The sequence below is a fragment of the Gastrolobium bilobum genome, unplaced genomic scaffold (genome assembly GCF_033153095.1).
Source record: "Gastrolobium bilobum isolate Gb01-03AN ecotype WA unplaced genomic scaffold, APGP_CSIRO_Gbil_v1 utg5429, whole genome shotgun sequence".
Taxonomy (NCBI): domain Eukaryota; kingdom Viridiplantae; phylum Streptophyta; class Magnoliopsida; order Fabales; family Fabaceae; genus Gastrolobium; species Gastrolobium bilobum.
The window spans coordinates 26,865-171,043 of NW_026898384.1; the positions used below are offsets into that span (position 1 = coordinate 26,865).

The 144,179-nt window shown below is 34.1% G+C and overlaps 6 protein-coding genes and 1 long non-coding RNA gene across 13 annotated transcripts; 2 read left to right on the forward strand and 5 right to left on the reverse strand.

The window, feature by feature from the left end:
- Positions 1 to 3,519: 3,519 nt before the first annotated feature.
- Positions 3,520 to 5,785, forward strand: LOC133315541 (protein BYPASS1-LIKE-like). Its single transcript, XM_061517182.1, has 2 exons — positions 3,520 to 3,722; positions 4,172 to 5,785. The coding sequence occupies exon 2, from the start codon at positions 4,282 to 4,284 to the stop codon at positions 5,464 to 5,466; it is 1,185 nt and encodes a 394-aa protein (XP_061373166.1). The 5' UTR covers positions 3,520 to 3,722; positions 4,172 to 4,281; the 3' UTR covers positions 5,467 to 5,785.
- A 1,141-nt stretch (positions 5,786 to 6,926) lies between these two features.
- On the reverse strand, positions 6,927 to 17,130 carry LOC133315535 (uncharacterized). 3 transcript variants are annotated; one of them, XM_061517171.1, is made up of 15 exons: positions 16,749 to 17,130; positions 16,548 to 16,633; positions 14,282 to 14,436; positions 13,209 to 13,246; positions 12,835 to 13,021; positions 12,337 to 12,405; positions 11,934 to 12,149; positions 11,698 to 11,834; positions 11,134 to 11,326; positions 10,937 to 10,996; positions 10,606 to 10,851; positions 8,902 to 9,160; positions 8,601 to 8,806; positions 8,293 to 8,343; positions 6,927 to 7,782 (listed from the first exon to the last, which is right to left on the reverse strand). In XM_061517171.1, the coding sequence occupies exons 1-15, from the start codon at positions 16,931 to 16,933 to the stop codon at positions 7,495 to 7,497; spliced, it is 2,376 nt and encodes a 791-aa protein (XP_061373155.1). In that variant the 5' UTR covers positions 16,934 to 17,130; the 3' UTR covers positions 6,927 to 7,494. The 3 variants fall into 3 exon arrangements, with proteins under 3 accessions (XP_061373155.1, XP_061373154.1, XP_061373153.1); XM_061517170.1 differs by having other exon boundaries at positions 11,946 to 12,149; positions 13,185 to 13,246; XM_061517169.1 differs by having other exon boundaries at positions 13,185 to 13,246.
- Positions 17,131 to 23,648: 6,518 nt separating this feature from the next.
- Positions 23,649 to 30,308, reverse strand: LOC133315550 (probable U3 small nucleolar RNA-associated protein 11). The gene is made up of 9 exons (XM_061517192.1): positions 30,252 to 30,308; positions 27,898 to 27,998; positions 27,734 to 27,824; positions 27,537 to 27,628; positions 27,358 to 27,451; positions 27,178 to 27,257; positions 25,432 to 25,515; positions 24,121 to 24,220; positions 23,649 to 24,030 (listed from the first exon to the last, which is right to left on the reverse strand). The coding sequence occupies exons 2-9, from the start codon at positions 27,951 to 27,953 to the stop codon at positions 23,938 to 23,940; spliced, it is 690 nt and encodes a 229-aa protein (XP_061373176.1). The 5' UTR covers positions 27,954 to 27,998; positions 30,252 to 30,308; the 3' UTR covers positions 23,649 to 23,937.
- An 8,963-nt stretch (positions 30,309 to 39,271) lies between these two features.
- Positions 39,272 to 42,711, reverse strand: LOC133315547 (bZIP transcription factor 12-like). Of its 2 annotated transcripts, XM_061517188.1 has the most exons (4): positions 41,932 to 42,711; positions 41,587 to 41,658; positions 41,085 to 41,114; positions 39,272 to 39,446 (listed from the first exon to the last, which is right to left on the reverse strand). In XM_061517188.1, exons 1-4 carry the CDS (start codon positions 42,514 to 42,516, stop codon positions 39,363 to 39,365), a joined length of 771 nt encoding a protein of 256 aa, XP_061373172.1. In that variant the 5' UTR covers positions 42,517 to 42,711; the 3' UTR covers positions 39,272 to 39,362. The 2 variants fall into 2 exon arrangements, with proteins under 2 accessions (XP_061373172.1, XP_061373173.1); XM_061517189.1 differs by lacking the exon at positions 41,085 to 41,114.
- Positions 42,712 to 57,560: 14,849 nt separating this feature from the next.
- Positions 57,561 to 64,613, reverse strand: LOC133315540 (uncharacterized). 3 transcript variants are annotated; one of them, XR_009752105.1, is made up of 5 exons: positions 64,259 to 64,613; positions 59,989 to 60,139; positions 59,771 to 59,824; positions 58,430 to 58,584; positions 57,561 to 57,924 (listed from the first exon to the last, which is right to left on the reverse strand). It is a non-coding gene; the product is annotated as an uncharacterized LOC133315540 (long non-coding RNA). The 3 variants fall into 3 exon arrangements; XR_009752103.1 differs by having other exon boundaries at positions 57,561 to 58,584; positions 64,259 to 64,612; XR_009752104.1 differs by lacking the exon at positions 59,771 to 59,824 and having other exon boundaries at positions 57,561 to 58,584; positions 64,259 to 64,610.
- A 4,539-nt stretch (positions 64,614 to 69,152) lies between these two features.
- LOC133315555 (glutathione gamma-glutamylcysteinyltransferase 2-like) lies at positions 69,153 to 72,043 on the forward strand. Its single transcript, XM_061517196.1, has 3 exons — positions 69,153 to 69,330; positions 69,431 to 69,669; positions 71,810 to 72,043. The coding sequence occupies exons 1-3, from the start codon at positions 69,153 to 69,155 to the stop codon at positions 72,041 to 72,043; spliced, it is 651 nt and encodes a 216-aa protein (XP_061373180.1).
- An 11,141-nt stretch (positions 72,044 to 83,184) lies between these two features.
- LOC133315539 (probable helicase MAGATAMA 3) lies at positions 83,185 to 115,520 on the reverse strand. 2 transcript variants are annotated; one of them, XM_061517180.1, is made up of 20 exons: positions 115,337 to 115,520; positions 115,080 to 115,246; positions 114,656 to 114,789; positions 114,259 to 114,468; positions 113,663 to 113,854; positions 107,309 to 107,344; positions 106,357 to 106,442; positions 106,069 to 106,119; positions 103,679 to 103,790; positions 103,503 to 103,608; positions 102,347 to 102,444; positions 91,145 to 91,258; positions 90,967 to 91,059; positions 89,439 to 89,492; positions 88,313 to 88,371; positions 88,127 to 88,211; positions 85,606 to 85,974; positions 84,098 to 84,220; positions 83,919 to 84,005; positions 83,185 to 83,730 (listed from the first exon to the last, which is right to left on the reverse strand). In XM_061517180.1, exons 1-20 carry the CDS (start codon positions 115,432 to 115,434, stop codon positions 83,515 to 83,517), a joined length of 2,490 nt encoding a protein of 829 aa, XP_061373164.1. In that variant the 5' UTR covers positions 115,435 to 115,520; the 3' UTR covers positions 83,185 to 83,514. The 2 variants fall into 2 exon arrangements, with proteins under 2 accessions (XP_061373164.1, XP_061373163.1); XM_061517179.1 differs by having other exon boundaries at positions 115,080 to 115,248; positions 115,333 to 115,520.
- Between the last annotated feature and the right edge of the window lie 28,659 nt (positions 115,521 to 144,179).

Below are 144,179 nucleotides of genomic sequence, written 5' to 3' on the forward strand. Positions count from 1 at the left end.
GTTATAACAGTTTGTTAAAATATTAATAAAATTAATTTTAATGATTTCATAATTTGTTATATATGTATACATGTATTATCATATTCTTAACTATTAATTTTTTAATTAATTAATTGATATAAATCTACATTTTATTCTTTAAAATATTCCCTTCTTTTTAAAGTAGCCAAAGTCTCCCAAGAATTAAAAGCAAATTTCAATAGTGGAGTAAGAATTATTTATAAAGGAAAAAATATTTTCGTGGAGAAGAGTTTTCTCTTGTAGGTGACCCTTTGAAAATCGTGCCTCGCCTTTTTTTTTAAACTGATGATTTTCACCAATTATTCTTTCCACAGAAATCTCGCGATCCCTCGTGTTAGAGCAGAGGTATAAATACTAGAGAATAATATAAATCATTAAAAAAATTCTTATCTAATACTTTAAAGATTTGGGTTGAAGTAATTCTTTACGGAAACAAATTTATATTATTCTCTAACAATAAAGTCCATTTATAAATGGAACAAATTTTATTTTCTTCTCTCGTTGAAATTAAATTATTTTCCTCGTTCTTCCTAGTCATTTTACAATAACTCCTTGGTTTACCCAATTTTTTATATTTTTATTTTTCATAGCCCCCGTTTTCTCTCTTGTTCCATTTTCTTTGTCTCTCCCACCTTTTTTCTATGTTTTTATATTTTTCATTGTTGGTCCCAACCTTTTTCTTAGATATAGATTACAAGTATGGGTGGGTATGATTAAGAACCAAACTAATTTTCTATTTGAACTAATTTTTTTAGTTCAATTCTTGAACAGGACTATTTGGAAACCAGTTCAGGTCTGGAAAACAATTCAAGATTAGATTTAAAATCAGTTCAGAACCAAACTGATTTCAAAACTATGTATGAACCTTTGTGTCTTACAAACTGGTTTTGATATTAGTCGTTGTTGGTATTTTCAAACTAGTTTCTACTAACTTTCTCATATGAAAATGTCTTATAATCTTGTTTAAATATACTTGTTCAATTATATATATATATATATTGTAAAGTATTTTTTCAGTAGTCATTGGAGATAACTTTATTTTCAGTGATCCTAAAACTATATCATTTTAAATTAGTGAAGAATATTTTCGTAATTTTAATTGAATTAATAAGGAATATTTCGATAAAATTCATGTGATAAAAAAATTAACAAAATTATGAAAACACCTTTCTTTAATTGAAAACGATGTAATTTTAGGTAAGTTATCTATGTGACTATATATATATATATATATATATATATATATATATATATATATATATATGGAAAACATTTTTTTTTTAAAGGAGAAAATTTTTCTCCTACAAGCGACTTATAGCATAAGTGAGACATACAAAATAGTGGAAAGAAAAAAAAATTCAAGGTGAGACCCTTTTATACTATGAGTCACTAGTAGGAGAAAAAAAAATTTCTTTAAAAGAAAAAATATTTTCCCATATATATATATATATTCTGATTTAACGTACAGAAATAAATGTGACAACGTATTATTATTTTTTACACCATTATATCAAAATTAAACATATCTTTCAACCCATTATTTTTCAAGGGAAGGTTATACTTACAACCTATTTTCGTTTAGAATCTTTTACAATCATATCTTAACCGTTGATTTCTGTCAATTAACGGTTGTTATTTATTGTGAATTAATAATTAATTAATAAATTTAATTTGCGAAAATCTTAACTGTTGATTGACGGAAATCAACGGTTAAGATATGATTGTAAGAAGTTATAAACGAAAATAAATTATAAGTATGGGGAAGGATATTGTGACAACCAAGTTGCGTTACTATCAAGTGACTACTAATTAATCTCACCATTAGATAGATTATGTTGATCCAACGGTTATATTTATTTCCATCTTTGTATGGTCATGATTTTCCAAATTTAATAATTTATATTTATTTTCATCTTTGTATGGTTATAATTTCCCATATTTAATGCTTTCACTTTAAATATGGAAAATCATGACCATACAAAGATGAAAATAAATATAACCGTTGGATCAACATAATCGATCTAATGGTGAAATTAATTGGTAGTCACTTGGTAGTAACACAACTTGGTTGTCACAATTAGGTCGGAGAAGGACCATCCTATGGCAGCTTGGTGTTTCTTTAGCACTTTGAGAAGTTTTCTTCTTCTGCTGTTGTTAGCTCAACATTGATGATGACTGGATAGGTATTGTTGTTACCTAGGAAGACATATTTTAAATTTGGAGGTAACTCCTTAAGCTCAACTTTTGGTGCTCCAAGAGGGATGTCATCTTTCTTTCTTTCATGTTCTTCCACCACTGGTTCTTTATCAGCTATTTCAACGTCGTCATTGATTTGTTCTAACTCGAGCGGGGAACTCTCCTCTTTCATAGCATCATCAATTGCTTCTTGTATTATGTCTATCATGAAACAGTCTTCTCCGTCTGTTGGATGTTTCATTGATTCGAAGACATCAATGGTGACTGTTTCTTCGTTCACTCTCAACATCAGTTTTCCTTGATCCACATCGATCATTGCTCTTACGGTGGCTAAGAATGGCCTTCCGAGCAGTAGGGGAATTTCGGTGTCTTCTTCCATATTCAGAATTACAAAATCTGCAGGGAAGATAAATTTGTCAATTTTAACTAAAACATCTTCAATTACCCCATCTGGTCGTCTGATCGTTCTGTCAGCTAACTGTAGAGAAACTGTAGTCGGCTTGAGCTCCTTGATTCCAAGAGCTTTGCACATGGATAGTGGCATCAGGTTGATACTTGCTCCCAGATCACATAATGCTTTCCCAACTTCAATGTTTTGCTATTTCAATAGGAATACTGAAGTTGCCTTCATCTTTCTTTCTTTCAAGTTCTTCCACCACTGTGACTCCACCTTTCTTGGGTACTTAATCGTTGCATTAAATATGAGAAATTATAACCATACGAAGGTGAAAATAAATATAAAGTATTAACTTTGGAAAATCATGATCATACAAAGATGAAAATAAATATAACCGTTGGATCAACATAATCTATCTAATAGTGAGATTAATTGGTAGTCACTTGATAGTAACACAACTTGGTTATCACAATATCTTTTTTCTGTAAGTATAACCTTCCCCTATTTTTGAATGATATTCTAATCTTACACCAGCCCTAGTTTCATGTTATTATTACTTAATAAGCTCATCTTATTGGACTTTGGAATTCAAGCAGAAATTATAAATTAGAGTTCAAATTTAACCAATTGTCAATGTCAAATTTTTATAATTGATTAGGAGTAAATTAGAAAGAGCAATATCGTGAATAAAGATTTTCACATAGTTGATCGGTTTATTCTGTACAGAATTACTACAAAATGATTTCTAAACCCTTCAAAAAAAAATATAAAATAATAATGCTAAGAATAAAAAAAGAAACGTAATAGTATATAATTAAAAACATGATGGCGTCCAGACAAAAATCTTCTTCATTCTATATTTTTTAAAATTTACCTTAAAAAAAAATGTTGTCTTGTCAGTAGCGTCCACAATAATATTCCGATTACATTGCTTTTTGCTTCCCTTGAACTGGCGTGAACCAAAGCCAGGGGCTTTGGTCCTTCGCTAGGGTTTGGGGATTCGCCATTTGCCACATCCACCCCTTTACGCTTCCTGTAATCACCCTCTTACCTCTACAAATTCCCGTGATCTTTGTTTTTCTCGGTTCTTCACTTTTCAAGTTCCAAGGTACTACTAACTTCCTTTATTCTGCATTTTTTTAAGCTTTCTTAAATGCTGTTCCTGCACTTGTCTTTTTTCTTTTTCTTTTTCAAGCGATGATATTCCGAGAAAACTGCTACTTATTCAAGATTGTCTGAACATATGGGTATCTGGGTGTTAGAAAAATTCTGAGGTTTTTGGACTTGGGCTAGAGATAAAGGTTTGATTTTTATTTGTGTTGTGTAAGTTTTTTGGGTTTGAATTTTAAGGTGATGGGAGTCATATGATTGAAAGTTGAGATCTTTTCTCATTTGGGCTTCGCTTCCAGAATTGGAATTTGGTTGATCTGTTTGCTGTGAATCGATGTTTTGATAATTCTAAGGTTTTCAATTGGATATTGAGTGTTAATTTTGTTGTGTTGAGCATAATTTTAGATTCCTTGAAGTCAGTTACTTATATGAAACAAAACTAAACAGGGGACATCAGTGCTGCGGTTTTTGATGGGTTTCATTTGATCTCTGTGGTTCTGGTTCATTGTAGTAAGGATCTTGAGGGGATTTTCTCTAAAGGCTGTGAGTTTGTGACAATGCCTTCTACTGATAATCAGGGGCCTTCTTCTTCATTTTCCTCATTTGGGCGTTCATTATTCGGTGTCAGGCAAGAACAGGTTCATTCTGTGGAAGCAAATCATGAATCCGATTCCTGTAATTTAGAGCTTGGATCATTCCAAAAGCGTGTTACTGATCGATTTCATGACCTTTCTGGGGTTGGTGATGATGAATTGCTCTCAATTGATTGGATGCAGAAGCTCCTCAATGCATTTATCTGCTGCCATGAAGAATTCAGAGCCATTTTGTTGAATAATCAAGAGCAGGTCTCCAAACCACCCCTGGATCGTTTGGTTTATGAATTCTTTGAGAGATCAGTGAAGGCACTTGACATTTGTAACGCAAGCCGTGATGGGATTGAGAAGATTCGAATGTGGCAAAAGCATCTGGAAATTGTGTTTTGTGCCTTGGATTTCAATAAGAGAGCATTAACTGAAGGCCAGTTCAGGAGGGCAAGAAAGGCACTGATGGATTTAGCATTGGCAATGCTTGATGAGAAAGACTCTGCTGGATCAGTTTTTTCTCACCGTAATAGATCTTTTGGGCGACATAACTCAAGCAAGGATAAGGATCATCACTCACCAGGGCATTCAAGATCACATTCATGGAGTGTATCGCGATCATGGTCTGCAGCCAAACAACTACAGTCCATTGCAAGTAACCTGGTTCCTCCCCGTGCGGCCGAGGTTGCTGCAACAAGCAGGCTTGCAATTCCTGTTTATACAATGAATTGTATTCTCTTGTTTGTTTTGTGGACTCTTGTTGCAGCTATTCCTTGTCAGGATAGGGGTCTAAACATTCATTTTTCCGTGCCACGGCAATATTCTTGGAGCACTCCAGTTACCTTACTTCACGAACGGATCATGGAGGAGTCCAAGAAGCGGGAGCGCCGGAACTCAAATGGTTTGTTGAAGGAGATATATCAAGTTGAGATAAGCACGCGCCACTTGACAGACATGGTAGATTCAGCTCAGTTTCCATTGACAGAGGAGCATAAAATGGAAGTTGAACAAGATTTGAAGGAGCTGAGGCATGTTTCTGAAGCTTTTAGAAATGGATTGGATACATTGGAGCGCCAAGTGAGGGAGGTGTTCAGGAAGATTATGACTTGCAGGACTGAGGGGCTTGAATACCTTGGCTCATCAAGTTACACAGAGCAATGAAAATGGTGGATTGTTGCTGAGGTTTCAGATGTACAAATTTGCGGAACATGTATATTTTTACATCTTACCAGCTTTTTTGAGAGGAGGAAAAATGACTAAGCGAGCATAGCAGATAAATCATTTAGCTCTCTTAATGCGTTGTATTAATCTCAGTAAAAAAAACATGTTGGTTAGGTTACATGTGAAATATTCTGTGGTTTCTTTGCTTAACTACAAATATAGAAACTGCTTTCAATTAGAAGGCAAGTGTATAATGCCTTCAAGTAAAATCTTTTGTGGTGATTTTTTTTTCCTGAGATGTTGGTGCCTTGTTGAAAACCAAAGCAAGAAGTGAAGGTGTGCAAAATGATTTCATTTATTTATTTATTTATTTTTCATTTGTTTTCAATCCAATCATTTTTCCAAAAAAAATGCAGACAATGCGCGTACAAAAAAAAGGGGGAGAGAGAGAGAAATTGAGGCAGCTGATAGAATAAAAGCCAATTGATATCTAAACTGGTTTTTATTATAGCCTTGATTATGTATTGGGAGTTCAATTTCACACATCATCGTTTTCCGTTTTCCCTCCCTATAACCATTAAAATTAAAAAAGACATACATTGCCTTTCTATTCTCATTTCCATTGTAATTCTACAAATTACTTCCATGTTAACAACCGTGCTTTAGATATTTATAGTTTATACGCAGGTGTAAGCCTATAATTGTGTAAGGGTGTGTTTGATATAGGTTTTCATTTGAGTTTGATGGAGAAATGCAGGTTCAAGTTTTGACAAAAAAAATACTAGTTAAACAGGAAGCCTAGGCAATTAGATTTGTATTGCTTTTTTGCTTAAACTAACTATTCACAAATATCACTTTGCCTGTGGTATTCTAGGATAGGTGGGGAAGTGATATTGAAGGAAACCAAGTCATTGATGTTGGACTCTCATTTTTAAGCAATGGTTTGTTTAAAAAATATTGATAATGGGAGTGTTTTGGTCAATTCAATCAATTTTCTCATCACTATTTTACATTCAATCAAACATAGACTTTGCAAATTTACACAAATTTTTCCGGTAATATTTTGGTGAACCAAACATCTTTTTTTAAACTTTTCCATCAAACTCACTTTCCTACTATTTCCCCATTAATTATGTTTCTCCAGTAAAAAAATATCTCTTCTACCAAACGTCTCCTTAAGAATAACTTCGTTTTTTTTTTCTCTCTTATTTTAGAATACAACAGATAACCTCATTTTTAATGTCAGTATGATGTACAATGCACAATGCATTATAACTCATTAACCGCTTCAAATATAGTCAACTGTTTCTTCACATGTTTTGGAGAAACATGATAACCAAGAGACAACAGAGATAAACCGTTGACAACAGTACCAGAACAGTTGACAAATGAAGGAACGGGGCTAAAGAGGCATAATTACACTAAAGAGTTATATGAAGTAAAAATATGGAAATTCGCTAGAAAATTCTTTGAATATCAAAAGTTAGTGTACAACATTTTCACCATGTTCCTATGCCTATAGAACATAAAATTTCTATAAACTTGAACAGGTATGGTACATTTTCTCGTGCCCAAAACTTACAACAACTAATAAGTTACAACATAAATGCCCGAGTTAACAGAGCACAGTGGACACTACTGGCCTAAAAGGCTATATCCCTATCCATAACAAAGAGGAAAGAAAAAAATATAATAACTAGAAAAAAGTAATATACAAAGGCCAAGGTCCCATCATGTATGTAACTACTCAGTGTATACCCCAACCTCCCCTATCCCGGTGAAAATAAAAATGTGGCCACATTTTTAGGAGGGGTAAGATCCACCATTTTTGTCATACCGGGAGGATTGTGTCAGAAGAATACCAAGTCATGGAGTCTTGACCCTTAATGCACTTGAATTTGGCATCTCTGAACTGTTTTGATCAAAAAGCCTTGTTTTCTGTTCCACTGTTCTGGAAGTCTTGTGTCAACCTCGGTGTTTTTCTAAATCAACAATGTTGCCTGAGTTCCATGTGGATTCCCTTCATTACTATCTAAACAGTTCTGGGAAAGACCACATTATGAACTTTGCAAAAATGTCAGACTCCAAGAACTCAATATGAGCTGTCCGTCCAATAAGTGTGTTTAAGTTCCTGCCATAGGAAGAGGTGTTGAAGTTGATGCCACAGCGCATGACGACACGATTGTCAGAGTCAGTTCGGATTTGGTCCAAGCAATTGTTTAGCATCTCCAGGAAGATTTTCCCTCTTTTAGAAAAATCCAAAGAAGCAGCTGGACACAGTTCTATCCTGGCAGAATGGTATGGAACATAACCATCCTGACATGTAATAAGCAGGACGCATTATGATATACCTTTTCAAATAATAAAAGAAGACAGTATATACATGTTTATTAATATAACACTATCTAAATACTAAAGGTTATGCAGAACAGAAAACCTAGTTTCTAAGGTCACCTTCCATTGAACTCTAAAACAAGATCCTATCATTTGCATGGGACCATTATCATGAATCAACATACATATTTTGAAAAAGAAAAAAAAAAAAATCCTTGCAGAAAAGCAGATAGAGTGGCTAAATAGTCATGACATCAATATTGGCATGAATTCTAATTCAAGATAAGCTTTTCATTTTGTAGAATTCTACTTATTTGTTCTTATCTTATTGATACATAAGTTACTATCTTTTGCTACATCTTCACCCTTTAGGAAAAATCATCCAGCATTTGAATGTGGGATATTTTAAAATGATGCAAGGAAAAGAAAGTTCTTTAATGTAGGTCTTAAAAATAATGATAATTCCCATCATAAGCATATAACGTAGGTTACCTGAGGTGAGGACAAAAGAAGCACATTCCGGAAGTTTGCCAGTGTCTTCACCTGTAGACAATAATAACAGTAAGACTAATAAAATAGCTCTTATTACCCTATGTTCCCTTCATTAAAATATTCCAACAAAATTGAACAGAACCTTGAAGGTAGACACAACCCTCTAGTCACTTTTCCACTAATTAATCTCCATTTCAAACCCCAAAAAACACATTATTTTTAGGACGAGGGAAAAGAGACCTAGATAGGGAGGGGGTTAGGGGTATGACAACCTATATATTAAGAGAAAAATACTATGCATTCAATACCTTGGAAAGATTGTAGATGAAAGTATTCTCAAGATCAGGGTCATCTGTAAAGGTCAGCTGGTGGATGCATTGTGTGCCCTTGAGCTTCTTCAATACCCACAGCCCTGAATTGAATAGAGAGTTCGAACTATACATATAACCCAAGTGAGGACCAGATATAGAAACATAGGTTTGCAAGTATCTTAGATATGGCTCCATGATGCTCTCTGGAATTATTAAAAAAAATAAAAAATGAACATTACATTCACTATTTTAAATTTTGGTGACAAGTAGTATCCTTCAAAATTTTGTGCATAAAAACCTGCTAAGGCTGTTCTGATAATGAGATTCCCCATAGAATGACCAACAAAGCTAAGCTTGATATCTTTCAAGTTTCCACTTCTTGAAGCTTTATCCATCTTCTTTTTCAAGAAAGATATGACTTCCTGGGCAAGCCGTAATCCCATTTCTCTGAAGTCCCCAGATGTTTTGTCTTCATTTTCCTCTGACATTAGAAACTGTATCTTGGGGTCTATTAAAAGCCATTGGTTCCGAACAAGCCGTAAATCCAAATGATTTCCCTGTTAATGTTTGAGTGACGAGGAGTATGCTTAGTCAAATGATCTATTAATGGAACACCATGGAAAACAAGACAGGAACCACCAAAACTGATCCAGGCAACAGAAGTATAAAAATTAAAGCAGGAACCGATTAACTTACATGGGTCCTGTTTTTCTGCAACAGTAGCAGAAAAGCAGTGTCTGCCTCAGACACAAAAAATGGGACCCACTAATTTATTTACTTTTTTAAAAATAAATTTACCAGGATCCGACATCATATCCTGCTTTTTTTGTGTCTTCTTTTAGACAGGAACATAAATTATGTCATAACATAAATCATTAGAAATAAATCAATAAACAAGTAAAAAGGAAAACATAATACAAAAATAAATGCCAAACTGGAAAGGAAAAGACAAGTTCATCAACGCATACATTAGTTGGAAAGAAAAGAAAGGACAATGTATTGGATACTTAAAACTAAACAAGTACAACACACCGATTGTTCTCAGAAAATTAAGTTTTATAGAGTAGAACTAGTTGCAGAACAACAAAAGAAAGCTCCTAGAAAATGAGGGTTAAGGCAATGGAAAGCAAATTTGATCCCGTAAAATAAAAGGAGTTTGGTCAGATTGTTTCAAAGGTAGCTTCTATTAGAACACTGAATTTATTTCATAGTCCAGTCAACAAAGGTCAAACTTTTTGGCGAAGATTCATGGAGGGATCAGGATAGATCCAGTACTAGAATCACAATCCAATCATGGAAGAATCCTCAACTAAGCTAAGAGATTAGATAATTTAAAATATCCTACAAGATGGATAATATTTATATTTTGGGACACACAAGATGGTTAATAATCATTCAGGTATTTCAATATACTTAACAATAAGTGCTCTAAAACAAAACTATGATTTATAGCGCTTATTTACTGTATGAAAAGCTTTGAAATCCAGCATTGATGGTTACATGAAGTAATATATGCCAGTTTTTTTAAGACTAAAGTCATGACAAAAAGACAATTAAAAAGTAATCTAATTAATAAATTATTAATTAATGATAAGAGTGAGACTTATGGACAGCCAAATCTTCACAGATAGCAAGAAAACCTCATGAACTCATACAAGCTGTCCCCCTCAGCCTTGGTAATCTAAACCTTCAGTAGCTATAACCTTGAGAATCAAAATTTAATATCACAAATAAACTATGAATATGGAACCCAACTTTGATGCTATTTGATGCAAAAGATGTGAAAGCGGGCACTGCATAGGGTTATTTTATTATGTCAAGACAGCACAAACATAGTTTTGAAATCTCCCATTTTCATTTTTATCCCAGATCAGTTTTCAAAGAAAAAGAAAAGTAATTTGTAACTCCTAAATAATTGAAGGCCACAATGTAGCAAGAAATATGGAGAGAAAACCCAAAACAAATCAAGGAGATAAAAGAAACTCAAGAATGTGAAACATGCCTGAAACCCGTGAACAAAAACAGCTACTCTCAAAATATGCTCATTTTGTTGCGGGCTACTCCCACACAACTTGTTTGTGGCTCTGGATTCATTTTTTAGGATATGCCCGGCATTATTCTCCAAAGGAATGACGTTTGAATTCACACTGGCAGAACGGTATTCGTTTGTCAAGCGTTCTACAACAACAATAGGAACAAGCAAAGGATCTCCAAATATATACATGTCTTGAAGTGACCGGTTGTTGATCTGCATGGAATTCATAAGTATCATAAATTCCAGTCAACTGAAATTGAAAGATTATAAAGCATTCCAGACAAATACTATCACTTACCCTCATTTGTGCGATACCTCTCCTATGACGTTCTGCACGCATTGCTGCAGTTTGAATAGGCTGAATAAAAGAAAAGGGGAGACAACATATTCAAAGAAAATGATTCAGTCAAGCAAATCAAATCTAACAATTAATTTCAAACACAGCAGACAATAATAAATTTTATGAATCTTGTACAACATATAATAGATAATTACATCATCAGTTAACCTCCTCATACTTAATGAACTTCCACGAATGCCACGGTACGAAGATGTCCCCTGAACTTCATTGCTCATATATTGATGAGGCATCGCAACCTTTGAGCACACCATCCATATTGACCATTCAGTTCTCTGATTGCTAGCCCAGGAATCACGGAGAAATTCCAGTATTTTTGTTCTATTTTCCCTGGGTGAAGTGATAAGATTGAAAAAGAGATGTTATCGATTTGATGTAGTGCTAAAATATTATGCTCAAAGAGTGCAATTTTTCTCACAAAATCAGTCTTGCTATGCTTCATGTCACTAATAGATGCCTCACAACAACACAAGTATAACAAAAAGTAGCCTCATTCTGGACAAGTTAACCAGACTCAAGCTTGGCTAATTATAGTATGCCAAAAATAAACGTCAAACCAAGAAAAACTTAGCCATAATGATCGGAATGGATGTACAACTGTAGACGCTCTAATTTATTGAAAAGAAGGCTACAAGGACCTTAAAGTTGGCATTCTTAAGTATTTGGAGATGAATTTACTTCAATAATATATTTGAACAAACCTGTGAAATTTCAAAAATATATTCCAGAGACATGAGAGCTGATTCCCCATAGACTGGAAAGAGTTTAACAGATGATCATCCCAAGAAAAAGGTTGAAATGATTCCTCAGTAGGATAATTGATATAATGAGAAGCTCTCTGTTGAGGAAAAGACGGAAGTATTAAGTCAGCACGAAGTCTAAATCACAAAGAAGTTAGAACAAATAATGAAACAATCACATTGCCAGAATTAAGGACCTCGGTACTGACTTGTGGCCCATCAAACAGTTGAAGTGACGGTTCATCATCAATACTTTTCCCATGTGCTGGTGGAGTAGAGTTAAACCATTTTGTAACATCCGATTCAAAAGTAATTTCAGTCAAATCAATAGTTTGGCCAATGCCTTTGCTTATTCTTCTCAAATCTTCAAGCAGGATATCATGGGCATCCATCAATGCTTTGATGAGCATAACCTGATTTGAGTTTCGACCATCAGTAGAAGAATAAGTTACAATAGTAAGCAAAGAGATTTCTCAACAAAATTAAGCTTAACCAATCATATAAATCACAATTTTGCAATGTCAACTCAAAACGCCTTCATATAACAAGAAATATTGTTATGAAGTTATATAAGATTTGCAGCAACAGAACATATCATACCTTGTTTGACCCAACATAATCTTCAACATAAGTGCCTTCTGAATCTCTGGAATCACTGGTACAATTCAACTAACCACATCATTCAAAAGTTAAAGCCATATAGTATATAAGACAAGCAAAAGAAACACAATTAAGTTATGGCTGTTGAATTTATAGGGTTCAGATAGAAAAATAAGGGAAAGAGAATAGGACTACTAATGAATAAGATGAGATTAGATTATCAGATATTTGAATTCATCTATATATAAAATCAAAGCACTAATGCCTATTTAAACAAATGATTTGATCAAGTACTAGTGTAATGCAATAAGCATTAATAGAATAAGACACCTAAACCAAGGAAACAATTCTTAAGATTGCTCAGCAATTAGAGGACTTATTGATTCTATGATATATTTATGATATTCAAATCTATAGATATTCTAACAATGGTGATGCAACAGGTACTAGGGTACGTATTTGAACTTTAAAAACAGGAACTCTGAAAAACCTGGATACCTTCTGTCGAGATGTGCGATAACTAGCTTTTAGCAGACTGATGTGAACACTTGTATCAACAAGGACAGCATGCAAAGCATCAAAATGGATAGGACAATATGAATGCAATCCCAGCAGAGCTTTAGGAGGGATTTTATATTCATGAACTGAAGCAGGGCATGCATCCAGTGAACCTTGTAACTCAGATCTGCACAATGATGCAAGCAGTTTTGGAGCTCACTACCTCAAATTCACATAATGATAACCATAATAATAAAATCTATATCCAGCACAATCAGTATCATCATATTAACTTTCACTTGTTTAATACACCATTACACCTCAAAACGGAAAGAGCATCATTAACTAACCCAGTTTCAGTCATTTGAGCGTACATGAGTTCAAACTTCAAGATAACAGCAGAGGATTGTCCCTGTGTATAATTATTACGCAAGAAATTTATGACACAGAAGAAAAGAAAAGATTAGATGCTAGTGCATGCAAACCAAGAAGTCAGCAAGTTACCACAGATTTTTTTTTAACATAAAAGAAAATATAATTGGAAAGAAAGGAGAGAAAGTAAAAATGGAGGAGGATAAAAAATCCTTTGGAAAAAACAAGTGAAGAGAAAATAACAATCCTAAGTGGCTCAAAAATGCAACAAAGTTGTCCAATTTCTCTGCATAACAGTAGTTGAAATTTACTTCAAACAACCATGAGCTTATGAAGACAATCATATCGAATAATAACATAAGGGCATTAAAAGACCCTAAAAAATATGGGTTTTCCTTCCCCTGCCTATTACACCAGGGAACGACATGGCTTCCTTTCTTACAACTTAAGATATAAAGGAAAGGTTTTCCTCTTTTATAATTATGTCATAAAGCTTATTGCTTCTGCCATCAACTTACTGAATGAGGGGAGAAAAGAAAATGTGGCAATGGCATTATCAGATATCAAAGTAAATTTTGAAAATTTGATGTCAGATGACAAGCATCAAGCTACAGCCATCAACAACTTAGATCAATGCGCTTAATTAGATCCATCTTTAACTTAATTACACTAAAGCTTGTTTGAAGTGTTGAAGTACATGTATGTCTGTGATCTTTGAAAAGCTCTTATATATTCACTGTTCTCTGTGCATATTCATTGAGATTTAGTTGTCTGTGGTCAGGACCTTTCTACATCTTTCAAGAATTTAAAATTCACTTAGCATGATTTTGTCAAAAGAACAGTAAGTGTAGTCATTTTTAGGACCTTGTTTTGTTCGTCACATAGGATACTTCCAGTATGTTATGCTAACACCTCAGCATCATATGCTGGGTTATGCTGTCCTGATTCTGACAAGCTCTTTTCTAATTTTTTGTGTGTCCTATACCTAGTTTGTTTGTTTAACAAAAAGAAACCTCTAACATTGCATATATTGTTTGTTTATATACATATAATTGAAAAAGAGAGAAAAACTAACCTGGCATTCACCAAAAGACAGGTAGAATGAGATCATGATTGAAAGAAATACATCCTGCCTTGCATATTTAATATGGAATGGCGGTGTTGAGAAACTATTGTCTGTATCATCAATCATCCAAACTCTACATAGATTGTCAGAGCCCACTTCAGGAGCTGCAGCTCAAAGAAAAAGATTGATTCTAAGATTTTAATCTAGTTAAAATGAAAATGTAACGAAAGACAGCAAACTAACTAAAAAAGCAATTATAAGCATATCAAGCCTATAACTGTCAATGTCTAATGAATATTGAAAGAGAACAGAAGTTCAAAATAGTAAGCTTAAAGAGCTTAAGAAAGTGTTACAATCTAGGTTAATGAGGTTTGATTGCCACAAAGTTGAGAAAATCTATGAAGAAAAATAACACATTGACTGTTCTGTTCAAATTTTGTTTTGCACACCACATCCAGTCAGTTGCGGAATACTTATCAAACCTGGTTACAGCAAACAACATTGGAAAACTCATTGTAGAAAGGACAAAAACAGGTAGAAAATTTTGAGAAGTTCAAGGCCTATTTGGTTGTATAGACAAATTTATTTATAAATATAAACAGACAATAGAAGAAAAACTTTGAAATAAGTTATGTTCCACATTCCCTAAGCTGAAACTTGAGATAGTAAACAACAATCTGATATTCATTTGATACAGGTTTGTCTTCTGAAATCCTAAAGTTAGATAACGTATGTTCTTCATTTCCACATTGCATCTTTCACTCAGGAAAAAATGGATAAGTAATAAAGCAGGCCTTACATGACCCTTATTTTGAAAAAAAATACTACCACATATCAAAGATAAATCATTAATACCCTGACAGGAACAGGGAAAAGAAGCTAAAGTAACTACCACTTCTAGAGCCATGATCATTCTAGAAACTTAATAGGCAATTTGACATTTCAGCAAGTTGAGATATTGTTTAACTAACGCAGTGGCAGAGCCAAGAATCCAAGGTCATCCGGGACAAGATATAAAGATAAAAAAAAAAATTATAATGAATTTTCGAATTCATCAAATCAAGAATGACAAATTTTTGGTACTATTTTTTTAAAAACTCTTTTATCTTCACGATACAGATCTCAAATTTAATTTGCAAAGCAGTAAATAGTCATTACTTACATGTATTTTAGACTTTTAATGGTTAAGATGAAGAATTTTTATTTTTAATAATATTATTTTATAAATAAAATATCCGCTACAACTTGAGAAGGTTGTTTTTCCAGTTCTCACCATAATGCCACGTATTTTTAAATTTCATTCATTATTTAGATTCAAATAAGATCAAAGATGGGATATTGGATTTTAAAGCTTTTAAGTTAATTAAACCTTTTTCTTCCCCTAATTTATATCCAAATTCCACAGTACTTGCCTTGCCTTGGTAAAACACAAAAAGGGCTTCACAAATAATAACTTAGGTTGGGGTTTTGACTGCTAAGCAGCAGGAGCAAACTTCAATACAATATGAGAAAGAAAATGAGAAAGTTGAATGCTATAAGAAAACTTCAATACTACAAGTCCAAGTATTATTTCACAAAGAAAATAAGAAAGTTGAATGTGGCTCTGCCCAGTGCTCACACATGATACATACACACATGTCAGATACAGTATTTATGAGAAATGATAAATACCCAGATTTCATGCTCACAAACCCTTCACTGAACAGTAACTGTGTCACAGAGAAGTGAGTAAGTGTATGCTTCATTTCTTACACCATGAAAAAATTGTATAGTGCAGCTGCACCGTTCAAACTAAAATTGGAGATGTATGGCTTCAATATATGAAACCCTGTAGTTTTGAATGTCTGTCAAGGTATCAAAGGCCACAAGTCTCGCGAAGAAGTCACATGTTACAGCTTTGATGTTAAATATTTGACATCAGCTATAAAAACCATTTCCTCAACCTCAGGACACTAGCATCAATGAGACATATTTACAACAGGTTCACATCTTAAACCTCATTCAGTCAGAAAATTATATTCACAAGCTCATTACAACTTATTACATGAAGAGAAAATAGGTTGCCTTGAATCATAAACAATAATTTTCATATAAGAACATGTTTGTGCGTGGATCACACACACACCCTTGATTATACAGCCACAAGATATCAATGAACCCGAAATTGGTGTCTTCAATAAAGTAAATCAGTCTAGTACTGCAAAACTCATCACAAACTACAGAGAATAGCTGCAATTAACCACTAATACTTCAAGAAATTCGGAATATAAGTCACCTTCATACTGAACAACCCGTGCTGGAATTCCAGGATAGGAGTTTTCACCCTCCTCCCATCTCATGGTAACCTTGATTTTGTACCATCTGCATAACAGCAATAAGAATGAAAGACCAGAATAATTTTTCTTTCTTTTTTTTGAAAAAAAAAAAAGGTAAGAAAAATCATCACTAATATATATATATAGAAATTGGGGGTTACCCTTGTTCGAAAAGGTCGAGATTATGAAACCTATGAATATAAATTGCAACCTCGTGAAAAGCATCAAGCCCATGCAAAAGGCTTGGCCTTGCACTTGCAGGGCCAGGTTGTTCAACATTGACCAACCTTTTGGTTGAACAATTCCTTTGATTCAAACCTACAAACCATCTCAGTCTCCGAAACATATGTAGTACTAGAAGCAGATACAGCAACACTTAAACACCAAATGATCATTCATCCCTTATCCCCTTCAGTGGAAGTGGAGCAAAACCCAAAATCCTGAACCAAAAAAAGGAACCAACTTTATCTCACCCACCTTCGTTTCAATGCAAACCAACCCCATTAAAGCCATCCACCATGCTTGAAAATTCAAACTTTTAAATCATTTGCAAAGTGGGTCTGAGTTGAAGCGATTGATTGATTAAAAAAAAAGAAGGCAAATGTCAATCAATGAATCGAAGGCGTGGAAACAAGAAAAAGACACAACTTTGTTCATGACGAATAATAATTCAATGATTCATAATTTCATATGCCTTGTTGGCACACGGCACGACCCAAAAGAACATCGTTTTCGTCAAACCTTTTCGCAGTTAATGCTATTAATGATCGTTTTTTGTAATTTTTTTTTTTTACCAAAAAAATGAAAAATAAAAAATAAAAAATAAAAGGGGCTTTGATTATGGTGGGTAACATGGGATGTCGTGTCGGTGAAAACCTTTTGCCGAAAATCATGGGCCAGAAAATGGTAATGTGTCGCTGCCACATCCTCACACGTTAGGAGTAGTTTCTTTCCTGTTTTGATATGACGAACAATGATTGAAGGTTCCTACATTGGTTTAGTTTACCATTTTTTAGCTGTTACACATTTCCTAAGGCAACGCGTTTGGGGAACACGGACCAAAATGATATTATTCATCAAAATTTTTTATCTAAATGTCACGCGAATAGTATTATTGTAAACATGTCACGTTTTTAGTAGACACAAGTATCAAGTTTGCTATTGGGAGTAGCAAACTTGGTTGGAATGCATAATTGGAAAACGTGACATTCCAACCAAATTCACTATCTGCAGTAGCGAACTTGGTACTTGTGTCCACTAGAAACGTGACACGTCAGCAAATCGAGTTCACTACAGTGCCCAACAAACTTGCTCACGTGTCATATTAGGAAATAATATTGTTCGCGTAGCATTTGGATAAAAAACTTGATTAGCAGTGACATTTTCACGCGTTTGGTTTGTGAAATTGATTTAGGTGGAAATGAAAATTAAAAAGGAATAAATTCATTATTGCTGTTACTATATTTTGTATAGTTAATGATAAAAAATTTGAATAAATTATAAATATAAGTAATCATGCTTGAGTCGAAAACATTCGTATCATGGTGAGATTAACTCTCTCAAAATAAATTTTTTACATTCACAAAGACTTGAATTGAAAACTTTACTTAAAAATCAAATATATATCACTTGAATCAACTTCTGTTTAATTAATAATAAATTTCTTTGATTTTATTATTTGGTGTGGAATGATGGTAGTTGAAATGAGTGACGCTGGTATAAGTGAGGGTAGTTATTAGTTGGTGTTAGCCATTACAGTTGATGTAATGGTGATTGAATTTATCATTTTATTTCCATGAATAAAATGCTATTCTTTTAAATTTGATTAAAATTTATGTGTAAATTCGAAAAATGTACCAATGTAGAACACAATGTGTCATAAAAGTTGAAATTGTAGTTAAATTTGTACTAACATGTGTTATATATATAGGAAATATTTTTCTTATGTTGTTGGAGATGAGTTATTTTATGTTAGTGAAACAAAATTATAAGAGAGACCCACAAATAATTAGAAAGAAAAAAGATAAAGATAAGACTCACCTTTGTTGTGTGTGTAGAAATTTGATTTATCTCGTGTTGAATGAGATAAATATAACCCTACACACACATATATATATATATATATATACTTAAATTCTCGCTCATTTTGAAATGACGTCATGTTAAGAGTAACATTTCTTAAGAAATTATCATGGGACTGTTAGGTGCTATTTGACTTCTTTTTTAACTTAAATCATGTTAAAGTACAAAGATAATTAAGTATTCAACTTGTTAAATCCCAAGATCAACAATATAAAGTTATCAATAATTTCAATGGGAGAGGATTCTCTCATTTTAATATGATGTCATCGTGTGAGAAGATTTCATTTATTCTTATTTTCAGTGACAAATAAAGATTTTTTTTTCGTTTTATGAGTACAATAATTAAAAATTATAAATCTATAAACACATTAAAACGTAAAAGATAAAAGTGTAATTTTAATTGTTGATTATTAATTTGTAATTAAAAATTATGAATAGTTGAAATTTTTCTCATTGTTTTAATTATTTACTGTTGATTTGTCGTTATTACAAATTATAAATTGTCGACATTTTTCACTTGATCATGTTGAAATTAGATATTGTTGCAAAATATGTATTTTACATGTGTGGATAGCCTTTGATTTTTCATATGGCTCATGACCTTTGATGTACAATATAACCACCATATTGATTATTTATTTAAGTGTAAATACTCTCTCTATTCATGTTTTGAGTCCTATATAAAGATATGATATCTATGAAAAATGTCCAGTAAAAATTGGTAATATTCTCATGATTTAGAGTTCATTCTTTGATCCATCTATACTTTGTTTCTTAGTTTTCATAACATGTTATCAGCATCATTCATCTCCGCAACAACCAATTTAGCAAGTTGTGTCTTTAAAATAATCAATCAAGTTATTTTATCCTTCTAAATTTTATTCTTATTTTACATTTTATGTGATTATATATCTATTGTTGTAGTAATTAACTAATTATAATGGCAAGTCTTGTCAAACTTGATTTAATTGCCCTTGATATATCAACTAAGAAACTATCTTTCATGGACTCTTAGATACTGTGAAAAAATCTTACTCCAAGTAACTTTGGAGAAGTAGTTAAGTAAACAAGACCTCCCAACACGCCAAGGCTAACATATTTCTCCGCCATAATCTCTGTGAAGACTTTAAAAGTCAAACATTCAACAACAAACGATCTATAATGCAAAGTTTAATGGAAATGTACGATCATAAAATAGTAATTGTCCCAGAAACTTGTTATGAATGGACTCATTTAAGATTACAAGATTTTAAAATCATAGGCGAGTATAACTGTGCACGATGGTAGCAGAGAGCAAAAAGGAGTGGTGTGTGCAGTAACTGTAAAAAAACTAGGGTACCTTTGGGATGAAACCCCCTTTCCTAGAGGGTTTTTTACCTATGAGTAGGTTTGGACTAGATCACGTGTTTAATAAGGAGACCCATTGTGTCGGTCCATAACAATTACATTTTTAATATCGTGATTAAGGTGGTAAAGATTAAATGGCAAAGGGCGGTGGGTTCGATTCCTGAGAATCACAATTTCTGGAGAGAGTGGAGATGCTCAAACCCGAGAAATTAGTTGATCTTGTTAGGAATTTGGACACAGGCTGTTATATATATATATATATATATATAGAGAGGCAAGATCATCTTATACCGGTGTAAGAATAATAAGTCTTACACCAAATCTTAACCATTGATTTTTTGCATCTAACGGTTAAGATTTATTAGGTCTCACTCATTAATTAATTTTTAATTTCCAATAAATCAATGGTTAAGATTCGGTGTAAGATGATCTTGCCCCTATATATATATATATATATATATATATATATATATATATATATATATATATAAGTATTAAATGAACATACAATTTTCCAATAAAATGTATGATGTTGATGATATTCTTCCAGTAACATTATTAATAAAAAGACTAATTTTGATCGGCTATTAATGTAAAAAAAAGTGTACAATAATATCCAACTATATGTTAACATATTATTTAATTGGTTTGACTATATTAATAATTACACAAGATGTTAAATTCATTAAATAATATGTCTATAATTACTCATACTAGTTTAATTTAATAAGATAATTAGAAGGCTAAGCTAGGTGAAAATTTAAAATCATGAAATTATCAATGTGGGCTTCAGGTTACTAATTGGTGAAGAAAGAAAGAAAGGGAAAACTTGTCTTTTCCTAGAATAAGTATTTTAATATAAAACCTTTATCACTTTCCTTCGTCCTCTCTCTTTTCTCCCTTAGTTGCCTCTCTCTCTCTCTCTCTTCATTATCTATCTTGTGCACCCCTACCTTTTACCAAGCATAGAATCTTGCTTCTTCCTTTGGTGAAGCAAGGTAAGAATTGATCAACTCTTGGAATTTTAAGATAAGGGTTTAAAATTGAGTAATGGAGTATTCGCCACCAAAATAAATATATTCTCATAAGCTTCGGCTTATGGGTGTTAATCATGGCAAAGATTGCATTGTTTACTCAATGTGTTTCTTAATTTTCATTGGTTGAGTAGCATATACTAAAGCAGCAAGGCCATGGCTTCAGCCTTCTCCACACTCAGGTCCAATAACAAGGGATATGCCAACAGATTTCTCAGATTGATTGGAGGTGAAAACTTTCGTTTGGAGTCCTGAATTTGGGGAAATCACATATAAGATAATTCCTTAGACCTTTGGAGGCTTAGCCATAATTGAGTTCCTTTGAATCATGATTTATTCTTGCATTTAAGTGTTGTGACTTTTATGCAATGACTTCATCATATATGTGTGCATGAGCAATGAGTATTATAAAGAGTAATGCCTTATGCAATGAGACAAAGATATGACATGCCACAAAGAGGATTATGACAATTCATGCTATGAATAATGAGTAATTATTGTGTATTTTGAATTGTTTCTGATTGTTAGGAGACTTGGTTAAGTACAGGGCTTCCCTTGGAGAATTAAGTCTAAGAGCGACGACTCTTAGAAGTCCCAATATAGTTACGAATTCTCCTAGAGGTTAAGCTCAAGGAGTAATCCGAGAGGTTTGAGACATTCTTGAGAGGTGATGGTTGTTATTATAATGTTGTGATTATGTTAAGATGCTTATGTTTATTTATGTATATATGCGTAATGGTTGTTATTTCGCGAAGTGCCTAATCTTTTTATGTAGGAAAATGAACCAAGGTGAGGATAGATCCTCAAAAATCCTTGGAATTATTGAGATCATATCTCATCCTTTTTGGGGACATATTGTAGGTCGACATGGTGAAGGAGCTAGCCACACCTAGGGGACTTAGCTTCATGGATATTGAGAGTTATTTGAAGAAGGACAATTAGTTTATTTCAAGTTTTTGTTATTAGTTATGAGAAAACACATACCTTTATGCTTTATGCTTTGATAGTTAATTAGTATGTTTTAGAATGTTGTTAAGTTTAAGAACATGTTTAATACTTGATGGAGAGGTTTTGATGTCAAACATATTGTTTCATGTTGATATTTAATCATAGATTGTGTTACATTGTGTTGAAATCCTTTGTTATAGTGTGCTAAAATGCCCAGAAAGAGCGTTGAAGCGCGCTGACCTGGTTCCAAATTTTGTCTTTTCACCTATGAGTACATCACTAAACCATTTATATAACTTGAGGCCAAGCTAATGATCCTTAGATCAATTTAACCCCCAATTCCTCACGTTCTGAGTAGTTAACTATCATAATTCATAACTCTCATTAACGTTCATTTACGTTGACGTCGCGTTTGAGTACCATGATAAGCAAATGCATCAGGCACATGTGATATTACAACTACACATAATCACATTATAGTGTAACATACTATGAATCAAAATTAAACCATTAGAGCGGGTTAATGGTGAGAGTATTGAATAGTTTGCATCGAGTTATATAGATTCAATCTTCACTATTATCATTGTTTAAAATAATTCACGATTAAAGAGTAACTAAATTAATAATAATTAAAAAAGAAGTTACTATTTTAGAATTGGGCCATTTGACTACCGAAAGATTAGAAATATAGAAATAGAGACAAAAAGATTTTGAATGTACTTATATACAATGAATATTTTTGTATATTAAAAAAAATCACATGTCAAATATGATATTCTCATGGATTAGAGTTATAATCAGAATTCAAATGTGTAGCTGTTTTCCAAATATAACACTTTTCATTACTTAAGCATGAAGAGAAATTTGAAATGCTGGATAAGAGAGTCTCATAATTTAAGCATTATAATTTTAAGCTTCTTGCTTATTTAATTTGGAATGTAACATTTCATGCTCATTTGCCCTTAGTGTTATCTTATGCTGAATGAAAGTACTAATTGTTGCAATTCAAGTTCATTGGGAGAGTCTAACCTATACCACTAGCTTATTGAGTATATTCAATGTAAACGAGTCCGTAACGGAATTTTTTTTCTCACATCGCAATCTCAATTTTATTTGCGGCTAGTCTTTTTTTGTTTTTTTGTTTTTTTTTTGGTAAATGCGGCTAGTCTTTTACCTTTGCTATTAATTGAGACTTTAAAAAATAATGATTTTTAGATAAATTTCAAAACTAATATTAAGTATGTTTTACAATTTTTTTCATATTCTAAAATACTCAAATCGATATCATAATATTCAAGATTAATTGCCGGCTGACACTATAAATTGCAGAGAAGAAAAACATTATAAAAAAACTCGTTCATTATTATTTATTACTACTAAGATGTTCATTTATATTAAAATAGATTAAAGTGTAACACATTTCATGTTGAAATAAATGAGTATAAATTTTCACAATAGAGAGAAGTGCAGTGTAAATTTGAATATATTTCAGGAAAGAAATATGATATACTCAAAAAATATAAAAAATAAAAATTCTAATAAGAAGCTAATTAGAGGTCTTGGAATCATGTTTAGAGCCTTTGAAGCAACATGGTTCTGGTAGTCTGGTATATTACAAGAATATTAGAGTAGTACCACGATACAGCCTGAATATGAACTTGAATTCAATTTACCTGTAAAACTCTGCAAAGTCTAGTTGCAGAACATCGAAAGAATTGGAAAGGATACTCAACGGAGAGAATAAAATGGTTACATGATCAATATAATTCCCAAAAAGAAAGCTACAGATATTGGCATCAGTAGTGATCCCACTTGCTTCATGTAAGACATGTAAATTCTCCACCTACATTCTCAACCCTGAAGTATTTAATTGTTATGCTAAATAGTAAATAACAAAAAGAATAAAAAAAGCAGCTCAAAGTATTATTTATTAAGTCTTTCAACGTTTTCTTTCAGCACGCCACTTGTATACTGGTTTAGTAGTTGGACAGACTATCTCATCCTCCCGTAGTTTGCGCTTCTTGCCCTTTTTCTGTTGATAGATGAAATATCCTTTCTGAGCATTCTACATATATTAAGACTCAAAACAGAATCACAATAAGGAAGTGGAAAATGTCAATACCTGCAACTCCTTCTGCATTGCCATATCCATGTAGATTTTCTCTAGCTGGTTGAGTCTATTCTTCCTTGCTTCCAACTCTCTGTAAGAACGATCAATTTTCCTGTGCATGAAAGAAAGTAAATTTCTAGCAATCCGACTTGGTCACAGAAATCAGGACAGGTAAGAACAAATAGAAGTAACAAAAGTAATATAGATGACGAGAAATACATCAATACATTATAAAACGAGTAAAGCCAGCTTTCCTTGTGCAATATTACAACAGATTCAACCCAACATGAAATGCTGCAATAGGGCCAAATAGCAGACAACTGATTGCAATTAATCTGATCATAATCGTTGTCACCACTCCTTTTTTTATCTCTCTCTTTTTTGGACTAAAGTTTTAATCATCCCTTCTGAAATAAAACTCCAGTTCTCAAAACTTCAAGGTTCCATGGAATGTGGGTTGTCAATAAAAAATGCAACAATAGGATACATGCAAACACATAACATTAAACACACCAATCATGACCACATCCCCAAACCTTATTTTCCAATGGGGGTGGGTGCTTTTGAGGCTTCATAGCAAAGGTCATAGTCTTATTTCTGAATTGATATCCCAGATGGAACTTTATTGAAGGAGCTCTGTTTTCTTTGCCAAAGAAATTCATTTATACTCCCCATTAAACCCTGGCTAACGAGAGTAGGGATAAGGATAATCCTTGTACTCGGCCTCATTCTTGTATATTTGTAAAGAGGTTGTTTCTCGGATTTGAACATGTGACCTTTCAGTCACGAAGGAGCAATTCAACCCAAGCTCGTCCCCTCACACGAGAGCCCATTAGGCATGAAGGGTGGATAATGCACAGGTCTACCTACCTGTGCTAAAAAATTCCAGAAGAGAAAGTGGGGAGCAGTGAAGATCGAACCCGTGACACCGAAGCTCTGATACCATGTAAAGAACCAATTCAACCCAAAAGCTTAAGCTGGTGGGTGAGGGCTTTTTAATGGTTTATACTATTTCTCAAACAGTGTTAACCGACCATTCCCATGAACCCACAGGCCGAGATACCAATGAAAAAAATGCTAAGACTAATACTCCAACACATTACTTTTCAAAACATCCTAATACTGTTAGCATTCATTGCAATTAAGATGTTTAATAAAATTAACAAGCTTAAAGTGCATTAAAGAGAACAAAGAATTATTTGGTACAACAGATCCCAGAAAAGCTTCAGTGGTGAAATTTTATTTAACATAATGTTTAATCTCATAGAGACAAAATGAGAAAGGAATCAACCTAAGTCTTTAGAATCAGATTTAGGGTTGTACCTCTTAATGTTATCAGGAATATCGTCAGAAGTAAGTGGAATTTGACTTCTTGGATATTGTGATTGTAACTCTTTAGCCTCTTCCCTGTATATGTATGGGCAATGATTAAAAAGCTATTCATTCAGAATAAATTTAAGTAATGAGAATAAAATCTACAATTATGCACACACAATGTAACACTATAAAGAAGAAAGAAGAAGGGGAAAGGCAGAAGAGGTGGAATAATAACATCTCAATCAATAAATTGAAAGTTGCATTATCTCCCAGAAAAAATAAAGAGTTTATCAAATGAAGGAACCTTATAACATTACTACATCTTAAATAGCATTTGCACATTGATTTGAAGCCTAAAAATTTAAAAAAAAAAAATATTGAAAAGAAAAAAAGAATTTGCAAAGCAACCACTTGAAACCGCACACCAAATCCTTTCTATCAGAGCCATAATGACCTAAGTCTCGGAAACAAATAGTAACCATAGGCTTGATAAATGATGGTACTATCGCCCCCTAAATTAGTCCAAAGTTTGTTCTTTTTACTTGTTTTATAATTTCCGATGCCCTGTTCACATTTAACAACATCATCTCCTACTTTTGATCCTCAACCAGCATCAACATCCTAATCAAGTTCATAGGCTTAAGTATAAACTACATTATACATTTGAATTAGGAGATGAGTAAAGTTCTCAAAACATTTACAACAACCAGTGGTCGAATTTGAGCACTGAAATCTTCCATCCTGTGGCATAACAATAAAAAAGTAAAAGTAAAACTATAAAGAGACAAGGTTAAAACAACACATACAAAATTAAGCACATTGGTGGTACAAGAAATCTGATTACTTAAATAAATGTAGACTGAGTTCCTTGTACAATCCAATGACTAGGTACAGAGAAAAAATTACAGAGTTCCTCGATGCTCTAGAAAATTACACCGCAACTATAACAGAAAAGACTTCAGAAAAGACCCAAACAGAACCAGCCACTTTCCTCCAAACTACTGAAACACTCCTATCAGTGGCTTCACTCCTTAGAAAGATAATTCTAGCTTGCCTCCTCTACTCTCCAGGTAACCAACTTATATTCTCCACCTTCCTTCTACACCTCACCTCCACCTATAAAGCACCCACATTTCAAAAATCCCAACATGTCGTGTCCGACACTCTCCGACGCTCTGACACTCCCCGACACTTCAACGCACGTTATAGAAACTCAAAAAAAGTTCAAAGGTTGCGTTACGTTTTTATTTCTAACTATTAGACTCGTTGCATTACTATTACCATTTTATTGAATTTAATATAAATATTTGCGATATATTATGTTTCTTTGCAAAATTAATTAGTATTATAAGTTTAGCTTTTTTTTGTTAAATTATTGAATATTAAATATAATATACGCAACATAAATTAAAAATATTATTCAATATCAAAATGTGTCCTAACGTGTCAAAATCTAACATTTTTTAAAATTAACGTGTCGGAGTGTCGTGTCGTATCGTGTCTCGTGTCCCATGTCGGTATCGGTGTTACATAGACCTCCACTACCTCCTATTTGCTCTTCCCCATACATTGCTTGCCACGTAGGATTCCTTCTAACTAACTCCCTTTCCTTTCCCTTCCCCCCATTCTGTTATCAATGTTGGGTGTACACAAACTTAGGCCCATCACACACCAATCTAAGATAATATATCCATAAAAAAATTAATCCATGCTTATTATAGAATGGTATCCTAGAAAGTTTTGAGCTCAAACCTGTCCTCAGCAAAGAAAATATGCCTGTTTGAGCGCTGATCATCAATAGAGTGCAGCGTGGCAGTTAGTTTCTCAATTTTCTGCAAGGAAGATCGAAACATTCAAAAGTAAACCTACAATAATATAATTTATGCATAAAACCCCAATAAAACAAGAGAGCAATTTAATGCGTGAGTTCACCTTTCTCTCACTTTGAGCCTTTTGAAGAACATATCCTATATCCTGGGTCTTCATGAGCATAAGTTCTTCTTGGGTGTACTTGTTTGCTTCACTCCTACACAAGTAACCCCAGCAAGTCAACACAATTGAACAAGACAAAAATCACACAGAAAAAATCAAAAAGGATAGCAAGTTGTTACTCTGGTCTATGAACTCCATCAACGGTTTTTGCTCTGAACATTTTAAAGTAAAACTCATCTTGGTTTCTATTTGCTGCTTTTTCCCTTAGTCTCTGTAGGACAAACACACACAAAAAAAAGTTAAAAAACAAGAACAATTTAGAAGTGCAGAGAAGAATCAGAAGTTGAAGGAAGGCGAAAGCGCAAAACTAACTTACCCTTAAAGCATCCTCTTTCTGGTGGAATGCTTTTGCACGCTGAACATAGTCTTTGTGCTTTTCAAGAAATCCAAATTTTTTCCTCGAGGACCTAATGAAAAACCAAAAATTGAATCAGACCCATGATTTTATATCAGTTGGGTGTGAGGAAAGACAAGACTCACGGTTGAGCACGCTCTTTGTGAGCCCTCCTGGGAATGGCATTCCTCAGAGACGACATTTCGTAGCACACAGATTGACGAAAGGACTACGTTGTTGTTTGCAACTTTGGGAAAAGAAAGAAAGAACAAAATTAGGGTTAGCGCAATTTAACCTAGGGCTTAAATGATAGTTTGAAAAGGGAAAAGAAAAAAACAATCCAATTCCAGTAACCCAATATCACTAATCACTAGGTGAGGACCAAAACAAATAGCGCTGACCCAACACAACAGAATGTGTAATGCCCCGTGTCGACCTGATTCATTACCCTCTATTATATCAAGAACAGTGAATAAAATAAATAAGTTAACATAAACTATGCTAAAATCCATAAATCATTGAACATTTCCCAGCATGATTCAAGCCTGCAATGATATTTCAGCATAAACAGCAACGTTCTCTCCAACACACAGAACTTATCCGATTAGTCTGATTTTATTTTCTATGTTATAGAGGGTGTTCTAAGCTTTCTATTGATATATCATTTATATATTTTGGAGTTCTATAGCTCTAGTTAGGCACATATTACCATTACTGTCCAACAGACTAGTTTTTTTTTTTGGAAACATCAGACTAGTTTTTTAGCAAAACAGCCATGTTCCTAAGGGAATTGGGGACAACGAACTGAACCAAAAATCCTGAAATTCTGATATCTTATAGAAGGCTTCTCAAGCTTTCCAATGATATACAGTTCGCACAAATCGGATTGGTACATCGCAAGATATGCAGACATTAAAAACAGAGTTCCTGTTAACAGGACAGCAACTTTGCGAGAAGACTAGGAATGGAACTCTTGTCCATAAATTCCCATATTTTCCAGATTTGAAGTTCTATTAATTAGCATTACATGGCTGTAAGTTTCACTCGATTTGGATCATTATATATTGAGTAATGCTACAATTACTATGGTACATCAGCAATATTCCTAGACAACAATCCTACTCATTTGTGATTATCACAAATATTATCAACTTGATAGCTTCCCGAAAAGGTCAAGTTTTACATAATCACATCTTCATTTTAAATTTAGATTTTGCCTCTTAATCCTATACTAACATGTATTTACTACATGACTCCTACATTAGAGGTATAAAGATCCAACATTAAGACTATTACTACTGAGATCTTTCTGTTCTATCATTTTAAACCAAATTGAATGGGTTACCTACTACATAATGCTCACAGCCATGTACATGAATCAATGCTATATAAGTTAAATCCTTAAATCAGCCACATAACAGTAATTGATCATATTAATCCACATACCATTGCCAACGTATTCCACTTATAGGTTAAATGAATATAATTACAAATAACATTCAATAGTGCATACACTTACTTCCATACATATCAGTTTACATGGACGCCACCGATCCTAAAATTCATGTGGTTGTTAACTTGTCATCATCATAACTTTCTGTACATAATCCAAAGAATCTACATGTATGTCCTATGACAAGATGTACTTCAAAGTATACATATGGTTCAAGTTTCATCACCAAAAGTACATCTTTATCAAGCTTTCTATCCTATTTACATGAAACTCCAAGATTCTACCCAAGATAACCCCTCACAGCCCTGCACCCATCAATATATATATATATATATATATATATATATATATATATATATATAAATAAATAAATAAAATTACACAGACCAGCCCTTAAACATCCATACATAACTAAAATCCACAATCATTATCAATTACCCATATCCTTCTCCATATCATTACATAATCAATAGAATGAGAAGTTCCTATAAATTCTCTAAGTTTCTACGTTACAAAGTACTAATCAGCTTATCGTAACTCAAAATTACTCATAACCAGCCCCTGTGTATATCAAAACATAGCATAATTTTAAAAATCATTCAAGGAAAAGTCAAGTGTATCAGTTCTAATATCTATGCAACTTCCAAAATCAACCACGCACACTTTATATCAAACAAGGGGTTCATAACACAATTCCAATTTCATTTCACATAACTCACCATTCACCATGCTTATTCAACAATTCACATACATGCCTCGGTACATACATGCGTTTTACCCACTCCAGCCATCAAAATTAATGAATAAAGTTAATAACAAAAGAAAACAAATGAACCTGCACCTCTTCGGCCAGTACATAAATTCCGCTAATTTATCATTCTTCTATTAATTACGTCCTAAAACTCAACATTGAATGTCTGTACATGCAACTTAATATTTTAAACCAAAATAGAATCGTAAGAAATACCGAAATTAAGGGTAAATCAGAGTAAAGCGAGCTCCTTAAACACACAACAAAGAAACAAAAAAGAGTTCCATGGTTTATACCTTGCCGCAGCGGAGAGTGAGTGAGGTTAGGTTGGAGAAAAAATTCGGCTATCAATGAAGAATGGGTTTTGGGTATTTTAATACTTTAAGTTAATCATAATGAATTGAATGGATAAAATTGCCCTTGAGAAAGGAGTAGAATATTTTTAATCTTAAGGGCAGATTTGGAAATTCGATATAAATACAACCATAATAATTTATATGAAAATTATATTCTTATGTTACATGAGATTTATCTCTCATATTACACTCACATAAAAAGATGTGCCCTTCTTTTTCTTCTTTTTTCTTTTTTTAAAAATTGATGGATCCCATCTTATTTATCTCACAACATAAGATAACTTCTCTCATACTACATGAGAGAAGTAAAGCCCTAATTTATAATTGAGTTTTATACTTCTCATCAGCGGCGGACGCACTTGCGGACATGAAAACTTTGATTTTAGTTTTTTTTTTTCTTCTTCTTCTTCTTTGTTGGAGGTCCTTATTTATTTTTTTGGTTCAATATTTATATTAGTCATTGTTAATTTTGCAATGCAGATGTTAAATACCTTTTTTGTGTTGAGATTAAATGTCAATAATTCTTATGGCAGATTACTATTTTTCACGTAGTAACTGAAGAGATAGGATGACTTGATTTTTTGAGTTTGCACAGTTTAATCACTCAACTCAATAATAATTGGACATAGCTTCACTAGTAACCTTTAATTTATGGGAAAGTGTTTGTCCTTTTAAATGACATAACTTGTGCCATTTCACTCTCACAAAAAGGTGAAACCCACACCTTTATTTTTTTTTTGTCCACTCTCTCCCCATTATCTATCTCTTTCTCTCACTTAAAATGACACAATTTTACATCCTTTAAAATGACACACATTTTTCCCTTAATTTATACATCATCTTTTACTAGTTTATGTTTTTATCAGTCTAGAATTGCTATTCACCTTATATGTTTTTCCTACATTAATAAGTCAACTCTTCCATATAAAAGTTATATCAAAAAGAAATTTAGGAGCACCCCCGCCGGCCGCCACTAAATGTGCGAACATGAATTCTTTTTTCTGGGTCCGCCACTGCTTCTCATGTTAGAAATTTTCCTACACGCCCTTTGATTTTCATGCTGATATGGATCTCATATATGACTCTCTCTAATATATGAATCTCATAGGACATGAGAAATTGATCTCATATAACATGAGAAGTATAAAACTCTTTATAATTATATGTATTCAGATCCACACATGTGAGTATACCTAATTTGGGACGTAGGTGCATGCAACAACTCACATGTTATATATTACTGAGTCTGAGTGATTTAGAGAGAGCGAAAAAATATATATCAAAAAATGAGTTAAAATATATAATTTAAGATTTTTTACAAGTTAAATAGGCTGGGTCGATTCATTCCATTTTGTCATTATTTTTGTGTGTGAGATTAATATGCATTTGATTGAACTTAACCTTCAGGGTGTTTAGTAGTAGATAAATTTTTTTTTTTTTTAAAAAGTGACTTTGTTATTTTTATTTTTCCATGTTTAGTATAAGAATTATAAAAAAATTTCCGAAAAATCAAATTCTCGAATTCCAACTTGTGAAGTAGATTCCCATAAAAAATACTATCAGGTAGGTTGTATTTTGAGATTCCCACGGTAGGAAAACGAAACACGATTTTTATGACTAAAATAACCTTGTTATTTCTTCTCCGCAACTACCACGCCCTTTCCCCTCGTTCAATGTCAAAACCCCTCTTCCAAGTTGAAAAATTTCCCCCACCCCCTAGCAGTCACAACACCACCATAATAAGAAGGAAAACTAAACTCCAAATCATACTTATCAATTCAACAAGGATACAAATTCAAGTTCTATATTAAACCCCATTTCCCAAAACATTCAAAAAATTGGAAGACTGAAAATTCTGATACAATAAACAACTTATCTTACATGCAACAAGAAATGATTGAATAAAAAAAAGGTGGGTGCACGGGGGGGGAGAGAGAGAGAGAAGGGCTTCACATGAAGTCATGGCAAAAAGAAGCAAGATCCATTTTTTAGGTTAAATGCAAAATTCTTCAAACCAGGAAGACATCGAGTATCGTAATCTTCTTCTTCATAATTTATGTAATTGAGAATGGTACTTAGATTATAAAAGTATATTACTAGGCTTTATCACACTTTCTAAGAGATTAAGTATTGGGACAACTGTTAGGAATATGGCTTTCATACTCAAGAAGGGGGTGAATTGAGTATTACAAGATTTTCGCAAAGCCCCCTTCTAGTTTCTAAATAATCATTTCAAGCAAACTTTGATATGTGGAAAGCTAATCAATATATTCAAACAATTTGTAACATATAATATATCACAATTATAGAACTTATTCTAGCACATATAAGATATCAAAGAAGCAATTAAAGTGCTAAAAATAAAGAGTTTAGAGTTTAGAGACTTGCAAACATAATATATCCTGGTTCGGTCACCACCACTTGTGACCTACGTCAAGACTGAAGCCGCTTGATCAACTCTTTCACTAATGGTCAAGCTTCACGGGTGCTTGACAAACCTTTACAATCTTCCAAGACTTCGAGTTCTTGGATACCTTACAATCTCCAAGTTTACGGGTACTTGGCAACCTCACAATTCACTCCAAATTTACTTAGGTATTTGGCTACCTCTCAAGCAATGGGTCTCACAATCCTTTCAACTCAAGAATACAAGGAGGGAAATATTTGAAAATGAATATACACTCTCAAAGTGTGGATAAACAACTTGAAGCACTATGGGTATATGAATTTTCAAGATATGAGCTTGAATATGTTTAATCTTTGAAAGACATGAAAGAATATGCAAATGATAATGTAGAAGCTCTCAAAGTATGCTTAATATGTGTAGGAATGATGCCCAATGCGTTTTAGAGTCATTAGGAATGCATATATAATGTTTCCATTGAAAACTAACCGTTTATAGCCGTTATATGCATTCTGTCACAGTGGTAATCGATTACCGTTATATGGTAATCGATTACCAGCATATGGTAATCGATTCCCAACTTGACAGCAAGGACAATGTTTCCTATTTTGGGCATAACTTCAGTTATACTTGTTGAATTGATGTGATCTTGGTCTCGTTGAAAAGATAAAAGAGAGATCTACCACTTTTATGAAGAATGCAATATCCAAATCCATCATATTGGATACGAAAAATTGTATGGAAGGAAGCAACAAAATTATACAGCAAAATTATACAGCAAATTTTAAGTTCAAATGTGTTTTAGCTTGCTTCCAACCACTTTTTATGAAAGATTTTGACTTGATAAATATGTTTTAAATTTATAAAACATGTCAAGGATCTTTTCCATAGATTTTTCAAATTTCTTTCAAGTATATAAAGTTATGATTATACAATTCGAAAAACACGTTTACTTTGAGAAAAACTTTGAGCTCATGCAATGCAATCTACCATATACCCTCACATATATTCTAAGTCCTAAGGATATATTCTAAATATGATTTTAGACTTAGCTTCATGTCTTGTGTCTTGGAACTTTACTTGAGCTTGATGCTTTGACTTGTTAGATATGACAATGCTTGACACTTTGTTGGTTCTGATCATTTTTCACCATGGTTATGATATTGTGCTTCTCTTAGATGTTGTTTATGATTTGTTGTCTTTGATTTTTGTGTTGCTCTTCTAATTATTCCTTGTTTATCTTGATCCAATGATTTTGCCACTTTGATATGTCATTACTCTTCCCTTGTGGCTACATCATACATCTTCAATATCCACATATGATTGATGCTTTTTGCTCTTGATTAATACTCTTCTCTTTTTGTTGTTGCCACTATGTTATCATCAAAACATACATTGTATCTACAACAACAGACTATGAATAGACTAGAAGATGAGAAGACATTTTGTATTCTTCCCCACCTTTATCTATATATTGTGGTGGTATGGCTTGTATTCTGATACATTGAATAATATAATTTCTGACTTCTTCTCCTTTACTCTCTTTCTCTCTATCTTGTAATTTTCTTTTCTTGAGTTGATTCCATTTATTCACCGCTCTTTTCACACCACGTTATCAGCATGATTTGGTTAGAATTTTTGGAAGTTGCTCAAGGTGGAAAATTTTGTTTTGAAATATTCAATTATTTTTAGTTGTTGATTTCAACATGATAGCTCCTATTTTATTTTTGTGTATGTTGGTATGTTATATTAACAATTGTTTATTTATTTATATAGCATGTCAAACATTACGAAAATGGAGTTTTCAACGTTAGATATTGCCGGAAGTAATTATCTTACATGAGCTTTTGATGTCAAGATACATCTAACATCATTAGATCTCAGTGAAGCCATTTTCCATGAATCTAGTTGTACTTTTGCCAAGAAGGGAAAATCTTTAATCTTTATTCTTCACCATTTGCATGAAAATCTAAAGGAAAAATATTTAACTGAAGAGAACTCTGCAATTTTATGGCAATCCTTAAAGGATCGCTATGACTATCAACAAGATGTCGTCCTTCCCCAAGCTAAATTTGAATGGATCAATCTGCGCTTTCAGGATTTTAAATCCGCAGTGGAGTATAATTCTGTTATTCATTGAATTGTGTCCCTAATGAGTCTCTGTGGCCAGAAGATCATAGAGACAGAAATGTTGGAAAAAACATTATCTACCTTCCATGCAAGCAACCTTATACTCAAGCAACAGTATATGACCAAAAATTATTCAAAGCATTCTGAGCTTATCTCCACTTTACTTGTGGCTGAAAAGCACAACCAGCTGTTGACGCACAACCATAACACTCGTCTTGTTTGTTCTGTACTCGTGTTAGAAGCACATGCTACACAACGTCGTGGACAAAATAACCACAGAAAATGGAAGAGAAAAGGGCGCAAAATTGAACCACAGTTGTAGAAAAATAAGAGTTCAAAAGGCCCCTCGAGTGGTCCACAAAAGAATGCAGGCCCAATAGTGTCTAATAATTCTGCTCCTAAAATTTGTCATATATGTGGAGGTACAAGTCATTGGTCTCATACTTGTCGTACTCCAAAGCACCTGGTTGAACTCTATCAAAAGGACAAAAGAGAAAAGAAAAAGAAGCTAATTTTGTTGGTTAATCTATGGTTGTGAACGAAGGCCCCACAATGGATAATACTCCTTTGGACATCGTTCAATTTGGAGATTTTAATTCCATTGACATAGACCAATTTATGGATTCTGTTTAGAATTTTCTCAATTGTACTATTTAAGTTTAGTTTTAATGTTTTCATCTCTATTTTAGCTTTCATGCCTTTCATATTCCCTTTGTAAACATCAAACTTTTGAGAAATATCTATCCTTATTATTATCATTTTTGTCATAGGTGTAAATAAATTAAGATTTATTTCCACATGCTTCTCATTGAATAAATTATTGAATGCTTTAATTGGTTATTGAATAGTTTTTAACCATGCATGAAACAATTATAACCTGTTGGTCCAAAAACATTGCTTGAAGCAAATGCCAACTCTATGAAAAACTTTAGTCATTTTGAGGGCTATGAGCTCAGACAATAATATAACCCTTGAAGGGATGGTAAAAAATCTTTCTTTGGGTCAAATCATGACAAAGGAAAGAAGCCAAACATAGATGGTAATGAAATAAATGTGGCTAAATAAAATAAAGGCAAAAGAGTGATGAATATCATCACATTAAAAAGAAGCCTAAAGTCATTTTGTTGGTTATTGCTCCTAAAGTAACAAATACATAATTAATCAATGCTTCTTATTATTTTATTTTATATTGATTTAATTCATTCCTTAATTATTTTTATTGTTTTTGTTATGTTATTTCCAATATAATTTTTTATATTTCACTTATGGTGATCTTATTGTCATATATTATTGACTAATATGTTATGTCTTATAACAAGTTTGTTAATTTTGCTAACTTTTTACATAAGTTATATTTTATGCATCCCAGAAGGATTGCACAAAAATAATTATTTTTCTTAATCATTTTTATATGTGATATAGTTCCTGAAGAACTATAAGTCTAGACCATGATAGAAAATATCTCACAGATTTATTGAATAATCTGAAATAAAATATCAAGAGAAAATATTTTTTATATTTCATGTCTCTTGAATGTTCTGCAGAAGTAGTTAATTGAGAAAAGAAAGTCTCATAAAATTTGGTCAATGGGTTAAACCATATTCCCTGAAGTGAATATTTCAAATTATAATTTTAGACATGATAAAAATTATGGTCATATTTGATGACCTGATAAAAATTAGTTCTCTGTCATTCCTTGAAATGAATGCAATACGATTACATAATTATGGATGTGGTCGGGGGCATGTCTACAACAATACTTGCAATAGCTCTAGAAGAACGAATTACTTATTTAGATGAATAAATTTGATGAATTATTCATCTAGTTATATGCTCAAATAATTGTGAACATGAAGTTCACTATTTCATATGCTTTTAAGCATACTACCCTCTTGAACTTGTACGTGGATGTGAACTTGATGTTTCTCATATGCGCATTTTTTGGTTGCATTTTATATGTCCTCATGTCATCTGAAGGTTTGAAATTTACGTGAATTTTTTAGACTAAATAAATAATCAAGTACTTGGAGCCCCTGATGGACGACTTGTTTAATACATGATTCACTGATTAAATATATAATGAGGTACATTTCCCGACATTAGGGGGAGAAAGTCAGAAGCTTAGTGAATCCTGGAAAATTATTTTGAGTGAATAACCAAATGAATTATTTTGGTCCGCGTACAATTATAATTGAACTTGAAGTTCAAAATATCGTTAACTTGCAAACTTTAGAAAGTTAAATGCCATAAATATTTAATGATCATAAAGGAGCGATTAAGTTCCATATTCCTGCAAAAAATGCACCATCTAGAGCGGAGATTCCAATGGGACTAAATATGTCGAAGTCTAGTCAATGTCGGAAGCATGAATGGCCTGTAGGGACTAAAAGACATAAATCCTCGAAAAATGAAAATAAGTCACTCATCACGCCTTCTGAAGAGGTTAATCTTGAAGAAAGTGAACCCCGTGAAATAAATGCAACTACTAATTATAACAATCTTGGGAATATGGAACAGCCAAGTCTGAATGTCATGGGAAACGATGAAGATTTGGTTGATATTGACATAAAAGTTGCAATAAACTATATTGATAAGGGAGAAAATATGATAATATTATTTGTCGCCGACGGCACCATTGCCTTCTCAGTATCTCTTACTGTGTCAAGAGATAATATGGATCCAGAACCCAAAACCATTCAAGAATGCCAGAAGCTTTCAGATTGGGATGAATGGAAGGAGGCAATTAAGAAAGAAGAGGGGTTTTCGCAGAGACCCTACATCAATTATGATTTTTATTCTCTCATAATGAATTTTATTACGTTCCGTTACTTGATCAATATGGCAACTAGGATGCACCTTGAAATACATTTAATGGACGTCGTGACTGCAAGATTACTTGACGATGATATTTATTTGAAGATTCCTGAAGGATAGAGCCTTGAAGGTTTATTTAATCCCTGAAGGATAGAACCCTAAAGGTTTATTAAATCCCTGAAGGATTGAACCCTACTCTTTTTTCCTTTTGCCAAATTTTTTTTCAAAGGGTTTTTCTTGGCCAAAGGTTTTTAATGAGGCAATTTATGAAAGGTTTGGTAGCGTATGTTATATACTCTTTTTCCTTTGCTAGTTTTTTTTATTGGGTTTTCTAGCAAGGTTTTAACAAGGCATGAACTTAGTGCAATGATGTCCAATGAGAAGTGTTATAAATGGACGTTATGATCCAATTGAATGGATAATTAGTACGACTAATTTCGGGAGAAGATTACGAGATAACTATTATGAAAAATTGTAACTGTTGCTCCACTTTCTTAACTCCAGCAATAGCTAAATGACTCAATTGAAGGGGAGTTATACGCACTATACTATTTTTTCTTTTACTAAGTTTTTATCTCACTTGATTTTTCTTGAAAAGATTTTTAATGAAGCAAAATGTGCAAAGATTGACAACGTACTGTGTACTCTTTTTTGATTGGGTTTTTCTTGCAAGGTTTTAATGAGGCGTGAACTTAGTGCATTAATTTCCAAGAGGAAAGGTTATAAATGGACATTACTACATGAAAATGTTACAAATGTACGTTACTAGACTTTATCACACTTTATAGAAGATTAAGTATTGAAACAACAGACTATGAATAGATTAGAAGATGAGAATAGATTAGAAGATGAGAATATATTTTGTATTCTTCCACCACCTTCATCTATATATTGAGATGGTATGACTTATATTCTAATACCCTGAATAATATAGTTTCTAACTTCTCTTCTACTCTCTTTCTCTCTATTTTGTAGCTTTCTTTTCTAGAATTAATTCTATTTATTCACCGCTCTTTTCACAACAATTATGATTTTGTTAAAATATTCTCTCTTCACTACATAATAACACCTAATATTCACTGCCTTAAAAAAATGCTGGCGAAGTTAATAACATAATGCATATAACTTACAAGAAATATGAAAAGTTAGAGAAATAAATAATTACTATTATATGAGTTATCAGAATTATTTTTTCTTAGTAAGTAGTTATCAGAATTTTTAGACCACAAGCCATGTTACTTTTGAAAACGGTCACTGATAATTATTGTTTTCACATCAAGAAGTTGAAAAGAAAAAAACAATAATCCAATCTAGCATCTAATCCTAAACACTCATGAAATCTATCAAACATTATTCAGCCCAACCCATCCCTAAGAAGTGAAGAAGCATAGCATCCAAAATTCCAAATTGCATAAATTAACATAAGAGATACATTCTTATTCCAGATTTTCCAACAAAGGCCTATCCGGGCAAAATCCACCCAGAACAATTGATTTTCCACAATCAGTGGATCAAATAATATACGTTCAGGTTGAATTAAATTGCTTGAATTATTTGGCTGCAGCTATTTTCACTATACAAATGTGACTGCAAGAACCAGCAAAATGGTATGTAAACTCTGAAACACTTTCCTCTCTTTTTTTCATATTCCCCCCTTATATCTACACCATGCCACAAAACCTAGTCTGTTTATGACAAACAGGTTATAATGATTGGACTGAATTTGTTCTCTGAAGCCTTAGTTTCTGTTTAGGCTTCTCCTCAATTGGAATGAGGAACTCTTTGAGCTGCAGGCAACAACAACAAAAAAAGTAAAGGATTTAGAGATTAGATTTACAACCAGCATTTGAAAAAGCAATTATATGTTTTGAATAAAGTTAAAAGCCAGTGTGCATATGACCCTTGCCACACTTGGTTATTAGTTATTACTTCTTGAAGCCATTAACAAGTAACAACTATGTCATAAAGTAGATCTTGCTAGTAAAACAGGAGCATGAAGACAGAGACCATTTCATCACTAGAGATAATCTAGAACATAGTTGTAATACTACAATTCTGACATATAATACAACAAGAATTATGTGGATCCTTTTTCCCCAAGGATATAGAAATTTACTGCTGATTTCCCAATTCAACCATAATTATAAAATTTATGCATTGAAGTGATGCAAAAATGTCAGCTTACCAAAGTTCCAAAACGATTTCCAAAGACATCATAAACTGCAGGTTCATTTAAATTGGCATGTATGAATGTAATTTAAGAGTATATATAAGTCTAGTCCAAGTGAGCTTGCATAATTTAATGAGAATGATAGTCACGAAAATCTATATTGCATACTCTGCTTTGAATTGAATAATAAAAATCATCGTCATTAGTAACAGTGCTTAGTTCATATTGACAACTTCAAGTTTAAGCAACAAGGAAAAATGACTTCAGAGGCAACTATCTCAAAAGAGAGTGTAAGTTGTGATTAACATAATAATCATAGTAACTGATGTAATTGAGATGACAATGAGGTTAAATAGAAAGTTCCCAGTGTAACAAGAGTATAGATTACACATAAGAGAACTTTTTTGGTAAATTGGACACTGCATATATCTCACTGGTACCTCAAGGAAAGTTCAATAGTCAAGTTGTATTCCTTCATTTTTCCACATTTTTTTCCTACATATTGGGGAAGAAAAAGGTTCCGAGTTTGAATCCTGGAGACAACCTCTTTGCAATTATGCAAGGATAAGGCTATGTACAAAAATTTCCCTCACTCAACCTTGGCTAGTCAGGGTTTAATGGGGAGTGGTTACATTTTTTCTAGATATTGGGAAAAAGGACACCGATAAGATAATGTTTAATATATTTGTGACATGAAAATATGAATAGCTAATAATTACAATGTTTCTCCTTGCTAATGCAATTATATACTGTATGCACCAAACCATTTGTTTGGAGGGCTGTAAGAAATCATAATGAGCATGATCCAAAAAAAAAAAAATCAGCAGTATAACATGAACACTTCTTAGATACTACAATTAACCAATTTTTTCTGACTAGGAACATCATACTTTCAACTTTCAAGGCTCACCAATAAATCATGGTTAAATATGTTGCAAGACCCTCAACAGACTTGCCCTTTGCAAGCTAACACTTAGCATTTTCTGGCCATTTTTTCCATATAACAACACTTGTCCATCACTGCTTGATATTTGATAACATCATTTAGCTAGAATTTCCTACAGTTTTCATTTATAATCTCAAGCCTGAGCTTCTGTCTAGCATTGGATTCGTAGTTATTAAAAGAAAAATAATAAACGAATTATGGCTTCTTTAATGGAGACATATCATTATATGACATTTTCAATTATATCAGATCAAATATACAAGAATATGCAAATTCAGTAATCAAAAAGTGAGCAGATATGTTACACACCTGCTTTAACCTCTGCCTTTTCTTATCAGCCTGCATTCAAGACCCAATATTTCAAAAACTAATAAATAAATCAGATTCTAGGCACAAAATGTAAAAACAATAAAGAAGAATCAACCAGGGAAGAAAACAGTTATATAACAGAAGATGTGACTCAAATTGACTGCCATAAATACAATTGCATTAATTCGCCAGGGGAAGGATTAAACTTTTATCAGTCAAAGACCAGCAAAGAGACAACTTTATAGAAGGTTGAATTGAATCATGCAACGCTTGACTGTACTTGAAGAATATACACCTCTTCTATCAGTGTTTTTGAAATAAATCACAGTTATGCTTAATCATTTCATTCTAACAACTCCTCCAACATAAACCACATGCTGAATTCTCAAGACCAGAACAAAAAAATTCCAAGATCACCAATGAATGCCATTGATTATCGAATCTAACTACACAAAAACACTTTAACATGTATAAAAGCGAAATAGTAATATTATAACCGCACCTCTTCATTTATTAATCGCGTATTCTCTTGCTCCAACTGCTGAACCAGATACTCAAGCTCAGATGTGTAAGCCTGTAAAGAACATCACACCAATCAGCCTTAGAAGAAAAACCCAGAAAAAGTAAAAAAAATAAAAGAAGAATCAAACCCCATTGGGGAAAACAATCATGAGAGAGTTAACAAAAAAGAAGGAAACAATTTAAATGTTAAAAAAAATAAAAATTAAAAGATTAAAAAATCATAACTTTACTCAAGTCCATTCCCACTAAGAATTAAACAGTGAGATTCCAACAATGAAACAACAAATTAACATTAAAAAAAAAAAAAAATCAAACTTTAAGGTACCTGCTTGCGTTCCCTGGACCTGGCGGCAGACTCTCTATTCTTGATCATTCTTCTCTGTTTCTGAAGAGTGGCTTTATCAACAGGTTCCTCCACAGCCCTTCTTTTTCCTTTTCCAACTGAAGCTGATGCTGATGATGCTCCAATCCCATTTCCATTTCCAAAAGCCTCAACAGAAGAAGAACCCTCATTAATAACAGAAGGAACAACCCCTCTAATATCTTCTTCTCTAACAGCACCAGCCTTGGTTAAGAAATCTTCAAGGGTCATCTCCTCCAAGCCCTCACCACCACCACCATCTCCTCCATCATCATCATCATCACCACCACTATCCGCACCCCTTTGAGGGTGGCTGCCGCCGGAGACGATCTCCTTCCAAACGTCGTCGACGGTCTTGGTGGCGGCGGCGGAGGAGGAGGTGGTGGGGGTGTCCTTTGAAGGTGGTGGTTGAGGATGAGGAGTGTATATGGACTTGAGAAGGTCGTCCATGGTGTTAGGTTGGAGATCGGAGAGAAGGGTAGTGAGGGAAGATATAGAAGATTCGCGTGGCAGATCCGGATTCGTCGAGACAAACTTCGACGACGCCATGCCGGCTTTCTAGGCTTCTTTTCCTTTGTTTTTTATAGTTTCTGTTGAGAGAGAGGCTTCAAAGTTCAACAAATCTTGAGGGTGGATTCTCCACTATTTTTTAGGTGTGGCAGAAAGAAAGAAACAACTATAAGTAACCATCACAGTTCACAAACCCCCCATTAGCACAGTTTAATTTTTTAGTTTACACCTCAAAACACAAACCACACTACTGCACAGTCACAAACACAACACAAACCTTTGGTTGCTTTTATTTGTTGGGATTAATGTTTCTCAAAGATATTTTATCCCATGGAAAATAAAGACTACATCATTAATAATTATAATTTTGGCGTGGTAAGTAAGTGAAGTGAGAATATATATTCAATTTTCTTTAATATTGTAGTTGGGAAAGGTTTAAAATTTTAATTTTGGAATCCATCTCGAATTGAATTAGTCACAGAATAATGAACCGATTAGAATATTTAAAAAAAATTAGTAACATAAATAAAGGATTAATATTTTTCATATTTTAATAGATAATTTTATCTTCTATACATCCATAAAAGTATATAAAACTTATATGAAGGGAAAGAGAAAGGAAAAAAAATAAAATTATTTCATATTATTAAGATGAGAAATAATAATCCTTTATTTGTTTTGGCTTTTAGTTGGATACTTCAGTTACGCATGATATATAATATGATATGTTTTTTTCTCTCTCATCTCGATCTTTGCTTCCACTTTCCATACCACAAATGTTTATGTTATGTTTCTTGCAATAATTAATCTCGCATGTGTTTCACTGTTTCTTTTTCTTTTTTTTTGGTTGATGATTGTGTTTTTAAACGCTTAAAATATTGTTATTGTTGAAATTAAAGCCACTAATGATTGTTTTATCGAAGTTGCTGATTAGAGATTAGTGTTGTATTGGAAAGATTTCTAATGATTTTATTTTCATCGCTTTGCCTTTTCTAAAAGCTTGTAATTATGATGTATCTTTTCTTTAAAAAAAATGTGTCTTTGTTTATGTTTCATTTATTTTATAAAACTCGCACTTTTTAAAGCAGAGTTATAATAAGTGGAATTATTGTGTTTAACCCCATTGCAATTAGTAATTGACTTTTGAGGTAGGTTTGAACTAATAGTTCAATGATTTGTTTTGTGCTATGTTAACTTCATAATCAAAATTACCAACACTTGATTGAATAGGTGTTGCAACAGCAACACTCTATGTAACTAGCGTGAGATCGGAAAACGCAACTGTCTGAGCTCTCAAACACAACAATTTTAAGGTCCCGTAGTTGGAGTAATTATATCACTTTTCATTAACTCTTGGTTAAATTAATTTTATTAGTTGGTGTTTGACCGAGAAAATTTATTATAGTTTTAACTAGGGGTGTGCATGGTCAGGTCGGGTCAAATTTTTGTGCCGACTCGATCCAACTTGGTTTTTATAGGTCAGTTATCTTGACCCCACCCGCTTTAATTTGATCCAAGTCAGGTCTGACTTGGTTTGGATTTTTTTGAACTAGTTCAGAATCGGATCGGATCTGACCTGACTTGGCTTCTGAAGTGCTTCTGACTTTTAGTTTCTGAAGTGGGTCAAATCTGAATTGACCCGTTTTTGACTTGGTTTTGTCACAAAATTTCGTCGAAATTTCTACATTGCAAACGACGAAAATTTCGTCACAATATTATTTTTTCGTCGGAATACTTTTTGTTGAAAAGCAACGGAATTTTTTCTCTAATGAAAATTTTTACAAAAATAAATTTTCTATTTAAATTTAGTTTCCGCCAAAAGTTTTAAACGAAAAAAGAATTTCGTCAAAATTTTGACAGAATGTTTTTCGCTCCAAATTTCGATGGGAATGTGTTCTGACGAAAATTTTGACAGAAATTATTTTGAGGGAGATGTTTCTTTTGAAACTTTCGACGAAATTTAGATTCTTTAAAGAATTTTGACAGAATATTTTTTCTGTCAAAATTTTTTATCGAAATATTTTTTGTCAAAAATTTTTACGAAATTTTTTGACAGAAATGTGTTCCGTTGAAAATTTTGATGAAATTATTTTTTATCAAAAAACTTGACAAAAATATTTAGTCGATATTTTTTGATGAAAATGTGTTTTGCTAAAAATTTTGACGAAAATTTTTTTTTGTCAAAAAGTTTAACGAAAATGTTTCTGTCGAAAACTTTCGCAGAAATTTGAATTCTGTAAAGAATTTTGATGAATTTTTTTCGTCAAAATTTTTTTATGGAAATGTTTTTCGTCGAAATTTTTGATAAATATATTTTTTTGTAAAATATTTTAACGAAATTTAGATTCCGTAAAAAAAGTTGACAAATTATTTTTTCCATCAAATATTTTTAGTCACAAATTTTGATGAAAATATTTTTCTTAAAAATTGTTGCGAAAATTTTTGATGGAAATATTTTCTGTAAAAAAGTTTGACGTAATTGTTTTACGTTAAAATTTTGTTTTAATGTAATTGTGATTTTTTTTTCACATAATGGGTATGGGTCAAGTTTTGGGTCAATGAATCATTATTAAAACAAGTCAGGTCTAAAACTGACCCAAATAAAAGTGGATCAGTATTTAAACCCAGTTCAAAAAATAGGTATTTATAGGTCAGATCAAGGTCACATCAAGGGCAGGGTAAGTGAACCAGTTTTTTGCACACCCCTAGTTTTAACTATCTCTTGTTTAATAATATAGCTTTCAAATGACGGTTGCAAATTATTATTTTGAGATTAATTTTATATAACATTAACCATAAATATATTTATTTTTTAAGGGAAAAATTCAAAAGTCCTCAATGATTTCTGCTAGAATCATTTATATCTCTTATTATCTTGTTTTATCCAAATTCACCTCTAACATCGATAGAATCTTAGCAAATATGTATATTTTACTATGTGAGCAATAAAAATACATAGAAAAGTAAGTAGTTATGTTGAGATATTTGTTGGGTGGTTTGCTGATGTGGAAAAATACAAGTTCTGCTAGGGGACGTTCTTCTGTTCTTAAAGGACACAGATTCGTTCCCTCAGTTCCAACCCAAGTGCGCAAGTGCACGCATCAAGTAATAAAGGGAGTATTAATGCCCAGATTATCGTTCCCACGAGGATAGAATCCTAATTATTGTCTTAAACTGTTTTATAAAGAATGAAAATGAGAAGAAAAGTTAGTAAATGAACTGTCTGGTCAAACGTTCCCTACTGTCTTGACAACGTTCCTCAGGAACAGTAGGTTCAATCTGATGGCAAACAATTATTCGCTGTGTTATGTATGTGATCCTCCCTGTTTAAAAGAAGGAGAGATAGTAATCATTGGAGTTTGATAGATACAATATTAAATAAAGTAAAAAATACTAAAACAGAAATAACTATAATCAAGAGACAACAGGATGGTGGTTTTAAAACAGTTTAACAGAAGGAACAGATTCACTGCTCCATTCTTAAATAATTGTTTTCTCTGCTCAAGACCTAACATTTTTTGTCTTTGTCCCAGTTTCTTATCTGCCAACTCTGATTCCTCAGCTCATGGACTAGATGGCTCATAAGTTTCCATATTCCTATGGCTCCCTTGACTCCAACAGGTACTTAGTACAGAACCTTAAAATGGACGAGTTGGCCCCTTATTCCTAAGGTGACCAGTAGTGTTTTTGCCATGACACTACCTTCCCCCAATGGCTAAGCTGTCTGAAATCCCTTCCTTAAGGAAGTTCCTTTCTTAGTATGTGTTCAATTTCCATTGATACACAATGAATATAGCTTACTTAGCCAAAGAAATCCAAAAAGCTTCAGTCAAGAGTTTCGAAAACAGTTCTTTAAGAGTTTTACAGTTTATCCGTTCCGCATATAGTTCAGCTCATGGCTGATAGTTTAAACAAAATTATTCCAAACTGAAATCCCATAGACCCGAGATTCAATTAAGAGATAACGAATGGAACGAAGAGAAAAACACTTATATTAATTCAAAAGACAGTTTACAAAAGAAACAGAAAATGGAGAAAGATGGTATGATGCTCGTGAGGAGTCTTAAGGGTTGATACAGAGAAGATGGGTTGTCAATTGACTACAGTTACAACTTAAAATAAAACTAAGCTACTAACTACTACTACTAGGTGATCTCTTCCTTTTGGACTTCAAACCCTCCAAGATTCGATGATGTTTTTGTGTGTGGTTCGTCCTATTTATAGATGGAAGAGGAGTGACAATCTTGTAAATCCTTGTGAGCTGGTTGCTTGAATAAAGGGACGGGATGGTGGCAGCAGAGTATGGAAACTGCGCAGATTGCTGGATGGAACAGGATTTGGTGATGATTAGCCGTTGTTTGCAGTCCTTCCCATGCCTTGCTTTCTTTTTCAGCCAATGAGAACTCTTGATTATATGCTCTTCACGTTTCTTGCTGCTCAGTTGGTGCACCGCCTCTGCTTTTAGAAGACTTTAAATCCACGTTACCTGCAAAGTGTACAGAGGCATTAAATGAGTGTAGCAGGTGCATTAAATGTGTCTCAGTCCGTTCCCCTTTTAATATATTTTAAGGGAATACGTTACCATACGTTCCCCCACTGTGTTTTTGTCACAAATGTGTAAAACAAGTGATTTTCATGTTGAAGTTGTGCATCAGATGAGGGAACGTGCGGTATTTTGCCATCAAAATGGGCCTAGATGGGAACGAATTTACGTCTCATCAATATTCAAGTGTGATGAGTCTCACATTGGTTGATAATGAATTAAGTGAATTGAATATAAGTAAATGGACCTATTGATCCAATGCCTTAAGGTTTTAAGTTGAGATATGGTGTCAGACTCACTTGCTATGGTTAGTGTAGTTTAGGCCATTGGTGGTGATCCCCAGTCACGGGCTTCCCCTGGATCAGTCTAACTATGGGTGTAAACGAGCTAGGCCGGCCTACAGGGGCCTACAGCCTAGCCTATATTAGGCCAGACTTGGTCTATTATAAATAGTAAAATAGAACAGGCTTAGGCTTTTAAAAAAATCTATTTAGAAAACATGACATATGCTTTTTTGTACATGTCGGACCTATAAGCCTACAGGCCGGCCTATATCATATTATTTATTTAAAATATAATAAATAAAATTATTATTTTAATAATTTTGAATAATAAAATAATATTATTTTAGTTATTCTTTTCAATTGTTGAATGTTTAATAGGCTTAAACAGGCTAACAGGCCTAGGCCAAAGCTTTTATTTTTTAAATACAGGTCAGGACAGACTTGTAATTTGGGGCCACACAGGCTAAGAGGCCAGGCCATACCCAATATGTTTTACACATGCCTAGCCTATTTAAGCCAAAACCTAACCTAGCCTAGCTTATTTACACCTCTACGTCTAACAATGGTATCAAAGTCGGGTTTGGGCTCGGACTAGCCTAGTGATTGGCTAGAGGCGGGTTGAGTACTTGGGTCCTGGAGTACTCGATTGAGGGGTAACATATCAATGTTGGGTTTCAAATTTGAGGGCAAGATTGTTGATATAGTGAATATAAGTGGATGAACTCATTAACCCAATGCCTTAAGGTTTTGAGTTGAGATGTGGTGTCAGACTCATTTACTATGGTTGGTGTAGTTTAGCCCATGGGTGGTGTCCCCCGCCACAAGCTTTTCTGGACCCGCCTGACAAATTAAAAATAAAAGCATATGAAAATAAATGATTAAAAAAACATTGGGGTGAGTGATTAAAAAAAATAGACTTTTCGCGTTTTATTTCTTAGGTATAGAAACATTTTGAATAACACTACCCTAATATTAGGGGTGTTCGCGGTCTAGATTGGATCGGTTTTGGAAGTAAAAATTATCTGATCCAATCCCTATGGTTTAATAATGTAATCATCTATTCGGTTTGATTTTTTTTTCAAATCCGATCTAATCCAATCCAATTTTATTTGATTTGGATTGGATCGGTTTTCGGTTTTTTGAAAAGCCTAAGATTTGTATGATGATTATTTGGAAAATAACATATCTTTTATATGTACTGGCTTTGTAAAGTTTGTATGATGATTATTGTGCAATCTAGAAGCATTGTACAATGAAAAGTTAAATTATCATCTATTACTTTAAATTATCATCTTTTACTTTCAACAAAAAATTTATAATATGGTTGCCTGAGATACAAAGTAACCCAAATTTTTATCCTACAGAGGAGTTGTACAACAATAATCTATGTAATAAAAATATATTATGTATCTTACAAAAAAAAAATAACATAGATCAAGCACAACCCATTTTCTCCAACATGATGTGTTAATGGTTCTTGGATTTAGAATTTTGCTATATGGTTTTTGGGCTATGATTGGGGAAAGGCGCAAGTAGGTAGATGTTAAGGTTGGGAAATAATTGGATTGGTTTGGATTAGTTCGATTTTCACCAACTCATCCAAAAACCGATCCAATCCAATCAAATTTTGCACTTTTTTTTCGATTTTCGGTTAATTCGGTTTTCGATTTTTCGGTTCGGTCACCGCAGTTTGAATCAGTTTGGATCGGTTGATAAATACCCCTACCTAATATTAGGAAAATTACGATGTACTTCCATATTTTATTTTTAAAATGAATTTTAACTACCAAATCAATTATAATTAAAAAAAGTATCCATACTGATCTATTAGGCTTGAGATATCCATAATTTCTATCTTTTTATTTTCTTCACATATCAACGAATTAAAAGTGCATTTTTCATAATAAAAAAAGAGAGAGGAAAACAAACAATAAATTCGTTATTTGTATTTTTTACTATATAATTAAAAAAACCATTCCCTATTTTTGAAATGATTTTTTTTTCCACAAACCAATATATGCATACATAAAATAATTATTACCGATATTATATTACGATTTTATCATTTACTTAATATATTATATAAGGACCTGAATAAAGTATATTGTCTTCTTCCTTCCTTGTGTTAGGATTTGGAAGGATTTCACTTGCCTAAAAAATACCAAATAAGATCAAACTTTTATTTGTAACACAAATTATTGGCACTTAATGTTTCTTTGTCAAACTTTTATATGTATATAGATCAAATTTTGTTACGTAGGTTGATGATTAGTTAAAAACTTCATGCTACACCATATTGGAATGAGCCTACCTTTTACTTTATTTCATTTTTTATTTACTAGATAATGTTAAAATGTATCATGGATATATTTAACCTTCGAGTCCTTATTTGTTATGTTTAACAATGTTTATGTAACCTAGAATAACATAGTAATAATGATCACAAAGGAGCGATTAAGTTCCATATTCCTGCAAAGAATGCACCACCTATAGTGGAGATTTCAATGGGACCAAATATGTCGAAGCCTAGTCAATGCCGGAAGCATGAATAACCTGTAGGGACTAAAAGACATAAATCCTCAGAAAATGAAAATAAGTCACTCATCGTGCCTTCTGAAGAGATTAATCTTGAAGAAAGCGAACCTGGTGAAATAAATGCAGCTACTAATTATAACAATCCCGAGAATACGGAACAGACAAATCTGAATGTCATGGGAAATGATGAAGATTCAGTTGATATTAACATAAAAGTTGCAATAAACTATATTGATAAGGGAAAAAATATGATAATATTATTTGTCGTAGTGACACCATTGCCTTTTCAGCATCTCTTACTGTCTCAAGAGTAAATATGGATCAAGAACCCAAAACCATTCAAGAATGACAGAGCATTCAGATTGGAATGAAAGGAAGGAAATAAAATAAAAGACATAAAATAAAATGGTGTGGCAGAAAGAAAGAAACAACTATAAGTAAATATCACAATTCACAAACTCCCATTAGCACAATTTAATTTTTTGGTTTACAACTCAAAACACAAACCACGCTAAACAGTCACAATTTAATTTTTTAGTAGTTTTGTTTTTTTTCTTGATTTTATTTGTTGGGATTAATGTCTCTCAAAGATATTTTATCCCATGGGAAATAAAGAATACATCATTAATAATTATAGTTATGTTGGGATAAGAAACTGAGCAGGTAGAGTGAGAATATATATTTGATTCTCTTTAATACTGTAGTTGAGAGATGTTTAAAACCTTAATTTTGAAATCCGTCTCGAATCGAACTAGTCACAAAACGATGAACCGATTAGAATATTTAAAAAAAAATAGTAACACAAATAAAAGATTAATATTTTTCATGCTTTAGTAAAAAAATTTATCTTCTACACGTATACAAAAATATGTAAAACTTATATAAAGGGAAGAGAAAGAAAAAAAATATATATAATTATTTATGAGAAATAATAATCCTTTATTTGTTTTGGCTTTTAATTGGATACTTCAGTACTTACGCATGATATATGATATGATATGCTTTTTTCTCTCTCCTCTCGATCTTTGCTTCCACTTTCCATACCACAAATGGTTATGTTATGTTTCTTGCAATCATTAATCTCGCATGTGTTTCAGTGTTTCCTTTTCTTTTTTTTTTGGTTGATGATTTTGTGTTTTTAAACGCTTAAAATATTGTTATTGTTGAAATTAAAGCCACTAATGATTGTTTTATCGAAGTTGCTGATTAGAGATTAGTGTTGTATCGGAAAGATTTCTAATGATTTTATTTTCATCGCTTTGCCTTTTCTAAAAGCTTGTGATTATGATGTATTTTTTCTTTAAAAAAAATGTGTCTTTGTTTATGTTTCATTTATTTTATAAAACTCGCACTTTTTAAAGCAGAGTTATAATAAGTGGAATTATTGTGTTTAACCCCATTGCAATTAGTAATTGACTTTTGAGGTAGGCTTTGAACTAATATTTCAATGATTTGTTTTGTGCTATGTTACTTTCATAATCAAAATTACCAACACTTGATTGAATAGGTGTTGCAACAGCAACACTCTATGTAACTAGCGTGAGATCGGAAAACGCAAGTGTCTGAGCTCTCGAACACAACATTTTTAAGGTCCCGTAGTTGGAGTAATTATATCACTTTTCATTAACTCTTGGTTAAATTAATTTTTATTAGTTGGTGTTTGACCGAGAAAATTTATTATAGTTTTAACTATCTCATGTTTAATAGTATAGCTTTCAAATGACGGTTGCAAATTATTATTTTAAGATTAAATTTATATAATATTAACCATAAATACATTTATTATTTTAAGGGAAAAATTCAAAAGTCCTCAATGATTTCTGCTAGAATCATTTATATCTCTTATTATCTTGTTTTATCCAAATTCACCTCTAACATCGATAGGAATCTTAGCAAATATGTATATTTTACTATGTGAGCAATAAAAATACATAGAAAAGTAAGTAATTATGTTGAGATATTCAAGTGTGATGAGTCTCACATTGGTTGATAAATATATTTAAGTGTGATGAGTCTTACATTGGTTGATAATGAACTAATGAAGTGCATATAACTGGATGAACCCATTAACCCAATGTCTTAAGGTTTTGAGTTGAGATGTGGTGTCGGACTAATCACTTGCTACGGTTAGTATAGTTTAGCTCATTGATGGTGGTCCCTTAGCCACGGGGTTCCCTGGACACGTCTAACTTTGGTATCAAAGCCGAGTTTGGGCACGGACTAACCAGGTGATTGGCTAAAGGCGGGTTGAGTACTTGGGCCCTGGGGTACTCGGTTGAGGGGCAACACAAGTGTGATGAGTCCTACACTGGTTGGTAATGGGCTAAGTGAAGTGAATATAAGTGGATGGACCATTAACTCAAAGTCTTAAGATTTTGATTTGAGATGTGGTGTCGAACTCACTTGTTACAGTTGGTGTAATTTAGCCCATTGATTATGTCCCCCACTACGGACTTCTCCCTGGACTCGCATGACAGATTAAATATAAAAGCATATGAAAATAAATGATTAAAAAAAACATTGGGGTGAGTGATTAAAAAAAATAGACTTTTTGCGTTTTATTTCTTAGGTATAGAAACATTTCGAATAACACTACCCTAATATTAGAAAAATTACGATGTACTTCCATATTTTATTTTTAAAATGAATTTTAACTACCAAATCAATTATAATTAAAAAAAGTATCCATGCTGATCTATTAGGCTTGAGATTGCCATATTTTCTATCTTTTTATTTTCTTCAACGAATTAAAAGTGCATTTTTCATAAGAAAAAAAGAAGAGGAAAACAAACAATAAATTCGTTATTTGTATTTTTTCTATATAATTAAAAAAACCATTCCCTATTTTTGAAATGATTCTTTTTTCATGTTTTCACAAACCATTATATATGCATACATAAAATAATTATTACCGATATTATATTACGATTTTATCATTTACTTAATATATTATATAAGGACCTGAATAAAGTATATTGTCTTCTTCCTTCCTTATGTTAGTAGGATTTGGAAGGATTTCACATGCCTAAAGAATACTAAATAAGATCAAACTTTTATTTGTAACACAAACTCTTGGCCCTTAATGTTTCTTTGTCAAACTTTTATATGTATATAGATCAAATTTTGTTATGTAGATTGATGATTAGTTAAAAACTTCATGCTACACCATATTGGAATGAGCCTGCCTTTTACTTTATTTCATTTTTTATATACTAGATAATGTTAAAATGCATCGTGGATATATTTAACCTTCGAGTCCTTATTTGTTATGTTTATGTAACCTAGAATAACATAGTATTTCGAGTGATATTATCGTTTTCCTCTATTTTTTATGGTATCTCCAATATATATGTGTTGAGTGTATGTCAAAGTACTACTTGTGATTTTCTCTATAATAATTTAACCCGTGTTTTTTTTAATCATTTACTTTCATGTGTTTCATGTGTTTATTTTTAATTTTCAATCACTTATCCTTATGTGTTTCTATTTTTAATCACTTATCTCTTTTGTGATTTTTTTTATTGTACATGGAGGCAAAATAAATATATTTGCCAAAATTTTAACGATGTTATAAAAATGGACAAGAATAGAAAAAATTACAGGGAAGGTAAGTGATTAAAAAATATATAATGATAAGTTATTTTGGTAGAAAACATCGGGTGTTTGGTAGGGGTGATAAACGAGCCAGGGGCCTTTCGGGGGCCTTTGGCTCGGCTCGTGAAGGCTCAGGCTTACATGCCTAATATTGGTTGTTGGAACCAGGCTTGGAAGGCCTCAGGCTCCAATTCAAAAGCTCGGCCTTAGAGCCTCTCAGACTGGCCTATTATACTATTTTTTATTTTTATTTATATTTTTTATACTATTTATAATAGTCATTTCTCACCTATCAATCCATTTCACCTCTATTTTATTAGTTAAATAGACTTTTTGAATGATTTTATTCTATATTATGTTGTTTCGATATACATTGAATTTATAAATAGTTATAGAATTACTAGTGTTGTTGATTGTATATTCTGTTTGGATAAATTTTTATTGTCTTATTTTTTTCTAACTGGCTAACAAGCCAAATCAGGCTTTTGTTTTTTGTAAATAAGGCAGGCCACATGCCGATAATTATATTCGTAACAGGTAACAGGCTTGGTAAGGTCGACACATTTAATCACAAACTTAACCTTTTAAGACCAAAACTCGGCTCGACTCGTTAACACCCCTAGTGTTTGGAACTCCCCCCCCCCCTAAATGTTAAATGTAATTACATTTTCATATAATATTTTATTTGTTAGATGTTAAAACATATCTTTAAAATATAATATTACTCTCTGATTTTTTTTTAAAATTTTTGTTAAACATTATAGGGCACTAACTCCGGCTTTTTGACCCTTATGACCCTTAATTAATAATTAATTACCAAATTGCCCTTCATTCAAAACTATTTCGAAAATTTACCCTCCCCAACAAACATAACACCAATCTGCCCCTGTTTGACCGTTGACCACGAAGCCTACCCGGGTACACCATTACCTACCCGGGTAAATTTTGAAAATTTTTTATCTACCCGAGTATGTAGGAGTGTACCCGGGTAGAGTTCTTGAATCTGGGAAAATGGTTGAATTATTTACCCGGGTATGGATCAGTGTACCCGGGTAAATCGCGTCCAGAAACCCCAATATGATATGGGTTTCGGCCATTGTTGCGAGGTATAGGGTTTTTGAAACCCCAAATCTCTCTCTCTCTTACCCTCTCTAATCCGAAACATCACACATATTTCATCTCATCATTTCAGAAAGCTGAATCTTGGTGGGACATTGAGATTACATCTTCACACTCCCATTTTGTGCTCAAAAATCCGAACCAACCTCCAAACCCAAAACCTAGATCTAATTTTTGTGTGAAAGATGAGTTCAAGTCCAAACATGGTTCCTATAGTTATTTACTACAATGGGAGGCATTTTGAAGGTCCGAACAGTGTCCGATTTGAAGGAAAAACAAAAACGATGAAAATCAAAGTGGGCACTACATGCAAATAACTGAAGGAGAGAATTCTTCAAAAAATGGGGTCAGAAGGCATACATTCCATCCACCGCATGATAGCCAGGTTAGAGACTGTAGTGGATATGGATACAATATACTACATTGGAAACGATATAAATGATGATGAAGATGTGGAGTTCGTAACAGATGCGTTTGTTGAATGGAAAGTATTAAAATATATTGAGATATATGTTGAAGTTGATGTTGGACAATCTTCATCTTTACCGGTGCATACAACCACTACTGCACACTGTACCGGTCAAGAAGATACAGTTGTACGATCTTCTGCACCTCCTCAAGTAGCATTGGATGAGGATGAAGAGGATGAAGACGAGGACTATGTGGACAGCGAAGATGAGGGAGAACCTGAAAGTGCTATTCCAGAAGGTGATTCGTCAGACACTGACGTGGACGGTAATTTTGAGGCTGACATGAGCGCCGTAAGTCTCGGTACCCCAGCCTTGTCACCACTTCATGTCGACCCAGTCAGTAGTGGTAAGTTATTAAATTTGAACATTTGCTTTAGACAATTTATTATTTGTGGTTGTATTCATTCAGACAAATGAGAGTTGATCTTTAGATGCAGGGTCTGAGGAGCCATTCTGGAATGAAAGCCAACATTATTCATTCATTAATTGGGCGCACCCTAATGACGAGTTGGAGATCCTATATGGCGATGATGACTTGCACGGAGGTTGGAAGTTAGGAGATCCGTTATTTGTGCAACAAGAATTTGGGCCCAAACCAGAATTGCAACATGCTGTGAAGATACATTGTATGAAGGGGCGCAGGACAGCCATAGTTGAAAAAAGCGACGAGTCAAGATTTGTTATAACTGTGAAGGAGGGCCCACAGGATGACAAAGTCCCCTTCCAGCACCTTTGAGTGATTATGCGGGCGCTGGAAAATAATATGTGTCACCACATAATGAAGAATGCGAGCAGAAACTGACAAATTGCTAACAGGATAATGAGCAAAATGACCGGGCTCAGCGTCTGCCCTCCTAGTCTCTGTAACAATGGTCTCCCGGTTATAATCACCAAATATATGATGGCTGTCTCCATCATATAGTGCTGCTCCTGTGACACCATCAAAATCGAACCCCAGTAGCTCCGTCCAGATAGGAGCAGTCATGATGATATCAATCCCGCAGACACGGGAAGTCAGCTCGCCTTGCGAGTAGCCAAGGTTCTGGTAGAAGGCTCTTACCATAACCTCCGAGTATGGGCACCGCATCTCCGCCAGGAGAAGTAAATGTGTCTGCTCAAGAAGCGGCACAATGTCAAAACGCTCTAGGTTGAAGAATGCCGAATCCAGTGATTTCGGTTCGCAGATCTTCCGGGTCATGAAAAACTTCACGAACTTCTCGTGTGAAGGTATGTCATCCTCAAACAAATATCCGAACGTCAAGTCCGGAGCCTGACTCGAAGCAGCCTGGGGCTGAGAGGATGACGACCCATCGTGACGACTCTTGGTTCTTCTCTCGGAATGGGTCACTGGCAGCTTTGAAACGCGTCGAGAGGTCATTGTGTCACACTATTAAACTGAAAAAATAATCAAAATCAGAAATTAGATACATGTTAGGGTTAGGGTTAGGGTTAGGGTTAGGGTTAGATTCAGGGTTAGGGTTAGGGTTAGGGTAAGCGTATGACATACAAATTGATAAAATAATTCGGACAGAATCAAATGATATAAACGAAAATACAATGAATCAGAACAGAAATCATAACATAATTGAAAAAACTGAAGAAAAAAAATGCACCTTTGATCGATTTCAATCGGTAGAAGGCAGAGAGGTTGCAAGGTCCGCGAATGATGATCAGAAACAAGACGAATTGGTGCAAGATTATGCCTGAAATCGCTCAAGAAGACACTCCTCCAGCAGCTCTACTCGGGTACCCCTTTTGTGGGTTTTCGAAATGGGGCTGCTGGGGTATTTTAAAACCCTACCGTCGATGTTTACCCGGGTACACTGATCCTTACCCGGGTAAATAATTCAACCATTTTCCCAGATTCAAGAACTCTACCCGGGTACACCCCTACATACTCGGGTAGATAAAAAGTTTCAAAATTTACCCGGGTAGGTAATGGTGTACCCGGGTAGGCTTCGTGGTCAACGGTCAAACAGGGGCAGATTGGTGTTATGTTTGTTGGGGAGGGTAAATTTTCGAAATAGTTTTGAATGAAGGGCAATTTGGTAATTAGTTATTAATTAAGGGTCATAAGGGTCAAAAAGCCCACTAACTCCTTATAACCATCTAATCAAATTAACGATGCTTATAGATAAAACTTAAGTGTAATAATAACCGAATCTTATTCTTAAGAAAAATAATAAAATTAAAACCTTAAAAAATTGTTAAAAAAAATGAACAACGTTTGACTAAACTTGTGTTGCCATTTAACACATATCATCTAATTGGCTGATCAAAATAGTAATAGTAAAAATAACAACCATTTATTAAAGGAATTTGTTTGTGTTAACTTCTAATTAGTGTATTTTTATGACAGATGGTGGTACCATAAAAGTTTATCATTCCCTACTTTAATTTTCGATTCGAAATTACATCCCTTGGTGTAAACTTATTTCCTAGTATGCACAGCTAGGAATCGAAGATATAACAAAAGAAAATGGAGGAATGCCAAGAATTTACTTGATTTAGAAACTCAAGATTAGTGAGTTTCCAACATCAAGGGTAAAGGGGTTAAAATCCCTTGGCTATTTGCATTAATATAAAATTGATGAATATACAAGGTTTAGGCACACCAATACATGTGCCAATTAAACACATAAACCAAAAGCCCCAAATCATGCATAACCCGAAGAACCCTAGATTACAAATCAAAATGCAAAACCAGAAAATAGAGGTGTAACAACCAAACCACAGCAATGGATAGGTAAAAACAAGAGCTCAGACACCCGAAGCTCTTTAACACAACAACTTCAAGTTTCCTTCTTCACTCGCTTGTCTGCAACCTTGGAACGAGAGAAATGTCCATGAAAGTACCACACCTCAACTTGCAACACTGAACCGTGAAGCAAAAACACCAAATCTAGGCAATATTGAACCAAGAACACAATTAGCACAAGAATTGTTTTCTTAAAGAAAAAACCCCAGCGGAGAGCTTTTGTGAACCTTCAAGAATAAGAGAGTAAAACTAAGAGAGAGAAAATTGAATAAGTATATGTAAATTAGGGGTGTAAATTGGCTGGGCTGGGCTTTGGCCATCCTGGCCCAAGCCTACGTCAAAAAAAATTCATTCTATCTGGCCTACTGACCTATAAAAAGCTTTATTTGTAGGCTAAGCCCGACTCATTTTAAAAAATAAGAAAGCCTGACATAGCCTACAGGCCTTGTAGGCCTCCCACTATATATACTAAACAAAAAAAATAATTGTATAGAGCAAAGAAAGTTCCATTCATGCATGCACTAGTACTTCTCATAAGAAAAAAAATGACAAACAAAAAAGAGTCAACATAATACCTCAGCTCTAGAATCTATATCATAGAGGAATAGAGTCAAAGAAATGAAAAAAATAGGAAAAATAAGAAACATACAATTACTAGATGCTGAAATAAAGTCTACAAGAGAATGTCATTCATATAAAAATCTTTAAACCACCATCAAGACAAGGGAAATAAGAATATTATTGAAAGATCTTCATCAGTAACATCATAATCCAGCAAGGTACCCACTGCTCCATGGTATTAAGCTGCAACAACATGTAAAATTTGGAGACATTAGACAAGTTTTTCTTTCATAAAATAAAATAGCACAAAAAGTAAGATATTGGTATTTGGTACTTTGTGTCTTTGCCACATAAAATAAATATTATTTTATTATTTTATTTTAATAAATTAAATAGGCCAGCCTACAAGGCTGTAGGCCGGGCTTGACAAAATTGGCCTATGGCCTATTTATTAAAAAAACTTTTTTTATAAGCCTAAACCTACTCTACTTTTCTGAAAGGCTGGGCCTGAGCTGGGCTCAATGTAGGCCGGGCTGTAGGCTGGGCTGGGCCAGCCAGCCCATTTACACCCCTATGTAAAACAAAACATGATGGTGTGTTAAAAATAGGTCATGTGATAGTATATGTAATATACCAATATCAGCTATCATCAAACAGAAAAATACCAAAGCTAAACGGTGCGTTTAACTAACATCTAACATGGAAAAATAATGCACACACAAATAAATGATGATAATATGCTTTGTATGATACACACACAACAAACTCCACCTTATTATGCAAAGCACATTTTCATGCAATAGTCAGAAAATGGGATCTTAATCCCTTCACCATCTAAACAAGTTTACACTGAAACCTTTAGCAAATTCAAGGCTTCCCTAAACTTACTAACTGGGACAACCTTTGTCAAGATGTCAACTGGGTTCCAAATTGTTGAGATTTTCTCCACCTTGCCTTGCCAATTAGAGACTATGTCTCTAATAAAATGTAACATAATATCTACGTGCTTTGTCCTTTCATGGAAAGCACAATTCTTAGAGGTCGTTTGGTTCACCTTTAAAAAAAAAGTAACTTTTACTACTTCCTTATTTTTAAAGTATTTTTTACAAAAGTTAAAGCTATTTATATTTTTATAAAAATATTTAGTTTTTTAAAAAAATATTTGGCTTTTGACTTCTACTTTTCTGAGAAGTTAAAAATTTTAGCTTCTGAGAAAAGTAGGTTTTTAGCTTTTTTTGTGACTTCTCCTTTTTTTAAAAGCAGACATCCAAATGAACTAAAAACGAAAAGTGCTTTTTTTCTTAATAAAAAGCAGCTTTTGAAGAAAAAAAAGCTCATCCAAACAGGCCCTTAGACAAATGTATAGAACTTTGAGAGTCATAATATACCTTTGGAGTACACTTACTAAAGCCCAAATCTGAAATTATACCTTTCAACCAAAGTGCTTCATTAACTACTTCAGTCAAAGTCGTATATTCGGCTTCTGTGGTTGACAATGTCATTATTGTTAGAGGTTGGACTTCCAACTCACCATATTGAAAGAAAATGGCCTTGAAGGCCGATGGCATGTGAGGATGAAAACAAAAAATTTTCAAAGCGGAATCACACATGCTAATCAAGATACATGCTTTAAGACAGTATGTGTACCTTGTTCGTGATTCAAAACTCCAAGATGATCAGTGTTAGGTTTGAAGTTTCAAACCCTCTAACGTTGATCCACACCACCCTACGTCAAGATACATGAACCCTTCTTGAAAAGCCACCAAACGAACACCACAAGGAAGGCACTTTAGGCGTCCTAATAGGAGAAGAAGGAGGCAAGGTTAATGTATTTAGATGAGTGAATTTTTCAGCATGAAAAACTCACAAAGTGGCGCATGGATTCTATGAGAAAAGGCTAGGTCATTTTCAAAAAAACCCTAAAGAGAACCTCACAAAAGGAAGCACACTTGGAGATGAGAGAATGATTGAATTGAATTAGATTTTTCTTCCAAAAATCTGACCTATGTAGCGCACAATGGTGGAGGAATAAGTGGAGTTGTTGCAATTCAAATCTAGCCAACAACCTCCTATCATGTCCTTATGAGACTAAGTCTATACCTAGTAAAAAATCTGACTTAATAACCATCATATGGCCAGCCATATGGTGCGCCCTTATTCAGCCCAAAAAGAGTCCAAATACATTGAGTAATTGCATTCAAATTTGATCCAACTCACTCACTTATTCTTTCAACCAATCAAATCTGATTGGAGCTTATTTGGTTGATCATATGACCATCATAAGACCCCAAAATCAGCGCCCCAAATCAGCCTTGAATGATGCCCAAAGATCTACTCTTGATACTTGGAATTTGTTCTAACAAGATCTTATCTTATCCTTTTGGCATGAAATTGAAAAGTAAAGTAATTTTTTTTGCATGAAAAGTCAAATTTCAATTATAGAAATAATAGTTTGGATAATGATGACAACAAGAAAGCCAAACTTTTGAAACTTAATCTTGAAAAGAACAAGTTATCTTGCAAACTCATTGTATATAACTATTGTGATAATTTAGGACATATTTCTCATTTGTGCAGTTATAGACAATTCTTATGTAAGAAATAAGATTATTTGGGTTGCTAAAGCTCCTATGAATCCTAATGCGCAAATACTCGTAATGTCCTTGTAATGTTTCAAGTACACAGAAAATTACTCGAAAGGATAGACAAAAGTGTCAAGAGAAAAAGTAATCATCAAGGAGAATGTCTCCTAGATCAATGACATAATTACCAAACAAAGAAGGGATAATACTTTAACCAAAGCTTCTCATACACATAAGATGGAACCCAGAAGGTTGAAAATTCAAAGAGAGAAGTAATGTGTAAGAAAAAGTATTTACTTGATTACCAAGGCCAGGGTATCTAATGATTTAACTTTTCATGTACATTCACTTACAAAATTATTGAACTTGAAGTATATTTCTTGTAGGCCTTAGGTAATCGATAGAATCATGTGTTCTTGATAAAATATTGCAAAATATGGAACATTTAGGATTGGTTGGATGGTAAAATGCAATATCTCAGTGCTGAACAAAATGATTTAGTGGGATCTTTAGGGGAACTCAAATGAAATGAAAAAAAATGAAATTTTGATCATGTATGGAGATAATGTTTTCCTTCATTGGGAGGAAGATATTTGAGATAGGAGAAAACTTAGAAAAACTTAGATGGAAAACACCACTTTTATTTCTTCTTAATACTTTTTATTTTTCACTTTATGTAAAATGGTGGATAACACACTTACTTATATTTGTGGTACCTCCTTACCCAATGGCTAAGGTTATGCCAACACATTTTCCATCTAAAGGCTACAAATGAATTTATACAAATTTCCATAATCTCCGTGAAAACATTAATGATGGTAGGTGCAACTATTTTCTATAACACTCATAGAATAGTTTTGATAACTCTAGAAAATGGGCTAAAATGATCTTAAAGATATTTTTAGAGGTTGGGCAAATTTTTTTTTGAGTCCAATGAATAAAAAAATGGTTCATTATTCAATACCCCTATATACTTGATTTTGCAACTCCAAAGAGTCTTCTCTTAATGAAAAAATTATCATTATTGAATGGCTAGGTGAATATTTACTTTACTTGTTCTATATCCAAGAATACTTTATATGCACGCCTTTTCTTGCAATGCATTCCTTTATATAATAATTGTGGTGTATCAATGACGTTATATCCCGAAAAATAAGATTCTTTGCTAATGTTGTTGCAAATTTGTTGTCAATATAAATATTGGTTGGGTCAACAGCATGATAAACAAATAATGTAGTTGTGTCATACCCGGCTTCATAAGTGAAAGGGTGAAAATAAATTGTTTCTTTGAGACCCATGTTGAAGCAGTACCTTCCATGAAGAACACATACCGGGTGATCCAACGACAATATTACTGGCTAATTAATAAACCATCAAATTTCCTTAAGAAATCTATTAATTAAAAATCCAAGCAAAAATATGAAGTCATGTATAATCAAAGAGTGTTAATTAATAAAATTTTGGATTTAAATATCGATTCAAATGTAGCTGTAATTTTTTTTTTAATATATAGATGTTATGACGACAACTATCAAATGCCTCAGATTTGTCATTTACTAAAACAGTTTATAACCATGAAAAAAATTAAATTTTAAATTTTTTTTACTGAAAAAAATTAAATTTTAAATTTTTTTTACTGAAAAAATTAAAAGTATTAATGCAACAAAATATTTCCTTACACTCGTCTCTTAGTATAATCTTCATTATAATGAAGGTCAAAAATTAAAGGAAAACAAAAATGAGAGATTAAGAAAATTCCAAAAGAAAAAAAACTAACGTGTGCAATTGCGCAATATTTGGTTCAAATGTAGCTCTTAAAGATAACTTTTGAGTAGGGGTGTCAAAACATGTTATGACCCATTTGTGTCATGTTCATGTTGATAAAACATGACACGCAAAAAATTTGTGTCATGTCGCATGTCATGTCTTGTCAACACGAATTTGACCTATTATTTTTTAATTTTGACCCATTTTTCTAATTTGTTTTGGTCAATTATCATTTTGACCTATAGTTTAGGTGTCATTTGTGTCGTGTCGCGTCAACCCACAAAATTTATGAGTTGTGTTCGTGTTTAAGATTCTTACATGAATAAAAATTCGTGTTATGTTCATGTTGCGTATATTCTTGTCATGTTATGTTGACTTATTTTGACATCCCTACTTTTAAGTACAAAGGCAGGAGAAACATTCTCTCCATACATGATTGAAATTTTATTTTATTTATTTTCATTTGAGTTGGCCAGAGACGCCACCTAATTGTTTTATTCAGTACTAAGATCTTGCATTTAACCTTCCAACCAGTTGTAACTATTCCTTGTCTTCAAAACCCCCTTTAGATATTTCTCTCTTGCTTTCTGATCATATGTTTGATCTTGATCCTCTACGGGTTCATGATAGTGCCACCTTCCTATGGGTTTTTTTTCATTTGAATAAGACCTTGTCACAGGCTTGATAGAAGTGTGAGTAAAAAAAAACCAAGGCAAAACAAAAATGAAAGATTAAGAAAATCAAGAATGAAAAAGATGATTTTATCTCTTTCACAAAGCGAAAATTCACAATAAGACCAGAGTTAAAAATACGTTGTGCAGCTAACGTTGACATACTCATTAGCCCCACAATGTTTTTAACTCTGTATCCTTCTTGTGAATGCCAGATATTCGTTTTGTAAAAGTAATTAAAATATCTTTTTATTCTGGCTTTTCTTGATCTTTCATTTTTATTTTCTTTGGTTTTATTAGCCTCCATTCTAATGAATATTATATTACGAGATGAGAGTAAAGAAGCCATACAACAATGCAACTTTATTTGGCTTGAGAATTTTTTAAAGACTAAGAAAAGTTTGCTGCATTAATACTATTTTAGTTTTTCAGTAAAATAGATTCAGAATTTAATTTTATTTTATGCTTATAAATCATTTTAGTAAATGACGAATCTGAGATATATGGTAGTTGTCAATAAATAAATAAATATGTATATATATATATATATATTGGAAACTTGAAGTTTAGAACTCCAAACACCAAGCCAGAATTGAACGAGGCATATAACAGAAAAAAGAGATACAAGAAACACAACATATAAAATTTTTTTGCTTGGTTCAATTATTGATCTTGCTATCAAGATTCTATATCCAAGGGTCAAAATGGAAACTTCTCTATTCTTGCGATTTTATTATGTCCAATTAACAATTGACAAAGACAGAGATACAGATATAGAACGAAGAAACACAAATTCAAAGGTAATCAAAACAGTAACAAAGAACAAATCAAGATTCGAAAAAGTACACTATGAACACTAATCAAACCAGGTATATAGCAGGCTCAAACAATAGTTACCACGCAAGGCAACCTCTGAGCACGATTGGAAGAATTCCTCAAGACTCCATTGGATTGTTAACCAGCATTTTACATCGCCAATCTTTGACCAAGAACCACCTAAACAAAGGGCTTCTTGATCTGCAACACAAATAGGTTAGAACCTAAAAACAAGTACCCTCCACAAACTAGGATCAACCACCTCACACTCTCAGCTTAACGCACAAAACAAGGGAAGCACCCTAAACTTTTTCTCACACACAGAACATGCACCTATACTCTGAGAGAAGAAAACCCTAGCTCTAGAATATTCAAAAGAAAAATATCTCATCTGATCAGATAATGGACAACAAGCGTAACAAGTAAGCCACTCACACAAAAATGATAAGGGCAATATAGTAAAACACATGATCAGGTGTGAAAGAAAAGAATAAAAGAGGGTCGTGGGTACTATTAGTAAGGCCATATGGGCCAAGTGTTAAAGCAACCCACAAATTAGATTTTTTTAAAGTACCTATATACATATATTAACAATTAAAGTTATATTTGATTCAACAAGTAAATCCAAATTTTATTAATTAATACTCTTTAATGATACATTACTTTTTATATTTTACATTCAATTTTCAATAAATTGATTTCTTAAGGACATTTGATGGTTTAGTATATAGCCAATAATTTTGTCGTTCGACCATTGGGTACGTGTTTTTCACAGAAGATACTACTTTAACATTGATTTTAAAGAAACAATCTATTGTCACATTTTTCACTTATGAAGTCAAGTTTGCCACAACTACATCATTTGTCTATGATGTCATTTGGCTTAAGAACTTGGTGAAGGAGTTGACGAATATGCATAAAGAAGACCCAACCAGTATTTAAATTGACAACAAATCTAAAACAACATTAACAAAGAATCATGTCTTTCAAGATAGAACGACATTGATACACCACAATCAATATATAAGGGAATGCGTTGCAAGAAAAGGCGTGCATATAAAATATTTTTAGTCATAAGAACAAGGAAAGTAAATATGCACCAAGCCGAATTATAATTTTGTCATTATGAGAAGACTCTTTGGAGTTGTTGTAATGACCCTAAATTAAAAAATTAAAACAATAACAATGGAGTCGCCACCAATTTTATTTAATTTGGAAAAATTGGAAAATCCATTATAGCAAATCGGTTTGTAAAATTATAGAACAAAGGTCCAGGAGTCTAATTATGTGCAAGAAAGGGTGAAAACTTAATCTCACTGCACCCCTGACACATCCGTTTTAAAATAGTTACCTTAAATTAATTGTGCGAATTATTAATAGCTTTTAAAAATATTTATTTTTCCCTAAAATATAAATAGGATTAAGAAGAGAAATAATTTATTAAACTTTATTTTAGCTTGACGGAAACAGTTTCGCTCCGACGTATCCTCAGGTGCAGCGAGGAATTCAAAGCTACGTCGTTCTTAAAAATTATTTGTGTACTGGTTGGTTTTATTTTTGAAAATAATTTTAAAGAAATTATTTTAAAGGCTTTGGATTACCAAGTTGTCACAACTAAAATAACCCGAAAAATACTACGAGATTAACAAACAGTCACGGTTAAGTTAATCCTTAATTAGGAAAAATAATTAATTAATATAAAATAATAATTTAAAACTAGCTTGGGTCACCAAGCTATCACAGCCAAAATGACTCAAAAAAATTATGAGATTAAAAAGTCATCACGGCAAAATTAATCCCTAATTAAGTTTCTAAACTACATAAGAAAAATTCTAATAAAACAAATAAAGAACACACAAAGGTAATAAACAATTATAAGAAAATTTCTAATAAAATAGATAAAGAGCATAAAAAAAGCATGCAAAAAATAGCCAATTATAAATTAAAAAAACAAATAAAGAGCATAAAAATAGACAATTATAAACTAATAAAGCAAATAAAGAGCATGAAATACAAAAATAATTAACTAAAGGAGAAGGTAAGGAGACTTACCTCAAAGACGACAAAACTTGGAGTACAGAGTCAAGTTGTGGAGAATAGCCTCAACTCAACAAGCTTGATGCCCTAAAAATGTACAATGAGGTTAACAAGCCGTTACAGCTAAATTAATCCTCACAAATAAATAAGTTAACAAGTCGTCACGGTCAAATTAACAAACTCCCTTAATTCTACTAAAAACGAAATTTTTACTTTGACACTAACTTGATTTTAATACCAAGGCCAAGTATCTTTAAAAAATACTATTATGACATAAGCTTTAATATAAAGCCCAAGTGTCTATTTAACTCTTGCAAGAGATTTTTTGTGTTTTTTATTTGATTCTCTCCAAAGGGTGTGTGTTGGAAGGAAGGGGAATGAGCTCTTTATATAGAGGGAAAGGAGGAGGAAGGAATAAGAAGTGGGCAATGTGGGACTTCTTAGGAAAGTTATTTTTTTTAATGTGGACAGCCATTTTTTGACAACCATATCTCACACTAGAGGGCATAACTTGAAAATCGGTTCGGTTAAGTTGAAGTATCATATGAGAGGAATATGCCGACCAAATTTGAGGATGATCCAACGGTTCAATTGAGAGAAATAGCTCTCGGAAAACTGCTACTTGAAACAGTGTGGTGGTCCCAAAAATGAACAACCCTCTTTTTATTTTTATTTTTTGTCATTTTTAAATATTTGGGACAAAATTAGGTGTTCACAGTTGCAAAATCAAGTTTAAAGGGGTGTTGAATAATGAACTATTTTTTGATTCATTGGACTCAAAAGTTATTTAGCCCAACCTCTAAAAATATCTGTAAGAGCTTTTTAGCTCATTTTCTATAGTAATCTGGACTATCCTATGAGTGTTGTAGAAAATAGTTGCACCTACCATCATTAATGTTTTCACTAGAGATTATGAAAATATGTATAAATTCATTTGTAGCCTTTATATCGGAAATGTGCTGGCATAATCTTAACCATTGGTTAAGGAGGTGCCACAAGTACAAATAGGTGTATTCTCCACCATTTTGCATTAAGTAAAAAAGAAAGAGTATTGAGAATAAATAAATGTGGTATCTTCCATCGAAGTTTTCTCCTATCTCAAATATCCTCCTCCCAACAAAGGCAAGAAAAACATTCTCTCCATACATGATCAAAATTTCATGTTTTTATTTCATTTTGGTTCCCTTAGAGATGCCACCAAATCATTTTGTTCAGTACTAAGATCATGTTGTTAACCTTCCAACCAGCAGTAACTATTCCTTGTCTCCAAAACCCCGTTGGATATTTCTCTCGTGCTTTCTCATCATATGTTTGTTCTTGATCCTCCACGAGCTTATGATAAATGCCACCTTCTGATAGGTGTTTTTCATTTGAACAAGATCTTGTCATGGGTCGTGGGTAAAAAAAAAAAAACAATGCAAAAAAAATGAGAGATTAAGAAAATCGCGAATGAAAAAGATCTTTTTATCTCTTTCCCAAAGCGAAAATTCGGCATTCACAATTGATATACTCGTGAGCCCCATAGTGTTTTTAACTCTGTGGCTTTCTTGTGAATGTCATATATTCATTTTGTAAAAGTAGTTAAAAATCTTTTTATTCTAAATTTTCTTGATCTCTCATTTTTGTTTTCCTCTGGATTTATTAGCATCCATTCTAATGAAGATTATATTAAGAGTTGAGAATAAGGAAGCTCTACATCGATACAACTTTATTTGGCTTGAGAAATTATTTAGCTTGGATAATAAAAAATCATTAAAGCTAAATAATTAAAAAAAAACATAGGGATATAAGTGATTTAAAGCACAGACACTACAAGAAAAAAGGGATACCGAGTCGGTGTCTTGATGGCTATTTTAAAAACCGACCCTAAGTCTTTCTCTCTCTCTCTTTTTCTCTCTCTTTCTCGACCTGGTGTTGCTAGAAAGCCTAGAATCCTTTGGGAAGTGAAGTCCATCTCTGAATGGCCACTCTTTATTTCTCTTTTCAGCGAAAACCTTCAAGGTATCTTCCTCCTCCTTTGAATCCTTTCTTTCCTCCCTGATTCGTTCTTTTATTTTTTATTTTAAGAGAGTTTTGTTATTTTGTTTAATCTTTTGGGGTTTTGAATTTCTTTCCTAAAAATTTTACAGTACTCGAGATTTGTATGAAATTCATTCTGTTAGGTTTTTATTTAAGGCAATTGATTATGATCTTGCAATTTTGGATTTGAATAGATTCGTGTTCGTAGCTGTATTTTGAACACTAATGAAATTTCTAGATCTGTAATTGAAAATCTTGCAATTTTGTTTTGTTCTTGAGTTTTTTTCATCGGAACTGTTAAGATAACGGATCTTGAAATTTCTGGATCTGTTATTTTGTTATTGAAATTTTGAAGTTATATGATTCTTAGGGTTTATGTCGTTTGGTTTATTTATATATTTCTCTGATGAATGTGTAGATGCAAATATTCGTTAAGACTCTCACCGGAAAGACAATCACCCTTGAGGTGGAGAGTTACGACACCATCGACTAAGTTAAAGCCAAGATCCAGGACAAGGAAGGGATCCCACCCGACCAGCAGGGTCTGATCTTCGCCGGCAAGCAGGTGGAGGATGGTCGCACCCTGGCCGACTACAACATCCAAATGGAGGTTCTGGTCCTCCGTCTCCGTGGGTATAATAAAAATTCTCTTTAGGTTCATTTTTGGTTCATTTTGCAGCACATTTAGGTAGTTCCTTTAGCAGAAATGTAGTTGAGAAATTCTCTTTCTATTATACAGTGGGTTTTGAATAAGTAAAGAGTGCATTTATACATGATCTAAACTGTACCTAGATTTTTCCTTCATTTTTGGTTTTTCAATTATAGTGTTAACAATTACACATGAATAACAATTACACACTTTTCATCATTCCAAATATCTTGTTTTTGCTTCTGCTTTGTTTGTGTAAATGCAATACCCATGAATTGGATTTTTGTGCAGAAGATCTTTGCTGAAGCTCTTGGCCAAGGAACCATAGAGGGCTTCTTCAAGTTAATATCATACTACCAGACACAATCTGAACCTGCTTATTGTGGTATCGCAACACTTACAGTGGTCCTCAATGCCCTTGCTATTGACCCTGGTAGGAAATGGAAAGGTATGTTTTCTTTCTTTCCTTTTTTATGCCACCTTCCCCTTTTATTTTACCTTTTCATTTCTTCAAGCATTAAAGGGTAAGAGAAAAACTTACTTAACAGGCCCTTGGAGGTGGTTTGATGATTCCATGTTAGATTGTTGTGAGCCTTTGGCCAAAATTAAATCACAGGGCATTACTTTTGGAAAAGTTGCATGCTTGACTCGATGTAATGGAGCTAAAGTTGAAGCCTTTCGATCCGATGAATGCACGGTCCATGATTTTTGCAACCGTGTGATTTCTTCTTGTTCTTCTGAGGATTTTCATGTGATTGTGTCTTACCACAGGAAAGCATTCAATCAGGTGTTGTAAAGGTCATTCTTGATTGTTATCTATTCATAACTAATGTAATAGAATTGAATCTTCCTGCATATGCTTTCTTTTAGTTGACTTCAGTTCTTAGTAAAGTCTACTTCAAGGCCTGTTTCAATTTTGAGTTTGATGAATTCAAGATTCTGAATAAATTTTGCTGTACTTTAAACTTAATAAGAATTGCCACTTGATTAATTTTTTTTTCTTGTATCATTCCCGAACATTTAGCAGTTGATTGCCTTTATTTTTTTCCCCTACAACTTTATCCCTTTATCATTAATAAATTAGGATATCAATTATTTATTATTCCATAAAGGTTGTTGGTGCAATTCATCAAATGCACATTGATGGACATGGTGATGCCGAGAAAACTTGATTCTGAGAAAACCAAGGGAAAATGCAAACTTTATGTAGGATCTCAGTCCTTAGCAAATAAGGATCTTATTTCTATTTATAAAAAAAAGTTGACTGTATTCAAATATTGAACAATGTTAGCAAATTAAAAAAATAGCCATGTTTGGCTAAAAAAAATTTTATTAAAAAAAATATATTAGCCACGGTTAAGACGTGCCTAAATAAAGATATTAAATTTCTTTTACTGTAATTAGCTACGGTTTCAAACGTGGCTAAATATCAAAATTTATATTACAGTTGGGCTATTTCACGTCGGTTTCCAATGATATAACGTCGTTTTTTATTTTAGCGTCGGTTATTCTGTCGGTTTTGTAAACCGTCGCAAAATTATTTATTGGCGCCAAATTCAATGTCGATTCAAAATTGACGGGGATTTTTTTAGCGGCGGTTTGAATCGCCGCTAAACCCAAATTAAATCGCCGCAAAATCCATTATTTCCTGTAGTGAGACATAGGTTTTTTTTTTATCTTTTTAATAAAATCCTTGTTTCTTATTATATACTGGAATAATGATTTTACTATTAAGTAATACTTACAGTGCATTATTATTTAGTAAAAAAAATTAGTATTTATGAAAATTTTATCGGTTTATTTTTCAATAAAAATTAGTTAAACAAGATTTTGTATAGCCTTCTCAACTTTTTTGTTGTAACAAATCAAGTAATACTTAAATTTTAAAATACTTTTTTACAATTTTATTTATTTTTACTATATTTTTATACTTTTACAATTTTTAAAAGTATAAAAGGATATTCATAACTATTGAAGTTATTGTGTATTGGTGTTATGGATTTTAAAAACTTATTTATGATTTTATAATTAATAAACATTTAATTGAAGACTTAGTTAAATTATAAACATTGAAATTCTATTCAATTTTTTTAAATAATATGAAACTTTTTAAAATTTAATTTAATTATAATTATTTACAAAGAAAATTATCTATTTATAAAGCCTTAAAGACAAATGTCGACAGTTTAGTATTTGTTATTTTGTTTAAAAGAATTTGAGAGGCTTTTTGATCCTTTTGCCCTTCATTAATTAAAAAATAACCATTTTGTCCTTACCCAAAACTATCCACCAACCTGCCCCTTTTTAGTTGATTAAGCTCGTAATTTAATCGATTAAACGGTCAAAACGCATAAAACGTTGACCCGTGATTTAATCGATTAAATTTCTTTCTTAATCCATTAAATCATGCCAAAAACCTTTTTTAAAACCCTGTTATTTAATCGATTAAGACCATTATTTAATTGATTAGATCACGACATATCGATTTTTTAAAAACCCTCCATTTGGCAGAAGGAGTTATATTGGAACCCTAATCGATTAACCCTCCAAAGAAAAGCCCAAACTCGAGATTTTGCCCACAAATCTTCGTCCAATCGTGTGGATTCAGAAGACAAGGTCTCCTACTAGTTTCTTCATCTTGCATGGTATGTTTGCTTCGATTTGCATTATTTTTTTCTTGTTATTTTTCGAATTTAGGAAGTGTAGACTGAATAGGTAGGGCTTTGGTTCGATTTGCATGATGTTTTCTTTTATTCTATGTTTTGATGGTTGTTTAGTTTAGGGTTTTGATGAATGTTGATTGATTTAGGGTTTTGTTTTCATAGTTTTTTATTATTATTATTTTGGACAAAATTGTGGGTTCTGATTTTGTTTTTATTATTATTATGTTTTATTGGTTGTTGATACATTATGATGTGTTATTGTAGGTTTTCGTTGTTGTAATGGTTGGCCGCAGACGATCAAACAACACTGACGGCAAGAGACAGACGAAACAACGACAAGATCAGCTTTCTTCTTTAAGGCCACAAGAGCCTAAGCCTGAGTCCATCGACCTCCCATTTGGGTATCGGTTTGAGGATGACCCCTCCGTGCATGCTCCATTTATATGTGATCATGTGAATAGACCCATATGTCAGCCAAAATCTCCATCTCGTTATTAGGATGCACCCAATTAATGAAGGAATAATGTGGGCTTTTATTCCAAAATGGCTCAATCTCAGGCCCTACGTCTAAATGTTTACGTTTTTGCCAGTACCAATAACAATACAAATATAAAATGTTAAATAAAAACTTTAATTTACTAACTTACTACTGCTAACTGGGTCAACATGGAGTGGTGGCATAATCGGGGAACTCAGGTTTACTGGAGTCGTGTTAACATCAAAATCACCCTCCACGTCAGTATCTGAGGTGTCACCTAGTGAAATAACACTCTCAGATTCACCGTCTTCATCATTCTCCACATCCTCCTCCTGCTCATCCTCATCTATTTCCCTCAATGTTATATGACTTATGACAGGTGCAGGTGCAGATAAACCAGCAACTCTGTCTTCTTGACCAAATTATTATGGACTTCTTGTATGCATAGGTGCAGATGAAGATTGACCATAATCAATTTCAACATATATCTCAATAAAATTTTGAAATTTTCGGTCAACAGTTGCATCTATGACACATTCCACATCTTCATCATCACACATTCCACATTCCAAATTAATGTAGTACATAACATCCTTACCAACTGTAGAATCTACCCTAGCTATCATCCGATGGATGTATTGGCTACCTTGTAGCCTTAATTTTTGGTGAATTCTCCCTTTGAGCTCGTTGTATGTAGTGTCCCGCTTGATTTTTAACATTTTCATTTTTCTTTCAAATTAAACACCATTGGGACCTTCAAAATACCTTCCATTGTGGTAGATCACTGTAACATACATGTTTGAACTTGAGCTCATCTTTCACACGAATTTGGGACTAGGGTTGGGATTTTTGGGGTTTGGGTTTGAATTTTTCCAACAACAAGGAATATGTAAGTGCAATAACAATGATTTCACAAGATTAAGCTTTAGAGATGGTGGGATAAAATAGCTTCTTGATAGGTTGGATTACATATGAGAAATGTAAGAACTCGCACCGTTAATTAAGGAAGTTAATCAATTAATTATGAGAAATTAGAAAATAATTTCATAATTGACCCTAATAATTATTATGAGGCTTAAATAATTATAGTAAGTGAGTAATAATGCTGAAAGTCGCTTTTCTGATGAAAAGTGCAGATACCGGTTTTGCTACTCGGTATAAATGCGTACTGATGAAGTGTCCCGGAAAATTAAAATAAGTGCATGAATATTACTAGAATGATATGTAGGACTGTGATTTCAAGTTTCAAGTTAAAATAATGAGAACTGGTGCCAGAACTGATACTGGCTATGGAAAATCGCATACCGAAAAGGTGCTGCGAAAAATAAAATAAAAATATGATAAATCTTAGAAAAATGATTAGGTTCAGATTCCAAAGTTAGAGATTAAAATGATAAGCGTAGCAATTAGCACTAATACTGTGTGATTAAAACTAATTAGACTATATATAGGTGTGCACAAGTTTCTAGGTCAGAAACTTGACATTCTCTACGTGAGAATTTGCTGAGTTTGAGCTATCACCTTCTTCCTTTGGCTCCCTTGCATGATTCTTCTCTTTTAGCCTTATAAACACATAGAGGTGTGTATTTGGAGGGTGAAAGCCTTCATCTTTCTGAGTTTTGTTGCTGTTTGGTGAGAGTTTGGGAGCTGAGTTCCTTGGATTGAGTGGTTGAAGCCATTTTCTTGGTGGTTGGTACTCCAAGAAGCAATCTTTGTAAAGAAAAGACCTTGCTTGCTTGGTATTTTCGTGCCTTTGTGAAGTCAGAATTGTAGAGGCTGATTGGTGAGCTCCAAGAGCCATTGTTGCTCTGTTTTGAGCTTGGGTAAGTGTCACCAACCTTGATCATGAGTTTCCTTAGTTAAAAATGAAGTCTTGATGCATGTAATGGATTAAAGTTGATAACTTAAGGTTGGGTAAGGTTAAACACACCTAGAAATGCATGTGTAAGCCTCTGGAATCGTAAAATGACCACCTTTGGATTGATATCTCGCGAAATGCACAACTGCATTCTGTCGCGAAATATCTGGATATGGATATCTGGATATTGATATCCGGATATGGGGTTCTGAATATCTGAATAATGATATCCGGATATTGCCATACATATATCCGGATATTGATATCCGGATATACCCCCGACATATATCCGGATATTTTGAGTTTTCGAGAACAGTAACAGTACTGTTCATACAGAACTGAGTTATGGGTTTGTGGACCCTAGATTGATGAAGTTGGACTTCTGTAATGACTTGTTAAGTCAGAATCTAAGTGATTAAGGGCTTGTGGCTTTGTGAGAAGCCTTAAGACATAAAACGTAAGGAAAGGCGTTGTCTTTATGTCATATAATTGTTAAGTATGATTATTGATATGATGATTGGTCCAAAACATATTGTGATTCTGCTGTGTTAGGACTTTGAGCTTGTGTGGACTCTTGGCTTGGATAGCTAGCTTGCAAGGTAAGCTTTCGTGTCCTCGGTTTAGCCATTGTATGTTCCACCATGTCCCATGGGGGGATGGTTATATGCATGATGTGTTTTCATGTACTGTTTTACTGAAATGCTATAGAGCTGTTAAGTGCAAAATGCTTATGATATGTATGTGGTGTTTCGCCTAGCCAGGAAGCCATGGGGTGGTCTTGGGGGCCGGTACAGCATGGGCTGGTACTATGTGGGTAATAGACGTATTCCTGCACTTCTCTGATTAATAGAATAGTTATAACACACATGACATGATTATCTGCTGCATTGCACTGATTTTAGAACTGATATTGAATTACTGCTTTTGGAACTTATATTGCACATGTAAATGAGCTTGGGGTGGAAGATCCTTGAGGACCCCTTGTCTTATTGAGATTTCTGTTTAGAGATCTCACCTCATGTTTGGGGCGCTTATTTCAGGTTCAAGTAACTTGGGGGCTGATGCCTCTGGCGGCAGGAGGCCGGAGCTTAGTTGATTTATATATGTTGTATGCTGACATGACTGGATATTGAATGTTGTTTATGTTTTCTGTCATTATATGAGTATTGAGCTGAGACTCTTTATGGGCTTTGTTGCCTTATTTGGTGAGCAGGGGGTTTGTCCATACCACATTGATGATTAGTATGTTATTGTTGAGTTGTATAAACTATCAGGGTTTGTCCGGTCTACGTGTTGTAGTTCCGTGACTAGAGACACATTGATGTCATATATATTTATAAGGTATTTCAGTTAGCTGTCTATTTGCAATTTACATACAGGCGATGTTTTGAAATGATTAAGTAATCAAGTTGGTAATTGATAATGACGTCATAATTGAACAGAAAAAGATATTCCGCAAATTTTAATTAAGCGTGGCTTAATATGATGACATGTTAACAAACTGGGTTAACACAGGGTGTTACAAGAAACAAGAGAGATTTTGGTGTAAAAAATGGGTATAGGTGAAATGAGACCAAGACATGTAAATATAGGATTTCTGGCATGATTTAATCGATCAAGAATGAGATTTAATCGATTAAATCATGGGACAACGTTTTATGCATTTTTTATCGTTTAAGCGATTAAATTACGAGCTTAATCGATTAAAAAAGGACAAGTTGGTGATAGTTTTGGGTAAGGGACAAAAGAGTCAAAACGCCATGAATTCTCTGATATTTTATTTTAACATAACTAGGTCATATGAATATCAATTATTCAATGATAAATCAAAAGTCAACAATTAATTTCTTTTTAACTTTTTAAATTTTATCAACAAAATTATGACCATTGATCTGTATTGAGATTCATCACATGACAGAATTATGTTAAAATTAGAGTTGAGAGAATCAATTACCATAAGACTTATCTCTGTGTGCAATTATAATTATTTATTATTAGATAAATAATATTTTTTAAACATTCTAAACTACTGGATTTAAATTTGGAGGATTCAGACAATGTGAATCCATATTTTAATATAACTTTATCTCTTTTATGTTATTTAAATGTTAATAAAAGTGAATTTTTAAATATTAGATATAATATATATATATATATTAACTTGATAGTTAATTTTATTGTAAATATCATAAAAAAATGAATAAAATTCAATTATAAGTAAAGAAGAAAATATCTTTCACTTAAAATCGTTCAAAACAATAATTAAAAGTAAAGAGATTATTATTGAATTGTTAAAATATATACACATTATATATATTCTATAGAGTTGTATATGTAAAGTATATTTTTATTAATATATTATGTTTATATACAATTTATTTTATATTTGTATATATATATATATATATATATATAAATATATATATATATATATATATATATTATATGAGATAGAATCATTTGACATTAGTCTCAAAAGAAAATTTCTTACACTTCATTTGAATTATTGATTTTCGTCGATCTAATGGTTGTAATTTATTGGGTTACATGCATTAATTAATTACTAATTCTCAATAAATTACCATCATGAGATTGACGAAAATGAACGGTTCAAATGGGGTGTCAAAGGATCTCGTTGGCCCATTATATTATATTATATTATATTATATTATATTATATTATATTATATTATATATGTTCATTATTTTTAAATAATATAAATTTTGGTAAAGAAAAAAATTTGGCTCACAGATGAGCTCCAGCCCAACTCGCTAAATCATAGAGCTTACGAGTTAGGGTTAGCAAAGACCCTATCAATCAAATGATGGTAGCTCAGTTGGCGTATGAGAACTGAGCAGGTGAGGTGAGAGTATGTGTTCAATCTTCCTCAATACCATCTTTGAGAGGGGTTTAATACTTTAATCTTAAATTTGCCCCGAACAGAATCGCCTCCCGTAAAAGATATCTGTGATTTATTAAAAAAAAAAACCTACCATAAAAAAAGCTTAGTGGATTAGAGGCAAATATAGAATTTATGGGTTGACACACGACTTTTAGCCCATTTTGACATCTTTAACTATTTCAATAAAAAAAATTAATCTTTTTCTTTCTTATCTATAAAGGGTGTGCATGACAACCATTCTGTTTCCTGGCACTATTTTTGAAAAGGAACAATTCTTTTCTATTTCTGTGTGTCTTGGAATAGTTTCTGAGAAAAAAAAATGTATTTGATAACATGTTCTATTTTTATTATGAAAATGATAATTGTGTTTGATAACACAACAAATAATGTAATAACAAATAATTCCTATTATGCATAAAAAAAATTTGAATCATCACTTTCCTTTCTATATGGTGTGGTGGCGGCAGCGGCGGTGGCGGTGTGGTGGTGGTGGTAATGGTGACGATGGTGGTGGCGGCGGCATGATAATGGTACTGGTGGTGGTGGTGGTGACGACAGTGGCTGCGGTGATTGTGGTGATAATGGTGGCGAAGGTGGTAGTGGTAGTGGTGGCGATGACAGTGGTTGCAACAATGGTGGTGATGGCAGTGGCTGCAATAATGGTGGCGGTGGTGGTGGCATAGTGGTGGTGGTGGTGGTGACGACAGTCGCTACAGTGATGATGGTGGTGGTGGCGGTGGCGTGGTGATGCATGATGGTAGTGGTGATGGTTGTGACTGTGGTTGTGGCGATGGTAGTAGTGGTTGGTGACGGTGGTGGAAATGATGGCATCATGGTGGTGGTAGTGATGACGATGGTAGTGGTAAAAAAAACTTTGCGAATTAGAGGCAAATATAGAATTTATGGGTTGACGTGCAACTTTTAGCCCATTTTGATATCTTTAACTATTTCAATAAAAAAATTTAATCTTTTTCTTTCTTATCTATAAAGGGTGTGCATGACAATCATTCTGTTCACTGACAATGTTTTTGAAAAAAAAAAAACAATTCTTTTCTATTTATGTGACTTGGAACAGTTTCTGAGAAAACAAATGTATTTGATAACATGTTCTATTTTTATTCTGAGAATGAGAATTGTGTTTGATAACACAACAAATAATATAATAAAAAATAATTCTTATTAAGCATAAAAAAAAATTTGGATCATCACTTTCCTTTCCATATGGTGTGGTGGCGGCGTGGTGGTGGTAATGGTGACGTGACGATGGTGGTCGTGGTCGTGGTGGCATGGTAATGGTACTGGTGGTGGTGGTGACGACAGTGGCTACAACGATGGTGGCGGTGGTAATGGTGGCGATGGTGGTGATGGCAGTGGCTGCGACGATGGTGGCGGTGGTCATGTCGGGACGATGGTGGTGGTGAAGTTGATGATGATAGTGGTAGAGAATGATTGAGAGAAATAAGTATTTCTCTTTTTGTGTCCGGGAATAAAAAAACAGAAATTTGTTTATTCTTTTTTCTACTTCCCAACACAAAAATTAAACTGGTTCATCCCGGGAATAAAAAAATAAACCGATTTCACCAAACGAGATTTCTATCCATTTCTGTTCCTGAGAACAAAAATTAAAAAAAAATTCTAGGAAGGTTATCATGCCCTCTCAAAGTATAAAATATAACGGAAATTATACTCTCATATTACATAAGATTTATCTCTCACGTTACATTCACATACCTCTCTTTTTTTTCTTTTTCCTTTTATTAAAAATTGGTGAGCCCTACTTAATTTATCTCACAACATAAGATACGTCGCCTCAATAGCGGGCCTAGAATTTTTTTTTTAATGTCTGCACACTTAGAATAAAAGAATAAAGAAAAAAAATTAATTTTTTTAAATATATTAAAATACAAAAGAATATATATATAAAAAAAAACTTTAACTTAATATAAAAAAGTAAGCAATAGTCAACTAAACTGTTATAATAGAATATTTTGGGTCCTCAACAAAAATTACGGGTCTCAATTTAATCTCTTAGGGAAAAAAATCTACTCGTGATCCCTTAGAATTCAAAAATAGACTCAGCTAATCAAAATCATTGTCCTCTGAAATTCAAAAAGTCCCATATTAATCCCTCAAAAAGACTAACATGGGTCTATTTTGAATTTTAAAAAGATCACGAGACGACTTTTTTTAAGAGATTAAATTGGATCCTGTAATTTTTGTTGATGACCCAAGATATATTTTATTCTTTTTTTCTCCAAAAAATTAGTGTGTGCACTTGCACACACTAAAACATACACAGGTCCGCCACTGCTTCTCCTCTACAACATGAGAGAAATAAAGCCCAAAATATAAACAACAATGCTAAAAGTTTTTTTTTTTTTCGGAAGCTAATTCTATTCATCCATTAATTGTATCTAAAGAAAAAACATCACTTTCTCTTACGCGGAAAGCTCTATGAGAAAGAACAGAGGACAAATGACCACAAAAGAAAATGATTCTTGATATTATTCTCAATGATACATTTGTCCTACATACCTTCCTATTTATAATATGTATCAGCCCTATGTACTGTTATAACTTATAACAACTTTCATATACTGTTACAACTAAATCACTTTTCCTAATTTCCTCATGACTCTATCACTTTTTCCTTCCCCACGTCATTCTCAAAAGAAGAGAATGACTTTTCCTCACCTTTGCACATTTTATATTATATTTCAAACAATTGATTCAATTCTTACTCTCGAAGAGAGTTCACAATCTATATACAATTTATGCCAACTATGTGTTAAAAACGTTATTTATTAAAAAAGGGAAAAAAAAAAAAGGAGAGAGTTAGAGGAAGCTTTTTTATCCTTTTCACTTTACGTGCAGTAAGGACTCTGCTTCTTTTGAAAACTATGTGCATGAATGGAACTCCACATGCTGCTCCTCCTCTTTGGTTTATTTTTTGGAACAATTATTGGGAGCTACTTTTGCCTATGCACCATTGCCCATTGGATGCTCGTGGTCTCATACAAAAACATGTGCTAATACAGAAAACAGTGATTTCAACTGCTTAACAAAATGATTGGCCTTGAATTTAGCTAGCTATTGGGTCTGAGTTCAAGACGGTCTTATTTAGAGTATATGAATTGTGTATGGTATAGAAGTTAAAAGTGCGTATGAATTAACGTGAAAGTATTTTTGTTGATTTAAAAAGATTTATAGTAAATGAACGTATTTACGTTTTAAAAAGAATAAATTTCGTTTGGATGGCAAAGTAAAATTATTTTTTGAATTCATGATAATAATGATTTTTAATTTTTTCTTACTAATAAAAAACCTAAGTGCATTGATTGAATAGTGTTAAATATATTTTTGTAAAATATTTCCACATTTAAAAAAGGGAAAAATGTTTCTTAACTTATCTGCATTTATTCCCAAAACGACGTCGTTTTAGTATTGAAATCTTAAAAAGTTATAAATATAAAGACTATTATAACTCTGAAATAAATTAAAATTACAAAAATACCATGATTTTTGCCCCAAAACGACGTCGTATTGACTTACTGGAGATAATTTATTTGCAATAACTGCAGAAAAAGCGACCCTTTTAAAAAAATACATTTTATATTTTTTTTATTTAATATTTTTATTTTAAATTCATTTTCAATTGTGAATCATTTTAAATTCTTTAACAAATGTTATTGTGACACTCGTTGGCAAAAAAATTCTTTAAAAAAAAATTGTGTCATACACCTAGATATACTATATGAGATAAGATGTTGTAACAACCAAATAGTGTTACCATCAATGTTACTACCAATCAATTTCACCGTTAGATCGATTATGTTGATCTAACAGTTATATTTATTTTCATCTTTGTATGATTATGATTCCCCATATTTAAAATGAAATCATTGAATATCGAAAATCATAACCATACAAAGGTGAAAATAAATATAAAGTATTAAATATGAAAAATCATAACATACAAAGATAAAAATAAATATAACCATTGGATCAACATAATCAATCTAACGGTAAAATTTATTGGTAATAACATTGATAGCAACACCCATTGTTTGTTACAATATCATTCCCCGTATTATATTTACCACAAAAGTGAAAAAATTGATTTTGAACTGTGTTATAAAGAAAAAGTATTTTCTTCCTCAATGAAACGGTTGAGTAGCAACAATTTCCCTTAAAATTTCATAAAGAGAGAAATCATATACTTACGATAACTATTGAAAATAACTAACTTATTTTGATAAGAGGAGAGAAATCATATGCTTATGATTAAGGGTGATAGTTTTAAAGAGTACTCGTACTCGTTGGCATAACACGCACATTATACAAAAAAAAAAAAAAATTGTGTTCAGATTGATCCGTTTTAAAATTCGTGTTGTGTTTGTATTGGGAAAAACTGATATGAAAAAATTTATGTCATGTTACATATCAATCCACAAACACAAAATTGATCGGTGTTAATTTTTTTACATGTTAACCTTGTCGTGTCTTATTCGTGTCGTGTTAACCTGTAAAGCAAGTCAGGCGCGTGTTCATGTTGAAAGCTTTGACTTTTTTTCAAATTCATATTATTTATGTTAAATATATTCATGTTCGTATCAAATTCATAGCGTATCATGTCAAACCGAATTGACATACTTATTTACAATAACTACTTTATCAAATAGTAATTTAAATAGTTAAAAATAACTAATTAATTTTTTATTGGATGAGAGAAATCGTACGGTTACGATAGCTATTGAAACTTCTTTATGTAGCTAGTATTAAGGGACAAGTTACATATCTTATGGTGAATTATTGAATGTCCATATCAAAAAGTAAGGATGTTGCTATTTGCATACTTTTCCTTTATCATCCACTTTAACACCTCTTTGATTATAAGTAGTAGCTATCGTCAAAATGATGCTAGTTGAATAAACTTTAAAAGATGGAGGCACAAAAGTAATGCGAAGAAATGTGCAAAAGTGGGGGGAGGTAATGCAAGGAACATGAATAGAATACTTTTACCCAAAACAAAGATTGAGACGTGTTTCGCACCTAAAGAAATAAAATAAAAAAATGTTGAGAGGAAATGGTGATTGAACCTTGTAATTAATTTTAGACTAGTCTTTCAAATAGGGAAAAAGTATGCGACACCTGGTATCATATAAACCTGTTCCCACACATGCCAATATGTATGGATTTAAGTGATAATCACTTTGTTCCCTTTTGCTGAGTATAACTTATACTTTACATTCGTATGACAACACACACACAAAAACAAGCCACGATGGCCCGCTACTTTGTTGGGCCTTGAGTTTATTTTATTTTTATCTTTTTAAATAATTTGAATTTAGGCTCATGAATAATTATTATTGCTTAGGATTCCTAAATCTATTTATATTCCTATTGTAAACAAAATGCTTTATCACCAGTGCTGTAAGGAAAATATAATTAAACATTGCTGAAAATAGCCCACTTTAGGTGAACTGAGGAAAATCTGTGTCTCAATTATTTCTTCACTTCTCTCTTTTCTATTTGCACATGTGTAATTGTAAAGAACCTTGGGATACACCATCCCAAAAGCTAGCTCAAAGGGTGGTATAAAGGCCATATTAGTTGCACATCCAATCAATGTGGGACTATATATCTCAACACGCCCCCTCACGCAAGAGCTTTTTTAGGCTAGAAGCGTGGAAATTGCACAGGCCCATTTTTGGTTTACCTTTTTGTGCTTTTTTTTTATTTTAATTCCACTTTTCAAAGCGGGGGACGGTGAGGCTCTGATACCATGTAAAGAACCTTGGGATACACCACCCCAAAAGCTAGCTCAAAGGGTGGTATAAAGGCCATATTAGTTGCCCATCCAATCAATGTGGGAATATATATCTCAACATTAATTATTGGGTGACAACACCCTTAACCAAATTTCTAAAATGTAAGACCCAGAAATAAAGAAAATAGTCTTAGAGAATCATTCCATGTAACTAGATAAATCAAGTAATCAATAAACTGATATATATATATATATATATATATATATATATGTGTAAAACTAATCTTATGTTGCATAAGATAGTGTACCTCATGTTTTGAAACAAAATCAAGGTGAGTTCCATTTTCATTATTTTTCTGTTTTATTTTTTAGTGGGTCCCACCTTGATTTTGTTTCACGACATGAGATACACTATCTTATGCAACATAAGATTAGTTTTACCCTAATTTCTGTTCTTTTTACTGAATCACATGAAATTTTACTCAACTCCGTGTACAAAATACCTATTATAATATAAAAAGAGAGGAATAAATAGAATTTGATACTCAAATTGGAATTTGCACCAAAACAAACAGAGAGAACCTATATATATATATATATATATACATGGAAAGAGATCATTTGACTCTAGAGTAAGACTTATAAGTATTACACCAATGCAAGAATAAAAAGTATTACACCAAATTTTGGTCATTAATTTGAAACCCACTTTTAACAAAATTTTATTGTACAAAATCAAAATTAAAATCAAGTTTGAAAAGGATCACCTAAGACGCTTAGAAGCAGGGGATGGGAAGCTACTTACAATACTCTTTTTCTGCATTAAAGATGACATACTATCATTTGTTTCTCCGTATTCAAACTTGCTGCGGGATATGATTTTCCTTGTCCTTCTCATAACATGAAAAATATCATAAATAGCACTTGTCTGCTCAACTATACAACTATCTAGCAACTAACCTTAATCATCATCGTAACCTGCATCATCCATGTCAGCATCACCATCTCCATACTCATGGTCCTCAGGTTGCACTTGATCATCTGCTGCAGCGTTGTTAAGCGGTGCATCATTCTCTACCGCATCAGCGGGTACCGTCCCCTGCGATGGTTCATCCTTCTTTGCTTGCATGGATGTCAGACTTTCATCACTGAAGAATGAGGAATACGGTTTGGAAACCTGCAGATGGAAATTGTTTATGAGACACAAAAAATTTGGGTCCATAATTATTTAGGAATGTATTATACATAGGAAAAAGTACTAATGCAAATTCTGATCAGTTAGGCTCAATTAAAATTATCATTTTAATGGATCTGATTTCACTGCATTGCTAATAGTAGATATATAAGACTTTTCAGAGCATTTACTTTGAATAAACAGTCCCTCTTCTCAGCACTTTCCACCAGCTTGTTCCATTGTTCACTCCTCCTCAATGTTGAGGCAGATCCAACCACCTATATAAACAACAAAAATGCATCACATTAAAGGCATATGCACCACATGAAATTGTTGAAAGCTTTACGTTAACCCCAAATGGTTACAGTACCAACACTGCAGATTTTGCTCTAGTGATCCCAACATTCATTCTTCTGATGTCCTCCACAAACCCTATACCTCTATCTTTACTTGCCCTGACACAAGAAAATATTGCAATGTCCTTTTCACGTCCCTGAAAGAGACGAGAGAGTATTTTTCAATATGCCAACCATGTAATAAGCAAATTAGACAGAGAAGAAACCCAAGTCACATGGCAATCATTTAAATAAAAACTCATTGAAATGAAAGAAATATTAATAAAATATACAATTCAATTGGCCATGAATTATTCCTCCAATTTCCGAAGTTATTCTAATTTAATCTTGTGAAAACTTTGCAATAAGGGTGGTACAGTGCAACAGTTCATGTGGATGTATATTAATCCCTTAGAGAGAAGTGCTTGAAATGAATGCCTGTAGCATTGTCTAAGTACACCCTGTGAAAAAGGTTAGATATTTTCTTTTCTTGTTGACATTGTCGAAACAGCAGACAGAAATTGCTTTCAAATGGAAAGCAAAAGATACACACAAATTGGAGAAGCTACACGTCTTCGTAAATGAATTGCATAATGGAAATAATCATAAATTAAGTTACTTAAAACCACTCCCCGTTAAACCCGACTAGCGAGTGTGGGGCGGAGAAAATCCTTGTACGCAGCCTTACCCTTGCATAATTGCAAAGAAACTGTTTTCTGGATTCACGACTTCCAATCGACATCACAAAATTTATGGCTATTCACACTATAAATCTGAATCTCCCATCCTTTATATTTCCATACCACTTTCCGCCTATCAAAGTGTCCACTGCCTGTGGCCTGGAGGCACAATACATCACTGTCATGGGTAGTGGTTCCAACAATTCAGCAACGGTAGTACTGACGGAGGAAAAGTTAAGATCTCCGATAGCAACCTTGAGGTGTCATATACACAAGAAGACCTTGATTTCTCTTCCACTATACCCACCAAAGGTGCAAGCGGAGGCTCAAAACCTTGCACCCTCACTTTGAAATACAGTCGATCTCTCAAACCTCCTGATGTTCATGGTGAGTCACAGTTGATTTTATTCAAAATTCCTTGCTAATATTATTTTGGGACATAGAAGTCAAGCTTGTTGAAGATCGGAATCTTTGATGAGTTCAGACAGCATTGACAGTAAAACAGAGGAAGACAGTGAAGGTATGGAAAAGAGGAAAAGAGAAATGACAAGTTGAATGTTGCCATGGTAGAAAATCCTTCACAATATTCACAACCAGTGATTTAAAGCCTTCTATCTCATGGCCATAAAAAAAAGAGAGCCTTCTATGTTACAATTAATATAAAGCAATTTCAGCTGTTGCAGTGGAGCACCGTGGGTGCACCAGAGTTAGTCTTGCAGTTATACTTGATGTCAAATTTATTGTGCTCAAGTTAGTCAACAATCAGAAGCATATTCCAGTTTTCGCATTATTGATTATTTGATCAATGCTAAAAGCAAAATGACAATAAAGGATATCATATGACTAACATTTAGCTAGTTTACCTGACAACCATCAACAGTACATATATCCACTTTTTTCTCTGCTGACACTCCGAAAGTTTCTTCAAAACGTTTTTGGAACAGCTTGACTTGTTGACTATAGGGTGATATAATTGCAACTTGGTTACCTGACTCCAATGTTGGATAAAGCGTTACAAGTTTTTGATACAAGAATAGGACAAAATCAACTTCCTCAACATTTATCCATGAACCACTCCCAGATGGCCGAGCCTCTCTTCCCTCATGTATGTCAAAGAAGCAGAATGGACCAAAGCAGCGGTACTCATGCCATGCACGCCCTGTTCGTAATTTGATGTCATCCCCATCTTCCAATGAATCCCCATAAAACTCCCTAGAGGGAAAGCTTCTTATCTGTTTGATCATAATATCAACAAAACCCACTCAGAAAGTGTCAGCAAATTTCAATAGATGGACAGAACACAGAAAGCAGATAAAAGTAACAGAAGGAAGGAACATGAGAATGAATATTCTTCAAAGAAAAATAATAGCAAAAGAATGAAATCTTAGATGCTCAAGGTCCACATCCTAATGAGATTTGTATGATCCCCACTTTTTGCCTTGATGCAACGCAACAATACTATGTTTTACAAGTTACCATTCTCTTCTTGGTTATATGATGCAACCAAATGCTACAAAAAATACATAAGGAACCCTAGACGTCAAGCTTGAAATTTTCTTCAAAGAAAAAATAAAAGGACTAAATCTAAGATACTCAAGGTCCACATCCTAATGAAATTGGTACACTCCCCATTTGGCCTTGATGCAGCACAAGAAGACCCCGTTTTACACGTTGCTATTCTCTTCTTCATTATGTGATGCAATCAAATCCTAGGCAAAATACCTAAGGAACCATAGATGTGAAGCTTGGAATATTTCTCTATACATTCCATTTGTAATATGTATGTTAAATACATATTACATAAAATCATTTTGTGGGTCTTCACCTAATAGCATAAGCTTTTGGAAGAGCCTCTATTACCAAGTGATCTAGAATTTGATCCTTGTTGCCCCCATTTTTCTAATAAAAGTTAAATTTCAGCACAAGGCAAGTGGGTCTATCATTATCCACGCTTCAAGTTCAAAGGACTCTTGCGTAAGGTGGCGTATTAGAGATATAATATAAAACTATTTATGTGCCTTCACCGAACAGCTTAAATTTTTGGGAGAGTTGATTCATGGCAACGTATTCTTCAATTTATAACATTCTCTCCATCTTATTACATGGCCTTTGACTAGTTTATTGACTACACATCATTAAAATTCATTCCTTCAAAACCAGCATTCAGTTTTACTCAACTTTTCCTAAGACCCATCAAACTATAGACCTAATTTATAAATACCACTCACAGCAACCGAGTCAATTTGGCCCTTGTATTCCCCCTCTATTACTAGCAAACTACTTTTACCCAGATAGATCCTTCAACGTACCTTCAATCTGTCTAGTTTCCTGACCTTAATTCATCCAAAAACCCCATTTCCAGCATAGTGATCTAAATATGAATTACAGCCACCTTCCTTGATAATAATACAACTTTCATTTTCTCTTACTGTCCTATGTCACCAAGTCTCATATCACAAGACACAACTCGGCAACAATGACCAACCCGAGTATTTTAGGCTATGGCATGGTGCCAGCATTCTTCATTCAAATGCTTGGTTCATCAGGTATTTAAGTTTAAGCCACAGCAATTTTCAATTCCAAAGGTGGGTAGCTCTCACTAAAACCAAATTTGATGCAGACAGAAAGATAACACATCAGTTTAGCTGATTTGTGTACCAAACATGCACACAGAGAGAGGAGAGGGACCCACAAATCATAGCCATACAGTTCGTTAGGATCTTAATTATATGCTGCATATTTCAAGCGTGCAGATTAATTATTATATATTTTTTAATTCTATTAGATTAGGCCAACTATCTGCAGTGTCACAGTTACTTTGGATTGGCTTGTTTCGAAAAAAAAAAAAAAAAAAACTTTAAAACAAACAATTATTACAAAGTTGTTACTATTGAAAGGTGTAAAACAAAGGTTTTTCTGAAAATTGATACATTTGATTTACACTGATAGAGGTATTTATAAAAGAGTAAAAGAGAAAAAAATGGATAAGAATGACTCAGCAATAAGTCATCAACCATATCCTATAGAAGCAAATTCAAAATTCAAATTCCTATTAAAGGAAAAAATCAATCACTAATTAATAAGAAATAAAAGCGGAAAGATTCTAATCCTGATTTTCTACAGTTACCAAATAGTCTTCTAGAAGGCCAAAAATATATGTTTGCTATATTTATTCCAGTATCAAGGGTCTTAGTATTTGTTAGTATTAAATAGCACAGGCAGTTGAAAGACCTACCATACAAAAAAAAAAAAATTAGAAGTATCTAATTAGTTTGCAGAGGTAATTCTCTCACGTTTCAACCTCTTAATATTCATTTAGACATAGAATGACCACATATATTCAACAAATGAACTTTGCAAGATTCTGCTAAACATATTCCCAACCTCAGGATGCATTCGGTATTGGGTCTTCAACATTTTAACCGGATAACCAGCCTGCTTCAATCTTTCAAATAAACTTGTGCCATATCTTAAATTCATGAAACAAAAAGGACACAAAATTAAAGTCTTAACCAGAAGAATGGTTTGATGAATTAAAAAGATATAACTATCACCACATAAATTGTTTACCCATGATTCTTAGCAATGTCCGAAATTACAGTTGCAGGGAGTTGAGCTGGATCACCAACCTTAAAAAAATAGCAAGAAAATGTGACAGCAGTAAGCACAAGATTACACCCAAAATAATTTAAAAAAAGCTTAGTCCAGCAAATTTTGAAAAGGTTCAATATTTGATGTAAAATAATATGTTAGGCATTCCTACCTAGACCATGTGAGAAATATGAATAAGGGACAAAAGAGGGATTGGGATTGTAAAAAGATTGCCAAAAGAAAGAGGAAATTGTCAGAAGCAAAGATAAAAGGAAGGAAAAGGTAGAGGGGAGGACGTCCAGTCATTGAGTAAGTTGGCCTCTGAGCAGGAATTTTTGCACACCCTCAAAGTTCTGCAATGATCTATCTTTTGTTTTCTTGTTTTGTGAGTGATTCTTAACTCTGTAATTGTAGTTTATCCCTCTATTTCTCAGTAATAATTGACCTAGTTCCTATCATAATACTTCCATTCAGCAGGCCTCGTTTAATCAATTAGTAAATTAGCAGACATGAATTATGAATTTCATTTCTAAATTCAATTTCAAATCTTTTAGGTTAAGAGCTACGATGGATAATGAATTTTCTTTCTTAATTTCTTTACAGACGCTGTCAAAAGATATAAATTTGTACTTCATAAATAATTAGATAGTGTAAGGTATCGGAACAATCACAAGAAAATAGAACAGCTATAGGGAATTTAATTGATCTAGGCCCCTGGTATTGAACTGAAATCAGAGGAAGTGGGTACAGCAACTACACATAAACGCTAAATGGAATTACAAACAGACACCCAAACTACTCAGCTTTCGAGAGACTCTGATTCTCTCCTACTCTCTTCCAAGCTGACTACAATGAATCCCCTAATCCCCTTTTACACTCTCTCAGTGTAACTGCTTTTCCCTCTAACTCAACTCACACCGTCTGTGTTGGTTATGAGCCATGTTCCCCTGGGTGTGTGCCTACGATACACCCTAGTGATAAAGGCTTCGCAGCAGATAATTAAGATCCAAAACCGGGCATATTAAGACATAATTGCAATTTTAAATACTGAAAAACAAAAAACAGTGCAGGGCTCTATAGAGAAAGGAGCAGAAATGAAAAATACCAGGAAAACTTTTTTGCATTGATTGGCTAAGGGAACAAGAGTTGCAGGTTCCACCTGTTTGGGGGTAACGTCATATTTACACAAAATAAAATAAAAAAATCATTACATATTGATAATCATGAATATAATCATTACAATTAATAAGAAGTTAATAACACAACACAACAAAATTACTAGGAGTTGTTAGGAATAATAACATGTGATAAATGTGTAAAATATATTAGGGTATTCTATTATTCTATTATGGCTATCATTTTCGTTTTGTCTATTTTTCTTTTAATGTGGTGTCAGGAGCCTTACTTCTAAATTAGAGAGAAATCCTTGTTAGAAGATGTTAGGTCTTGGGCTTTTAAATTGAGTGGCTCTTGATGGTGTTTGGCCTCTGATGCTTGATGCGGATTGATTTGGACACTTCACAGCGGTATAAGGCTGAGGCTGCTGAATCAATAGTGGATGGGATTCAGGTAGGTGGTTTCGTTGGTGTGTAGGGTTTGTGTTTCTGGTGTTGAGCACCGTGAATTTGGTGTTTGTTTGTAGACCTTGAAGAATTACGGAGTTGATTTGAGGATTCTCTGGCCTTGGGTGGTTCATGTGTGGCTTGAACAGGTGGATTATGGCAGTGGGGTCTGTTTGGAGGTTATTATAGATGCTGAAAAAATGTGTTTAGAGTTTCTGGCTTTTTAAGGGGTTCAAGATTTCCGATGGAGGTTTTTAGGTCATGTTTTGTGTTAGAATATTGATAAGGTATCATATAATATTGTGATTATATCTCAATAGTTTAGAGTATCTTAGATGATCTCTTAGGATAGGGTTCTACATTTTCTTTATATTTCATAATTTGTTTCCTTATTTTAGGAATCTCCTAATAGTATAAATAAAGGAAATTACTATGTCTTTTGCATTACATCATAACACATCAGATCAGTGCCAATTCCATATTATTCAATCTTTATTCTCTCTTTTCTTCATTTCCAACCTAAATCATATAATTTCAGTAGTGTTTGTTAATAGTACAGCAGACAAGCTTTTGTTTGTTAATTGAGACTTTGGTTTGTTCTACTCTGGTGCATTCTGTGACCATCGGCAAGATTTTTGGCTGAGTCCTGATTCAGGGGCAGACTCCTGTTCTTCAAATTATGGTTTTGTCTTCATGTTGTTGGGTATATGGATTGAATTTTGACGGGCATTTGGCAGCACTTGGCCGGGGCAATTGTGTTTTAGTTCCTGATCTGCCTCTGTTTCGTTGTGTGTGATGTTTTGGAAGAAATATTGTTCCCGGTTTCTTTCTTTTAGTGTCATGGTTTTCTGATTGAAGACTTTGGACATTTGTGTTTCAGGATAATATGTGATAGGAAACCACCCAATTCTTATCCAAAATATGCTTCCTATCAAGGGTACTCCATCTGCATACTAAAAATAATTTGAAGAAATGCAGGAACTTCTCTGGACCAGACTTTGCCAAGTTAATTCATACTACTAGTACTCTAACATGTGATTCCATAACTACTGATGATGATTTCACACTTACAGCTTGTGCTGCTTCATCTATAATCACAACATCAAAACTGCGACTTAGTTTACTGAAAACATGTGAACCACTGAAGCTGAGAGTGGAGAAGACCTGTCAGGCACAAAGAAAATACTGAGAAAACCATATTGCTTTTTGCTTTTTCTTTTGCATTCAACATAAAGCTTGAAATATGTACTATTGTGGCCTCGTCCAAAATGGCAGCCCGGATACTGTCATCATTACTTCCTGCAGGACCACTACTCTGCTTATCAGTGGATGATTTGTTGGCATTAGCGCGTTTTTGTTTGACCTGCAAGTGAATTTTTAAGCATCAAAGTTTGACCCAAATTACATTTAAAAGCTCGACATTAATCATATAAATTGCAATATTGATTAAAGATCCTATAAATGAAGTTTCAACTTCCAATTCATTATTCAAAGTATTGTGTAACTTGGTGGATTTGAACCAAGTTCTAGAAATATGTATTATGCTCAAAATTTATTTTCTTGAAGAAAATTATTTTCATCGAGGGTCTACTAAATATCATTACCATAATCTTCAGTGGTTGGAACACGTCATAAATAAAACCAGGTTTCATGAATATGCCTTGGGCCGGAATTTACATACTAATGTGTTTTGGGTTAATAATGCAGTAAGATTAAATTACCTAATTATAAGATGTATGAAGGATGAACAAATTTAAATCATTTTGGACATCAGAGATTTTAGTCAAGAAAGCAAAAGATGTAGATAAGGTTCCAGTCCTAGTGAAGAGGGATGAAGTATAAACATCTTATGTGAGATTAGGACATAGTTATTGTAAATCTTGAGATTAAAGAATAATTGTATATTGAATAATCATAGTGTATTACAATGTACAAGAGCTCTCTATTTAAAGAGTATAAAAGACCTAATAGGTTGAGCTTATACGATGTGGGACTATATATATACTGAACTATTTTTACAACTATTCTAACACTCCCCCTCAAGCTGGAGCATATATATTGTAAGCACCCAGCTTGCCACAAATATATTCAACCCGAGGACCCCTAAGAGCTTTAGTGAAGACATCCGCGAGTTGATCATTGGAGTTGACAAATTCCGTTTTGATTTCTCCTGACTGAATCTTTTCTCGAATGAAATGACAATCGATCTTTATATGTTTGGTTCTCTCATGAAATACAGGATTAGAGGATATATGTAGTGCAGCTTGATTGTCACAAATGAGAGTCATGGGTTTCTTCTGTTCACAAAGATGGAGCTCCTGAATCAACTGCTTTAACCAGATTAGCTCGCAGGTAGCAGCTCCCATTGCACGATACTCGGCCTCTGCACTAGATCGGGCAACTACAGTTTGTTTCTTACTTTTCCAAGAAATCAGGTTTCTTCCAAAGAAAACACAATAGCCTGAAGTAGAGCACCTCGCCTATCCGAGGGTGATCCTGCCCAATCAGCATCTGAATAACCACAAATTTCTGTATTTCCCTGATTTGAATATAATAAACCTTTCCTTGGTGCTCCTTTGATGTAACGAAGAATCCTAACAGCAGCATCCCAACGAGAATCACACGGAGAATCAAGAAACTGACTAGCGACGCTAACAGCAAAAGAAATGTCCGGCCTAGTCACAGTGAGATAATTGAGCTTCCCAATCAACCTCCGATAACGTCCATGATCAGATAATGGTTCTCCTTGTCCGGGTAGTAATTTGATAGTAGGATCCATGGGAGTGTCAACTGGCTTACACGCCAACATACCAGTCTCTTCTAGGATATCCAAGGCATACTTCCTTTGACAGATAGAAATGCCCTGTCTAGATTGTGCTACCTCAATTCCCAAGAAGTAACGCAGCTTCCCGAGGTCCTTCTGAATAAATACTGTTTTAACTGACGAATTCCAGCTTGATCACTCCCAGTGAGGATGATGTCATCAACATAGACTAACAAATAGATGCACTTATCAGGAGATGTGATCCTATAAAACACAGAGTGGTCAACTTTATTGCGAATTAAGCCAAACTCCTGAACAGCAGAACTGAAGCGACTGAACCATGCCCGAGGAGACTGCTTGAGACCATATAAGGATTTGCGAAGACGACACACCTTCCCAGACTCCCCCTGAGCAACAAAACGATGGTTGCTCCATATAAACTTCTTCTTGTAAATCATCATGAAGAAAGGCATTTTTGATGTCAAGTTGAAGGAGTGGCCAGTGACGAATAGCAGCAAGAGCAAGAAATAGGCGAACTGACGCCATCTTAGCGACCGGAGAGAATGTATCGCTATAATCAAGGCCGAATATTTGAGTAAAACCCTTTGCAACTAGGCGGGCCTTGAGTCGATCAACATGGCCATCAGGTCCAACTTTCACAGTAAACACCCAGCGACAACCAACTGTAGACTTCTCTGGAGGAGCAGAAACAAGGTCCCAAGTGCCATTGGAATGAAGTGCAGTCATCTCATCAAGCATCGCTTGGCGCCACCCTGGATGGAAAAGTGCTTCACCTGTGGTCTTAGGAATAGAAATAGAAGAAAGACTAGAAACAAAGGTGAAATGAGGTGAAGAAAGACGGTCATAGCTCAAAAAAGTATAAAGAGGATAACGGTTACGAGTAGTACGTGTACCTTTTCTTTGAGCAATGGGAAGAGCCTCTGGTGAAGGATCCGGAGGGGAAGAAGCAACAGCAGTGGGCGATGAGTCAGCAAGAGTCGAGTCAACAGGAGGCACAGTTTTACGACGCTGATAGGTGAGAAGTGAACGGTCCTCAGGTATAGAAGCAATAGGTTGCTCATCTGGAATAGAAGCACCTGCAGCTGGCAAAGACAAGTCAAGAAAAGGGACAGGAAGAACATGATCAACCTGTGACAACTGAGATGGGATAGAATTAAAGGGTTGTTGATCAAGAAAAATGACATCGGCGGAAACTAAGTAACGCTTAAGATCGGGAGAATAACAACGATAACCCTTTTGAAGACGAGAATAACCAAGAAAGATACACTGAAAGGCTTTGGATGTTAAATTATCCTTACCAGGAGTGAGATCATGAACAAAACAAGTACAACCAAAGACATGTGGAGTTAGAGGATAAAGAGGAACATCTGGAAGCAATAGGTTATGAGGAATGTCATTGTTGAGCACAGATGAGGGCATGCGATTGATGAGAAAACAAGAGATGAGTACAGCATCTGCCAGAAGTGAAAGGGAACCTGCATATGAAGAAGAAGGGTACGTGCAGTTTCAATGAGATGTCTGTTTTTACGTTCAGTCACCCCATTTTGTTGTGGAGTGTGAGGACAAGTAGTTTGATGTAAAGTACCTTGTGTGGCCAAGAAATTAGAAAAATCAATGGAAACATATTCCTTAGCATTATCACTACGTAGAATACGAATAGAAACATCAAATTGAGTATGAATCTCAGTATAAAACTTTTTATAAATGGAAAATAACTCAGAACGATTTTTCATTAAATAGACCCAAGTGCAACGAGAAAAATCATCAATAAAGGTAACGAAATACCGAAAACCTAAAACAGACAAGGTACGACTTGGACCCCAGATATCTGAGTGAACAAGAGGGAAAGGGGCATCAGCTTGTTTATTGACTCGACTAGCAAAAGAGGAACGTGTATGCTTCCCTTGTTGACATGACACACAATCTAAAGACTGAAGACCGGATAAAAGAGGAACCATTTTCTGCAACTTTGAAAGACTTGGATGACCGAGGCGACTGTGGATAAGTTGTGGAGATTCTGTGAGAGAGAGTGCCACTGAAGGACGAGGCACATCCAGATAGTAAAGCCCCTGTGACTCACTACCCACTCCAATCATTTTCCCCGTACCCGGATCCTGCACAGAAACAGAATGGTTAGGGAAAGTAATGGTGCAAGTGAGGGAGTGGATCAACTTACTAATAGAAATTAAGTTATAAGGGATGCCAGGATTGTAATAAACAGATGTCAAGGCCAAGGTAGAGGTCGGACGAGCTTGTCCAATCCCACGAACTGGGGCTTTGGTTCCATCCGCAAGGGTAAAAGAAGGTAAATGGTCAGAATAAGTAAGAGATGTAAAGAGTTCCTTATTACCACAGAGATGATCGGTAGCACCTGAGTCAAATATCCAAGTGCCAAGTGATGTAGAATGAGAAACACAAGCAACGGGATTACCAGTATATGGTTGAGACTGAGGAGAAGCCTTCTTGAAAAGAGTTTAGAGTGCAGTATAGTCCGCAAGTGAGAGAGAAACTGAACCAAATGATGCATTGTCTGACTGAGCTATATTCGCAGCAAGAGAGGTAGAATCCTTCAGTTTGGAAGATGTAATGGGCCCAATATTAGTAGAGATGATTCCTGAGGAAGTTTTGACAGGAGGACAAGGAGAGTTAACCTCCGAGAGATAAAGGGACGCTGCTGCCATTTAAAGACAGAATATAAAAGCCGTAAACGAAGGCGAGAAGTTTTGTCCAAGAACGGCCGGAAAACTCCACCGGAACAGTGCACACGCGCCGGTTGAAGGTGGCGCGTGAGCACCACGCGTAGAGGAGAAGAACGGCGCGTGACTGACGCGACGGTGGTCGGACCACCACAGAACTGGTCGCCGGGATGAGATGGTCCTGATCGCAGGTAGTCTGGGCTGAAAACTCGCCGGAACAGTGCTCCGGTGGCCTGAACAGTGACGAGCGGCGGTTGTTGGCGGCGGGAAGTGGTTCTGACAGTTGAAGAAACAAGCCGGAGAGACACACGGCTTAGAGAAAAACTCGCCGGAAGAATGCACGGCAAAGTAGAAGAGAACACCTAAGCAGTGGGCTTAGGGTTTTAGCGGAAGCGGATCCCCAGAGCGAAAAAGCTCTGATACCATCTTGAGATTAAAGAATAATTGTCTATTGAATAATCATAGTGCCTTACAATGTACAAGAGCTCTCTATTTAAAGAGACTAAAAGACCTAATAGGTTGAGCTCATACGATGTGGGACTATATATATACTGAACTATTTTTACAACTATTCTAACAGTAAATACTAGAATTATTTTATTATTTTGTAATTTTGTAATAGTCAGTATTTGGGCTTAGCCCATTAAGTTTTTTATTCTCTTTAAATAGAGAACTCTTGTACGGATAAGATACAGTTTTATAATACAAAAATATTTTTCAATTTGGCATCAGAGCTGTCGATCCTGAGGGCTCTGCTTCCGCATCTATCGTCTTTAAAAAAAAAGAGGAGAATCCTTATATTTCGCCTCTCGCCGCCATTAGTCGCCGTCGAAAAATATTTCCGGGGGACCTTTTGGACCGAGAGGATCACCGTTCGACGTTCCAATCACTGTCATCGTTGAAATTCCACTGTTGACCACCGTTGACCTTCGTCTCTAGCGAGTTTTCCGGCGATCCACCCACGGCTGTGACCGCCACGACGAGGCGACCTCCTCTGTCCAAGACCCACCTTGAGATCCTGTCCGACGCTCCCTCACGCGCGTGGAAGAGACGCGTCGTTCCCAGAGCTACAATGGCGCGTGGAACACCCCCTTCACGCACGGCCAGTACAGACCAGCTCGCCTCCTCCTTCTGAGTGTGGATTTGTGATTATCTTGGGTTTTTGACTCCGTTGCAGCCTTCCCACGGTGTTTCTTCTTCTCTGTTACTGTTCCGGCCACCTTGTCACTGTTCCGGCCTCCTGGTTATTATTCCAGTGACATTGGACCTTTATCGTTTTGATCAGTCAGTTTTTTAGCAAATTTTATGTCTGACGTTGAAGATGATCCGACCAATCAGCCACATGTTACATCCTCTATGGCTTCTCTTAGTCCAAACGATCTGCCTGCTCTCCATCAGAATTATCGTCTCAATGGAAAAAATTATTTGCAGTGGTCTCAGCTGGTTCGTACAATTCTCAAAGGGCGTCGTAAGATTGCTCATCTTGAAGGACCTGTTATTGCCAAAACAGATCCAAAATTTGTTGATTGGGATGATGAAGACTCTCTTATTATGACATGGCTATGGAATTCTATGACTCCTGAGGTTAGTCAACATTGCATGTTCTTACCTACTGCTCTTGAGATCTGGAATGTTCTTCATCAGACCTATTCAATGAAACAAGATGCTGCCACTTGCTATGATCTGAGGAATAAGATTTTTTCTATCAGGCAAGGCTCTTTATATGTAACAGAGTATTATGGAAATCTGAATGGATTATGGACTGAGTTAGATCAGTATGAGAGTTTGAAGATGGAGTGCAGCAAGGATGCAGCCACTCTGGCTTCCTCTGTTGAACGAAATCGGATTTTTGACTTTCTTTGTGGCCTCAATTCAGAATATGACTCTATTCGGGTTCAAATCCATGGTAAGGAAAAATTACCTTCTCTTTCTGAAATTATTCATACTGTCAGGGGTGAAGAAAGTCGTAGGAATGTCATGATGGACACCAAGTTGTCAGAAGGATCTGTCATGATCTCATCTAAAGTCACTACTTCAACTGCTTCTAACGAGTCTGCTATGATCTCAACTAAGTCACCTCAGGGGTCTCCTTTCTTTAAGTCACCTCAGGGGTCTTCTTCCTTTAAGCCCAACAAAGAGGGGCGTTGGTGCAATTATTGTAAAAGACCAGGTCACACAAAAGATATTTGCTACCGTCTTCATGGGAGGCAGCAGGTTTTAGAGAAGCTTGGTAAGCCATCCTCACGTGAAGATTTGAGACGTGGTCAATCTTTCTTGACCCCTTCAGACATTCCTCCGGTGAATGAGACACAGATGCCTGGTGAGTTTACTACTGTTCGTCGTGAGGAATTGGAACGGCTCAGGTTCATACATGACTCCCTCAATAAATCTTCTGGTACTGGTACTTTGGCCATGACTGGTAAGAACTCATGCACTCATTCTTTTATCGCTTCTTGTACTGATTTCAAAACTTCATGGATTGTGGATTCTGGTGCTACTGATCATATGACTTGCTGCAATGATCTTTTTCCTTCTTATAATCCTACTGTTGGTCTCCGTACAATAGTCGTAGCTGATGGATCACACACATTAGTTGCAGTTCTCGTAATATTAAAATCTAACCCTCCTAGTATCTCAAGAATGCTCTCCATGTTCCCCACCTATCTACCAATCTCCTTTCTACTCATAAGCTTACTACAGATTTGAATTGCACAGTAACCTTTTTTCCTACTCATTGTGTTTTTCAGGATCTCGCCACGGGGAAGACGATTGGAGTTGCTAAGGAGCAGAGTGGGTTGTATTATCTAGTTCCAGATTTTGCTGCAGAAGGTACCAGGGATTAGACTTTGATGACTCGTCAACCTATATCAGATTCTCTTATTTGGCTTCATCACAAGCTCTTGGGTCATCCTTCTTTTAGTTTACTTAAGTCTATGTTTCCGTCTTTGTTTATGTCGCAGTTTGTTGAGTCTTTTAATTGTGATGTCTGTCAATTTGCAAAACATCATCGTGTATCTTTTCCTTCTAGTGAAATAAAAAGTGTTGAACCTTTTACCATTATACATACTGATGTTTGGGGACCCTCCAAGGTACCTAATGTTTCTGGTGCTAAGTGGTTTGTTTCTTTTATTGATGATTATACTCGGACTACATGGATCTTCTTGATGAAAGATAAGACAGAAGTAACACAGTTGTTTATCCAGTTTTATTATATGATTGAAACTCAATTTGGTAAACGTATCAAACCCTTGAGATCAGATAATGGTACCGAATATATTAATCAACATCTTTCTCAGTTTATTAAAGAGAAAGGAATGGTTCATGAACTCACATGCGTGGATACCCCTCAACAAAATGGGGTTGTTGAACGGAAAAATAGACATTTGCTTGAAGTCACCAGAGCATTATTGTTTCAGACATCTGTGCCCAACTCTTACTGGGGAGAAGCTGTATTAACTGCAGCCTATTTGATCAACCGCTTACCTTCCAGAATCCTTGGTCATGTAAGTCCTGTTGATCTCATGACCTCTTTTTTCCCTTCTGTCACAATCATGCAGAGTCTTCAATCTCGTGTCTTTGGATGCGTTGTCTTTGTCCATGTCCATAAACAACATCGGAGTAAATTAGAGCCTAGAGCCCTTGAGTGTCTTCCTTGGTTATGCTCCCAACAAGAAAGGATACAAATGTTATCATCTTCCGAGTCGTAAATTCTTTGTGACTATGGATGTTAGCTTCCATGAATCTGAGTCATATTTTCTACCTCCTCAGCTTCAAGGGGAGAACAATATTGAAGCTCCTTCTTTTTTCTTTGACTCTGAGTCTTCCCTTCTGTTACCTCCATCATCTCCTAACCCAATGGTTACACCATATGACAATGCGAAGGAAGACTTAGTTGATGAGGCTGAAAGCTCATCTGATTCCTCTTGTGACATGCCTCCAATTGATCGACAGAAAGTACGCAAAGTTGGGACACCTGAACTATTTTACCAAAGAAAGAAACAACCCACACTGTCCCACCAGCAACTGCATTCGCCTGAACCGCTGGTAAGTACTAAAAACACTACTTTTGTTCCTGAGCCTGATATTAATTTTGTTGACTTACCCATTGATGCAAGAAAAGGGAAAAGGTCTTGTACCCAACACCCTATTTCTCATTTTGTCTCCTCTAAGAATCTCTCTGTGCAGCATAGAAGCTTTATTACAGCACTTGACTCCATTTCAATCCCAAAATCAGTACATGAAGCATTAAAGGATGAAAATTGGATTCAAGCCATGAATGATGAGATGAATGCATTAGAGAAGAATAATATATGGGAAGTCGTTGACAGGCCTAATGACAAAAGGGCAGTAGGATACAGATGGCTATATACTCCGAAATATAATTCTAATAAAACTCTTGAAAGGTATAAAGCTCGACTGGTTGCCAAGAGATACACACAGACCTATGGCATTGAATACGAAGAAACATTTGCTCCAGTGGCCAAAATGAACACTGTAAGAGTTCTATTGTCCCTTGCTGCTCATTCTAATTGGGATTTGAGACAATTTGATGTAAAAAATATCTTCCTCAATAGCGAATTAGAAGAAGAGGTTTACATGGAGATTCCACCAGGATTTAACTCCACAAATGGAGAAAACAAAGTTTGCAGGTTAAAGAAGGCATTGTATCGCTTGAAGCAATCCTCGCATGCTTAGTTTGGAAGATTTACAAAAGTTATGCTTTCATTGGGGTACAGACAAAGTCAAGGAGATCATACACTTTTCTTTAAACATTCTCAAGAAGGTAAGCTCACTATCCTTCTTATTTATGTTGATGACATTAGTACAACAGGGGATAATATAGATGAGAAGCATGCTCTGCAAGAAAGATTGACTGCTGAATTTGAAGTTAAAGACCTTGGAAAACTGAGATATTTTCTTGGGATAGAAGTTGCTCATTCAAAGCAAGGGATCTTTATTTGTCAACGGAAGTATGTTCTTGATCTCCTTAAAGAAATAGGAAAACTTGGGTGTAAACCTAAACCTTCCAGTACTCCAATTGAGCAGAATCACAAACTAGGGAGTGAGAATGAGAGTCCTCCAGTTGACAAAGGACAGTACCGTATAGTGGGGAGATTGATATACCTGGCTCACACTAGACCTGATCTAGCTTATGCAGTTAGTATTATTAGTCAATTCATGCATGATCCGAGGGAAAAACATCTGCAGGTTGTAGATAGGATTCTCCAATATCTAAAAGGCACACCAGGCAGAGGACTATTATTCCAGAGAGGAGGAAACTTATCCTTAGAAGTGTATACAGACACAGATTATGCTGGATCCGTGACTGACCAACGGTCTACCTCAGGCTATTGTATGTTTCTCTGTGGAAATCTCATAACATGGAGAAGTAAAAAGCAAAATGTGGTTGCTAGGTCGAGTGCAGAAGCAGAATTTCGAGCCATGGCTCAAGGTATCTATGAGTTATTATGGCTGAAAATCATTCTAGATGATCTAAATGTGAGGTGTGAAGGGTCTATGAAGTTACTCTGTGATAACAAAGCAGGTTTTGGGTTTATTTTATAACATCAACATTAAATTAGCAAGGCTGCATATAAAGATTTCACTCACCCCTATTCTCACAAGTTAGAGTTTCATAGGGAGTGGTTTAATCATCATCAAGGTAACTCTTCTTTGATACAGTTAAGGATAATGACAAACCAGTTGCTTAGCATAAATCTATCTGTCAAATCAGAGCTGCAGGAATGGCATTATGAAAATAAGGTTTGTGCAATATGCCAAGAAAACAGGAGAGATTCTAGAGCAAAGTGATTAATCTAAAAGAGCAAAGACAGAATAACATAAGATGAAGGAGAAGCAGAAAATCCAACTATTAATTGTCTACATGTGTCCCAATTCATAATCAACACTGCAGCTTACCATGCTGTACAGATTCAACTTCTTCTAACAGACAAGAAAATGACAGAATGCTCTGTGCCAGTATATTTAGCAAGGCACAAGCTGTCTGATAGAAGATCAGGAAGTTGATTACAGAAAATGGGAATAATCCCCAAGTACAGAAATCAGATAATCAGAATCACAGAAACAGACTCAGACTAGGCTAGCCCTTTGAGGGGAAAGCTCCCTCCTAACTCACCTCTTGTTAAGCGGAATTCTAGAGGGGGCAAAATTGTAGAGAATATGGAATACTAAGATCGACAGTATTTAAATCCTTTAAAGTTTTAATTGACACTATTTGGAATACTTGTTTGGAATGATAGTGATAATATATTCAATTATGAATTTCTATCATTACTTTTGAGCATTATATCTATATAAAAGGTTCATGCATAGGACCTCGTTGTTGCTCTATACGCTTCTACAGCTATAGTGTTTTCGGGGATCAGCTGCCACCCACTTCTACTATGTTCTAATTGATTTCCCTCTCCTCCTCCCTGACCTGCCACGTCAGTATTTTGGGACGCTCAACTCTATCAGCATGATTATTCTCCACATTCCCCATCTACCCTTATTGTTTTCGAGGAGTAATCCACTCCATACATTACATTCCTACCCTTGTCACCTTACACCTTAATACCAGGGGGTCTACTGGACGTCCATACTGACATTGACAATAAGGCAGAAATTCGGTGTCTAGCCTGAGGAAGGATGGTGAGAATGACAACAGTTATCTATGATGAAATATAACCTCCTTTATGGATGCCTGCCACACATTCACCTGGATAATTAATCCCAAAGAGACAGATTTTCTGTATAGGAACAAATATCAACTTTACATCTACATTTAGACCGTGGATAATATTGAGGCTCTTAATTAAATTAATAGTTAAGCTTCCTTCCTTACTTGCAATGCAAGATGAAGGCAATGTTACCAAATTTTACGGTAGTGATATGGAAGATTCAGTAATAATGATTGTAGTAGCACAACTAATTTAAGAGACATTTGGTTTAATCCCCTTAATATACATACAAGTTCGTCCAGAGCAACAGACTTGATAGAATGATGTGATTTGAGACCAATCCGTACAATTTTAGGGCAGTAAGCATGGTCGTTTTCATCATGGACACCTGAGAATAACAATTAAAAACTAAATAAGTAATCATATTAAAATCATATAAATATCAGAAATTCTCAAAAGAAAAACCAAATGGAGGAATTAATAAATAATTAAAGAAAAATAAACATTAGAATAGCAAGGTTAGTTCAGTCTCTGCTTATATGATGGTACCCAACCAAAACAACACTAAAATAATAACAAAATACTTCTATTAATTCAATAGTTCACTGCATACAACTCTTATAACAATTCCAACAGTATCCTTAACAGAGAAATGACAGCAGCAAATTACAGTAACAAAACAGAGCAATGACACAAAACATTTAATGGTAAATGACAGACTCTATGACTCCTCCCTCTACAGACTACCTGTCTTCAAATGGCCAAACCTCCTTTTCCAGCTACTGAACACCACGTCCAGCAACTACCCACACACCCTACCATATGAATATTCTCCACACCCACCACTTTATCTCTCCTTCCTCTATACCTCCTTGACAACATCCAAATCTTCTTCACACGCACTCCCCACTACTACTCCATTCATTGCTTGCCACATGGCTTCCTCATTTGCCTTTATTATCAATTGGTTATTCTCCATCATTTGGGCTCTTCTTCTCCTCACATGAGTTCTTTCAAACGGTTGCAAGGGCCCATCAATATATAATTAATTACAAAGTCTAACAATTGGCTACACAACTTGGAGGTAATAACATCTTCCTATCATCACTGGCATCAAATAGAAAACAAAGAACGGGGTAAAACTCACAATGCATCTTCTTTTTTAAATACAACAAATTTCAATTCTGCGAGTTTCGGAGCTTTTAGCATTGTACTCGAATGCAGAATTACTTTCAGTTGACTAATTATGAAATTCAGTGTGTTATGTGAACAGTCCTTGGCACCCTTTTACTCTAGTAGCATTGTCACATCAAGCAAGTAAATGTAATGCAAAAGCATATCCCTTTTCCCCAAAATGAATGCATTCAAATAACAGATATTATTTAACATCAAGAAATTAAGCTAACTGTGCTTACTGTTCCTTCACATACAAGAAAAACTTCATACCTCCATTGAGAACCCGCAACACAATCTCATCCAAGGCAGAGTTTGATGGGGCACATACTAGCACTCTTACACGATACTTACGACTTGAAGTTATAGCTTCAGGTTTCTGATAAAACCCATAATTAGAAGATATTGTTGCGTAAAATCAACAATCTGAACTAGTGAAAAGTACTTACTAATTCATTTCCAGTAGTTGGGAAAAAGCCATCATCACCATCTTTCGGCATCAAACTATCCCTTGGATTAATACCATTAAACCATGGAGACGCCAGTCCCCAATGTTTGTATCTGCCAAAGGAAAAGGCAATAGAAAAATCATACAAAAACTTCTAGCAAGATTAAATATTAAAAGTGTAATCTACTAACAAAGCTAATAACAGAAAATGAGAAAGAGTGCAGAAAAGAAAGAGAGCGAAGAGGAAACTGTTTCTCTGAGAAATCTGATTCTGATTCTGATCATGTAGTACATCACTAGTTCATACAAAGGAAGATTGAATAACTGCTGGTAACTAACTAAGCTAACTCAGTGGAGTCTGAGCACAGCCAACTAACAAACCTAAATAATAGTAATAAGCTAACATCATAACAGAAGAGTAACACGACAAGTATATACGAAAATACAATACAGTCAGCAAACCTATTTACTAAAAGCTAGTATAGCAACTACTTTGTTCTACTTTGGTTGATCTAAAGGGCAAAAGTGGTTACCATCCCAAATTGATTCTAGAATGAATGAATAGGATGCATTTGGATAACTTTGAAAAAGAACACTTTAAGGATATAGCTTTATGTAGAGCTTTTTTCAGAAGCTAGTATTTTTGGCTTCTAATAAAAGCATTAAAACAGCTTATTTTATGTTTAAACATGTTTTCCAATTTTAAAAAGGGAGAGGTTATACTTACAACCTATTTTCCTTTACAACCTCTTACAACCAATATCTTAACCGTTGATTTTCGTCAATCAACGGTTAAGATTTTTGCAAATAAAATTTATTAATTAATTATTAATCCGCAATAAATCTTAACCGTTGATTGGCGGAAATCAACGGTTAAGATATTGGTTGTAAGAGGTTGTAAAGGAAAATAGGTTGTAAGTATAACCTTCCCCTTTTAAAAATGCTTTTTTCTTTAAAAAAGTAGAAACAATCAGACCCTAAAGATGGTACAGTGGTATAACACTAGCTGACAAGGTGAAATTAATCAACAAGGAGATTGCAGAGTATATAATTTAAACAGGAACGGAAGGCAATGCCATTAAAAATAAGGATCTATGTTGGTTAATCAGGAAGTTCACTAACCAATTATAACTAATGATATTGAATTCTTCTTAAATTACAATGAAACTAGGATGAAAGAAGGAGCCGATATGCATAAGGGATACTAAGGAGGACATAATCAACTTCATCATTTTGAAGGTGGACTGCCATAAGAATATGGACCTGTCATTCTTACCCTCAGACAAAAAAAACTGACTTATCAGGACCAAAGACATCAACCATCCAGACTTGTACTTTAAACAGAATTTTATATTAAATAAAAACCTACTTTTGAATATTCTGATCTAAATACTTCCTTTGAACCTCGGAGCATAGTTGTCAATAGCAGTTAGCGGCCGGTAGCGGCCGACCCCGAAAATGGTATAGCGGTGTAGCGGGTAGCGGTATTACCGCTACGGTGAAGTATTAATTCCACATATATTATACTAACAGTCAAGAAACGAGACAATACCGCTTTTAGTATTAATGCTCAAACATAAGAAGTCACACAAAATCAAACACATAATTCCACAATCAATGTCAAATACAAGGAACATAAAGGAAGGATCCAAAATTAAACACAACTGAACAATAAAATTGTCAAATTGTCAAGTACAAGAAGTGAACTAATAAAGAAAATCATCATCATCTTCGGATTCTCCATCAAATTCCAACATGGGAGTGGTGTAGCGGGTAGAGGTATTGCTGCTACGCTACGCCGCTACCTTCCGCTACGGCCAATGTCGCGTAGCGTCGCGGTTTGTAGCGGCCGACCGCCGCTACCCGCTACGGTAGCGGTTTAGCGGCGCTACAGGTTGCTACTGACAACTTAGCCTCGGAGAATTTTAAAATACACTTAAGCCAGTCTGTTCTCTCTCCTCATCGTCCTTCAACAATGCAGCTATCAAAAAGTGATTTCCCAGATCTCTAGCTTGTATAAGCCATAAGTCTGGAAAATGTGCCCTAATCTTTAAACAATCATCCCAGTTTCACATGATGCCATGCACTTAGTTACAACTAGTTTTAAATGTTTTCAATAAATCAGTTTTCACCCATATCGCACTTCTAATTTGATTCAAAACATTTTTAAATATGAACTAGGGAAGACAAGCATTGCCACAGAACTAACATGTATAAAACACTAAGCAAGGAGAAATCAAGAATGAAAAGAACAAACAAAAATAATTTAAAAGATATCCAAACAAGGAAATAAAAAGAAATATCATGTCAGAATCACAGGAGAACCAACATCCACAACATGAAGTTTTCTTAAGCAAGTAAAGGCCAAGATATTCTCAAAGCAAAACTTACTTCTCCTCAATTGGTAATTGTGGCCCCCGCTTTAGCTCGTAGGTCCTGCTCCTAAGAAGCAAATATAAATAAAGATATGTATGAACAAAGAAATATGAGGCAAAAATGTTAGCATACAAATTGCTGGTATCCTTAAGACGTGGTCGGTAAAAGAAAAATTTGCTTCAAAATTTCAACTCTACCAGGTACACTCTTAACATAATGTTTTGCACAAGATGACAATAGAAACAAGAAACAGAATTATTAGATATAGAAGACTACAGAAAATTATAAAGACATTATACTTACTTTGAATGCACTCTTGTTGGAGTTGAATGCAAAATGGTACTTAGAAGCCCAAGTATGGTTTGAGTCTTCCCAGTCCCTGGGGGCCCCTAAAAGAAGTTGCTTAGACTCAATTACGAGTTTTTATCAAAAAGGAGAAACTACCATGCATTAATCAAAACCCAGACAGATTTCTCACGGATATCTAGAAAGGACCAAGCTTCAGCAAAAAATCTAAAAAAAAACCTAGTGACATGATATATACAAGGAAAAAGTGTTTGTCATTTTAAGAGAGAGATAGATACAAGGAATGGAAATAATGGGGGAGAAAGTGAGTGGTTTTTTTTTTAATTTAAATTTTAAATAAAAAATATTATTATGTGTCTATCTCTCTCCTAAAATGACATAACTTATGTCATTTAAAATGACAAACATCAAACCCTATATATAAACATCATAACTTATTTTGCAGCAGTAATAATGTTGGAAATAATGTAAATAGGTTGATAATACTGTGAGGGATAAATAAATTACAAACTCTGACCCAACACCTATTGACCTAGCTTTGTATTATAAGAAACACAAAATAGCAAAAGGATAAATTAGATCCCTTACAAGAACTGAACCAGATCATGGTTCATGATTTAACCAGTCTAACTGGCCAGACTGTTTCTTAGAACACTAAAAAAGACTGTTACTTGAAGGTCAAAAAGAAAAAATGACACTAATTTACTTTTTTCCTTAAGCCTTACAAAACATAATATTTTGCCAAAATCAGATAAATAAGCAGCCGCAGCAGAGCTTGAAATTGGCAGTTCTTTGTGATAAAGTTTTCCCAATTCCCAACTATAACAAAGCAATCTTCACAAAATAATTCAACATAAACATTACATCAAATATCACCTAAAAGAAATTACAAGCATAAGAAAGCATTAAAAGAATTTTGCAGCAGAAGCAAGGCTACACAGAGACAAACCTGTATCAGGACAAAGGCTTTTGAAGACAGACCAGCCTGCAACAGAGAAAAAAAAAATTGTGGAATAACGAAATGGTACATGAGTTTTATAAGAAAATCCTACACTGAGAAATGCGATAATGAGTTACTGTAGAATATTCTAGAGTTTCTTTTTAGAGTCTAGTCTCTTTGATTAGTGTGATGCCTCTTCGTTTGTTGTGTACTTTTATTTATTACTTCAACTCCTTAACTACCTTGTAATCTGTATATATAGAACCCTTTGGGTGTCAATCAATATATGAAAAACATTTTTGTCTTATATTTCATCATGGTATCAGAGCAGGTTATCCTGTGGTCATCTTGTAAACTTTCCACGTCTATTTTTCCTTTTTTTCTTTTCACTGATCGTCTTCTATAACCCAGATCTCATATCTGGACCGCTCCAATCACGAAACCAAGGCCACCACTGGACTCAGAAGCCATTTCCGAGTCGACCCACGTCAGCCCCGTCGCCGGAAAGTCAGCCACGCGCCGCCACAGCAGAGCAGCCTCTCCGGCGCGTGTGAGCCACGCGCCGCCCTGCCGGTCTCCGTTTGACACGCGGCTTTCACAGAACAGCTCGCCTGGCCTCCCTCTTCCTGTTCTGAGGGTTTAAATCACGATTGGAGCACTTTTTTTGCTGGGTCTTGTTGTTTCCTCTTCGTCAAGCTCGTCAAGCTTTGTTCTGAACGTTTTTTTTACAATGGAAGATGAAAATAATGAGGCTGAGAATAAGCATTATGACAAATCACCTGGTGGAGTTTCCGGTGTCTCTCCTCCTCCCTATTTTTCGTCTTCCGGAGACAACCCAGCTATACAGATTACAAACCACCGTTTAAACGGTAAGAATTATGTGCAATGGCATCAATCTGTCAAGCTGTTTATCCAAGCAAAAGGGAAAATAGGGTATCTTGATGGAAAAAAGGAAAAACCCGAAGCTGATGAACCTGATTATGATAAATGGATGACTGAAAATGCCTTGGTCATGACCTGGTTAACTAACTCCATGGATCCTGATATCAGTCAAACTTATTTGTTTCTTGATACGGCTCAGGAAATTTGGGATGCCGTTAAAGAATATTATTCTGACTTGGGCAATGCTTCTCAGGCTTTTGAACTCAACACCAAGGTAAGAGAGTTACATCAAGAGAGGATGTCTGTTACTGAATACTTTCTTGCTTTAAAAACTCTGTGGCAGGAGTTGGATCTTTATGATGCAGCAGATCTTCAAGGTTTAGAAGCTAATGGAAGGTTTAAGAGTTACTTAGAGAAAAGACGTCTCTATGATTTTCTTGCTGGCCTTAATCGTGATCTTGATGATGTTCGTGGTAGGATATTGGGTCAGAACCCATTACCTTCCATTGCAGCTGCTTTTTCTATGGTACGACGGGAGGAACTTCGCCGAAAGGTAATGTTGGGAGACAAGAACTCTAAATCCTCCGATGTATCTGCCTTAGTAGCAAAACATAATCCTCGTCCCCCTTGTGATACAAAACGTTCTGACCGATGGTGTTCTCATTGCAATAAGAGTGGTCACACTCGCGAAAAATGTTGGGAAATTCATGGAAAACCACCAAACTGGAAAACAAAGGGGCTGAACAAGAGTCGTGCTTATCAAATCTCTTCTGATGATAAGGGTGAGGAGTCTCGTGCCTCTCCAAATTCCGATAGTGTATTCATCCCTAAAGCTCAGTATGAGCAATTTCAGAAGGTGATGTCTCAATCTGCTGAGGCAACTAGCCATGTTGCTCAACAAAGTATGGCATTCCATGTTGATCGTAGTAATCGTTGGATTCTTGATTCCGAAGCTTCTGATCATATGACAGGTAATGCAACCTTGTTCTGTTCTTATACCCCTTATTATCACCAGTCACGAATAAGGACTGCTGATGGTAGTTTCTCTAATATTGCGGGAAAGGGATCCATTAAGCTCTCTGAACATATTACTCTGAATTCTGTCCTTCATGTCCCTTCTCTTACTTGTAACCTTATTTCTATTAGTAAACTTTCCTCTGAATTGCATTGTGTTGCTAAATTTTCTGCCAAAACCTGTGTTTTTCAGGAACAGGATTCGGGGCTGATGATTGGCAATGCTAGAGAGGAAGAAGGGCTTTACTATTTTGAAGAAGATTCTCATGAAAAGAGATTTTTTGCAAATCACTCTTTATGTTTATCAGATGATTGTAATGATGTCTTGTTGTGGCATCGTCGTTTAGGACACCCAAATTTCTTTTATCTTCAAAAGTTGTTTCCAAACTTATTTATCAATAAAAAACCAAGTTCCTTTTGTTGTGATGATTGTCAATTTGCAAAACACTCTCGTGTTTCTTATTCCCCCAGAGATTATCATGTTTCGTCTCCATTTACATTGATTCATAGTGATATTTGGGGACCAGCTCGTGAAAAAAATATATCTGGAGCTCGTTGGTTTATTACCTTCATTGATAATCATTCCAGAGTATGCTGGGTATATCTTCTAAAGGATAAGTCTGAAGCTGTAGCCACTTTTAAAAACTTTCATGCTATGGTACAAACTCAATTCCAGACTTCTATCCAAATCCTGCGAACTGACAACGGTACTGAATATTTCAATTCTGTTCTTGGTGATTACCTAACCAAGCAAGGTATTATCCATCAAAGTTCTTGTCCTAACACCCCTCAACAAAATGGGGTGGCTGAAAGAAAAAATAGACATCTCATTGAAGTTGCTAGAGCCCTCTTGTTTACAATGCATGTCCCTAAATACCTATAGGGGGAGGCTGTCTTGACTGCCTCATATCTCATCAATCGAATGCCCTCTCGTGTCCTGAATTTTCATTCTCCCATATCTTGCCTTACCCGCTCTTTTCCCTCCTTTCGGGCTCTATCTTACCTTCCTCCAAAATTGTTTGGCTGTGTGGTTTTTGTTCATATTCCTCCACATCAAAGGTCCAAACTTGATCCTAAGTCTGTTAGATGTGTCTTCATAGGATATCCTCCTAATCAAAAAGGTTACAAGTGCTACTCACCTTCTCTTCGAAAGGTCTTTGTTTCTATGGATGTTACTTTTTATGAAACACAATCATTTTTTCCCTCGACTTCTCTTCAGGGGGAGTCTATTGGTGTAAATGAAGATATGTCTTGGATTCCAAATAATTCTACTGTCTTACCTTTACCCTTGGAAACATCTGTTGTTCCTCTACCTATGGAGACAGGGGGAGTTAATGTACAGGAGACAAGGACAGCAATTGTACCAGAGACTGGAGATCCTCCCGGTAAATGGGGAAAATTCTACAGCAGGCGTAAATCTCCTCAAGATCCTCTAGACTGTCAGGATTCTGACCCGAGTCCTAGTTCCAGCAATCCACTTGAGAACACTGGTACAGCTAACCTAGATATGCCTATTGCCCTTCGAAAAGGTACTAGATCTTGCACTGCTCATCCTATTTCTCATCACATTTCATATGAAAAGTTATCTCCAAGTTTTCGTGCTTTCAACACTATATTAGACGGTACAAAAATACCAAAAAATATCCAAGAGGCACTTAATGACCCTAAATGGAGGGATGCTGTCTTTGAAGAAATGGATGCACTCAGAAAAAATGGAACTTGGGAGTCCGTGGCACTTCCCAGAGGAAAGAAAACTGTAGGTTGCAAATGGGTGTTCACAATAAAATTTAATGCAGATAACAGCATCAACAAATATAAGGCCAGATTGGTTGCCAAAGGATTTACTCAGACTTATGGGATAGACTATCAGGAGACGTTTGCTCCCGTTGCCAAACTTAACTCTATTCGAGTCCTACTGTCACTTGCTGCCAACCTTGATTGGCCCTTGCATCAATTGGACGTAAAGAATGCCTTCTTAAATGGGGACTTACATGAGGAAGTTTACATGGATCCACCACCTGGTTTTGAGGAGGGAAATGGTTCTGTATGCATGTTGAAGAAGTCTCTTTATGGACTTAAACAATCCCCTAGAGAGTGGTTTGACAAGTTTACTCGTGCTGTTAAAGGAAGAGGATTTATCCAAGCTCAGACTGATCACACTTTATTTTTTAAACACTCCGATAGTGGTAAAATTGCTATCCTCATTGTTTATGTTGATGACATAATTGTCACAGGTGATGACTGGGAGGAAATAAAATCTTTAAAGGGGGGTTTAGCTAATCAGTTTGAACTGAAGGACCTTGGATCACTCAAATATTTCCTTGGAATGAAAGTTGCTCGTAGCAAGGCAGGAATCTTCTTATCTCAGAAGAAATATATCCTAGACCTGCTACAAGAAACAGGTATGCTTGGGTGCAAGCCTGCAGAAACTCCAGTTGAACCCAATATTAAATTGGGAATTGAAGATGGAGAAGATGTTGACAGGGAGTTGTACCAAAGGTTGGTAGGAAAGCTGATCTACTTATCTCACACTCGGCCTGATATTGCATTTGCAGTTAGCATGGTTAGCCAATTCATGCATTCTCCTAAGGAAAAACACCTTAGTGCGGTTTATAGAATCCTCAAGTACCTCAAAAACACCCTTGGTCTGGGAATGCTCTTTAAAAGAGGACACAAGAGGATGATAGAAATCTATACAGATGCTGATTGGGCTGGCTCTGCAATGGACCGAAGATCCACTTCAGGATATTGTACCTATGTCTGGGGAAATCTTGTGACCTGGAGAAGTAAGAAACAAACTGTTGTTGCCAGAAGCAGTGCAGAAGCAGAATTTCGGGCACTAGCCCATGGCATTTGTGAAGGAATCTGGTTAAGAAGACTCCTTGAAGAATTAAAGATATCTTATTCTCTACCTGTCAGACTCTATTGTGATAATAAGGCTGCTGTCAGTATTGCTCAAAATCCTGTACATCATGATAGAACCAAACATGTGGAGGTTGATCGTCACTTTATCAAAGAAAAATTGGAGGAGGGTAGTGTATGTTTGTCATATATACCTACCAAGGAGCAAACAGCCGACATTCTCACCAAAGGGTTACACAAACCCATCTTTGAGGATTTAATTAGCAAGTTGGGGATGATCAATATATATCTCCCAACTTGAGGGGGAGTGTAGAATATTCTAGAGTTTCTTTTTAGAGTCTAGTCTCTTTGATTAGTGTGATGCCTCTTCGTTTGTTGTGTACTTTTATTTATTACTTCAACTTCTTAACTACCTTGTAATCTGTATATATAGAACCCTTTGGGTGTCAATCAATATATGAAAAACATTTATGTCTTATATTTCATCAGTTACAAATCAAACAACAAAGGAGAGAGAAAAAAAGACAGAAGAATCTTTACGAGAAAGGGAAGATTGATCAAAAGTTTTTATTCCTTCATTTGAAGGATGATTAACAACTAGGAAAAAGTGAGTCCCTTTCCCATAAGTTGTTAGGCCTACTCATTTTCAACCAATATAAGAGTGTGTTTGAATGAGCTTCAAAATAAAAAATAAAAAATTTGGTTTTTCCCTAGCTTAACTTTCATACTTCTGGGGGAAAAAACATTTCAAAAGCTAATTTTGAGAAGGTGTTCAAACACTAAAAAGTACTTCTAGAAGATTGCATCAAAATGCAAAATAGCTTTTACATTTTACAAAAGATCTTTAAGAAGTGTTCAACAACAAAAAGACATTTGCTCATCCAAACAAGTACTTAGAGTTCCATAAATCAAAAGAACATGGAAAAAAAAAAAAGCAAATATAAAAATGAGATTAATATACAGAGAAATTGGAGAGCTTCTTTTTTTTTCGAGGGGGGTCGAGAAGGTGAAGGAGATTGGTCAGCTTTACTTATTTGTTTTTTCTTTTTAATTTCACTTTTGGTTTTAGGTAGTTTCTTTTGGAGGATATCTTATCATTTGTTTCTCACTTCTATAATGAAACTTCTTCTATTATCAAAACAAAAAGAAATTAAGATGAGATTGAAATATTTGAAGTCTAAGCCTTTAACAATGACAATAAGCAAATGAAGTTTTGAATATGTACAAAAGGAAAAAAAATGGGTGAAAACAAGGAAATGTTGAAATTATAGGGAGAACTTGGAAACGAGAAAGAGAAAAATAAGACCCAGAATGATATTTTATGCATGTCATACGCTTAATATTCATCCCATATTTTAAGCATAACATCCTTTAACTAAATGTCAAATCCAAACTTAACAATATGCCATCTTAAGTAATTGCCGGAATCCCATATTTATTCATATTCTTTCCGAGCAATGTAAAGAAATCTAACAATGATACAAAGAGGAAGAACATTGGATTGCTTAGGGAAAAAAAAAAGGCAAAAAGATCATTAATAAAGCTGAAACCCGGTTGGTAAGCAACTTTTAGTTGCTTAATTGAACTTCTAAAGTGAAAACTTACAGTTATGGCCTCGCGCTGATATTGATTGAAAGTACTTTCAACGTATTCCTTCAAAGGTATTGGGATTTTCCAACCCCCAACTTCGGTAGCAAAACTATCTCCAGCAGCATTTAATATTATATCCTTGTATGGGAGAAAGCTTATGGTTCGTACAGCCAAATACTCACGAGCAATGGTGGATAAACTGCACATCTGCATGATTCTTACATTTTCTCAAAGGCCAAACTAATTTATAAGAAAACAATAACGAAAATTCCCTACATCTTCTTTTATAAACTAATAACACAATTTATTAGTCCAGGATGGAAGCCACCTAAGTATAAAAAACATACAATATCAAAACAACATTTGATTGAATATTTCTGAGAGATGAAGTCTTCAACATTCTATAGAGAGAAATGGAAACTTAAGAGTACAAAAGAAGTAGAAAATTACATAAACATCAAGAATCTATATGCTATAGAATTAAATGCAAAGCCAAATACACGGAGGATGAATTTCAAAACTTTTTCAAAATGCAAAAGTCGAGGAAACAGGTAAGATCTGCACCACAAAATAATCATAGAAGTGAACAAGGAAAGAATAAAACAAGTTACCTTCATAAAATACAGCTGTCTCTCTGTCTCGCATATATGAGAACGCATATTAAACAGCCTTGGGCAAGATTGTACATTATCTGTATTAAAATGCAAGAACTCTCCAGCTAAATAGAGTCTAACTCGAACAAGCCGTGCATCAGAAAATTTTCGTACGTTTTCCACCAAAGCAAATGCATACACAGTGGGTAATCTTTTTCCATCCAAAAACTGCAGAGAGACAAGTATTGACAGGAAAAAAAAAAATAAAGAAAAAAAGTCAGTTTGAACAGGCGAAAAATTGAAATAATTCAGGGAAGAAATAACGCAACAAAAAGACACAATGCAATATCCAATAAAAGCACATCATAGCATGACCTGCAATGTCCAAAAACACACAATCTCTGATCATTAGTACCTTGCCTTTTGAAAGCAGCAAAAGATCATTCTGCGATATTGATTCTCCCTCCTTGATTTCACAAGGAAATTCTATAAAATGAAATCCATCCGCCTCGCTGCAACTTTTTACCACCCCCAGCTTCCATTCAGTCACTACAATTCACACACACACAAAAAAAAAAGTGTTCTTTAGCCAACCCCATTTGACAAAATCCAAACTTTAAAACATGGAAAGCAATTCCCATTCCTTAATTTTAAAAGACAAAAAGGAGAACCACAATTTAGTCAAAGATTTACATGCCATCAGGCTACATAGGTGCAAAACATGAAATGTATACAAAAAGCTAAAGACCAATGTCATTAACAACACTACAATAGTAATCCATTGAAAGAAAAAAATATAAAAAGGCAATAAAGATGCAAAAAATTGATTTTAAGAATACCCTCTTCGTCCTCTTTCTCTTTAATGATCTGGGATTTGGCTTCTTCAAAAATGAGGGGTTCGTAGGTGGAAATATAATCATCAACGTCTTTGTATTGACTCTTCACCTTGACGAGTCTCGATGCTGACCCAATAGCGGTCTCTTTTTCCCCTCTGTTTTTCTGCTCCTGAAAACACCAAATTTCACAGAGTTAATGGATTTTAGAATCGAAAAAAACAAAAAGAGAGAAAGAGTAAAGAGTGAGATTAAATTCCTTGGATTCCTTAATGAGACGAAAGTAGTCCCAACTAAGAATAATCTGGTAGAAGCGACGGATTACAGATTCTTCCTCAAGCTTTTCCTTGTCCACCGCCATAATAACATAACAGAGGGAAAAGAGAACAACTGAAGAACAAGAGAAACAGGGTTTTAAGAAAGGGTTTATCGAGTATCATGTTACACAACCAGAAACGGAATTACTACAGACCCATCGATTTGTGTGTAGCCATTTTTCCTTTTTTTTTCTTTTCTAAAACATGTGGGCTCATATCTTAATTTGTGTGTATGATATTATCTAATGAATTTCCTGTAACATAATATTTGTGTTTTCCTTTAACAAAAATCCCTTTGGAAGAAATGATATTTAATTGATAATTTGAAAGACATAAAATATTTAAAAATTACTAGATTAATATAGTGTGTGTAAAATTATGGCTTTAATGATTGTCATTGACATAAAATAAAAATTATGAGGGAGAAAATGAATGGCTTTTTTAATTTAAATTTTAAATAAAAAATATTTTCTTGTATTCATCTCTTATTTTTTTTGTTTATCTCTTTTAAAATGACATAATTTTATGTCATTTAAAATGACAAATATTTTTTTCTAAAATTAAATAAGTTGAAATATGAGAAATTAACAAATAAAGTATATTGGAAAAACAATTAATACAGATATTTTCTTTGTGTTAATTTTTTACAGTCTTAGTAATGAAATTAGTCTCGCGTTATTTGAGGATACACAAATAAAAGAAAAAACGCTCTTCAAAAGAAATGTTTTTCATTTTTTTTGTCTAAATAAATATTGTAAGTTCGTAAGGACCGAAAATTTTCTATTATTTAAGAGGGATGTCTAAATCATATGTGGGAATTCTTATAATTTTATAAAGTAGGTTGTAATGAAAAAGTTTGGGACAAATAAAATTTTATAAACATTTGAAAATTTAAATTGAACAGGGTGCCCTTGCTCTTGATAAAGCCTTCCTTAACAAGGAGGGCATTTATGTTTTTTAACCTAAATTTTATAAATAAATTGAAATTCAACTCTTTTTTCATATTCTCATGCTCTTCGGCCAACCCCTTCTCCATCTTTGCAAAGCAAGCTTCCACCATTTTCCACTCAACATTTAACTCTCCTAAGGCACTATAACCATCTTTCATCGTCATCCTTCTCCACACCTTTAATTTTTGAGCTTGCCTTCAAGTTAGGACAGAATATCAGACTTGTGCCAAAAGTGTGTGCATGTGTCATCATCAAGGCAAAGTTTTGGGGTTTTTGACCACTATAGCCTTTTTTTAATAATTAATTACCAAATTGACCCTATTTATAAACTATTTCAAAAATTTAACCTCTCCAGAAAACATAACACCAATCTGCCCCTGTTTGACCGTTGACCATGAAGCCTACCCGGGTACACCCCTACCTACCCGGGTAAATTTTAAAATTTTTTACCTACCCGGGTACACCCCTCCCTACCCGGGTATATTTCTTGAATCTGGAAAATGTTTGAATTATTTACCCGGGTAGGGAGGGGTGTACCCGGGTAAATAATCATAAACTGGTTGTGTGCGCCCATCCTCTTTGTGTGAACAGCAAATGAAAATCTCTAAATTGAAGGACTAACGCATGGAGAACAAAATCTGAAAACAGGTTATTGATGAAAGATATTCCACTGGATCATATGCCTGAGATTAGTGAAGCAAATAATCAAGGTTCTGCTCCAACAAAGGATGCTATTACATGTCACCAGTCAGACAATTCAAAAAAATGTTCAGAATTAGAGGTGAAGGAATTGGGCGTTGACAAGCTTGAGTTGTGGAAAACTGTAAAAGAGACAACTGAAGATGGCAAGAGGAAGATGTTGGAGAGGGTTGTCTCAGATGCTCAGAAATTGGCCATTCTTAAAATGACTCTGCAAGGTTTGAAAAAGAAACCAGAAACAAAGAAGAAAAGCAAGAAGAGAAAAGCATGAGTTATGATTATTTACCCGGGTACACCCCTCTCTACCCGGGTAAATAATTCAAACATTTTCCAGATTCAAGAAATATACTCGAGTAGGGAGGGGTGTACCCGGGTAGGTAAAAATTTTTAAAATTTACCCGGGTAGGTAGGGGTGTACCCGAGTAGGCTTCATGGTCAACGGTCAAACAGGGGCAGATTGGTGTTATGTTTTCTGGAGAGGTTAAATTTTTGAAATAGTTTATAAATAGGGTCAATTTGATAATTAATTATTAAAAAAAGGCTATAGTGGTCAAAAAACCCAAAGTTTTGGGCTAAGAGGACAACTTGTGACTTGAACTCTGAAGTGGGACTTTCCCTTGGAACTTGCGTGGTGTTTAGTATAGGAGATATTTTTTTTACCGAGAAAAAAAGTTTTTTGAAAATATGGTGGAAAAAAATTTCCCAAATAAGTTACGTGTTTGGTGGGCCAAATTTTTTTCGAGAAATTGAATTAATTGCACTGATGCTATGTTTGATTGATTGTAAAATATTGACGGGAATCCGTACTGAGATTACAAAATTACCCTTGATTTTAGATATGTCTGTTTGATTGTGTTCTGATTTTTTTGTTTTTAAAACTGTTTTGTAAAATAGTTATGGAAACAGTTATTTTCTATATTTTTTAATTTTTGAAAGTTAAAAACCAAAACAGAAAATAAAAACAACTTAGGGATGTTATCTAAATTTGATTCTAAAAACAAAAAAACAGTTATAGTTTTCAAAACACTTTTTACAAAACAGGCCTTACCAAACGAATTTTTTAGTTTTTTTGTTCTAAAAAGTAAAAAACTGTTTTTAAAAACAACAATCAAACAGAGCCTTGGGCCTGTTTGATTATGTTTTAGTTTTTTTGTTCTTAAAACTGTTTTGTAGAATAGTTATAGAAACAGTTGTTTTCTGTATTTTTTTTTGTTTTGAAAATTAAAAACCAAAACAGAAAACAAAAAGGCCCTCACCTAACACCTTAAAGTTTTGGGTTGAAGTGGTTCTTTACTATTACAAACAGGTAATCATGAAGAAAGAAAGAATTATGATCTCCATATTCTTGAAAGGAGAAGAGAAAAATGAATCTTGTATATTTCTATGTATATAGCTGATACATTATCACAAAAAAATGGATGCAGGTTTGGATATGGAAATGTGAAAATCTTGCAACACAAATTTCAGCCATTGTATTTCACAAGACAAGGAGGCAAGGGCTCGATATTCAACTTCTGCTGAGGATCTGGAAACGGTATTTTGCTTCTTTGATCTCCATGATACTAGAGAAGTTCCCAGAAAAACATGTAAGCCTGAAACTGAATGCATTGTGTCCGGACAACATGCCCAGTCGCTATCAGTGAATCCTAATAATTGTAATGTATTGTCAGATGGGAAGAACAGACCTTGTGCTGGAGAGGATTTTATATATCTCAAAACACGATGTGCAGCTGCCATATGCAAAGTAGAAGGTAATGAAACAAATTGACTGAGTTGGTGTACTGCAAATGATAAGTCAGGTCTGGTGGTTGTGAGATATAGCAACCGACCAACCAACCTACGATAAGGCAAAGTCAAGTTTATGTGGAAATCATTTCCATTTAGACCACCTATATGTTCTTATGCAACGATGTGTTTCCAAAGCAATTCAATTTTTTCACACAACCAAAGCTAGGGGTGGGGGTAATATTTTCGTTTGAAAAATGGCTAACTATTTTCCCACCTCCGAGAAAAAAAATAATACCATGCCATCAATGGCTTTCTCCACTGAGAATCGACAGTGTAATACAAAATGCCAGGAAAAAAAAATTTGTTGATATTTTTTTTCACTTTCCTCCTACCAAATGTGGGAAAATTAATTTCCCACCCCACTTTCCCAAGATTTCCAAAAAAATCCATATACCAAACACCCCCGAAGTAAAGTCAAGTGTTAACCGCAGCCTTGATTGCTTCTGCCTGTAGGAGAGGAGCACGAAATTGAAAGGGAATCTTAAGTGAGCTTGTTTCCTTGGATTGACTACAACTAAGTAAGTTTAAGGAAAAACCCTGTTTCTTTTTTGTTCATTGCCTAATTCGTTTATGTATTAAGAAATGAGATGTATTCCCCTTTTGTTTATGTGTTGTTTTGAAGCTAGATGTTGAGTGTATTCCCCTTTTGTTTATAGTTAGTCATATATGGGTTAATCTGACCCTACTTGAATGCAAAAAGGAATACTTCATCTCATGATCAAAATGTGCAAATCTGTTTTCGTATGCCATTAGAAATTTTATGGGAGATAATTACGATGTATTGGGATATGTTAGACCCTATGTGAAGCAAAAAATTCAAGTCATAAGTCCCCTATAAATTTTATACAAAAATCTGGTATTCTGTTGTTAAATATCTGAATATTCCGGTGTCTGGGACATCCAGATATATAAACAATGCATATCCAGATATGTGAACAATGCATACCCCGATACCTTTCGTACATACAGCTTGTTTGGTTTTGTACTGATTCTTGTGACCTTATATTATTAGTACCTTATGTTTAAGACATACAAGGACTACAGAATATATATATATATATATATATATATATATATATATATATATATATATATATATAATGGCCATATAATAGGTGAACATGTATAAGAGATGACAGAAAAATGATCATTACTTAGTTGTGCTATATTTAAATGAATAGATACATCTGTGGGTGTGACTTGCTATTCCCATGTGTTTAACATTATCATTATACCAGAATTATGGTTGTGATGTAGAATTGATGGTTGAGGCATGTTGGTTGAGCATATATATTTATATGGATTTGATCGTAGTTTCTTCTACTTATGCTTTTACCTAATATAGTAATATTATAGTAGTTGACATTGCAAGGGACGCTTTGCCATGATTGAGCTCAATTCACATACATATCAGCTAATGCAAGTGAGTGGACATACAGTAGCTTATGGGTAGCGAGTCTTAAGACCATACATCATATATCTTATAGTTGCACATACAGTAGCATGTGAACGATGAGTCGTATGACAATAAAATATAGACATTGGAGGCTTGTTATGATTTTATTGTATCATCGCATTATTGGTGAAATTGTACATGAAATATAACCCAATTATAAGTACTTATGTGATACGAGTACCACCGCGAACATATGACTGAATGATGGATAGAAATAGGGGATCTTTCCTTAGACTTATTGGGATTCACATCTCACCCCTTGTGGAATTTTTATTTCAGGTACAAAGACCCAATGAGAAGAACCAAGAAACATGAGAAATTATACTTGTGAATTTTATTGTAATCTAGAATGTGTAGTTAAAGCTTGATGCAGATTATGATGGTTATGTAAATCTATGACATGTGATATTTTATAAATTTGGGGTTGTTTTTGTGTTACCTAAGGTTTATGTAAATTAAAAATGAAGTTTCAATTGCTCATATGTGACATATGAATGTTAAACCTTTGTAATGTATGTCTGGACAGCCTTGTAATGTGGGTCTTTTTTTAAAATTTTGGTTGGCTAAGATATAGAAATATTGGTCTAGGAATAACCTCTTTACAATTATGCAAAAATAAGGCTGCGTACAATGATTTTCTCCACCTCACATTCGCTAGTCGAGTTTAACGGGAAGTGACTTTTTTTTTTCAAGATATAGAAATATACTATTATTGTGGTATTAATAAATAGATTTTATGGGAATGCTTTAGAATCATAATATCTGTATAAATGAACCTCGGGTAGAATATATAAATAAGAGACATGAGCCTTTAGGTCTCACTTAAGGTCTTATTGCAATAAGAGACAAGACCCCATTTTCTTAGGCAGGTTTTGATCCATAATGAAATACCTAGAATACCAATCAAATTGGGTAGGATTTGAACTCTCCAACGAGGGCTAGAGTGACCAAGTATGAATCAGAATCATAACTTGCATGGAGTAATTGCTTAGGATTGGCCTTAAAACTTTTAAAACTAAAGAAAACTATATTCATTCTCTTTGGCAAATTTACAAGCGTGACTGGTGATTGTACTCTTAAGTGTCAAATTTTATGTTGTTATGTTTGTGTACGATTGAGTGTTTGGATGTGTATTCTTGCAATTCGACATATGCGTTAACAACCGTATAAGTATAAACTACCGGAGAGGGTGTACAAATAAAGTTTATGACCAAAATGCTACTGTTCACCAAATTTTTTACCCAAATATCACGCAAACAGTGTTATTTTTCAATATGCCACGTGGACAAGTTCGCTATAGTGCCCAGCGAAATCGATTTGCTGATGTGACACGTTTCTAGTAGATACCAAATTCGCTACTCCACGTAGCGAACTTAGTTGCAATTAATGCACGTTTCTCCCTGTTTGACACATGGCATTTTTGGTTCTGACGTGGCATATTTCGCTACACTGTGTAGCGAATTATTTGCACACATATTTCGTTACACAGTGTACCACGTGGCATTTTGGCAAAATTTACTGTTGGCGTGGCAGTCTGATAATTTTTTTGCCAACAGTAGCACTTTGGTCACTGTTCCTGTAAATCCCCTCCCTCCCCCACCCTAACTACTCTTCCTCTCACTCTCTCTCACTCTAACTATTTCTCTTTCTTTTTCCCTTTTCTCTCTCATTCTCTATCTCTCTCTACATTCAAGGTTAGTAATTTCCCAATTTATTTATTTTTTTTACATTTTTTTAGTCTTAGTTATTTGATATTACTTATTTATAAGATGAATCCTTAGGTTAGAAGATTAATTGTGACAATAGGATAGAATATGTATGTTAATGTTATTAGGTTTAGTATTTTATATTAATGCATTTTTCATAATATTAATTGTCTGATATTATTTATAGGTAGAAAACTTAGGTTATAAAAAGTTTATATTAATGTTGTTAAATTTAGCATTTAATAATTTTTTAATTATGCATTAATTAGTAATATTAATTGTGCCATATTGTTTAGTTATAGGTTGAAAACTTAGGTTAGAAGAATTTTATATTAATGTTGTTAAAGTTTGTATTTAATAAATTGTTAGTTATGCATTATTTAGGTATAGGCTGAAAAACAGGTTAATTTTTTTTTATTTTAATGTTGTTAAATTTTGTATTTAATAATTTTTTGATTATGCATTATTTAATAATATTAATTGCAATGACATTATTTAGTTATAGGTTAAAAACATAGGTTAGAAAATTTTTATATTAATGTTGTTAAAGTTTGTATTTAATAATTTTTTATTATGCATTATTTAATAATTTTAATTGCAATGATATTATTTAGTTATAGGTTGAAAACATAGGTTATAGATTTTTTATATTAATGTTGTTAAAGTTTGTATTTAATAATTTTTAGAGTATGCATTATTTAATAATATTAATTGTGTCATATTATTTATTTATAGGTAAAAAAGTTAGGTTAGAAGAATTATTAATTGTGTCATATTATTTTTTTAATAATATTAATTGTGTCATATTATTTACGCATTATTTAATAAGATTATGCATTATTTAATTATATTAATTGTGTTATGTATATTAATGTTATTATTTCTTAGTATTTAATATTTATTTATTTATGGATTATAGTATAATTAAATATTATTTGATATTTATTTATTTCTTAGTATGTAGTATTTATATTTTATGCATTATAATATTGTAACTCTAATATAATTTTGGTTGTAAATAGATCCATCGAGCAGCACGACCTGCACCAGAGTGTGATCGACCATGGTCCTTTCGACTGTTCTCTCCTCACGTTGCAGGAGAAGCACATTTCCACTTATGTGTGGAACACATTTGGGGACCCAGATGTATGTGATCGTGTGCTTAATGTCAGACACGCCGCTACACACTATCACCTCGATATACCTGAGGACATCCAATCGTTCCTGAGGCAGGCTGAGTTTTATCACGTTGCGCGTTTTCGCAACCATGAGCTTAGTATATTATTATTATTGTATAACCTGCAATTATAGTTGAATGTGTTTTAAATTTTAATAAAATATTATTGTTTTGGAAACAGATTGACCACTCACTTATATTGGCCTTTGTTGAGAGATGGCGATCGGAGACGCGCACATTTCACATGCCTATGGGTGAGGTTACGATCACCTTGGAGGATGTACACCATTTCCTGGGGTTGCCCACAAATGGTGAGGTTATATGTGACCGCGCTGGAGTCCATCCTCTTAGTCAGATGATTACAAATTTATTAGGAGTTGAGCCCGCGCGGCAACAGGATTTTCATAAGAACCAGTTGTCTCTGACATTTATTCGTGAGCGTTTTCAGCATTATGTGGAGCATGCCAGCACTGAAGTTGGCCGCATGAGATACACGCGTGCGTTGATCTTGCGCATCTTGGTGGGGATGTTGTTCGTTGAGACTGAATCCAGCTTCGTGCCGGCACGTTATTTATTATATCTGGATGATTTCCAGCGGACAGGGATATTTTCTTGGGGTTCCTCCCTACTTGCATGATTATCAATGATCAATGAACAAATGAAATTTGAGTCTAGTTCTTGGTGATCTTGTGAAAGTGATTGACTAACACATGTGTGGATGTTATTCCATATGCCTATAAATCATTCAATACCGCCTTTTTTGAGATATGCCTTCATCCTCCATGGACAACCGTCATTGTGATTTTGACAAACCATTATCAGCATTTTCGCATCACTTTTTTCTACGACAGCTGTGTGATAATTTGCCATATATTATTGTTTTATTGCCATCTGTACATCATGCTTGCTCTCAAACACCGGGTCCTTATAGAGCTCTTGACCCATATGCCAATTTGGTATTTATGCCCCTTGCATTTCATCACACTCCTGATCTGGGTGTGCCCAGTTAATATTCGTGTAATGGTTTATTTGCGACCAAAAAGGTACAGTATCATCCCCTGTATAATCCCAACGCATGTCATTACTAATACCATTTCAAATAAAATAAAAACCACCATAAATAAACTAATCTGCCACTGGTGATGGGTCATGCGTTCCGATACTGCCTGGTGATGGAATCGGTTCACACAATGCACTAGACGGCTCCCTTTCAAAATCACCATCAACGTCTTTATCATATGAGTCACTAGCAGGAACAAGACCTTCATCAACCGCTTCCTCGGAACTATTAGTATGCCACGAGGGATCATACATGTCATGGGCAGGAATCACATCTGAAGGCATTGTTAATGGGGGTGATGGTGGTGGGGGTGACACATGCATATCTTTCGAATTGACTAATGGCTCCCTGTTAATGTCTATGGAGTAACTACAAGTGACAGAATATTGAGTGCTTGCCTCTCCACCAGTATTTAGTTCAGCATATAATTCGATGTATGAGGACTCTCCATGCTGTCGAAATGTGTCAACTACTAACGAGATATCTTCATCCTCCACAGCAACACACTGTACCAGGTTACCAGAGGCGCATCTAGCAATCAGTCAAGAGAGGGATTGATCTCGTTGTAATCTCAACTTCCTGTATATTATTTTCTTCAGGTCATTATATTTGCAATGGGGGCTCATGCGAAACATCTTCGTATCTCCTTCAAACACTTGACTATTCGGTCTAAAATATCTCCTCCCATTGTGATATAAAATGGCGATTAAATCATTGCTACTCTCACTCATTATGTCGTGAAATATGAAGTTCAAATTATAAAGAATAAGCAAAAAAAATTGGGTTCTTTGGAAAAAAATGCACCAGAATAACAAATTGCAAGTGGGAAGGGGAAGGAGAAGGGGGTATAAATAGCACTGAGTTCGCTATACAGGCCAGCAAACTATAACTGTTGGCAGGTAGTTCATTGTTCCATGCAACGAACTAGCAGGGAACTGCCACTTGGCACCTAGTTCGCTGCAAGGTACAATTAACATGGTCAGATGCTGCCACTTGGCACCTAGTTCGCTGTCTCATGCAACGAACTATGTGGGGTGGTGCCACGTGGCACCTAGTTTGGTTGGACCCTCAGCGAACTAGGTGCATATTAAACACGTGGCACACCTAGTTCGCTGCATATGGTAGCGAACTTCTCTAATGTGTCAGCATTAATTGCAACTAAGTTCGTCACGTGGAGTAACGAACTTGGTGTACACCAGAAACGTGTCACATCAACAAACTGAGTTCGTTGGACACTGTAGCGAACTTGCCCACGTGGCATATTAGAAAATAACATTGTTCGCGTGGCATTTGGGTAAAAAACTTGGTAAACAATGACATTTTAGTCACTATTCCACAAATGTCACTATAAAATATAAATCAAAGTCAAGCAACACCTATTATTTTTTTGTGGGAACAAGGTCTATCACTAAAGAGAAAATTAAAAAAAAAAATTAGTAAGTAATATTATGTCTTAACTCTAGAAAAATATGTAGTCATCTCCGAAATGATTTTTCCATCACCATGATGAATGAAAAATATATAACAATATAAAACAAAAGTTATGCAATTATCGATGTTAAAATTGTGTCACGATTATTATAATTTGAGATCTATAAAGGACGTTGGGTAAAGGAGTAAATTTTAGATTCCCAAAAAACTGACATTGAAAATCCTATTTACCCACATTTGGTATAAAGATTGTGAAAATTTTCTTAGGAAAATCAAATTCCTAGGATTTATAACTGTGAAGCAAAATCTCATAAAGGAATACCACCGAGTGGGTGGTATTCTTGGATTCCCACCCGGTGAGAAAATTTTCCAAAATTTTGTGGACAAAAATACCCTGTCGATTTTGGGCTTATCTCTGGAACTGTGAAATATTACAACCCTTCCTCTGGGTTTGTGGAGATCCTCTATGAAGATGGTGATTCTGAGGAGTTGGAATCCTCTAAGGTCGCTTCCATATCGGAATTTCAGTCGGAGCTTGCCAAGGTTAAGCCTCAAGTCGGTCAGGAACCCAAAAAACGGTGTCGTGTTGAGCGAAAGTGCAAAACTGGAGCAACTTCAGGTAATGTTAGGGAGAATTTGGGGGCGAATAGGAACGAAATCAGAAACCTAAAAAGCTGAATGTTTATTTTGTTTTCTATATTGATTATGTAAAAAAATTATCGTAATTTTTTCTTTTTTTTGTATATGTGGTGGGCATTAAGCCCGGGGAAAAAAATGAAATTACAAGCGGCTATAGTTGGATCTTTCAAGATAAATAGAAAGATCCTTAGCTAAAAGTTTGAAAATCCCTTAGGGGGAGAGGCAATGTTAGCATCTGAGTTTGCTGAGTTCAAAGTTAGGCTTGTCAGCTATTAAATGTCAATTATATAATGTCTTTAGGATCAAAAGTATGTTAAATAATTGTTAATATGGTCAAAGGCATAACAATTATCTTTAGACGCAAAAGACTTTTCTAGTTTTCATGCTTTGTAAGATATTGGCTATAAAATGTATCGGTTTCATGTTAAAATTAATATATTAGAGCATTGATGGATCAAGGAAGCCAAAATAAGTCAAGATTCAAGCTAAGCGAAAGCCAAATGAGTGATTTCATGTTGCATCTCGCTATGTTTCTCGCTACGGTGAGTTATTCATCAAAACAACCAATTTTACTTGTTTTCTCGATGGTTTACTCGAAGCAGCGAACAAACCAACGAGATGGACAATTTATCTCGATAAAATGCTCGACGCTGCGAGCTGGTCAATTTATCTCGCTAAAATGCTCGACATGGCGAGCAAATCAGAGAGCAACACCGTAAAGAAAAGCCAATTGACCTTTTTTTATAAAAAAAAAAAAAAGAAAGAACGAAAAAGGGCAATTAGAATGGATTCTCAGACAATTTTTTGTGCCCTAGCATAGGGGAAGGCTCTGTTCCAGAACTGGGAGCGAAGGAAAAGATTGAAGTCTCACCGTGGTGATCGACGACTGAGTTATTTTATGTTTTTCATCTCTTGTTTTAGTTTCTATAACTATTCGAGGCTAGTTTCCTTTTTGTAGTTAGGGTTAGATGGAACATTTTGATTCCTAATGTTATTTACTCTTTTTTTGTAATTTGATATTCAATCTTTATGTTATGCAATTAATCTGATTTTCATTCCTAGTGTTGTTTAAGAATTGATCACTCATAGATGAACACGTGAATCTTGCATGACAATAAAGATGTTGGTGCATGAATTCTGACTTGATTAATTGCTAGATTTTGCTTGATCTAGGGATAGAATTGTGGAATCTATGACTTTGCAATTCTTGTTCTTAATGGCGGGATCAATAAGAGATTAGGGTTCTTAATAGGATAAAGAATTAAAATACTAAGGGATTGAGTTTTAATTGACCTTTGAAAGAATTATCAATAACATGAGTTGGGTATTGCTTGCAAGTAAGGGTAGATTCATTATGATGAAATTGAAAAAATTGACACTCTAGCTACGTTTGCATTATTAGTTTTTTTTTTTTTTTTTTTTTTTGATAACATGCATTATTAGTTTTTATACCTATTTTTAGTTTGAATCTTGTTCTTTGTTTGTAGTCTAGAGTTTGTTTTTATATTTCAATCATATTCATACAAATTCTAAGGCTGATCTAACTTTGATCTCGTAGTGAAATTAATGCTTGATAGATCAATCCTCGTAGGAACGATACTCTATTCATACATTTTATTACTTGTGTGTCCGATATACTTGCCATGATCGCAACACTAGCTAGTGTGCACATGTGTTACCATCTCTGTGAATGTGTTGACCTTGTATCTTCCACTCTCTGTTGATCCAACTCTTGATTTCATGAAACACACTGGAGTCTCTTTTCTCAAAGGTGGTGGACTATAGAACTTGTAACGCAGATGTTAATTTTATTTTATTTTAATTTAAAATTAGAAATTTTTTGAATAAAAATGATGGGTAAGGTTACTTTTGTAAAATTACCTCACATTTCTTGCAATATTTGATAATCAACCAAACATGGAATCAAAAAACTTGGGTTAATATTCCTGATAATATATTAGCCTACCAAATAATTTTTTGATAACATTCTCAAAAAATTCACTTTCGCAGCATATTCTTCAAAATCATGATTCCCAGAATCAGAAAAATTTCTCCTTAACCAAATGCTCCCTAAATATCATAATTTTGACATTACTTTTTTTCTTTAGAGTAAATTTTTACAATACTTTACTTTCTATGCAATACAGAACTTTTAATTAGATAAACATGCTGCTTTTGTAATGTCAGAAGTATTAGCAGTATATATTTTTATTATCCGTAGTCTAGTTAGTTTATTTATCTAATTTACTGAAAATATCATCCACAAAACATACAGTAAACTAAAAGTTGTGATATGTTGTGGTTGTTTTTCCAATTTTTGATGAAATGATGTTCAAGTCAATTTAAACATATTTTGATTGAATAAAATCTCCCATTGTTCAAAAGGTCATTCATATCAAATTAAAATGTTTAAAAAATTATTGACTTAGCTAAAAAAATATAAAAATATAATTTAAAGTAACACATGTAGGGCTTTTTTATGAGTAATTTTTTTAAAAACCAGTATGAATGGGTAGGTCATTCTATAAGTCTATTTGGAGCATATTTTTAAAGGGTTCGCTTTTTCTGCAGTTACTGCAGAGATAAGTTATCTGCAGTAAGCCCAATACGATGTTGTTTTGGGGAAAAATTATGGTGTTTTTGTAATTTTAATTTATTTCAGGTTATAACAGTCTTTATATTTATAATTTTTTAAGATTTCAATACCGAAACGACATCGTTTTGAGAATAAATGCAGATAACTTATCTGCATTAACTGCAGAAACATTTTTTTCGTTTTTAAAATTAAAAGGTTACTTTAAGCTAAAATTTAAAAGAAATAGCTTAAAGAATAAAGTTAATAGTTATTTGATAATTATATAATATTTTGATAATATTATTAGTTGTTTGATAAATAGAATAAGGGTTAAACACTTCTCATGTTACATTAGAAGTATTTTTTTTTATGTTTTGACTCAACTAGTGGTGGGTCTCACACTTATTAAAAATAAAAGGTTTACATATAAATCAAAGGATTATAACATGAGAAAATACTTCTCATGCAACATGAAAAATGTATTTCCCATAAAATAAGGGTAAAACTAGAAAATAAAATAAGTACTCTAAAAAACTTACATGTATCTTGGAAAAAAGATACTCATTAAAGTTTTTAGCTTTTCCTTTTTTTATTCATTATTTTTTTTTTATAATAAGATATTTTATAAAATTATACTTGACTAAACTTCGGTCTTAAGCAAATATGTATAAGGGGTTTGCATTTATCATTTAACATAACACAAGAAAGTTTTCTACACACACAACATTTTATGGGCCCACACTTTTTGAAACCAAAAAATAAAAAAACTACGGCACGCAAACGAATCTCTATAACATTACACAATCATTTTTCCTACAACATAACTCTTATAAAACTCTATGTATAATCATCCCTACATGAAAGAGATTACCAAACCCAAACCAAAGTAATATTTGATATTAGGGTTCGCTTTTTTTTACAGATAAATTATCTGCAGTAAGCCTAATACGATATTATTTTGGAATGAAAATCATGATATTTTTGTAATTTTAATTTATTTCAGGGTTATTATAGTCTTTATAATTATAATTATTTAATTTTTCAATCCCAAAACAACGTCGTTTTAGAAATAAATGCAGATAATTTATCTGCAATAACTGCAGAAATATTATTCCGTTGATATTATTATATGAGAAATTTCAATAATGTTTTCACGCAAGGTTAAATTAATAGTCACAATTTTTTTTTTCAAAACTATACTGTTATTTTATAGTATAATGATATAATCGAAAGACAAATTTATATGTTTAGTCATATATATATATATATATAGGGTTTGGTATTTGTCATTTTAAATGACATAAGTTATGTCATTTTAGAAGAGAGATAGACACAGAAAAACAGAAATCATAGAAGAGAGAAAGTGAGTGGTTTTTTTTAATTTAAAATTCAAATTTTCTGTGTCTGTATCTCTCTTAAAATGACATAACTTTCTGTCATTTAAAATGACAAACACTTTTCCCTTATATATATATATATATATATATATATATATATCAAACAATTATGTAGGACAAGGATAAATAATAGAAATATTATTTTTCAAAAAATAAATAAATAATAAATGCTATTATATGAATTATGAGGAAAAGTAGCCAAAGTTAATCATTTTGATAATCGAAGCTTATCTAGCTATTTAAATGAAAAAGGGGAAATATTTAATTCGCTATTATTGTTTTGAAAATTATCCATTTTTATCAAAAGTCAATTTCTTGTTAAAGAAGTTTAAAAAATTAAAAACTCTGGAAAATGTTTTCAAGAGTAAATCAGAGTCCCTATCAAGGTAGGACAAGTTGAGATAACCCGCTTAAGTATTCTCGGAAACCCAACACGCGTTAGCATGTGCTTTTGAATTGAATAAACAAATAAAGCATGATTGAGATGTTCAAATATTATACTATACTTAAATGAAATTATCACCAAACTTTTTTTATAATAATTTTCTTCATTTTCCCTAGCTAAATTTTTCTATTGTCTATACTCTATACCAAAAGTGGAAAACTTTAATTAATTGCCTTCAATATAAAAATACAAATATGTCAAATCAATAAACACTAAAATAATAAAAAAGCGTAATCCAAAAGATTAGAGAAAACAAATACCTAGAAAGAAAATAAATACCCACATTAATTAACCGACCTACTTTTATAAACAGTATAAAAACCATGATATATGCATATGTTGCCAATATTCACTATCTTTCTCTCAACAAATCATGGCTACATGTGTACCTGCATGCGAAAACATGAACACCCAGAAGCCTATTACATTCTCTCAATCAGAGATTGAAACAGCAAAGCAACTTATACAACTTAGCAATGGAGATTCTGAAGAAGATCATCACAGCAGCAGCAGCTACAGCGTGGTGCAAGGGAAACACCATCATCACAACAAGCTTGATACTGGTGGTGATGTATCATCTGTTACAACTACTGTAGAGTCTGAAGATGAAAGCTTTGGAAGAAGAAATAAGAGGTACCGTTACATCGAAGATTTATATAGAGTTACAGCTCCTTTACCTGTGGTTAAAGCGAAGAAGATGAAGTGAAGAAAGTGACATTAACATTTTGACTTGTGTTGTAAGTTTACTATCAAAGTTTGCAACTTTTGAAATGTGTATAGTAGTATCTTTTGCTTCTTTAGATTGGTTGTATATTTGTTTGGTTAATGAGAAAGCTCTAGAAATTTGTAGATATGCAGAAATTTCAATTTGATTTGAACCTTTTTTCTTTTTTGAAAAAAAAAAAAATAGAAGACGAGTTTTGGTCTTTTGGCCGTTTGGGTGGTCTCTTTAGCTATTTCTTCATAGTATTTTTATATGTTGGCATGGCAACGAATTATTGACTATAAATCACATAGCAACATAGGAGGATCCAATTAAGATTACCAGAAAACAATCATGTGTTTGAACAGTACAAGAGGTAGATTAGGATAAATACCAATGTGCTTGATAGCTTGTTAATTGGTAGATCTCATCGGTCTATATGCTAGTTATGATTGTTATGATGCAAGCAATCCACACCCTCACTATGAATTTCACAAGCTAAAAACTATGGTTTGTCTGTTTAATGTTAACTGACATTTACCAAATCACAATATACTCCGGTTCTAATCGAGAACGACATTACAGTTACTCATTTGATTCAAGAAAGTAGAGTGTTTACCTTTATTTTTATAGGAATGAAAATGGGAATCGGCTTTGGGGCACTGGAAATATTCCATTATCCAGTTCCATAATTTCATACTAACGGAATCATATTTCCAACTATAATGATAATACTATAAATTATTGATACTTTGCATATGCACCGGCAGCTAACAAAAAGACCCAGACTAATTTACCCAGAAAAAGAAGACAGACCAACAATTAAATCTTTAGTACACTCATAAGTAAAAGAAACTATCTCCTCTTCAAAAGCATTAGTACATACATTGACATGAAGTATGGGAAATGAGGTGTAAATTAGTGCATGACATGAAGTCGGCATTAACATATATGCATTAAAAAAAAAATTATACTATATCTATTGCCGAATTTGATCACAGAACTTCAATAATGTCTGACCAACCACATATTTATTTTCTACTTCCATTTCATAATCACTCAAGCAGAGGAGACTGGAGACTGAGGATAAGTGGTTGATAATAGTTTGGCCTCATATATCTTCAGCTCACTTTTGACTCTTTATTTGCAAATTCTCCCCTTTTGCAGCATCCTTAACTCATTCTTTCAACAATAAATGAAGTGTTAAAATGTCCGCGTTAATATGACAAAGATGAACAAAATGCTGTCAAGGGAACATCATATGCTTAATTTGTACATGTTGAACTTGTGCATACCAACGGATCTTTTACAATGAACAGCATATGCCTGTAAACAGTGAAATTTTGATTAGATTTAGATCAACATACAATATTGTTCTGAACCAAGAGGCATTAAAACAGAAGAAATAGATGTACAATGTTTAATAAACAAGGAAACATAAACACTTATGCTTTGTAGCATCATCCCCGTTCAGTCCCAAAAATAAAGCTGTCTTTTATATGCTTATTGTAGAATAAGTAGAATGTAGGATAAAGATAGCAGGATTTTTGGCTGTTGGTCCTAAAAAAAAAAAATCACTCCTCATTAAACCTCGATTTACGAAAGTGAAGTGAGGGCAATCCTTGCACGTAGTTTTACCCTTACATATTTGCGAAAAAGCTGTTTTTAGGATTCAAACTCATGATTTTTCAGTTACAAAGGAACCGTTTCACCACAGTTGAGTTCCAAATTTAACCAAAAAATATAACTCATTTTTACCGGAAACAACAAACACATATTTTGGTTATAAGTTATAACAACAGACAATCTACTAACAAATGCATTCTTATCAAAAAGATGAGAGAATATATTTAAATCTTCTAGATTTGATAATATCTCCATTAAGTCCTCAGGTGTTATATATGTAGTAAAAGTGGTAAAACAACCTTCCATGTAACAGAAACATCAGTATGACTTGCAGCTTTTACATAAGAGGCATATATCAAAATCACTCAAGTGAAATGCGATGTAAAGCATAAAATGGATTGAAAGAGTTTTAAAAAAATTTAACTTCTGAAGAATTTTCTGTTAGAGTCAACTTGGCTAGGGTCGTTTTGCACTCAACTTCATTCCATTTAAAATTCATTGCCTCTTCTTAGTTAACAGTGACTTTAGGAATATATCACACCACTCCTCTTGAGATGACAAACTTCAACCAAAAGATCTGTTTTGGGGATAAAACTTCAACCAAAATAAGCATCAACAATTTGACATACCCTGTCCTTTCATATCTTACACATATAATTTCGCTTTATATTTGTTTCAACAGTCACGAAACATTAAACAGACTGTATTATCAGCATTCTGAACAACAATTATGTGCCAGGCAAGGAAGATAGATAACAACCCAAGAGTTGTTGGTCTAGTGGCGTCCCAGCTAGATCCCGTAATTTGACCTATCCAAAGGATAGTGAATTCGAATCCTGTGAGGCTCAGACCCAAAACCAGATTAATCTGGCCCTACTACATGTCCGCTCTCTGGTGTGATTAGAATCATCTCATAAGTTAGACTTGGCATACTTAATCCTACATTAGCAAAAGTGAATTTGATATTCATCATCATCTGAATTCTGAAATTCATTGCCTATTACGTCAAAGGTATGTAATTATGTATAGAATCAAACACCTAGTTATTTTTGTTTCTACAATGAATAGAATCACAATTAATTATATGCTTTAAAACACTAGCACTCTGGTTGGTTATTGCACAAACTAAGTTTGATGAATAGCAGAAATTAAACAGCAAGTGATTTTTTTTGTTTTGATTTTTAAATTCATATAAAGCAAGGAACGGCTTAGATTTCGATGCTCATAGTTCAGCTAGAGCCACAAATAATTTGATTTGATTTTTTATAATTATATTAAATAAGAAAAATGCACAAAATGAATCCAAAATTTGTTCCGCACAAGCTCATTATTCGAAAAATTTAAATAAAAAAAAATGTAAGAAAAAAAGCAACGTAGAGAAAAGCCAGAAGATGAACCATTAAAAAGAATAATAATGAGAAGCATTGAGTGCTGAACCTAGTGATGGTTCATGGTTCGCAGATATTGCCAAGCTCATCGTACGATTTGGTTGACAATGGCACTGTGAACGTGAGAAATCCATGGCTGCAACTCGGCTTGTTCCCAAACTCGGTGAGTTTCGTTGTTCGCGACTCGGCTTTTTTTTTAAGTATACCAAGGATTTCGAAGTTGAGGAGGAACTTGTCTTCCAGGTTCGCTCCACAAGGCGGTTGGAAACTTGAAAATGGATAACTTTTGTTCTTATTTTCTTTTCTGTTAGAAAATAACAAAGGAAAAAATGTTTGTATTTTTTTTTTGGGTAAACAAATGTTTGTATTTTTAAAAGATATATAGTTGTATTATTTTAGACTTCGCTTTTTTGTCATGTCACAAGACAAGATTATTTTTCTGCCCACACAAATCAAGTGTGGGTCTCACGCTTAAAAAAAAGTCAAACCAAAATCATGATACAGTGCCGTATCCTCAAGATACGTTGCCGGATCCTTGTTGCAGGAATGAACAGTGTTGTCATTCCTGCAACATGATTCTTATATTTCCCATTATTTTAAATGATAAACATAATCTAATATTTTTTTATGAGGTAGGATATTGTAACAACCAATTAAGGTTATTACTTATTACCAATGTTATTATTACCAACCAATTTCACCGTTAGATCGATTATGTTAATCCAACAGTTATATTTACTTCTATTTTTGTATGGTTATGATTTCTTATGTTTAATACTTTATATTCATTTATACCTTTTTATGGTTATGATTTTTCATATTTAATGTTTTCACATTAAATATGAGAAATCATAATCATAAATATAACCGGTAGATCAACATAATCGATCTAATAGTGAAATTGATTGATAATAACATTGATAGTAATCATAAATGGTTGTTATAATATCCTATCACTTTTTATTTAAAATTTAAATTTAAAAAATAAATCATTCACTTTCTCTCATGTGATTTTTATTGTTTGTGTCTATTTCTCACTTAAAATGATATGACTCTATTTTAAGGACAAACTCTAAACCCAAAAACAAAATTTATATGCATTTTTAATTATTTATTTTTTTATTTAAAAAAATGTTCTAATGTTATTAAAAGAAGACTATTTTAAAATGGAATTAGTTAATACGTGTTTAAGTTAGAAGACATTTATTTTTGATTTTAAATTAAAATATATTATAATTTTTAATTAAAATTACATATACTTTTATTTATATATTTTTTAAAGAAACTTATATTAAATATTTCTTACTTAAATAAAAAAATTTCTCTTCGCAGCCAAATTTATTATTTAAAAAAATCATTGAATAATCTCACTTATCTAAGGTTGCTTTCGTCCCGCTACATAATGGCCACGCATGCTACACAATTAATAAGATCGTGTAGGTTCTCATTAAAACTAAACTCACATTGGTGAAACATCTTGAATGGATTTGAGGAACACAGGCATCGCGGAAATATGTAGTATGATTTACGCAAAAACAAGATCATAGAATTTTTTTTTATAAAAAAATAGTACAATTCTTTTTTTGTGAATTTACCCTCAAAATAATTTTTGTAACGTATTTTGTGTATGGTGGAAACGCAAATTAAGATAAAGTGAGTGTGTATAGAAACGAAGAGAAAAAAAAATAAACAGTTTTTTTGTATATTATAATTCAATTTTAAAAAAAAAACTACTGAAATAATTCAAAATTGAAAAGAATTACCAGACGAATGAAGTAGTGGGAGGGTGTGCATTCAGTCACGGTCGTTTTCCTATGCTTGACCGTGGCCAACGCTTATTCAAGGGAGTTGGATAAACCACAGCAAATTAAGATTACGTTGCTCGGCAACAAATGATTCTATCAATCCTAAACGCCCATCTGCGCAACTTAAATCCCAATGCGCATTTTACTTATTATTTTGGTAATTATTTTTAGTTTTAAATTGGTTAAATTGCCAAAATAAACACTAAAATATTTATTTAAATTTTCAAGTTTATAAGTTTAAAAAAAATATAATTTTAATTAAAGGGAGGCAATAATTCAAAAAGTAGTAGAAATATCGTATTATTTATTTTATTTTCGTTTGATAGCTCGAGAACTTTTATTAATCAACAATTTGAATTCTTGTGAACACTCTACTTTGACTGATCTTTTTTTTACTTTATTAGAAAAATAAAACTTCATTGTTGAATTGATCAGCAACCATTAAGAGGTCATGAAGTAGCTAAATTTTATTTTGTCTCTTACAAGTTATAACTCACAACATTTTTATGGTGTTTTTACAACTTACAAGCCAACGAGAAAATGAAATGCTCATCATTCCACATAATTCAAATGCCACCTAAGTAACCAACAACATCCACAATAAGGGAGTTAGATAGTGTTAGGAGATGGGGTCCTAACTAACAAGAAAGAAGAGAGAAAATAAACTTGAAAACTGAATTCTGATTTTTTGCATACTGTATTACATGTTGCAAATTTATTTATACATTTATGTTTCTTATTTTACCCACTAGTTTCCTATTAACCCACTTTTACCAGCTGATACGTAACTAATAGAACCTAACTGGATTCCTACTATTACAACCTTCTAACTCCCTCAACTGTCCAACTGATCGTATCATTATACACCCCTTCAAAGGGACTTTGTCCCCAAGGTCCAAATGTGGTAAGAGAGCATCTAATCATCCTGTGTCCCAATAGAATGTAGGTTAGTCTTGAAATCCTAAATAATTTCATGAAGTAGTTTTTGAAAAGGGAGTTTCTTAATATGAAACTCATAACACTTCTGGTATTTTTGAATTATAGAAAGAGTAACAATTCTAGAATGATAATAACACAACTTTTGCACCCCACTGGTAGTAGCTGGTGTAGATTTGCATGTAGCCTTGGTTGAAAGTTGCTTCCCAATTATTTCCCCCCCAACTGGTTTATGAGTAATTTGCTTCGTATATGGCATCTTGAAGGACTTTGTTCTCTTACGCTGAAATCTGGTGGTTGAATCTTCAAGAGAAGAACCTAAGAATGAGTCTTGAACATTTCTGAGTTGGTTGCATTGAGAAAACATTTGCACTGCCAAGGCTACTATCTTGCAAGATTTTCCAAGTTGTAGAAGTGGTTTTAAGGTCTTTCTGAGTGTGTGACGCTTCCTGACATGAAATTGTTGTGCAATTTCGCAATCAATTAAATCACACAAGTACGCAAGTGCACGTATCAACAAGTAATAGAGTGAATGTGTGAGTCCAAATATCGTTCCCACAGAAATTATATAATGCTATAGCTTTCGTGAAGCAATCAAGGTAACAAAGATGATTTGTTGAGAAACTAAAGACTAAATTAACACTTAAAAAGTAAAGCAAAGTAAACTAAAGCTATTGATTAACTCAACAAGAATTTAGTATCAAAAGAAGTGTTTCAAATGTATCAAAACAGATTGGGATCAATTTCCCCATTATTGCAATTTTACCAGAATACAGTAACCATGCTACAACAATTATCCAAACAGTAATCAGAACACTAATGTATGCAAGGGCTCTCACCAACAATACATGTATACTAAGTTTCACATCTCTATGGCCAACAAAGTTATGAATTCATTAAGTTCAAGTTCCATTTGATTTTGTGGTGCAAGTGATTCCTCTACCCACAATTAACTAATTTTACTTAGTTAAACCACAATGCTTAATAACATTCAGGAATTACCTATATCTCTATAGCATAAATTCTAATTACCTTGCAACCCTCTCTCGATGAATCAACAAGATTAAGAAAATATAACACTTTATTAAGCAACCGAAAGGAAAATCATGTAGCAAAGTTTAGGCAATACTGTTACATCACAATAAGAGTATTCTATCACTCAATCCTAACAAATTAGCCCATAATTGGGTGAACAGAAACAACAGGGAAGAAATAAGACTCCATAAAACTAAAGTAAAGAAAACAGGGACGTTGTTGTAGCACTGCTATCGCAGCAACCATGAGCTCCACCACCATCAACCTTGCCTCAGCCGCCGGAATAGTGCAGCAAGTTGCTGGGTTCAATGATCTCTTAATTGAACTTCAGCTTCCTCCTTTGATCCGCGAGATTTCTCCCAACGAACCCTCATATTTCTCCCAAGTGTTTCCTTCACTTTCTCTCTCTAAATCTACCTCCAATTGGGTGTCTCAAAACATATCAGTCGTCCTTTCTTTGTGTAGGGTTCGTTCCTTTATAAGCTTTGACATTCTCGGCTTCAATCATCTCTTTCTGTCCATGCAAATCATCACTGAAATCTGCCTTCTAATCGTTTGGAATTGGTACTCTGTTTTGCTGTCATGCTGACAGAGTGTGCCGTGGCATATCTCACAGGATTCTTTCCATTTTTACAATGCAGATTCGAATCCGATTTGTAATCAGTGATTTGATGAAGATTATCTTGTGATTTCTTGATGATTTTGAGCGTGTATACAAATAAGATCTTTTCGTACACGTTCAGAAGCTTCTTCCATCGAATTGGGCTTAGATCCATGGCTTGCTGGTGCTGATGTCAACAATATGTACTGCTGACCTTATCTGCATTGCTACAGCACTGCTTCTCGATGCTACAGCATTGACCTGCAGCAAAATAACATGTGCATTTAAATGTTTCCAATACCTCAATTTATGTCCAAATACTAATAATTAACATAATTCTCACTTAAACCATGAAATCACAGAATTCATGCATTAATCATATAAAATCAAGAGAATAATATGTAATCATAGCACCAAAACATCACATTTAAGCCCAAAATAACTCTCTTTTGGAGAGTTATCAGAAATCCTAATGAAAGTGATGAAAATCTCCAAACCTGGGGTTTCAGCTTTTGAGAAAGAAATCTCATAGCAGAGCAAAAAGAAGTAGAAGCTTCAGAACTAAAATGATGATGGTGCTGCTGCAGTTGGCCATTCTTTTGGAAACCCATGCTAATAATGTAAGGGCGATCGGGTTGGAAAAGAGGCTTCTTTGTCTCACTTCCCTTTGAACCAGGTGAAGAATTTCTTGAAGCTCCAAGAACAGAGGCGCAACTTTCTTTTTGAGAGAACATCAAAATTTCTTGGACGAACCTGTATTGATTGCAAAGTAACCAAGATTTGTTGTACCTTCTCCTTAACCAAGGATAAAAAGCTCTTGGAAATTCAGGCTAGAAATTTCTCTTGCACTTTCACGATGACAACTTCCATGCTCTGTTTCTAGAAACGAAAAACTGAATAACAGAAACGAAGAATGAAATGACTGGTTTGGTGTTAAAAAATGAAAGCACCAATATTAAGATGTGGGGTCCTAAATAACGAGAAAGAAGAGAGAAAATAAAATTGAAAATTGATTTCTAATTTCTTGCATATTATATTACATCTTGCAACTTTATTTATAAATCCATGTTTCCTATTAACCCACTTTTACCAACCAATATTTAACTAATAGAACCTAATTGAATTCCTACTATTACAACCTTCTGGTAGTATTCTAACTCCCTCAATTGTCTAACTGGTTGTATCAGATATCCTAAGCGTCTAATAATGTCTTTGGCATGCAACCCACTAACCAGAGGCTTAAGTATAGCAACAAAATCAATGCAATATTTGTGGATCATCGTAGTGATAGTACTTTTGAAGTTCTACTTAGTAGCTCCTACACTATTTCAAGTGAGAAATTTATCAAGTGCTAAGATGTTGTTGTAGGTTTTAGGGATTCATGTTCCCTTTACATCTAACATATGGTTGTCGATTAGTAGGGCAACAATATCACTTTCTTTTGGGATAACATTCGAAGGATTGTCTTCTACCATTTTCATTATTATCTCTTTTCTAATAGTCTCGTATATATATGAAGCTATGAGGTTGATTCTCTTTAGTCTCCACTTATTGAACTTGTGTTTTAACTCCACGAGTGGTTTTTCACTCATCAACTTGCATGTGATCAATGGCCAAATATTCCACAACTACCATTGTCTTCTGCCATTTTGCTTAATTGACCGACCTTCTTATGTGGATATGGGGTACACGGGTATAATGGTCCCATGTTATTACAAGGTGTGTGACCTTTTCAATTCGGGTTACATGTGTGTAATGATGTTGCATAGTTTGTGTGGTTCCCTATTCTTAGCGGTTTTCATATTTACAGAGGGGGTGGTGATATGAATAAATATCAGGGGGGTTAGTGGGTCTATTTGGGGCTCCTTTGTTGGACCATGAACTATCATCGTATTAGATATTGTCACTAATTCTGTGTTTTGAAATTTTAACTCATGATTGTAACAACCAACATTATTGGTAGAGGTGGAATTTTCAACATAGCTTGCTGACACAACACAGACACGACACAAAAAAATCATGTTCGGGTTGACCTATTTCAAATTCATGTCAAAAAAATCTGACCCAAAAAAATTCGTGTCGTGTCGCATATCAACCCGCGAACCCGAAATTGACCCATTTCAATCTTCTTACAGGTTATTCGAGTCGTATCGTGTCATAAACAAGTTATTGTGTCTTATCGTAAGATATCAATTCGCATAATAAACAATTGAATTTGGGATTGATAGGTTATTCTTATCGTGTCAATCCACATAATAAGCGTCACCCTATGAGTTTATGGGATGTGCGTATCCTATTGTGTCAACCCGCAAAAATAAGTGGGTCGTGTTCGTGTCGAAGGTTTTAACACGATTTCAAATTCTTTTCATGCTCATGTTTAGTATATTCATGTTTATGTCAAATTCAAGTAGACCCTAATTTCCACCTCTAAATTTATTGGCATTATTAATACCTATTTTCCATTAGTAGTTTTTGGAATGATTTATTTCTTTTACTTGCAAATTTTAAGGAACTATCATTATTCTTATTCTTGGCCCTCAATTTCTACTAACCGCTATCTACGGCCCAACTTCGTCGTTGTATTGCCAATTTAGATCTTCACAATAACATCTTGACTCTTATGCTGAATATTTTTGTCACCTATTTCAGTCTCCCCTTGATGAGTTTCAAATTCACCTTGCTTTGCAGAATATGGGCACTGGTCTTCATAATGGCCATAACTTTCATAATTGAAGGAAATCTTGTACAAACCCTCCTACTCTATTTGTTGATGATAATGATCAAACTTATACCTCCCCTCAAAGGTTTTGATAGGTCAAGCTCCTCACATATACATGCATACTCGCTCTACTCTTGTAACATGGCAATGTTATCCACCTTGATCAGTTTCCCCAAGTTGTTACCAATCTCAATTAAGATTGGTTTTACATGGAATTCTTTAGGGATGTCAAGTAGTCTAACCCAAGCAGATATTTTTAGGATTTGTTTAACAAAAGGTCTGTATTGATTTTCCATTGTCATCTGGATAAATAATGCCCCATGATAAATGTTATTAAACTCGAACTGATCATTCACTCGATTGAGATATTGGTTAATGGGTCAACCATTTGTACTGAATTTATATAAGATATTTAATAAATATAAAAGTTGTAGAATTAAAACAAAGACTTGTTTGTGGTTTAGTGGTATCACTTGAATATAAAATAATATGTTGTGTATTGATCTGTGTCAGAGAGTTACAATATATAGAGACCCTAATGGGCTTAAGTGAAAGGCCCAAACCTAATCCTAATACAATCAGAATATTTACGGATAAGACGGAATCCAATCATATCTAATAATATCTAATAATATCATATCTAATATTCTAACACTCCCCCTCAAGCTGGTGCGTATATATTATGAGCACCAAGCTTGTTACAAATGTATTCAACCCGAGGACCTCTAAGAGCTTTAGTGAAAACATCTGCTAGTTGATTAGACGAGTTGACAAAACCTGTCTTGATTTCTCCTGACTGAATCTTTTCCCGAATGAAGTGACAATCAATCTCTATATGTTTGGTCCTCTCATGAAAAACAGGATTAGAGGATATATGTAGCGCAGCTTGATTATCACAGATGAGTGTCATGGGTTGTTTCTGTTCACAAAGATGAAGCTCCTGAATCAACTGCTTTAACCAGATCAACTCACAGGTAGTATTTGCCATTGCACGATACTCAGCTTCTGCACTAGACCGAGCAACTACAGGTTGTTTCTTGCTCTTCCACGAAATTAAGTTTCTTCCAAAGAAGACACAATAGCCGGAAGTAGAGCGCCTGTCCGAGGGTGATCCTACCCAATCAGCATCTGAATAACCACAAATTTCTGTATTTCCCTGATCCGAATACAACAAACCTTTTCCTGGTGCTCCTTTGATGTATCAGAGGATCCTCACAGCAGCATCCCAATGTGAATCACAAGGGAAATCAAGGAACTGACTAGCCGTACTGACAGCGAAAGAAATATCTGACCTAGTCACAGTAAGATAATTGAGCTTCCCAATCAGCCTTCGATAACGTCCAGGATCAGATAACGGCTCCCCCTGTCTGGGCAATAACTTAACATTAGGATCCATGAGTGTATCAACTGGTTTACACCCCAACATACCAGTCTCTTCTAGGATATCCAAGGCATACTTCCTTTGATAGATAGAAATTCCCTGTCTAGATTGCGCCACCTCAATTCCCAAGAAGTAACGCAGCTTCCCAAGGTCCTTTGTTTGAAATGCACTGAATAAATGTTGTTTTAACTGACGAATTCCATCTTGATCACTTCCGGTGAGAAAGATGTCATCAACATAGACTAACAAATAGATGCACTTGTCATGAGATGTAATCCTATAAAATACAGAATGATCAACTGTACTGCGGATTAAGCCAAACGCCTGAACGGCAGAACTGAAGCGACTGAACCATGCTCGAGGAGACTGCTTGAGACCATATAAGGATTTTTGAAGACGACACACTTGTCCAGACTCCCCCTGAGCAACAAAACCAGGTGGTTGCTCCATGTAAACTTCTTCGTGCAAATCACCATGAAGAAAGGCATTTTTGATGTCAAGTTGAAGGAGTGGCCAATGACGAACAACAGCAAGGGCAAGAAATAGGCGGACGGATGCCATCTTGGCAACAAGAGAAAAAGTATCTCCATAGTCAAGACCAAATATCTGAGTGTAACCTTTGGCCACCAAACGAGCTTTGAGGCGATCAACAGTGCCATCAGGACCAACTTTGACAGTGAATACCCATCGACAGCCGAATACTGACTTCGGCAGGAGCAGGAACAAGATCCCAGGTGCCATTGGAGTGAAGTGCTTGCATTTCATCAATCATCGCCTGACGCCAACCCGGATGAGATAGTGCTTCACCTGTGGTTTTAGGAATAGAAACAGACGAAATACTAGAAACAAAAGTAAAATGTGGTGAAGAAAGTCTATCATAACTCAAGAAACTATAAAGTGGATGAGGGTTGCGAGTGGATCGAATACCTTTGCGAAGGGCAATAGGAGTAATTTCTGATGGAAGATCCAGAGGAGAAGAGTCGACAGTAGCAGGCGGTGAGTCAATAAGGTTCAAATCCGCTGGAGGCGCAGTCTGACGACACTGATAGGTGAGAAAAGGACGGTCTTCAGGGATGGAGGCAATGGGCTGCTCCTCCGGGATAGAGTCTCCTGCAACTGGTAAACACAAATCAAGAAAAGGAACAGGAAGAACTTGATCAACTTGTGTTATCTGAGATGGGATAGAATGAAAAGGTTGTTGATCAAGGAAAATGACATCAGCCGAGACAATATAACGCTTGAGATCAGGAGAGTACCAACGATACCCCTTTT

Coding starts and splice junctions, on each gene's coding strand:
- LOC133315539 (XM_061517179.1), bottom strand. CDS start 115,434: ATGGCGGTGGACAAGGAAAAGCTTGAGGAAGAATCTGTAATCCGTCGC. Junction 114,790..115,079: donor AGAGAAAGAGGACGAAGAGG/GTATTCTTAAAA, acceptor TGTGAATTGTAG/TGACTGAATGGAAGCTGGGG. Junction 89,493..90,966: donor TAGATGAAGCAGCACAAGCT/GTAAGTGTGAAA, acceptor ACCCCCAAACAG/GTGGAACCTGCAACTCTTGT.
- LOC133315550 (XM_061517192.1), bottom strand. CDS start 27,953: ATGTCGTCTCTGAGGAATGCCATTCCCAGGAGGGCTCACAAAGAGCGT. Junction 27,629..27,733: donor AGAAAGAGGATGCTTTAAGG/GTAAGTTAGTTT, acceptor TTTGTCCTACAG/AGACTAAGGGAAAAAGCAGC. Junction 27,258..27,357: donor AGGCTCAAAGTGAGAGAAAG/GTGAACTCACGC, acceptor TCTTCCTTGCAG/AAAATTGAGAAACTAACTGC.
- LOC133315535 (XM_061517169.1), bottom strand. CDS start 16,933: ATGTTTCGGAGACTGAGATGGTTTGTAGGTTTGAATCAAAGGAATTGT. Junction 14,437..16,547: donor ACGGGTTGTTCAGTATGAAG/GTGACTTATATT, acceptor TTTGAGCTGCAG/CTCCTGAAGTGGGCTCTGAC. Junction 9,161..10,605: donor TTTTTGTTCACGGGTTTCAG/GCATGTTTCACA, acceptor AAACATTAACAG/GGAAATCATTTGGATTTACG.
- LOC133315555 (XM_061517196.1), top strand. CDS start 69,153: ATGAATTGGATTTTTGTGCAGAAGATCTTTGCTGAAGCTCTTGGCCAA. Junction 69,331..69,430: donor CCCTGGTAGGAAATGGAAAG/GTATGTTTTCTT, acceptor CTTACTTAACAG/GCCCTTGGAGGTGGTTTGAT. Junction 69,670..71,809: donor ACAGGAAAGCATTCAATCAG/GTGTTGTAAAGG, acceptor GTGTTATTGTAG/GTTTTCGTTGTTGTAATGGT.
- LOC133315547 (XM_061517188.1), bottom strand. CDS start 42,516: ATGGCGTCGTCGAAGTTTGTCTCGACGAATCCGGATCTGCCACGCGAA. Junction 41,659..41,931: donor GGTCCAGGGAACGCAAGCAG/GTACCTTAAAGT, acceptor TGTTCTTTACAG/GCTTACACATCTGAGCTTGA. Junction 39,447..41,084: donor AAAGGCAGAGGTTAAAGCAG/GTGTGTAACATA, acceptor TGTTGCCTGCAG/CTCAAAGAGTTCCTCATTCC.
- LOC133315541 (XM_061517182.1), top strand. CDS start 4,282: ATGCCTTCTACTGATAATCAGGGGCCTTCTTCTTCATTTTCCTCATTT.